The sequence below is a fragment of the Vipera ursinii genome, assembly GCF_947247035.1.
Source record: "Vipera ursinii genome assembly, chromosome: 2".
Lineage (NCBI taxonomy): Eukaryota > Metazoa > Chordata > Lepidosauria > Squamata > Viperidae > Vipera > Vipera ursinii.
Window position 1 is genome coordinate 269,881,442 of NC_139513.1, and position 121,896 is coordinate 270,003,337.

Consider the following 121,896-nt stretch of genomic DNA (forward strand, 5'->3'; position numbering starts at 1 on the left):
ACTATATTCTACCTGTTTAATCTTAGCCCAAGCGTAATAAATCCAGACTTCTTCATAAATAGATAATTTTCAAATTTTTAGAATATAGTTCATGTTACATTAACATATTTCACAATAGCATCTTTTAGCAAGCTTAGGAACACTAAATAAAAACAGTTTGCACACACTTTAACAGGCTAAAATATTTCATATATGAATATATTAATTGTGTGGAAATTATTTTACTTTGTAACTTTTAAAAAGCTTAAATGCTACCTAAGAGAAAAATATATAATTGCCTGGTTTCCTAATGGGCCCTGCTAAACAACTTAGGTAAAGGTAAAGGTTCCCCCGCACATGCGTGCTAGTCGTTTCCAACTCTAGGGGCCGGTGCTCATCTCTGTTTCAAAGCTGAAGAGCCAGCGCTTGTCCGAGGACATCTCCGTGGTCATTGGGCCGGCATGACTAGACGCCAAAGGTGCACAGAACACTGTTACCTTCCCACCATAGTGGTCCCTATTTTTCTACTTGCATTTTTATGTGCTTTCGAACTGCTAGGTTGGCAGAAGCTGGGATGAGTAACAGGCGCTCACTCTGTTACGCGGCACTCGGGATTCGAACTGCCAAACTGCCGACCTTCTGATTGACAAGCTCAGCGTCCTAACCCACTGAGCCACCACGTCCCTTGCTAAACAACTTAATCTGCTTATAATAATGTTGGCAAAAGTAAAAAAAAATAAAGGAAAACTCACACAATGTGAGTTTAAGAATGACATTCTCCCATTACTATTTAATTACCTGATGTAAATCTAATATTCCTAATGGGCCTAAGAATGTATTGTAAGGGATGCAGTGGCTCAGTGGGTTAGGACGCTGAGCTTGTCAATCAGATGGTCGACAGTTTGGCGGGTCGAATCCCGAGTGCCGCGTAACAGAGTGAGCGCCTGTTACTCGTCCCAGCTTCTGCCAACCTAGCAGTTTGAAAGCACATAAAAATGCAAGTAGAAAAATAGGGGCCACTACGGTGGGAAGGTAACAGCGTTCCATGCGCCTTTGGTGTCTAGTCATGCCGGCCACATGACCACGGAGATGTCCTCGGACAAGCGCTGGCTCTTCGGCTTTGAAACAGAGATGAGCACCGGCCCCTAGAATTGGAAACGACTAGCACGCATACCTTTTATTGTATTGTTCAATATTTTGCAGGATGTTAATGCTACATCCAATCTCTCAATTGAAAAATGATCTTGCTTCATTTTATATTACTGGCAAGAAGATGTAAACATAACTCCAGTTGTAATCTAAGAATAAAACACACAAGTCACATAGGTTGTAAGCAATTTCATACTTTTATAACAGAGTACTAGGATAGAATATGGCATTGTGACAATATTTCATCCATTACTTTAAAGTTACAAATTTTAGAAACAGTTAATTTTCATCCCACCTTGATGATGATCCAAAAGGTTTTAAAAATATGTCTGTTCTCCCAAGACTTGAGATAGGCTGTTGGTAGAGTCCTATTAGTGATGTTTCTTGTTAGATGGAGCATTCTTATACAGCACCTGAGATTTTCTTGTTGTGTTTATTATCATTGTTGTTTTATATTCTTATCTGATATAAAATGCCTAGAGTCACCTTGGAGTCAGATAGATTTAAAATCTCCAAAATAACCATATATCAAAACAAGTATGTCTCTTCAGTCAATGCTATGTATAAAAACAGCATTTGAAGATGCAAACTGTTGACCTTATTGGCATATTTGTTTCCAAACTGGGCTATGGAATAGATGACTATTATTTCTATAGCATAAGGAATTACTCTTGTGATTTATTCAGTCGGCATCAGGGCTGAATAGACTAATTTCAAAGTCTACATCTATTCAGTGGATTATGAGTCTACACAGTTTTGAACTTAGCATTTAAGGACTACACAACCTATATGGAGGAATTAGGAAAATTTCATATGACTTTCTCTAGTTGTCATCAAGGAATACTGTATTTAGATCTGAAGGAAAGTGACTTGTTATAGAAGATCCCTAATGCTGCCCTTTTGTATGTGTCAATCCCATCTTTTGCTTACACAAAAAAAAACACAAAAGAAGAATTCCACCTAGTTCATCAATGTCAGCCAAAAGAGGAAAAAAAGATGAAATACATTTGGTCAAAACCAGCATTTATGTGCTCAACAAAAACTGACAAGGATATGAAATCGTTCCTTGGCAGATAGTAGGGATATTTTACGCGCCACACTGAACATTTCTGCAATGCTTTGTGCAATCAGCCTCTGTGGGATGGAGAATTCAGATCTTATCCTTTCTCCTCTTATCAGGAACAAAGTCATTTTTATGTCATGGTCACAATTCTATAGATTTGAAAGCTATTAACAGATCCTCATATCAGATGTGTCCAGCAGTGCAGTAAGTAATATGCAAAATGAGGAAGTGCTTTCTCAGGTGGGGGGGGGGAAACAAGATTTGATAGTAGCTTCTTAGCTACTTCAGAACTTCTAAACACCCTTATCACTTCATTGCAATCATTTGACTTCTTTCTTCCTTTTTTCTTCTAATCTTTCTGTTCCAAGAAAATCTAATTCATCTCAATGCTGGGTAGATTGTGAAATAATGTAATGTACAGAGAGATTAACACTTCTGAGAAACACCTATTTAGGCCAAAGCATAGCTTCTAAATACCCTTATCACTTCATTGCAACCATTTGAAGTTTTTTTTTCTTCTAATCTTTCTGTTCCAAGAAACTCTAGTTCATCTCAACACTGGGTAAATTATGAATAGTTTAAGAGAGAGAGACAGACTGACACTTCTGAGAACCACTTATTCAGGCAAAGCATTATGGCATAAATAGAAACAACTTTTACCCAAGAAACCTTGAACTCTTGACATTATATAAAATATGAACTCTTTAAAGTGACCTTTCTAGGTTTACATTATTTTTTTTTGATAGATTGAAAACATTTCAACCACTGAGTACAAATACAAATGATAGAATATATATTATATTTATTTCTACATCACCTTTTTATACCAATCTTTAGAACACATTCAATTGTCTTGATCGACAATTATATGACTTCATTTTCCCCTCCATATTTGAGATCTGTGATAACAAAAATGTTAAGAAGGCATAGCTTTGACTGTATTTGCAACAAAAAACATATCCAAGAAACATATTTTATTTTTATTAGATTTTATTCTGCCTTCATTCTTTTATAATTAACTCCTCCTAGTTTCTCCACAACAACCATATGAGGTGGGCTAGGCTGACAGAGAATGACTGGCCCAAAGGAAGGGCTAATAGAGTCTCCTAAGTTCTAGCCTGATGCATTAACCAACTGTTTAAATAGAAAAAAATATATTTTCAGCTCTTTGGGTCAAAAAGTAAGGATGTGTGGATATTGTTCAACTCCTAACAGCATTTTCTTCTATATCCAAAGTTCCTCAAACCACTTTTTTCTATTCAGCTTATCATTATATTTTATTAGGAAACAGAGCAGCCATGAAACATGACACCCTGGTGTGAATGTTTTATACCTACCTAACAAGTCAAACAAATTTATGCAATAATTAAAAAAAACATGCAGAAATTACACGCTCACTATTTAATAAAATAGCAGTTACAAGCAGGGTGCCCCATAATTTTTTTTTTAAAAAAATACATTTTGTAATTAATACTTTGACAGTAATTTAACTGTATCTGGTGCTACGTAAGGATCCCCAGCACTACAACAGTCCAAAGAAGCAGGCTGGGTTTCAGTTTCTTTTGTATTTTGTCTACATTCTCGCAATCCAGGAACTCTCTTGAACAGAGTTTTTCAAATATGAATTAAATTCAGATTTCTCCTGTAAATTTTCCTGATATTTCATTTCTTCTTTTGCAGAACTTTCAGAATCCCTTCTTGTAGTTAGAAATGTTTGATTCTTGAAGTCATGGTTCAAAGGTGATTCTGAGAGAAAGCATTCTAGAGCTTTGTATTCTCCACTGCAAAAAGTCCCTTGACCAGCAACCTTAATTTCTGCAGTAACATTTGCTTGTTTGAAGCAGTTTTTAGGATTCAGCAATGGCAACTCGTTCTCACTGCAAGTATCTATTTTCAAAATATTGATGTCGTCCTCAGAAGATAAGTTCCCCAATATGACTTTCTGCTGAAGACAGGAAAAATGCAGATTCTAAGAATTTAAGCTTCCTTTACTAGTGAAAATGAAAATAACCATCAGCAAAGAGGATGTACATAGGAGAAAAATAAAAAAAATAAACAATTCTACTGCTGTTACTGTCCACATGGATGTGGCAACATCAGAAAGAAGAGTAACTACTCAGATGGTTGTATCCCATGAGCCGTTGCTTCTTCATTCAATCAGGCAAGCAAACTATTGATAAGATTTTTTCCCGGGAATCCCTCTGCCCTCTAATTGTTTACGTAATATGGTCATTCTTTCATGTGTTCACCAGCTTCAGTATGCAATTTAGTTAATGTGGCCAGAACAGAAGATACTGTAAGCTCACTCTTGGGTCTAAAGACAAATTGTATTTATAGAAGGAAGGCAAGATAGAGGAAGAAGAATGGGAGGTGGCAGCATCACTAAGGACAACCAATGCAAAGGTTAGGGGCTATTTTCCTAATTGCATAAGGACTAGGGAAAGTTCTGGGCCATGACAATCAATTTCTCACAGCCTGCCCAGTCCTTACCTGAGATACAGCAGGGCAACTTGCTATTACAGGACGTGGAATCTGAGGCCAGCAAATTCGTTTTATCCTGATAAAACAAAAGCAAACTGATTTAGTTCTCCAATACTTGCATTTGAAGAATGGAACCAAGAGACTTGAACTTCAGTCCCTGCTTTATGGATTTTCACAGGGTTTGGAACATTTCTATCTGATGTCTACATGAAGATTCTGGGCAAGATCAGCCATCCCTATGAGATGACATATTATCAGTATGATGACGATACTCAGCTGTATATCTCAGTCCATGTTGAGTTAAGCGATGCCACAACTTCCCTCTTTAGGCTGGAGGCTGTTAAAGTCTGGATGAGGAGCAATGAGCTGAAACTGAACCCTGGCAAAACAGACTGGTTTTGGAATTGCGTTCTTTGGTTTATAGAGAATTGTCATCTTTGATGCTGGATGAAGTTGCACTGCCCCAGATGTTCCTGGTGCTTAATCTGGGGGTTCTCCTGGGCTCACCACTCCTGTTCGAGGAGCAGGTGGCACTCATGGCTAGGCGGGCCTTTGCACAATTGTAGATTGTGCATCTATTATACCCTTTCCTGGACCAACAGCCCTGCTCAAGCTAGTCCACAGCCTAGTCACCTCTTTCGGTTAGAGACAGGAAAAATGCAGATTCTAAGAATTTAAGGTTCCTTTATTAGTGATATTAGTAATATTATTTATTATTTTGGTTTTGAATTTGGAATCTTATGTTTATAAGCCACTCTGAGTAGCTGTGAGTGAGTTGGATATCCATATAAACCTTTTTATTAAATAAACAAAGGTCCCCTTCCTTTTATTTGCTCTCCTAATTTGAAACATTTGGGATGTTTAGACTATTCTGAGGGAACTTTGGATACTTGTATTCCCTTCTTAAGTAGGGATGCAGTGGCTCAGTGGGTTAGGACACTGAGCTTGTCGATTAGAAGGTCAGCAGTTTGGCAGGTTGAATCCCAAGTGCCGCGTAACAGAGTGAACGCCTGTTACTCGTCCCAGCTTCTGCCAACCTAACAATTTGAAAGCACGTAAAAATGCAAGTAGAAAAATAGGGACAACTACAGTGGGAAGGTAACAGCGTTTCGTGCGCCTTTGGCGTCTAGTCATGCCGGCCACATGACCACGGAGATGTCCTCGGACAAGCGCTGGCTCTTCGGCTTTGAAACGGAGATGAGCACCGGCCCCTAGAGTTGGAAACGACTAGCATGCATCTGCAGGGGAACCTTTACCTTTACCTTATTCCCTTCTTGATAATATATTAAATATTACATAACATAACAGATGGATTACATCCCACGGTTCTCAAGGAACTGGCAGATGTATCTCAGAACCACTGAACTATATTTTTCAAAGATCTTGGAGCACTGGGAAACTACCAGAGGACTGGAAAAGAGCTGATGTAGTCCCTATCTTCAAAAAAGGGAGGAAAAATGGATCCAGGAAACTACAGACCTATCAGCCTGACCTCAATACCCGGGAAGATTCTGGAAAAGATAATCAAGTAATGAATCAGAGAACACCTAGAGGCAAACAAAGTCATTACCAAAAGCCAACATGGATTTGTCAAAAACAGAACATGCCAGACAAATCTTATTGCATTCTTTGACCAGGTGACAAAATTAGTGGACCAGAGGAAAGCTGTGGATATAATTTACTTGGACTTCAGTAAGGCATTTGATAAAGTAGACCACAACCTACTACTTGATATGATAGAAAAATGTGGGTTAGACAGCATCACCACCAAATGGATTTGTAGCTGGCTGACCGGCCATACTCCACGTGAGGTCCTCAATGGAACTACAACTACATGGAGGGAAGGGTGCAGTGCAGTGCCCCAGGGCTCTGTTCTGGGGCCAGTGGTCTTCAACATCTTCATCAATTATTTGGATGAGGGAATAGATGGAAAACTCATCAAATTTTCAGACGACACCAAGCAATAGCCAACACTCCAGAAGATAGGCCTAAGATATAGAAGGATCTTGACAAACTCGAACATTGGGCTCTATCTAACAAAAAGAAATTCAGTGGTGAAAAAAGTAAGGTTCTACATTTAGACAAGAAAAACCAAATGCACAGGAATAGTATAGGTGGTATCTTGCTCAATAGTAGTAACTGTGAGAGAGATCTTGGAGTCCTAAGGGACAATCATTTAACTATGAGCCAGCAGTGTGCTGCAGCTGCCAAAAAAAACCAACACAGTGCTAGGCTGCATTAACAGAGGAATAGAATCAAGATCACGTGAAGTGTTAATACCACTTTACAATGCCTTGGCAAGGGCACACTTGGAATACTGCATCCAGTTTTGGACACTATGATGTAAAAAAGATGTTGAGACTCTAGAAAGAGTACAGAGAAGAGTTACAAAGATGATCAGGGGGTTGGAGGCTAAAACATATAAGGAACGGTTGCTGGAATTGGGTATGTCTAGTTTAATGAAGAGAAGGGCGAGAGGGAACATGATAGCAGTCTTCCAATATCTCAGGGGCTGCCACAAAAAAGAGGGAGCCAAGCTATTCTCCAAAGCACCTGAAGGCAGGACAAGAAGCAATGGATGGAAACTAACCAAAGAGAGAAGCAACCTAGAACTGAGGAGAAACTTCCTGACAGTTAGAACAATTAATCAGTGGAACAACCTGCCTCCAAAAGCCGTGAATGCTTCATAAGATTGCTATATGTAATACCCTGTATTCTGGTTTGGGAAGTCCGGGGGGGAGGGAAGGGGGGAGGGTTGATGGGGAGGGGGGGTTATTATTAAAATTTTGTAAAACTTTTCAATAAAAACAACAACAACCAGTGGAACAACCTGCCTCCAGAAGCTGTGAATGCTCCAACACTGGAAGTTTTTAAGAAGAGACTGGACAGCCATTTTTTTGAAATGTTATAGGGTTTCCTGCCTGAGCAGGGGGTTGGGCTAGATGACCTCCAAGGTCCATTCCAAGTTTACTATTATGATTATGATTATAAACATAACATAACATAACATAACATAACATAACATAACATAACATAACATGACATGACATGACATGACATGACATGACATGACATAACATAACATAACATAACATAACATAACATAACATAACATAACATAACATAACATAACATAACATAACATAACAAAACAAAACAATATTATGTTTGTTTAGGTTTGGAGGAAATGTATGCAATGGTCCAACATTCTGAAGATGATCCAATAACTTCAAGGCACTGTGCCAATGAATATGGAAGGGGAGACTTCACCTGATCCCTGCTTAAGGCTAGCTCTAAAATTATCTTGTATATAACCTAAGGAACCCAATATTTGGGCAAGGGAAGTTGGATATGTGAATGCTATGCTTGGGAATATAAAGTATTGAATCATTCAAAGCTCCTTCAGTGGAAAATTGCAGCCATCTGGAGAAAAATGAAAACTTTAGATTGTGTTAAGAAGGAGTTTCATGTAACTAATGAAAGGGGGAATGGCAAAGAGGTTGGATTGCGATTTGCCAAAAGTCTTGTCACATAGCCTCAACTAAACCCAGCAATTTAAGCAACGTTCACTTCACAAAGTGAGATAGATGAAAAATAATCTCAGCACTTTCATAGATGGAAGAAAAGTAAAAAAAATAAAATGCCAACAATCTTGAACTATTGGAGACTGAGATTATGTATTAGATTATATATTAGCCAAAACAAGTACTTGTATAAATGCCTGGACCATATTATTGTTTTTTGACATTTCATTTTCAATCATTTAAAAATATACTCACATTTTATATTTTAAAGCCCACAATAGTCCAAAACTTAAGAGGCATGTCATGAATATTCCAATGAAGATAACTGCAAGGATAATGTCTGTTGTACCTAGAGAACGGGGGAAGCAAATTAAAATGTCAAATTCCAAATATTTTAGGTCAAGAGTTTCAAGTGACATTTTAGACATAGGGATCAATGAAAATGGTGGGATTGATTCCATGAGATTGCATCCAAGAAAGAGAGAAATACATATTTGTAGAGATAAGTGAGCTAAGGGTATGGCTCTAGCTTCTCCTAACTTTGAATTCTTCATCTGGTTATTGTGACTAAAATAATGTAACTTTTCTACAGAATCTTTAGAGGTCATTAAACTCTAAAAGGACCACGTTAAAAATGCTACTCTTTAATGTTTCTAGCTTTTCCAGTGGTAGAAGAAAATTGGCATTATCTCATTTTCACACAGCTAAAGTCATTGGATTCTTTCTAGTTAAAAACAACACAAACATGTCTTAAGTAAAAATGATATATGAAGAGAAAAGCTATTTGCCTTGAATAACTTACTAAGTAGCAGAGTAAAAAAAGACAGTTCACTTCCAGTTTTTCCTCCAATGATGGTGTTTGCCTTAATCCAAACTTTGTAATTGGTGATGGGTTGCAGAGACTTAAGTTTGTACTTCAGGATACTGCCATTCACAGTTTCTTCTATTAAGACATAAATGGAAGGTTAAGTGGTCATCTCACCCAGCGTAAAAGAGCTGCCATCCCTTCAAGCCTCTTTCACTGTTTCATTCATTCCAAGTGTTTTTATGCTGTTTCAGACTCTATGTGATTTATGATAAAAGGAGGAGAAAGGCCCTGAGCAATTATGCCTAAAAAATATTTCTGTAGGTCATTTCTTTTCCCTGCCTTTCATTCTGCTTTGTTTTTAACCACCACTCTCTGAAACAATTCCAAAGTATAAAGCCAATCAATAGAGAGGCAGTGTGAGCCATAGCTTTTGGCTTCCCAGCTACTAAAAAGAGCAACTCATATATCTGTTTAAAGGACAGATTAGAAAAGCATCTCGTGAGCACTTAAGTGCTGTAAGTAATATCCTATTGTGTTTACACTATAGCAGGATACTCACAACTGCTATCCCTTCAGCCATTCTTCTATGATATCTAATTGGGAGATGTTTGTGCGTGCACAGACACACATTTTTTAAAAATGATTTTATTTACACCCTGCCTTTCTACTAAATTGAGCACGATCAATAGCAATCCTTCAGGCTGGCTGATAAGACTTCTTCAGAGCTATTTTATTTCTCAATAGATATTTGCAAAATAAGATAATTCACAAAATCATCACTTACAACTAGTTATTTAACTATTGCATCACTGGGACTCCTGTCCTAAAATATTTGGAATCTGACACTTATTTTGCTTGCCCTCCCCACCCCAAGGCAGGCATAGCAGATGTTGTCCTTGCAATTATTCTCACTGGAATATTGATGTCAAGCCTATTAATTTTTGCAAACCCGGGGTGGTGGTGGATTCAGCCAGTTAGGGCTACAAAATCTGGATTTAAAAAAAACCAGTTAACCATTAGATCAGGGGTCCCCAACCCCCAATCCATGGACCAGTATCAGGCCGTGGCATGCCAGCAACCTGTTTGCACAAACAAACAAAGCCCCATCCACAGGATTCAGGCAGCACAAAAAACCACTCCCCCTCCGGTCCACGGAAAAACCTTTCCACGGAACCAGTTCCTGGTGCCCAAAAGGTTGGGGACCTCTGCATTAGATAGCAGCAAAGAGGTTCAGAAAATGAAATTAAATTGCCTGCATGATTTGCTGATTTGCTAACTTCAAAGGTGGAAATGCTATTGGTTTGCTAATATTGTGTACTTGAACAAAGTGACAAATGAGGCACTTTCACAAAGCACTGAGGTACTCCAGCATTGATTCTGTATTTCTGCATCATGATCTGAATTTGACAGCTGAACTTATCTTTTTCTGACTTAACTATGATATAATTGTTTATAACGAAGCTCCCTTTCTACTCTCCTCAAGTCATTGCAGTAGCATGCAACCATATTGCATCTATTATAAATACTGTGAGCCATCAAAAACCTTTCATTTTGAATGGACAAGGGTATCCTAGTCTAACCTAGTAGATTTAACTAATGACAGCCTCCTCCTATAATTATTTTTTATGGGCAGTGTAATGTATTGGGGTTTTTTGTTTGTACTGATTCACATGTCTGTTTAAATGCTGCTTAATGGTTACTCAATAGTGTCTATGTAACAGCTACAGACCAAGCCAGACTTATTGTCTCCAGGAATATCATTGGTTGATTTGGGGTGGGAAGGGGTTCCTTTAAACCTATTGGCTGCCACCTAGTGGCCAACCGTATAAGTAGCTGCGCAGCACCCACTGTTTCAGTTCTGTTCTGCTTGACTAAAATAAAGCATGTTTCTGTTTGGAACCTTCTGTTTCATTTATTGCCTGCAAAGAACCAGCTACACAACACTGGCAATGAAGGTGGGATGCTGCTTCTTCGTAAGAGCCTGAAGTCACTAGGGGGTGAGACCAGCACAGTGCCTGGTAGGGACAGCGTTCCCCTCCCTCGGTCTGCCTAGCAAGCCATGCTGGAGACCACCCCACCCTGAGGATCAGTCCCTGGGCCTACGAAGAAGCCAGCAGCACGAGGCAATGCAAGACATGAGCCGCAAAGACTTCTCACCATGTTGAAGGTTGGAAAGCTCAAAGAATTCAATGTTACGCACCCGGAGAGATGGTTGTCCTACATTTCAAGGGTAGAGAACTACCTCTGGGCAAATCAAGTCACTGAAGATGGTCCGAAGGCTGCAACACTCCTCTCTGTGTGCAGACCTGCAATGTTCGACATCGCTGAGAACTTAGTCACACCGGCCCAGCTGGAGTCTGTTACTTATGTTGACCTGAAGAAACGGCTCGGTGGCCATTTTCAACCAAAGCTATCAGTGATAGCATGGAGGCATGCATTCAAACAGTGAGAACAACAACCTGGCGAGACGGCCACAGAGTTCATCGCAGCATTGAGACAAGCATCGCGTCTTTGTCAATTCATGGACTGGGAAGAAAGACTGCAAGATCGACTTGTCTGTGGACTCAGTAGTAGAGAGCTCCAACAAAAACTTTTTGCGAAGAAGACTCTCTCGCTACAAGAAGCTTTGAAAGAGGTCATGGCAGATAAAGCCACCACCGGGGTCGTGAAGGTGTTGCGGCCCACCAAAAGCACACCATATGAAGAAGCCATCCACCACGAGGACGCCGAACAAAGAGAATACATCGACTCTGACCACCAAGTTGACAAGATTCAATGGCACCAAGACAAGGAACAGAGACCCCTTTACAAGGCAGTTCTCTTTTTCGATGTTTGGGCTGTGGCGGCCGCCACCAACGAGCAGACTGCAAATTCATGACAGCCACATGTCAGGCCTGTGGGAAATCCGGCCACATTGCAGCCATCTGTAGAGGTCACCAGAAGGACCGCCAACCGGATGCGCTGTTCAGGAGAGGTACCGGGGGCCCCGGGCAGCATAGAGTAGGGTTCTGCTCCAGCTGCAGGAGTGTCTGCCACACAGGAGCTCTCTGCCCTCTTAAACAAAAACTTTAACTACAAGTCGAGCTGCAAGGTGTTCCTTGCAGGATGGAACTGGACACTGGTTCAGCTGTCTCCATTATTTCACTTGAGACTTTCCGGTTCGTGTGCAGCCGCAGCAAGAGATAGGCCAAGCTTCGGCCGTCTGACATTATTTTAACAGACTTCCAGAATTCCCAAGTAATCATCAAGGGTGAGGCCACTGTGGCTGTACATTTCAAGGGGTTTTGGGGCCCCCTAGATGTCATTGTGGTGGAGGGCCAGAGAACAAGCCTCATTGGGCTTGATTGGTTTGATGCACTGGGCATTCAAGTGACCAGAATTCACCAGACACAATCGGCGAACTATACAAAGAATTTGCAGATTTTTTTGACACAAGCCTGGGAGAGCACAAGGGCCCTCCGATAGCCTTTAAACTTGATCCCTCCGTAACCCCAATTAGAGTTAAGCCCTGTCGCGTGCCTTTTGCCTTAAAGAACAAAATCAATGCAGAGCTGGACAAGCTAGTCAGTCAGGGGGTACTACAGCCCGTAGATGGGGGGGAGTGGGAAACTCCTATTGTTACACTACTTAAGGCCAATGGGGAGATCAGGATTTGTGCTGATTACAAGTGCACCATTAACCGGGCACTGCAGCAGCACGCGTACCCGGTGCCAGTCGTTAGCCACATATTGGCATCACTGCAAGGGGGTAGCATGTTTGCTAAGTTAGATTTGGCACAGATCTAACAGCAGTTACCAGTGGATGAGGTCACAGTGGCTGCACAAACAATTGTGACACATAAGGTGGCTTTTAAGGTCAAGCGCCTCCAGTTCAAAGTTAGCGTAGCCCCAGGGATCTTCCAGGGAGTCATGGAGCATATGCTCAAGGGTATTCCAGGGGTCTGCCCCTATTTTGATGTACTCATTGCTGGAGAGTCCATTGAGGTCCTGGCAAGGTGGCTCAAAGCCATCCTTCAGCAGTTCCGCATAGCGGGACTCAAGCTGAGGAGGGACAAATGCAAAATTGGGGTCCCTTCCACTGAATTCCTGGGGTTCCATATCGATGCTGAAGGTATCCATCCTGCAGAGTCAAAACTGCAGGCAATTCAGCTGGCACCAAGCCCCAGATCTAAAGGAGAGCTCCAGGCATTCCTGGGCCTCCTAAATTTTTACCATGCATTCCTTCCAAACAAGGCCGCAGTGGCAGAGCCGTTACACCGGCTCTTAGACAAGAACACCCCATGAAAGTGGACCAAGGTCCAGGAAAACAGTTTTAAGGCAGTAAAATCACTACTGTCCTCAAATTCAGTGCTCACGCACTTTAATGAAAACTTGCCAGTTTGTATTGCATGTGACGCATCCCCTTATGGGGTGGGGGCTGTACTAAGCCATTTGTCAGATGATGGGACTCAGTCCTCTATTGCTTACTATTCAAGGACCTTGTCCTCGGCTGAGCGCAATTATGCTCAGATTGACAGAGGCTTTGGCCATCGTGGCCGGGATTAAAAAATTCCACCACTATTTATACGGCCACAAATTCATGGTCTTCACTGACCACAACCCATTGCTGGGACTTTTTATCACAGACAGGCAGACGCCTCAAATACTTTCCCCCAGAATGTTAAAGTAGTCCATTTTTATGTCAGCCTACAGCTACAGGCTGATCCACAAACCTGGCAAAGACATGGGCCACGCAGACGGCCTTAGCAGGTTGCCATTGTTACACGTGGAGCCAGACCCGGCTCCAGCCGCTTGTATCTTGTCCATTCAAGATTTGCCAGAACTTCCTCTCCATGCAGGGGATGTCACTACGGAAACAGCAGCAGAAAATTTTAAGCAGGGTGCTGTCCTGGGTTCACACCAGATGGCTGGAAAATAGCCCTTAACCAGAGTCCAGAGCTATTTCACACATAGACATGAACTGTCCTGTGCGCTCCCACAGAGAGGGCCTCCTCAGGATGCTGTCAGTCAGGGAATGTTGACTGGCGGCCCCCAGGGGGAGAGCATTCTCTGTGGGCGCACCTGCCCTCTGGAATCAGCTCCCTGTTGAGCTCCAGATGGCTCCCGACCTTCGCTCTTTCCGCTGCGACCTGAAGACTTGGCTATTTGAACTTGCCGGCCTGGACTGAGGGACTGGGATTTTAGATCTTAAATTTAAAAAAATTTAAATTTTAGAATGTGTTTTATTGTTTAGGGCTATTTGGTTTAATTTCATTTTAATTTTTGTATATTATCTGTTGTTCATAGTGTTTAATTGCCCTGTACACCGCCCCGAGTCCCTTGGGAGAGGGGCGGTATATAAATCCAAATAAATAAATAAATAAATAAATAAATAAATAAATAAATAAATAAATAAATAAATAAATAAATAAATGGTGCATTCTTTGGGGAAGCAGGGTTATTGTTCCCAGTTCATTAAGGCACAGAGTGCTCCAGTCTCTGCATGAGGGCCATCCTGGTATCGTCTGGATGAAGGCGCTGGCATGGAGCTACCTTTGGTGGCCAGGGTTAGATAAGGCTATCGAAGCCCAAGTACACAGGTGTTACACATGTCAACAGTCCAGACCAGAGATGGCGCAGGCCCCTGTCCACCGATGGGAGGAGACTCATACACCATGGTCAAGGATTCACACTGACTTCACTGGGCCCTTTCAGGGACAGCTGTTTTTGATAGTGGTCAACAGCCACTCTAAATGGTTGGAAGTAATTCCTATAACCACTATGACTACTGCTAGGACCATCCAGCTGCTTAGGAAGCTTTTTGCTACACATGGGCTGCTGGACGTCTTAGTCTCAGACAACGGGACCCAGTTCACAGCGTCTGAATTTCAGGCCTTCTTGAGGGCCAACCTCATAAGGCATGCAACGTTGGCTCCTTTTCACCCCTCTACTAACGGGCAGGCAGAACGCATGGTGCATATGACAGAGTCACTAAAACACATAGTTTCAGGGGATTGGCACCATAGGCTAGCTAATTTCTTGCTATGCCAGCACACTATGCCATGCACAGCCACAGGCAAAAACCCAGCAGAGCTCCGCTGGGGAAGAAGACTGATCACGAAACTGGACAGGTTGCATCCTGACTGAGTAGCAGCAGACACCGCACACCCAAAGGCACCAAGGGGGTTGCAAGTGGGTGATTGGGTGTGGGCTCAGAACTACAGGCATGGGGCTTTGTGGGTGCCCACTAAAACTGTTAAGATCTCAGGACCCCTCTCCTACAAGGTGGTCCTGGAAGGGGGGGCGAGTCATTTGCCGATATATTGATCAGTTGCAACGGCGGTTTGTTGAACAGTCACTAACCAAGGACTCCTCAGTAGGTCCGCAACAAGAGCCGTTAACCAGCAGTCTCACAGAGCAGTTCAAACACTCTGAGGATTCCTTCAGACCTTACAATGGGGAGGTGGCCATAGATGGACACAGTCCGGAAGTTCAAATTGGGTCTCCAGATGGGGAAGGAGAACCCGAATTGTGCAGCAGCTCTGCTGACCCAGTTATTCCATTGGACTTTGGTTTGGGCCGACCAGGTATGGTCAGCCAAAGGAATTCGAGTCAATTTGACTCACTTGAACACAAGAGTCCTGGTCTACCCAGCCCGGCCAGCAAGCAGGAAGACCAGGAGTTTCCCAGAACACCCAGGCGTTCTGAGCGGTTTCTTAGACCACCAAAATATCTTCAAGATTATGTTAGTAAATAATGTGTGTACATTCTAGGGGGGAGGGGTGTAACGTATTGGGGGTTTTTTGCTTCTACTGATACACGTGTCTGTTTAAATGCTCCTTAACAGTTACTCAATGGTGTGTCTGTGTAACAGCTACGGACTAAGCCAGACTTGTTGTCTCCAGGAATATCATTGGTTGATTTGGGCGGGAATGGGTTCCTTTAAACCTATTGGCCACCACCTAGTGGCCAACCGTATAAGTAGCTGCGCAGCAGCCACTGTTTCAGTTCTGTTCTGCTTGACTCCAATAAAGCATGTTTCTGTTTGGAACCCTTCCGTCTTGCTTATTGCCTGCAAAGAACCAGCTACACAACAGGGAGCCCTTGGGAAAAGCAGCTAAGCAATAGGGTAAAATAATGCCACAACTATACATCATTCTATAATGACATTATTATAAAGCCAAGGGTCTGTGGAAATTCTCAGTCATCCAGGTCATGGCTATCCCAAAAAACAGGGTCCAGTTGTCTTTTGAAAAAGCACTTTGGAGATAGAAAGCTAGGTATTTTTCAGCAGAGGTACTCAGTTTGCCATTTAGAATAAACTAGGACCATCCTTTAGTAACAACAAACACCTTTCCTACAAGCTTTAGAAAAAGTTTAGGAAACCAAAGTTAACAGGAAATATATTAAAGAAGCAAAGAACATAAGACCAAAAAGAATTGGAAGAAGCTGACTCAGATTATTCCAGGCTGTGATGTACCCTAATGGGGTACGTGTACAGCCTCTTTTGCCTTATGCTCAGTAGAGATGAGAAAGCAGAGTGTGTCTCTAGGACAGATTTAGGATTAAATAGTTGTACAAAGATAGCTAGATGACTTGAACACACACAGACAGACAGACAGACAGACAGACAGACAGACAGAGGCAAAGACAGAGATACTAAGAGAAATGATTTTAAAACACTTAGCACCAAGTTTAAATAAAGGCTATCTCAGACAAAGGAAGCAGACCTCTGAAGTTAAAGCATTGGCAATGGCTGTTCTTTTGTTTCAGTTTGCATACATACCCAGTTGTTGGTTGTCTGTTTTATATATTATAGTATAGTTAATAATCACACCATTCCTTTCTGATTTTGGAATTTCTTTCCATTTTATGGTGGCATAATCTTTACCAACATTTTCCAGTTCAGGGTGAGGACCACTAGATGGGACTAAATCATACAGAATAACTTTTAACAGTTTCAAAATATCTTAGCAGTTAATTAGGAAATAGTTCTTCCAACAAAAATGCCCATGGCAAGCAACAGAGTTTTGATACTTTGGAAATGCTATGTACCACATATATACAGAACAACATAGGCCACTGGCCTAGGAAGATAATACTAATATATATAAAAACAGATTAAAATGGAAAATTTAGGAAAATTCTTGCCTTAAAGGTGGCTGATACTAACATGTGACAGTTAAGTCTCATATATGATGGAGGTAACCGTTTTGTTTGGATGCTATTGCCCACCAAAGCTTTTGCTCAGTGACCCTCTACTATTTTCAAAGAGGTAAGCAAGTTCAGACTTCCTTTGAATTTGTTAATCCATTATTATAAATTGGAAAAAGACATTTCTGCGGAACAACATATCCATGCAAGCTTCTTAGCTAAAGCTGTTATGAATTCACTCCCTCTCAGTCGAGAACCACTGTTTATACGTACCATCTTCATGGAAGTAGATACTGACGGAACTGGGCTTTTGTATTTCATCTTTACACAAAGGGTATACTGAAAAATTATAGCATTTACATTTTTTAAAGATTCCTGGAAGAAAACAAAAGTAATAGAATATTATCCTTCTTTCAAGGTTACTAGCAAGAATCCTATTAATTGGTCCTTTCACACTACACTGCCAAGAAAGGCAGAAAAGTAAAACATGAAAATGAAGGCTTCAAACTCTTGGTAGAGACTTTACCCTTGTACTGTGCTTAGTATGTATTTCCAAATCCAGGAGTCATCCACGGGGGTGGGGTGGGTGGGGGGGCGGTGTCAAAATGGCAGCCATGGACTGTGTAATTAAAGCCATAGTGTTTTTACACATGCTATAAAATGTGCCGTAGATATTTTTGACCTCTCCTGCCCACCCCCTGTTGCACTTTGTCTCTTTATTTCACCTGTCACACAGATAAGTTAACATACCAATCTAGCATAAAAATGCTTTACACATATTCATTTCCCTGCTGGACATGGTGGAACTAGAATATGCAACGTGAATCAAGATGAACAAGCAGTTTCCAAGAAGAATCTTCTAAACTAGATTGCTACATTTAGGACTAACTTTATATTCTTACTAATTCTATTCATATGAATATACCCTGCATATTTTCCAAAATCTACCACAGCACCAAGCAGCATGTAAGCAGAAATCTCTTAAATCATATGTGGAAGGCTAAAATCTTTAAGCACAAAAAAGCCTTCTAAAGTAGCTGCAATTAAACCAAAAGCATTTAACATTGAGATAAAACCAGGTCAAAAGCTTCTATTATTAGTTTCTGAAGAATCAACAACAGCATGGGAAGGTTCTTCCTCTATCTGTTCCCTGGAACTAATTAAGAACAATGTTCACAGGGGGAAATGAACCCGGAGCCAAAAAGGCTATCAAGAGACTCAGAGAGTCTTTTTCTTTTTGATTGATTTTTTAAGCCACTTTTGGAACTCCAGAACTATCTTGGCAGAGGAGCAGAACATAATTACATGAAGCAATACATTCAAAACAGCCATTTCTTTATGCCAAAAGTGTTGTGTGCCTACTGAATTGCATAACTCAGTTTAAGCAGCAATGGAGGACAATCTGGTCAATCTTCAGAATATAGTAAAGGTAAAGGTAAAGGTTCCCCCGCACGTCTGTGATAGTCGTTTCAAACTCTAGGGGCCGGTGCTCATCTCCGTTTCAAAGCCAAAGAGCCAGCGCTTGTCCAAGGACGTCTCCGTGGTCAGGTGCTGGTTATCACCTATAAAGCCCTACATGGCCTGGGTCCGGGATATTTGAGGGAACACCTGCTGCCGGCATCAAACGCCCTTGGCCCAGTGCGCTCCCACAGGGAGGGTCTGCTCAGGGTTCCGCCGGTGAGAGATTGCCGGCGGGTGACACCCAGGGATAGGGCCTTCTCAGTGGGAGCGCCTGCCCTCTGGAACCAGCTGCTGGTGGAGCTGAGGACTGCCCCTGACCTCCGATCATTCCGCCGGGGCCTGAAGACCTGGCTCTTTGAGCTCCCGGGCCCAGGCTGAGGAGAAAATTTTAACTGGGGTTTTTAAGTGTACAGGGTGAATTTAATATTTTTAAACTGGTTTTTAGCTTTTGTATGTTTTGATTTTTAATTCCCTGTAAACCGCCCTGAGTCCTCAGGGAAAGGGCGGTATACAAATGTAATAAAATAAATAAAATAAATAAATAAATGTGGCCGGCATGACTAGAGGCCAGAGGTGCACGGAACGCTGTTACCTTCCCACCATAGTGGTCCCTATTTTTCTACTTGCATTTTTTACGTGCTTTCAAACTGCTAGGTTGGCAGAAGCTGGGATGAGTAATAGGCGCTCACTCTGTTATGCGGCACTCGGGATTCGACCCGCTAAACTGCCAACCTTCTGATCGACAAGCTTAGCATCCTAACCCACTGAGCCACTGCGTCCCTCTCAGTACTTCAGAATAATAGAGTTGGAAGGGAGCTTGGAAGTCTTCTAATCCAACTCCCTGCTAAAGCATTCCTGACAAATGGCTGTCCAGTCTCTTCTTAAAAGCTTCCAGGGATTGGAGCATCCACAATCCCTGAAGGCAAGCCATTCCACTGGTTAATTGTTCTCACTGTTAGGAAATTTCTCCTTAGTTCTAAGGTGCTTCTCTCCTTGATTAGTTCCCATCCATTGTTTCTTGTCTTGCCTTCTGGTGCTTTGGAAAATAAATAGACCCCCTCGTCCTTGCGGCAGCCTCTCAAATATTGGAACACTGCTATCATGTCACCCCTAGTCCTTCTTTTCATTAGACTAAAAAGGTAAAGGTAAAGGTTCCCCCGCACATGTGTGCTAGTCATTTCCGACTCTAGGGGCCGGTGCTCATCTCCGTTTCAAAGCCGAAGAGCCAGCGCTTGTCCGAGGACGTCTCCGTGGTCATGTGGCCATCATGACTAGATGCCAAAGGCACCTGGAACGCTGTTACCTTCCCACCGTAGTGGTCCCTATTTTTCTACTTGCTTTTTTACGTGCTTTCGAACTGCTAGGTTGGCAGAAGCTGGGACGAGTAACAGGCGCTCACTCTGCTACGCGGCACTCGGGATTCGACCCGCCAAACTGCCGACCTTCTGATCGACAAGCTCAGCATCCTAACCCACTGAGCCACCGCGTCTAGACATACCCAATTCCTGCAACTGTTCATCAATTTTAGCCTTCAGCCCTCTAATCATCTTTGTTGCTCTTTGTTCTTCTTTTCTGAACAATCATTTGCTGTAATGGAATGTGAGAATGACCTTAGGAAATGGAGTGATGAGACGCTATCTAGGGAATTGTCAAATAAGAGGGAACATAGCCCACTGCTGCATAATGGGCACAGCAAGAGGATCAGGTGGAATTCTCCCTAAGTTATCAGGCTGTAAAGGTGACAGCGGGAGAACTATACTTCCAGACTTGCAAAATTTGTTAATGTAGGTTTATAATAAGGTAGAATTAGCTTATTTGCCCACTGGTTAAGAGAAAGGGGGAAGCAAAGGAAGATGGATTGCAACTGACAAGTTTATTAAGAAATTTAAGAAACAAAAGGCAAAATATAAGGTAGAGGAAGGACGTGGTGAAAGTAAAGATGGGTTGCAAATATAGAGATGCATTCTGGTGTAAATTAGACTTAACTATATTTATTTTCATTTTTCTTATGTCATGCCTTTAACTTCTTCAACTTAATATTTCTTACTCCTCTGTGCTTGGCCTAAACTTGCTTGCTCTTTAAAAAAGGAGTAGCACAGTGATACATGTGTACATTAAAGGTAAAGGTAAAGGTTCCCCGCACATGCGTGCTAGTCGTTTCCAACTCTAGAGGCTAGTGCTCATCTCCGTTTCAAAGCCGAAGAGCCAGCGCTTGTCCGAGGATGTCTCCGTGGTCATGTGGCCGGCATGACTAGACGCCAAAGGTGCACGGAACGCTGTTACCTTCCCACCGTAGTGGTCCCTATTTTTCTACTTGCATTTTTACGTGCTTTCAAACTGCTAGGTTGGCAGAAGCTGGGACGAGTAACAGGCGCTCACTCTGTTACGCGGCACTCGGGATTTGACCCGCCAAACTGCCGACCATCTGATCGACAAGCTCAGCATCCTAACCCACTGAGCCACCACGTCCCTTATGTGTACATTGCTAATCCCCAAATTAATCTTTCAATGGCTTACAATCTTTAGTAATAGAAAAACAAGGAGGGAAGATAAGACATAATTGAAAAGTATATAAATAAAAAGACAATACTTAAAAGCACTACCACCCATAGTATGTGCAATTAGCCTTAAAATCATACCTTTGGGGGAAGTCCATTCTGTGGTATTTCTTATCCTATGCCAAGATCGCTTGTATGGGTTTTCCTCCAACTCATACCATTCGATAAGATAACCATTTATTTCTGAATCTGCTAAATCCCATTTCAAAAGCATTTCCTCATTTAAAGCATAAGCCTTCAGATGAAGAATTTTTGGTTCTATGAGAATAATTGCCCAAGTTAACTAGGTTGAGTAAATGCCAGCAATTTAAAACTGCAACTGGCAATGCATGGCAGTGGTTATTTACAGCAAACAGAAACAGAAAACTATAGCATGGTAATACACATACACACACACACACACACACACACACACACACACACACACACACACGGTAATAGCTAGCTAACGAGCTAGCATGGTTTTATATAGTTAGATAGAGGGAGGGAGGGAGGGAGGGAGGGAGGGAGGGAGAGAGAGAGAGAGAGAGAGAATTTCACCATTTCCTTACAGAAAACATGGCAACTCAAATTGGAACACAGGTAGTCCTTGACTTAGGATCACAACTGAACCCAAAATTTCTATTGCTCAGTGAAACATTTCTGAAGTGAATTTTGAACACACACACATACATATTCATCTACGTAACAAAGTTAAGAGCCATTTTCACCTAACAACCACTTGTTATTTCTTCTTTAAAAAGATACCTTTAGATTGGATTTTAGAGTGGAGGAAGCATATATAACTGTAGCAACAAATTTATTTGATAATATTCTTCTTGATAAGAATCCATATATTTAGCAAGCCTTTCCAAAGTCCATGGAGATGCTCAGTCATCCCAGTCATGATTGTCTCAAAGGTGATTTTTGTTAAAATGGTAGGTAAAATGAGGACCCAGATTGTTGGGGGCAATAAGATGACTTTGTAATAATGCCGCTTGGGGGGGCGAAAGCCCTAATAAGCAGGCATATACATAGAATGAAGGCTATTGCTAAGCACATTGTGCTTTAGACTGTAAGCCACCCTGAGTCTTCGGAGAAGGGCGGGATATATATGGGATTAAAATAAATAAAAATAAATAAAAAATAAACAATAACAACTCAAAAGCACTTTCTTATTCTGTGTGTGTGTGTGTGTGTGTGTGTGTGTGTGTGTGTTGTATACAGTATTTGCATAAACTTACTCATTGTTTTTTCATGTTTTGATGATGGAACTCTAATAGTAGCTTCAGGAGAATCTCCAGCACTGTTATGAGCAATAAAACTGATATTGTAGGCGTCCTCCATCAGGCTGAGAATGACTGGCTCTTTCTGATTGTATTTTTTTTCGAAAGTAATGTTGCTGTTTTCTGCAATGTATCTTACTGTATAGCCAGTTATGATTCCTGAAGATGGGAATTCTTCATTTACCTGGTCAGTTTAAAGTAGCAATTAAGAAGAACAAATGGTTAAACATGTATATGACTGGACTCCTCAAAACCTAATGCATGAAAAATAAAATTGTAAAGCAGCACTTGAAAAGTATGTACATGTTAGCTGCAGAGTTATTCATAGTTCCAGGCAATTTTGCACCACAGAAATGTGCAAATGATTAAAACACATTTAAGCAATTAAAACAGAACTGTTAAAATCTAAATAGTTAAGCAGCATAAATTAAAAGGCAAACATGGGATATTTTTTTTCTCACTCCAATCTGGTTTCCATATTGACTCTTCTTGTTAGCAGGTTGCAAAAGAGGGTCACATGACAGGGGACACTGTAACTGTTATCAGTATGAACCAGTTGCCTATCATCCAAATTTTGATCATCTGACTATGGGGAGGTTGCAATGGTAGTGTGAAAAATGGTCATAAGTCCCTTTTTTCATTCCCATTGCAACTTCAAATGGTCACTAAATGAATACTTTAGCTCAAACACTACCTGTTATTGTTATTTAAACAATGTTGGGAATATCAGCATTTCATTTTAAGAAATTGTAATAACCAGGATTCCTAACCTTCTGATATCAGACTCAAGAAGCAGAGAAGAACTTTGAACACCATATATGTGTGTGTGTGTGTGTGTATTATATACACATTCATAAAAAGAAACTGGAATTTTTAAATGTCCTGATATTTGTTTACCTTCCACAAAAGGCGCACCCTTTTTTCATTAGGATGAAAAGTTTCAATTACTCTCCATAAGTCTACTTTCAAAGGGGCTGTTAAGAATAAATGAAACAAAATTTTAAAATATGAAAACAAAATGCATAAATAGATCACTTGGACAGGCATCACTCCCTTCTGTAGGTTAAGTAATGGTTAGTCTTCTCTAACAGCAAACAGACACTGGACTTAACAAGAACACAATGACACCCAATTCTTCCTCATCTTTTCTAAGGCTCCAGTTTCAGCTGTATTCTAGTAACTGGATATGTCAGGCCATCATGACTAGCTAGAAATACTTAATCCAATTAAAAGAGATATCAACTGTAACCATACTATCAAAGAACCTCTAGGCATGCAGTATATGTTAAAAATAAGCGGAATTTTCTTTCAATATCAGTGTGAGCCGTTCAAGGTAGCCAGATCAAGAAACAAGACACCAGAAAAAAGACTAAAATTCTACTTTACTGATAAACTTTAAAAAAAAAACCACCCAGGATATTGAAAACTAGTGGATCTCTCCTTTCATACTAGGAAGAATCAAGGCACAGCCATTTTAAGTCTCTTTCTCACGATTTTTTTTTGTTTTCCCATACTAAGCCCATGTTCTGTTAATGGTGTTTGCATATTTTCTCCAAGGTCATATTTGTGCCACTCTGCTATTTAACATAGAACTGTGTCTATCACCAGCCAAACAAGTTGCTCTAATGTCAACTGGGAAGAAATGTGTATGAAAGAAGCATCTCAACACAGATTCCACAACATTATCCACAATTCCATTTGTGGCTGGAATGTGCACTTACAAAAAACAAAAGCCATGTGCACTATTTATTATTTCTGTATTTATATTTCATCATTTTCAACTGCCTGTCTCCCTTAAATTATATTTTCCTCAACTAAAACCCAGCTAAATTAAATGAGCCCCACTATATAAGTATGGTGCAAACAATATATGTGCCATTATTTGTGTGGCTTTTCATATAAAGGGTTTTATTTATTTATTCATTCATTCATTTATTTAAAACATTTATACAGCCACCTATCTTTTAACCAATTCTGGGTGGCTCCCAAGAAAAGTTAAAACAATATATAAAATCATATTGAAAGTATAAAACCAAACACATTAAAAAGTTAAAACCAATGAAGACCTGGCATCAAGTCAAACATCTAATGGGTGCAATTATCCAATCTTTTCCCATGCATTTTGGGGGCAAAGCCAGATCCTCAAAGCTTCACAGATAGGGGCCTGCTGAACTTCCAGGGGATGAATGTTCCATAGGGCAGGAGTAGCCATGGAAAGGCACGCTACACAGCTCCCATCACATGGCAATATTTAGGAGAAGGGACTAGAACCATGCCCACCCTATCCAACCTGATAGGACACATAGATGGTGGTCCCAAAGATAACCTGGTCCTGTGCCACATAAAGCTTTGAAGGTGATGACAAACACCTCGAATTGCACCTGGAAAGAACCTGGAAGCCAATGCTGCTCACGTAACTGAGGTTTTACATGGACAAATTTAGGGGCCCCCATTACGGTGCCCGCTGCTGCATCCTAGACCAGTTGAATTTTCTGGGTGGTCTTCAAGGGCATCCCTATGCAGAGTGCATTACAGTAATCCAAAGAGTGATAGACCAAAGCATGAGTGACAGTTCTACCTTTAACCTTTATTAACCATGACTAGAGATGTTTAAATCTGCAAATAAAATCTCTATGCCAGACTTAGCTATGTTGTTCTTACCTTGTTCTTCTGTTCTGCTTGTTACTTTGTTGCTCCATTCACTCCAGGGGCTTGACTCATGGGACTCATTAATCCTACACCGAACAGCAACTGTATAATTGGTAAAATTCCATAGGCCAGTGAGATTTGCAGTTTGATTTCTGACAAAATGTTTGATCGGGATACTGATGTTTGCCTAAAAATAAACATAACTGTTGTTTCAATTACCGTGGTAAAAGAATAAATTCAAAATTGTAAATAAGGATTATCATACATCCAGATTTCCCTAGACACAGCTTCTTTTCAGTTTATGAAAGCTCAGTCCAGTTGGGAATAGAAAATATTGTGTTTATTTTATAGAAGACGAGCTTTTACTTCACTAATTGAGAGTGAGTGGTGGTGGAGGGAGGTCTTCTTATCCTGAATGATAAGAACTGAATCTCTTGCTTGCCATTTGTCATAGTGTACAAACATTACCGACAAATTTGCCTATGGATAGCTTTCCTGCTAGAAGCATAAACACTTTTGAGCTGCAGAGTAATCGGAAGGCCTGGTGGCTTGGGATGACTGTTCAGAATTAATAATTCCCATTAATTTACTTTCAAACTTTACTCCAAAATTATTTATTCCCCAAACTACTTCAAGTTACTCAAATTGCCTTCCTTTATTCTACAACATTTACCACATATATTTCATTCCTATTTTCTGCTTTATCCACCTTTTAATCATCTTCTCCATATCAATAATTTAATTCTAAAATTCCTTGTATTCATTTTCTGTCATTTCTGCATTTTACTGGAATGCCTTTCATCCAACAGCCATTCTCTCAATCATCAACAATATAATAATGTATAGGAAATACATTTTTGTTCAGTTGTTCTGTTGGGATTTTCAACTGCTCTATAAGATCCTGAATCTCTTGTATGTCACACTAGCTTGTCAACTTTCATACAGAAAGCCTATTTTAACTAATCTTTATAATATTAGATTTTCCTAATATTTTGATCAACTCAGTGGCCTGTGAATTATATAATCTCATTCATATTCTGGTCAGTACTAAGTGGGGTGGCCTTAGAAATTTAATAAACAAATAAGTATTTTTCTCACAAAAGGTGCTATTACTTGGACAGATTAAAGAGTACAAAGTATGAAGAAGGAATATGCCAAAAATAGGAAGGAGGAATGGCATATTAAATTATGAAAGTGCAAAGTTTCTACATCTGGGGTAGGCAGATGTCATAGTTTGATGGTGTTAAAGGTATCAAGATGAAAGCTGCCTTTTGAAATTGACTGATGGTGTTCAAGTGGTGCTCCAGACGTTTTGGCACTCCACTCAAGGTGCCTATTACTACTGGTACTATTGTTGCTTTTTTTTTTTTTTGCTACCATCATTCTGTTTCTATTTGTGGGCCTTTGTATTGTGTGACTTTGTTACTTATTTATTTTGCTGATTCCAGATATTGCAATGTCCACTATCCAGACCTTTTTATCTTTCTTATTAATATTTGTTAAGTCTAGAATGTTATGCGGCAGTTGCTTCTCTGTTTGAATTCTTCAATTTACTTCTTCAATTACTATTACTTTGTGAATTTTGTTGTCTCACCAGCTCTTACTTGCAGGTAATGATATTTGCTACTTGTCATGCCTTTGTAATCAGTCTATGAAATTATTATTCATGCCAGATCAACTTGCTTTCCTTTTTATGACAGAGTGACCCCTTAAACAATAATAGAAATGCAGTGGACATACTATAGTGCACCTTGTCATTAGCAAAGTATTCTACAAAGTTCCCAATATGATTTAATACAGAAGATAACAAAATGTCAGCTGTATTATGCTAATGAGAAAGGAGAATTATATTTTATGCTACCAAGCTGATTCAACAATCATGCCCAACAAGGGTGCAGACTGTGCATCAAACTGGAAGGAACAGCAAGGTCCACTCTAGAACCTATAATAGTTCACATTTGTTCTTCTTGTTGTCCGACCCATCGCGACCCTATGGACAACGTTCCTCCAGGCCTTCCTGTCCTCTACCATCTTCTGGAGTCTATTTAAGCTCATGCCTACTGCTTCAGTGACTCCATTCAGCCACCTCATTCTCTGTCGTCCCCTTCTTCTCTTGCCCTCAACCTTTCCCAGCATTAGGCTCCTCTCCAGTGAGTCCTTCCTTCTCATTAGGTGGCCAAAGTATTTGAGTTTCAACTTCAGGATCTGGCCTTCTAAAGAGCAGTCAGGGTTGATCTCCTCTAGGACTGACCGGTTTGATCACCTTGCAGTCCAAGGGACTCGCAGGAGTCTTCTCCAGCACCATAGTTCAAAGGCCTCAATTCTTTGGCGCTCAGCCTTTCTTATGGTCCAACTTTCACTGCCATACATTGCAACTGGGAAGACCATAGCCTTGACTATACGCACTTTTGTTGACAAGGTGATGTCTCTGCTTTTTAGTGTGCTGTCTAGATTTGCCATGGCTTTCCTCCCCAGGAGCAAGCGTCTTTTAATTTCTTGGCTACAGTCCCCATCTGCAGTGATCTTGGAGCCCAGGAAAATAAAATCTGTCACTACCTCCATTTCTTCCCCATCGATTTGCCAGGAATTGAGAGGGCCAGATGCCGTGATCTTGGTTTTCTTAATGTTAAGTTTCAACCCAACTTTTGCACTCTCCTTCTTCACTCGTAACAAGAGGCTCTTTAGTTCCTCTTTGCTTTCTGCCATTAGAGTGGTATCATCTGCATATCTTAGGTTGTTAATATTTCTCCCGGCAATCTTAATTCCAACTGTTGATTCATCTAGCCCTGCCTTTCTCATGATGCGCTCTGCATATAAGTTAAATAGGCAGGGCGACAGTATACAGGCTTGCCAGACTCCTTTCCCAATTTTGAACCAATCAGTGGTTCCATGTCCAGTTCTCACTGTTGCTTCTTGGCCCACATATAGGTTTCTCAAGAGACAGATAAGATGGTCTGGTACACCCATCTCTTTAAGAACTTGCCACAGTTTGTTATGATCCACACAATCAAAGGCTTTAGCATAGTCAATGAAGCAGAAGTAGATATAGATAAGTAGATATAGTTCCTCTGCCTCTTTGAAATCCTGCCTGTACTTCTGGTAGTTCTCGATCCACATACTGCTGGAGTCTAGCTTGTAGGATTTTAAGCATAACTTTACTAGCATGTGAAATGAGTGCAATGGTGCGATAGTTTGAACATTCTTTGGCACTGCCTTTCTTTGGAATTGGAATGTAAACTGATCTTTTCCAATCCTGTGGCCACTGTTGAGTTTTCCAAATTTGCTGACAAATTGAGTATAGCACTTTTGCTGCATCGTCTTTTAAGATTTTGAATAACTCAGCTGGAATACTGTCACCTCCACTAGCTTTGTTGTTGCTCAGCTTTCCTAAGGCCCAATTCACTTCACATTCTAAGGAGCATCTTTACAAACCAGAATATGGGTCAAAAAACATCAAGAAAAATTTCAGCAGGGAAATTTTGGATCCATTTTTACATTTTAATTGAAAAATTAAAGACTTTAATATAGGAATGGAAGGGAATATACTGGAATATACTGTACTCAGGAAAAAGATCTGGGTCCTTGGAAGATTACAAGCTGAACATGAGACAATGTCGTGATTCATTTGTAAAAAAAAAACCAAATGCAATCCTAAACTAGAAAAACAGATGAAGTTACTATTTCTCTCTATTCTGGACTGATCAGACCACACTCAAAATACTAAGTCTGGTTCTAGGTACCACATTTTAAGTTAGACACTAACCAACTGTAACATACCCTGTGGGGAGTAATCATGATGAGAATCATTTGGAGGCAATGGGTAGAATTCCCTAGGGAGGAGAAAACTGCAAGCAGACATGGCAGCTGTTTTCAAGTATCTTGAGCAATATCATGTATATAAGACGTAGCAGAATTATTCAGAATGATTCCAAGAAACAAGACAATAAAAATGGATTTAAATTACAGATAGACATCAGGAAAAATTTCCTAAAGGTTTTTGAATAGAAGCTGGATGGCCATCTCATAAGAATGGACTAATAATGGATTCCTGCACTGGGCTGACAGTTGGGCTGTATAATTTCCAAGGTTGCCCCTACCTTTATATTCTATGATATTCTAGTTTCCAGCTTACTACCACAAGCCTATTGTCACATCACAAATTCTAAACACTGAATATCTCCTTATCTAATATTTGAGTAGATCTGATCTTCTTTCAAAAGTTCAGAGAAATACTAACATATTCATCATGGTACACTTGTGTCAGATATTATGATGCAAAATGATGGAAATACATACATTGCCTCATTAGGCTTGTTCAGGACATCACTATCTTTATTCTCACTTGGGGATGAAATTAAAACACCTGGGAGCCTCATTTTCAATGCCATCATTTACTATAAGGAATGACTTATTTCTGTTATCATTAAAGAAACTTCTTACTCTATTTTAATTGTTTTTTTTAATTTATATCAATTAAAATTTGTCTTACTGAAATGTTTTTTGCTGTGGCTTGGTACTGAATCTGGCACGTAAAAAGATTCCAATCTGGTTCTCCTGGGTTTTTTCTCAAGTGAACTGTTAGCATTTCCTTCATCCCTTCCACTTTCATTATATCAGGAGGACCAGGTTTCACTAGAATTGAAAAATGAGCTGATAAACTTTCAGAAGTTAATGCACATTTTTATAATTTAACTACATTAGTGATAGAATATTTAGGGGAAATGACTACCTGTAGACAGGAAACCCAGAGTCTGTAGCAATCATTCCTAAGAGTTATACAAAATGATCAAATTCATCTAAAACAAAGCTGTTTCAGCTAAAGACTACAATAATTTTATCTGTGTTCTGCTCAGTACTCCAGATATCCTTAGAGAAAACCCATTTAAATCCATAATTAAATTCCACTCAAGAGTTTTAGAAACCAACTGAGTGCACAGATATCCAGGAATGAATTATCATACTTCATCCCAGCAGCAACACCAGAAAATGGTGAAGTAAAAATTGGCAAGACTGTGGGTGGCATGTTGCAATATAAACTCTATGTCATTTGAATGGGCAGACGATGCTGATACCAAAGAGGCAAACCTTGCGTCTCAGATTCCTTTAGTAGAGGTTGTTGCATCAACTCATTCATTTCACAGTTATTAAAAAAAATTCTTACTGTTCCCTTGCTATCAAATCCTTCTATATTGGCATAGCAAAAAATACTTCTGACATATTTTGAACATGACATCTGTATTCTGTCAGTAAATTATAAATTTAACTGAGGCACAGCAACTTAGAACATCGAACATAGATTAATAGGGTTGGAAGGGATCTTGGTGGCCTTCTAGTCCTACCCACCTTCCCAGTAAATAGCTACAGTTTATGTCTATGTGTCTATCAATGGCTAATTTGTCAGAGTGCTAGGCTTCTAGAAATTCCCTAGCATTTTTGAACTTGGCTTTAGGATGCTCACAGTTTTCCAATTGAAACTATAGTTAAATCTGTCCAGATTGAAACACCCAAGATTATGAATTTATCTCTGCCTAATCGCATACTTCCAATCTGATGGACAAATGTATTAACAAATGACATCTATGGGATCACTGCTTTCAGAACTCATAGCTGAGGTCATAATTCAATGTCTGGAAGCGATAGAATTCCAATACAAACACAAATACAATCCAAAATATGGATCTGATATATAGACAACACCTTCACCATAATAAAAAAGGACCAATTAGAGAACACCCACAAAACCATCAACAACATCTTCAAAGGATTCCAGTTTACCAGAGAAGAAGGAAAAACAACTCATTACCCTTCCTGGATATCCTGATCTGCAATGGTAAACCATAAGCACAAATGTATCGAAAAACTACCCATACCAATCAAGTGTTCCATTACCAAAGAAGTAATGCAACCTCCTATAAGAAAAGTTGTGTAAGAACTTAGACAATCCCAAACATACTACAGCAACCCTGAACAACAGAAAAAGTAAGCAGAGCAACAATACAACATCTTCCAACAAAATGGATATCCATGTAACTTCATCACAAAATTCCAGGCCACTCAACCCAATATAGCACAACCAACACTGCTTAACACCAAAAACGTCTCAGAAACCACCAATAGAGTATTACAACCACATGGAAGGAGCATAGCATACAAGCCAATACCCTCCAAAACATCCTAAGTAAAGCAAACCACTCAGCAGCCCCAGAAGAATAGTCATCTACAACATGCAGTGTAATATAATAATAATAAAGTTGGAAGGGACCTTGGAGGTCATCTAGTCCAACCCCGTTCAGGCAGGAAACCCTATACCATTTCAGACAAATAGCTGTCCAATCTCTTCTTAAAGACTTCCAGTGTTGGAGCATTCACCACTTCTGGAAGCAGGTTGTTCCACTGGTTAATTGTTCTGTCAGGAAGTTTCTCCTTAATTCTAGGTTGCTTCTCTCTTTGATTAGTTTCCATCCATTGCTTCTTGAATAGCTTGACTCCCTCTTCTTTGTGGCAATCCCTGAGATACTGGAACACTGCTATCATGTCACCCCTAGTCCTTCTCTTTATTAAACTAGACATACCCAATTCCAGCAACCGTTCCTTATATGTTTTAGCCTGCAGTCTCCTAATCATCTTTGTTGCTCTTCTCTGTACTCTGCTCTAGAGTGTCAACATCTTTTTTACATTGTAGTGACCAAAATTGGATGCAGTATTCCATGTGTGGCCTTACCAAGGCATTTTAAAGTGGTATTAACACTTCACATGATCTTGATTCTATCCCTCTGTTAATGCAGCGTAGCACTGTGTTGGCTTTTTTGGCAGCTGCAGCACACTGCTGACACATATTTAAGTGATTTTCCACTAGGACTCCGAGATCCCTCTCACAGTTACTGCTATTGAGCAAGGTACCCCCTATACTATACCTGTACCTTTGGTTTTTCTTGCCTAAATGTAGAACCTTACTTTTCTCACCATTGAATTTCATTTTGTTAGATAGCACCCAGTGTTCAAGTCTGTCCAGATCCTTCTGTATCTTTCTTTTGTACAAGTTTTATTTTTTAATTTTACATTCATGTATTTATGAAGCAATATGTTGGTTGGATAGTTAAAAGTAAACAATAGCAAATAACAAATTATTTGTAAATAGCTCAAGTTACGTCAACAAAGATTCCCTCTCTGATTCCCTTAGTTATAACATAATCAAATTACCCAAATTAATACATTTCTAATTGTAACATAATCAATTAGATGAATTTTCAACATATTTTCACTTATACATATCCATGTCCTGTTTTTAAGTTTTACCTAATTGCAATAGAATATTCCAGAATAGCCTATAATATATAGAAGAAAACTTAATTTTCGGGTAACTCACATTTCCCTATTTCATTAAAAAGTAATTATCCTGTCAACAGTACATACATTGTTCATTTCAATACATTCTTATTTTTTGCAAGTATATTCTCTTTATCATCTTAATAGTTCACCAATTATTGAAAAAAATATATTTTGTTGTATCCTTCCAAATCCTATAATATAAAACAGTTCTAATAGCTAACTTTCCTTTCCCTTAGACATCTAAAAGTTAAATATAAAATCAGTTTATACCTTTATCATTACAACAAATACATTCTATATATCATCTTAATAGTTCATCAATTATTAAAATACTATCTTTTATTATATCATTCCAAATTCTATAACATAGTTCAGAGTTATGTTCTAATAGCTTAATTTTGTTTTCCCATAAAAATCTAAAACCTAAGTATAAAATCAGTTTATATCTTTCGAAGATTCCCCTTAGCCCATTAAAAGAAATTTTAAGGTCTATCATTACAAATCCCAGCAAAAAGACAATTCCATTTTTTTAAAATTCTAACTCTCGCCTTCTTTTTGTGCCAATCAGGCTTCCATATCAGTGCCTTTAGATTCTCAAATGTATCTCCCTTTCTTCCTACACACATTGTTTGAATCCATGGAGACCATCTAATTGTCAGTTTTGCAAAGAAAGTGTCCCCTTTGTAATCACTGAAGTATTGCTTTAATAGCTCAATTCTAAATGTTTGGTGTGATATAGTTGTCATTAGTTCAGTCTGCTCTTCTTCCGATTCCATCTGGCTTAGGTAAGAGGTAATAACTGGTGTTATAGTTATTATTTGATTGGCTGGGTTCTCAACATACTGTATTTGAAGGCCTTTAATATCTTCCATCTTAGTGTTGCTTTCCTCAGCTACTATTGGGTGGTAGGTTTTATAGTTAAAGTCGAGGTTTGGGCTTCAAGGTTCTCAATAGATTGTATTTGTTGTTCTTTAGAGTCTCCTATTTTAATGTTAGTTTCCACTTCTTCTGTTTGTTTTTGGATTGTCAATTCATCATTTAAAGTCAAAGTATGATTTGGTAGCTTTAAGCTGCCAGATTTATCTTGCAGTCTGGTTTTGATTTGCTCAGTCATTGCCAAGATTGTTTCAAGTATCAGTTTATAGTTAATTGGTGGAATATAATCCTCCATTTTTTTGATGTTTACAAATACGTCTTTCATGGAGGCTGTTTTAATAAGAGTTAATGAGTGTCCATCTCCAGTATGCCTAAAGATTGTTTTCAGTGCCAGATGTTCCCAATTCTTATCTTTGAAGATAGTGTCAAGGACAAATCTGTTATTCAGTCAGCTCTCACAATAAAGAAAAGGTTTACTTGCTATACCAGGTTTTGCCACAAGATGTCATCAATAGCATATAGAATAAGATGTAGAATCTTTTTCCAGACTAATATGAGGCTTTTATCCAGTTAGTCCATTTTTTTTCTTTTTCCCTTCTTTCACAGCTTAAGCAAAAAATAGTAGATCTCTACAAAAATAAGAGCTTTTTAATAGGGTTGCTTAATTTTTTAGCTTAGCCATTTGATTTCTTTTAAGGCCTTGAGGCTTTAAAGATTATTCCCCAAGTAGGCAGTGGCCGATCTTTCAAAAGAGGGGGAGGAAATTTTCAAAACAGTCCTACAGGAAAGTAGTTAGGGGAAAAAGAAAGGTAAGGTCTCACCCCGGTCCTCCAGATTGCTTTGTTGTGCTTGATGGTGCTTTGGACTTTCAGCAGGGAACGGCTTAATGATGGGCCATCTTAATGGCCGATCTCTTCTTCTTCGGGCCAAAGGAGCTGCTCCGGATCGAGTGAAGGGCTACTGCCCTTCTGCGATCACAGGGAGGGCCTCCTCACAGTGGTCACCCCTCCAGGGTGACATTCGACCCTTTTCAGGGTCCTCCAAGGAAGAAAGAAGAGGGCTCTTCCTGCACGTCCATAAGCACCACACGTGCAAACCGGAAGTCAATCCTCCTGTATCTTAAGCCTGTCTTCTGGATTGTTGGCTATTCCTGCCAGCTTGGTATCGTCTGCAAATTTGATGAGTTCCCCATTTATCCCTTTGTCCAAATCGTTGGTGAAAATGTTGAAGAGCACTGAGCCCAGACTGATCCTATCTCTGTGCATGGTGAGCAACTGGAGGCTGAAGGCATACATTGGACATACTATTGAAACTGAGAAAGAGAGAAGTCCGAACTGTTTCTTCAGAATTCCTAAAATATTGAATACTATGGGAAAGCAGAGTAGCATCTATTCCCGTGACATTTTGCCCCTTTATTGCCATGCTGTTTTCTCACCTATCAGACCTGTTAACATCTGCATACTGAACAGAGAGATGTTTCCTAAGCTTGTTTCTGCCAACTAAATATCTTGTGTTGGTTGTGCTTTGTAACTATAATTCTATCCTTTGTATCATTTATCGGTGCCAAAGTCAAGGCTTAGTTGGGAAATGCATTTGTATTTCAGGGAAAGGAACATTTAGAAAAACGATATAATACTTCCGAATAAACTTTTTTAAAACAACAAAATCTATTGACCAATAGAGTGACACATTCACAACAATATTTCCTCATCTGACCTTCCAGATACCCCTTCAATTGACAAGCCAAACTTGTCTATATTTATATCATCCTTTCTCAGCAAGGCTATTGAGAAGGTCAGGGATCTTGGCAACAGGGCACTTGTATTTCCTAGGAAATTAATCTGTACTAGAACTGAGGACCACAAACAACAGAGAAAAGCCACACAGCAGTCTGTGGTTTGTTAGTTTACCACAGCTCAAAACGTCAAGATTGGTTTTAAGAAGTTTGCCTTTTGGGCCAAATATTTGAATGCTGTATTTTGGAGCTTGTGAGGTTGAAGATTCCTTAACTAACAGACCACAAATATATTTTCAAAGCCAATTTTTCTCCTGGGACTCTCATTTTTAAATATTTTATTTTTAACCTACACTAAAGGTCCAAGGATGACAGAATAATTCAAGATAAAATACATGTTCGGTCTGTAGAAAGTCCCAGATTGAACATATGGATCTCAAGTAAAGCTTTTAACCTACACTAAAGGTCCAAGGATGAGAGAATAATTCAAGATAAAATACATGTTTGGTCTGTAGAAAGTCCCAGATTGAAATTAGCTCTCTTAAAGTCCAAGAATCTAGTTTGACTGTGTTTTATTGCTTGTGCTTCCCTAATGTTGAATTCCAATATTGCATGATCACTTCCCCCCAAGGTTCCTGTGGCTTCAACGCCTTCTATCATTTCATTTGTGTTAGTGAGGATTATATCCAATATGTCTAATCCCCTAGTTCCCTTCTCTACTTTTTGGGAGACAAAATTGTCTGCTAGGTTTGTCCTGAATCTGTTTGATCTTCCACTTGGTGCAGAGTTTGTCTCCCAGTTAATGTCAGGGTAATTAAAGTCCCCCATTAATATTGTGATGTGCTTCCTAAAAGGCTTAGTTAACTGACTAGCAAAAAATTCATCTATTTTCTCTGTTCGGTTGGGTGGCCTATAGTATTACACCTATGGCAATGTCATTTTCCCCCTTTTTATATTGACCCAAATGCATTCAAGACAGTTTTCATCATTGTTGTGCTCTATTTCTGTAGAGATGTAGTTATTTCTTATATAGAGAGCAACTCCACCTCCTCTTTTGTTTGGTCTGTTTCTTTTAAATAATTTAAATCCCTCTAGCTGTATGTTCCATTTGTGGGTTTTATGCCATCATGTTTCTGTAATGGCAACAATATCATATCTGCCCTCATTTATCTGAATTTCTACTTCACCCTGTTTACTGTTCATACTATGTGCATTGGAGTATAGACATTTGAGTACTTTATGACTGAACCTGTGTTTACTTTCTACATAACCTGTGTGGTGCCTGAGTTCCCCTATTTTCTTACCACCTGTTTGGTTAGTGCACTTTGTGTGGCACTCGTTATTAAAATGTTGATTTTGCTTGACATTGATATTCTTGTCCACACAGACATCTATGTTACATGCAATGATAACCCTATGTTTTTTAGATTGCCGGGGACAGGGATGTTCTGTATCAATCAATCAATTCTGTACCACTGTCCCCATTGTTTAGTTTAAATATTCCTCCAGAAAATCTGTGAATTTATTGCCAAGTAACTCAGTCCCTTTCTTGGATGGATGCAAACCATCTATTTTGTACATTTTTTCATTGGACTAGCTACAGACATCGTGACTAATATATCCAAAGCCTTCCCCTTTACCCCACTCCTTTACCCACATATTGAATTCTGTTATACGCTGGCCTTTTCCATTTTGCTCCTTATACACTGGTAAAACCTCTGAAAAAGTAAGCCTACAGCCTATCCTGCTAAGTTCCTGCCCCAAGATCTGGAAATCACTCTGCACAGAGAGTACATCTTTTTGGGACAGATCGTTAGTCCCAAGATGTACAATAGCATCCACAACACAGTCCTTGCTGGCATTCTTGACCATTTTAAAAATACGCTTCTTGTCCCTACTGGCAATGGCACCTGGAAGATACCTGACCTCTTTCAAAACCTCTATGTTCTTTCCTAAATTTACATCCCTTATAATTGAATCACCAACCAGAAGGTGGCTTCTCTTTTTGGATGCCTTTCTCTTCTTGCATGACTGATGTGTAATACCTGATTCTCATTTCTCCCTGTCAAAAACAAGTTCTTCATCTCAGACCATTATCCTCCTCCTTATTTGACCTGTCTCCTTAATGTTCCTATTAAGGTCAGCAAGGGCACTGTATCTGTTATGCAGGGACACAGCGAAAGCTTTGTGTTTATGGTTCACAGCTCTCACCCTGCCAGATCCCACACTGCCCTTCTCCTGAAGGATCTTTGTGATAGAGGGGGTTGATAGCGCGGAGGCTCAATGATTGCAATAATCACTACATAGGACAAACAGGCAGAAGACTAGCAGAACACATCCATGAACACCAACTAGTAATCAGAAGACATGATAAAAACTCTTTCATTTCACAACATACGGATAGACTTAACCATAGTTTCAACTGGGTATCTGTGACCATCCTATACCAAGCCAAGTTCAAAATTGGTACCTGGCAGGTGGTACGTGACCATCCTAGAAAAGTGGTAGCGGGGGAGGGGAATGAGCTGAACCGGTGGCAGCACCACACAAGCCTGAGTGAGAGACAGCTGGAGCTGCAGGGCTGTCAGAGCTCAGCGGAAGCACCAGTATCAGCGCTTCTTCAGGGCTGTCAGGGCTCAATGGAAGCACCAGGATCAGCACCAGGCTCCAGCTGGAGCTCGGCGCTGATCCTGGTGCTTCTGCTGAGCCCTGAAGAAGCACCAATCAGCTGGAAAGCAGCACTGATCCTGGCATTTCTGTTGAGCCTAGAAGTGCTGATCAGCTGGAATGTTGCAGCATATCCAGGGTCTTCTGATTTACATTCAGATGCTTGGCAACTGACTCATATTTATGACGGTCACAGTGTTCCAGGGTCATGTGAAGTGATCAAAACCTGCTGCAACCACCCAGCAGACGGGGGAGGGGGGGGGAATAAAAACCAAACACCCCCCATCCCACCCCTGCTGCCAATCTTCAACAGAAATGCTCACAACAATGAAAACCTTGGACAGGAGGAAGAGTGCCAGCGGGCAGGCAGGCAGGGGTCTTGCTCAGCTGTGGCTTGGGAGGCACTTTTTTCAGTGCCATTGTAACTTCGAACAGTCACTAAGCAAACTATTGTAAGTTGAGGACTACCTGTACTTCATCACTTTTTTCCTTTTTTTTTTTTGGGTCATCAAGTTTTTGACACCTTGCTAGGCGACTGGTGGTACTCGGATGTTGCCATATCCTAAAAGTGGTACAATGGGTGAAAGGTTGAAAAGTCCTGTGCTAGAGAAGGCTAGTAACCTGGCACTCTGACAAATTAGCCATCAATAGACATAGACAATTTCTACATACTGTGTAAAAGAGACAGTCAACAAGTTAAAAAGGGAACAAAAAGACCAAAACACTTCTCCACCAGCGATCAACACCTAATGAGCATAGATAAATTCCAAGATTAACATCAGACCAACAATCAAGAAGTAAACAATACTCCAATCAATGAACTATGAAACAAACTAACTGTAAACAAGCCAATCAAAAAACTGCCAAAACCACTCTCACTAACAAGTCATTGGAATACAAACTGAGAGCAAACCTTATTCCTTACTAGCACTAATGATGTTACCTAGTTTGGGCAATAAAACATCTACAACAAAACAAACCAACTCAAAGAACACCAAGGACCCCTCATAAATAAATCTATGAGGAATCAATCAGGAGTTGACTTACCTGTGTATTTCTTATACTGGGGAGTCACTTTGAATCCTTCTTCTCCAAACAGTTGTACTTTGACTTGCGTGACATAATCCACAGATGCAACTCGTTTTACTATACACGAACCATCTTTCATTTTACCAGGTTTGTCCTTTCTTACAATTTCCCCATTGCGGATATGTGTAAAGAAAAAGTAGTTGATCGTTATAAAAAATTGTTAATTAAAAAAAATCAAAGATCAAGAATTTTATCTTGAAACCATCGTAGAACATTTTAGAGTTGACACAATTTAGGGAAAAAAAATAGGCAAATTTTGCCCTTTGTTTACTGATGTGACAAAGCTCCACGTAAAGTTTACACTCCATTTCAAATAAATAAAGGCTAGGTTTTTCTCCCATAAAAAGTAATATACCCCAAAATCTGCTAAGGCCAAAGCAGATGTTGTAACTAAAGATTGTGTCATTTTGCTTAAAACAGAATTGCTGTTGGTTATTTTAAAAAAACCAAAGTTCTAAATAAAGTCAAGTAAAATATGGTCAGCACTGTAGCGGGATCCAAAGTGAAGCAAGACCAGCATGGAACATCAGTGAGGATGCTAACTGAGTAAACAGGGACTGAAGAGTTCAAGACACATCTTCTGATTATCAGATATGTTTAATCCATGAAGAGTGTCTTCCTGAGTGCATTATTACACACAAGAAGTTCTATTTCTTAAGTAGGCATTTTGCCTGAGAATTTGTATCCTTTGGCATCTTCTCTCGTAAGAGATAAGTGCGACTCCACCAATTGTTCCATGTGGAGAGCGGGAGGTTCCTGCCACCAGACATTTCTCTAACCGAAGCAAAACTGTATTATATTGTACAGTAACAGGTTGTGCAAAACTTGGAGCCATGTCTGGCTGCGATGCTAGGCTGGATAAGAGCCAATAAAAGAAAGATGATCATTCCAGGGGAACAAACATCTGCTAAAACCTGTGCAGTCCTCCCAGAGGAAGTCTACATCCATGCCAGCCTAAAGTCTGGGAAAAGAGTCAGGTCTCCAAGGAACAGTTAAAGGACAGCAGGTTTCAGATCTTCACATCTCTAGGAAGATGCGCTCCATAAAGCAGCCTCTTTGACAGAAGATGCACCTCCTGAGTCTCATCAGATGACATTGCTTAATGGATGGGAGTTGGAGCGTGCCAATTCTGTCTGACCTTACAGGACAGGCAGCAGAAAGAGAGAAAAGGCAAACTCTCAAATGAATCATCCCTACACTATATGATGGTCATCAGTTGATTCCCCTCCCCACCTCCGATGATCACCATCCAATTGCCACTTACCCGTCTATCCTAATAGTGCAGTTTGTATCATTGGGTATTTCTCCTCCAGAAATCCAGCTACATTTAAGAATGTTTTTGTAATGATAAAAGCAAGAAATATTTTCAGGTTTCTGTGGCAAGGCTATAATTAAGTGGAACAAAAGAAAAGCTGTTATGAGGCATTATTTAATTTTATTGCTTTATAGTCATCTGAATCAGAGTTCCCCAACCTTTTTCACTTTATAGACTGGGGGGAGGGAAAGGGGATGGTTCCACGCATACAGACATGCAGCTCCATTTGTGTGAGTGGCAGGCATGCAGGCCCATTACACGCATAAATGGAGTGTGCTTGCCAGCTGCTTGCACAAGTTGGGATGCCCAACCACCTCTGTGGCCCTGTTCTGAAAGGCTCAAGGCCTGGTAGTGGGCCGTGGACTGGGGCTGGGGGACCCCTGATCTAAATGCTAAAAGCAAAAGTATTCCCATGGAGAGCTTTCTTCATTTTATCTTCAAACAATAATCTGTGAGATGTGTTGAACTAGAGAAAAGGACTGACCCAAAGCCATTTAGTCACTTTCCATGACTGAGGGGAGACTCTTCAGTGCTAGCGTTTAACCATTACTTCACACTGGGTCCTTTCATTTGTAAAGGTAGATCTGTTTATAATAAATATGACTAGCTTTTTTAACTCCTACTATAATCCCATTGTTTTTACTGGGAAATAATATTGATCCAAATCAACCAGCTTTGACTTTTCTTCGGCTGTCAAGATTCAGTTGCATTCCATTAAAGAGGATAAAGAACATACACTACAAAGGATACACACAGAAAAACATTTTTCATTGTGTCAATGAAAATCTTCCTTCTACCCCAATTAGCTCCAAGAAATAAATTCCAAATAGCAAAAATATTCTTGCTGTTTAGCAAAGATTCAGTTAAGTGAAATTGCAATGATTTAAATTGTTTAAGGCAGTCCTTGTTTAGCAACCTCAATTGGGATCTGCAACTCAGTTGCTTAGTGACGTGGTCCTCAAGTGGAAAATCACCTGATCCCCTACTAGGCTTTCCTTCCACACACTGCTTTGAAATGCTCACCTGGATACTGGAATAATTAGCCAGAGGAGAATTAATGTATGCATTTACATTCATTTGACAGGAAGGAGTTACAAAAAAGTAAGCAAGGCACACAATGGTAAATACATATCCAAAGGAATGCACTAAGGCTCGCTGTTGGCCTACTGCAGAGGTGTCAAATGACTTTTTTTGCCATTGCTGTCAATGGATGGGCGTGGTTTTGCTATGATGCATCCGGCCCGTGGGCTGGCAGTTTAACACCCCTGGCCTACTGAATGTCCCCAAGCCACTTAGAAGGCAGACAAAACCAAATAATCCTGTCAATTACAGGTACAACTGTGGCTAACTAAGGTCACAGAGTTGAGCTTGTTAATCTGCAGTTGGAAACTTTTGGGGGAAGTGCCGGGCTGCAAAGAAAAACAACTGAGGAAACCATCAGCGTTTAAGCAATCTCTCCACTCTGCGAGTGAGGATGGGAGAAAAAAAACCACATCAGGCACATGACAACACACACTAACTGACTGTAATGGTGAACATGTCACTGATAAGGCCTTGGTTGTGAAGTTAATTTTTTTTCAGCACTATTGTAGCTTTGAACATTTGCTACACAAGGCCATCCATAAGTCAGATCTACTTATATAGGTCTTACAACCAGTTGGTTAATGGCACAGTTGCCTATTTGAGACAGTGACCTTGCACTTATGACTGCCATTAAAACTGCCATAAAAACGGTTCAAAAAGTTGGATCTGCCCATCTGGTGGCTCATCTTATGACTGCAATGATTTATGACTGGAATTCCAGTCACAACAGTGGTCATAAGTCAAGGACTACCTGTGTTGTTAGCTCCAATCACTACTAGAAAGGTATGCCACCAACTTTCATACTACCTGATCCTAACAGTTCCAAAAAATAAATATCACCAAATGTAACAGTTTTCTCCAGATTTATTTAGCATTGCAACCCAATGGTAATAAACATATAAAAGATTCAACGTACCAGTTAAGCAGAAATTGCAAAGTATTGTCAAGTTCCAAAGAAAAGATAGGAATGCTTTAATCTGATTCATTTTGTGAAGGCTGGACATTCTGTAGTAAAATGTAAGGTTTTTTTGTTAGATTCTTTGGTACAAAATGTTAGTAGTTCTCTGTCTACTGAATTCTAAAACCCAAGCATTTATAACAATCACATAAAACATAAGATATTATTCTATATACATACAATACACCACAATTTTTCTAATTCCCCCCCCTCCAAAAATGTCTTGTTCATAGGTTGGGATAATTCTCCTGTAATATTTACAGGTTGGGATAATTTTCCTGTAATATTTACCACATACAGTATTTTATTAAGTATAATTAAATATCAGAATGAAAGTCAAGTAGTTTAATATACAGAATGATCTTAACTGAATTTCCAGTTATGGCAAGTGGAAAGGAAAAGTAAATATTGTGCCTCACTTTTCTGCAAGAGAATAATTTGTTACTAATACCATGTATTTCAAGGCTAGGAACTGAAAAAGAACTATGATTATGAATTGATCTTTTTCTTCACAGGAATACAACTTGTGGTAGGTCCCATGGTCTTTCACCTATTATTCTATAGGTGAGTCATTAGCTAACATTAGATTTAATTATATACATAGCTGGAATAGAGATATTCTTGTGGTTGCTGTCTTCTTATCTGAAAGCAGAATTTCTGATTTTATTTCTTGATTGACTTGTTTAGTTATTTTTTATACTTTTTTTATAAATAACTCAAGACAGTGGATATACCTAATTAAATGACTAGCTTACAGTCATCTAACTGACATTCATGCCTAAGACAGGAGTAGAACCTGCAGTCTTAAGTGGATTTTTTTTAAAAAAAAATCACACAATTAGAAACAAGCAGATCAACTGACTGCAAATTAATGTGCTGCTCTTTGGCAGACAGTTCTTTCTATCTATTGATACACATGTCTATCTTTACAAAGTGCAGAGTGACTGGTTTCTGCCATAAGAGGCACCAGGCCTCTTACAGAAGCCACACATCATTACATATTACAACATATGTGCATATGATAAATTACATCATGGGTAGTAACAACATCACATCAAGAATATCATTTGTCCTTCTTTGCTCCCTGGTGGCACAGTGGTTAGAATGTAGTATTACAGGCTAACTCTGACCACAGCCAGGAGTTTGATACTGACTACTTCAAGGTTGATTCAGCTTTCCATCTTTCTGAGGTTGGTAAAATGAAGATCCAGACTGTTGGGGACAATGTGCTGACTCTGTAAACCACTCAGGGACTGACTGTGGAGCATAAGTCTAAGTCCTATTGCTATTATTGGCATATGGCATACTATTTAAGATTCTGCCCAAGGGAAACAGAGGCAGCAAGAGTCTGATAATGATAAAGAACAGATATCTTCCCCCAAGACCTTTAATTTAACACAGCTTACATGAATCTTTCTGTATCAAAAGTAGCTTTTTTCCACATTCAGTCCTCATCTACAATAAGTCCTCATTTAGTCTTCATGTACTCCCCTGTGGGCCTGGCTTAATAGTTACACTTGTCCTTTGAGGTGGAGGAGAATTGACTGTGGCATTCTTCAATATAACTTCTCTATATGATAAGTGTCAAAAGACATCATAAAAACCTTGTATCCTACAAGAGAGCTATTTCTTCCAGATTTTTTAAACTTTGAAGGCCCCATGCAAATTGTTCTGGAGCTGCAAAAGTGGATAGGGTATTTCAGTTTGTGACTGTTTTTAATGACTAGCCTTTCACAAGCTGCTTTGGAGATAATTCAGAGTTTATATTTTCAAAATCAATAAATAGAATTTTGATAGGTTATTAGAACATAATTAATGCAATTAATGCAACTTGCAGAAATTCTGCTCAACAGTTAGCACATTTTATGTGGCTTCAATTGCTAACAACAATCTCTCCTTGTTTTCAATGTCCTTCAGTTTTTGGAGTAATATTGATGTTTATAGTCACAAGTAAAAAAAAAGAATACTCTCATAGAGACTGATTTTTCCCAGAAAATACATACAGGAAACACTATTTATTTTCTCTTAAGAAGCCTTGGTTCCTTTGTCCTTTTTCAGGCAGTTTTCTCCATATCTTTCAGAAGGTGCATTGTCTCAAAATTAATTGATATTAATACAGTGTAAGACTTCTGAATTACTTAATTATGCAGTGTCTTCCAGAAATGGTACAACTATAATTATTACATTAAACCGTCATTTCAAATCAGAATTATTACAGATTTTACTTTGTAATCTCTGAACCATAAATTACAATACTAATTTGCCACATAAAAACAAATTATGGTTTGCCTATTGTAAGATTGTGCCACATAATTTCAACTTATTTGCATTGTACTTTGGTAACACTGCAGAAGTTACCTAAGTAGTTTATCTCAAATAATAATATGTTTTATTATGCATATATATTTATGTTAGAAAATTGTAATATAAAATATTTTCCCCATTAGAGCAACAGCAGCAGGAGAATCTAGGAAAGGGAAATAAAAGTTTATTGAGATTCTCCTCTTAACACAGGGGTGTCAAACTGCCAGCCCGTAAGCCGGATGCGTCATGGCAAAACCGCACCCACCCCATTGCCAGCAATGGAAACAAAGTCACGATACGTTGTTACACGTCACATGTTGCAAGTTTGACACCCGTCTTAACAGAACATCATAAATTGACATCAGCAGTTAAGTCAAATTTCATCTTAAAAGGAACTCAGATCAGATATAAGAAATCTCCGAATCTTCTTCCCAAATGAATTCGTTTGAAATTTGTGGAATGCATCCAACTGAAAAATCCAAGAGGGATGGATGGACACACGGACACAGAGAGAGAGAGAGAGAAAGAGGGAGAGGGAGGCAGGCAAACAGACAGACCTACAGACAGAACTTGGGCAACTTCCCATCGTCCTGTGCGCTCCCATAGGGAGGGCCTCCTTAGTGTGCCGCCGGTCAGGGAATGCCGGCGGGTGATCCCCAGAGGGAGGGCATTCTCTGTGGGCGCGCCTGCCCTTTGGAATGATTTACCTGTGGAACTCCGGACTGCCCCCGACCTGCGCTCGTTTCGCCGGCACCTGAAAACCTGGCTTTTCGATCTATCTGGCCTGGACTGAGGGGGTTTTGTTCTGAACCAGCCCTCTTCTCGCACCCCTAATCAAAAGAAGAGTCTGGAAAGCGTCCAAGACCAAAAGGCTTCTGCCAAGTTTTAATTACACTGTTACAAGAATACAAGAGCTTGACTTCTCAAACGGAAAAGTTGCTTTCAGCAACCAGCCCCTCCCCAAACACTTCTTTTATAGAGAGCTCAGGGCATGGTCTCCCTGTGCCTCCTCCCGAGGAGTCCCATAGCCTTTCTTTGTTTGTCCCTGCTCGTCTGCCTCCTGCGTCGGGCGTCCTTGAACAGGGCCAGCTGTGGGTCATCATCCTCCGCACTCTCGGGCTCACACAGCTGAGAAGAGGTTCCCGGCTGAGGACTCTGCAAAGTCTCCAAATCATCATCAGCCGGTTCGTTTCCCTCCTCCCCCACATCTGAGTCCTCCGATACATCGGACCCGGCTGTCGGACCCACAGGCTGGCCCTGAGTCACAACAGGTTTTTAGTTTTAAGTTTTAACATTGTTTTATTGTTGGGCTATTATTAATTTAATTCTTTTTAATTCTATTTTTATCTTAATTTATATTGTCTTTTAAATATTGCCCTGTAAACCGCCCTGAGTCCTTCGGGAATAAGGCGGTATAGAAAACTAATTAAATAAATAAATAAATAAACTCAGGCCAAAGCTAGAGGTCAGTCTCGTTTTTGAATATATATTTTGGGCTACAATTTTAAAAGATTTCAGAGGGTTTCTTATACACGACCTCAGAAGATGCATCAAGAACCCACCTTTAAAAGAAACAGCTAGGCTGTCCTAAGTTCGCTAAACGCCCAGATGGAGAAATGCAAGGCTTCCAGAATACAATTTAACTTTCTTGGAGCAACTTTTGGAAATACGCTTTCTCGGGCCGAAGGTAAACCAGTGCTTCCCAACCTTTTATATACCCCGCACCCCTATTACACTTCTGATATATTCTCGCACCCCTTACAAAAGTTCCAAATAACGGCAACGAATTATCCATACACACTATAATTTTGAAAACCCAAGTTTTTGCACACACACACACCCCCAGGGGTTGCGAACACCCTCGGTGGGGAACCCCCTGAGGTAAACGAAGGGAAAAGAGAGGAAAGTAAAGCGCCCGGGATTGGAGGAGCAAGATTATGCTCCGTTTCTCCGAAAGAGATTATATTGGAGGGAACTTGAATTCGAGGGAACGTTGAGCAAAAAGCAGAAGAAAAATGCAGAAAGGGATCCCGCAAAAAAAAGGGAATCGGAAGAAAAGTCCGGGGGGGGGAGGTGAATAAGGCTGGTTGGCGGTGGGGCGTTAAGCCAGCGTTTTCCAACCTTAGGAACTTGAAGATGCGTGGACTTCAACTCCCAGAATTCCCCAGCCAGCGTAGCTGGCTGGGGAATTCTGGGAGTTGAAGTCCACGCATCTTCAAGTTCCTAAGGTTGGAAAACGCTGCGTTAAGCAACAGTCAGGAAGTGAGCAAGAATTATTTGGAAGAGCTGAGAGTCAAAGGCGTGGGGGGGAGGGGGGGGTGCCATTTTCGCTGCGCGCTCACACACACACACACACACACACACACACACACACACACACTCCGCGCCCGAATAGTCAGCCGGCCACCAGTACTGTCCCCGTCTCGGCTGCTCACCTCCGGCCACCGCAGGAGCCGCTTCAACTTTCTCAGCCTACAGGCGAAATGACTAAGCCTCCAATGTGAGGCTTTTTCACCACGGCTGAAGTCCCGCCTCTGGGCTCACCCATGCTGTTGTTTTTTTTCCCCCCGCTTCTTCCCGTCATTAAACTTCGGGGGAAATCGGGGTTTCTTTCATCATCATTGCCCACACCCAATGGGCGGGCCTGCTGTGATGGCGTTCAGTTCACAGGTCTTCCGACCGGGAAAGTTCTCAGAAATGACTCGACTTTTATCTCGTTGCAGGCAAAAATCCAGAGGCTCCAGACACTTCACCAAAGGGAGATCAATCAATCAAAACAGAGCTGGAAGGGACCTTGGAGGTCTTCTAGTCCAGCCCCCTGCTCAAGCAGGAAAGCTATACCGTTTCAGACAAGCGACCAGTCTCTTCTTAAAAGCCTTCAGTGATGAAGCACCCACAACTTCTGATGGCAAGCTGTTCCACTGTTGATTGTCCTCTCTGTTAGGTTTCTCCTGACTTCCAGGTTGCTTCTCTCCTTGATTCGCTTCCATCCATTGTTTCTTGTCCTGCCCTCTGGTGCTTTGGAAAAGCATCTTTGTGGCAAGCCTCTCAAATACTGGAATACTGCTATCATGTCCTCCCTAATCCTTCTTTTCTCTAGACTAGCCAAACCCAAATCCTGCAACAATTCTTTCATGTTTTAGTCTCCAGGTTTTTAATCAACTTAATTGCTCTTCTGTGCACTTTTTCCAAAGTCTCAACATTTTTTATAATGTGACCACCAAAACTGGATGCAATATTCCAGATGTTTATAAAGCAGTACTAACAGTTCACATGATTTTGATTCTAAAATGCATTTATACAACCAAGGATTGTATTAGCTTTTTTAGCTGCTGCTGCACACTGCTGACTCATATTTAAGTGATCATCAATTTACTGAGAAATTACCTGTTCCTGAAGAATCAACAGAATTCACTGCAGTTGTGAGCCACTTCAGTGCATCACCTAATTGCCTGAAGATTTCCTAATGGATCATTTCAAAAATGTAGCCTTCAACTTAAATTAACCAATTAAAAAGTAATAATTCCTGTCCACAATGCAATTTAAGCCTATGTAAACTTGTTGAGCTAAGAAATGACTCAGTAAACTCCAAAATGTTTGCTTGCAATAACCAGCATGATAAAGCAAAATTGACTTGAATACACCTTCTTCTTCCTTGTGAATAAAATCTGTGTTCCGTAGTTGCAGAATCAATGGCTGCTAAAATTGTAAGAAAGTTTGTGATTTTAGAGTTGATATCATGTAATCCTAAAAATATTTATTTGGGAGTTCAAGCAATGATTTCCGATAACACTGCCAGAATTGAGCTAAATTCTATAGAATCCATAGCACAGGACATGATTACAAGTTTTTATTAATCATTTCTACAGTCATTTACAACAGTCCTTTATAACAAATTGTGTTACTTCACACAACCATTAAACTTAAATTTGCTAAATAAGGAATTCAAATGCCTGAAATCCACCTTTCCTTAACATGGGAAGACAGCAACATCAATGGTTTCTTAAACATGTAATAATCCTAAACACATATACTTAGAAGTAAATTCCATTGAAATTATAGACTATCTAATATAATTGGTCAGGATCCAGTCAGGTTTCCCCAAAACTACTTTGTTTAGAAGATTTTGTATAGTACAATGTTGTTCTGCTGCCAAGGGTAGATTTAATCCCAGGACTCATCTGCTACAAGTATATTTGATGCTGCAAATCCTCCACTGTGAGGACTGTCTTTGCCATGGAAAACCTACATAAAACAGAATTCAGATTTTCAGATAAAACAAAGAAAATTGTACATTGTCAGGAACAGTGTGCTATGTTTATTTTCAACATTGTGGAGGGTCGCTGCTGCCCTGCCCCCTGCTGCCCTGCTCCTGCCACCAACATGCCCAGGTCTGTATTAGAAAGTATGTTTCAGATACTTGCTCTTTAACCTGCTTGACAGCTTTCTGTTTATCACAGACAGCCTGAAATACATGAAGCCCTATTTCTGTATTGTGATGCTCACAATTAGCTTCCACTGATACAGCATTTGGTTTGTGTATAAAAGGCCTAAAATCACTACTATTCTCCACTGGACCACTCAGAATCAAGAATACTTACTGTATTTTGTATATCCCATATTATCATTTTAACGGACTACTTTGAACAATCTATGTGTAAAGAAACTTAAAAATGGTTATTTCCACTTACATCACTTTCCTTATCATCTTTGTTTTATAATGCTTGCTTCCTCATCTATGCCTATTCCAGGGGTGTCAAACTCAATTTCATTGAGGGCCGCATCAGCATTGCGGTTGCCCTTAAGGGGCCGGGTGGGTATGGCCAGGGTGGGCGTGGCCTACTGGGTGGGCGTGGCTAGAGTGCGTATGGCCTACCGGGTGGGCGTGGCCAGCTCTACATCATTCGCATCAAGGGTGCCTATGGGGGCCTAGGCAGGAGTGGGACAGATCTGAGGGTCTCTGGAAGAAGGAGGGTCTCTGGGCCAGGGCCAAGGCAGTGGGGGGCCATTCCCTCACTGTTTCCAGGATGGCTTTGCGGGCCACATGAAACCACTTTGTGGGCCGCATCCGGCCCCCGGGCCTTGTGTTTGACATGTCTGGCCTATTCCAATATCCATAACCACAAATATTTCTCAACCTTAGTTTGATTCTTCTTTTAAGGATTGCTGAGTATGTTTGGAGCCAGAGTCTTTCAAAATTACAATACTTAACCAATGTTTAGATAAAAAACAGTTTGATTTAAAAGTCACCTACCTTTCGGGAATCAACAGCTGCGAAGACATTTCCCTTTGGATTACCAAAACCAATCCCACCTGAACCACAAGCAATTTCTTCTAACCATGCTGGAACCTCTTGCTGAGCCTTAAAAAGGAAAGGTTGCATTATTACATACGTACTATTGTCTGTTTAAAAACTATTTAAAAATTGGGAAATGAAAGACAACTTACATCTGCAAGCACTTTGATTAGAGGCTGTGCAATAGCATTGTCTGCTTGAAGATCAAAGAAAGAAATTGCTTTGCCTATATTACCACAACGGCCAGTTCGTCCAATCCTATGAACATATTCATCAATTGTGGAAGGGAGATCAACATTTATAACATGTTGAACATTTTCTATATCCAGACCTCTTGCTGCTACAGATGTAGCAACAAGCACAGGGCATCTTCCAGTACGAAAATAATGAAGTGCTTCCTCTCTCTCTCTCTGTTCCCGGTCACTAAAAATAGAACATTTTAATTTGCAAAGAAATTTTAACAGATAGATATAACAAAGTGGAGGGTAAAGCTAGACGTATGTGCATTAGATTAAAAAAATTCTCATTCATAATTCTACTCTGCACGAATGGGAGAATAATGGTATCCTCTGCAGTTTGAAGTACTGTAGATAGTGATCCAAAATTTGTGCTTGTCTACTACACATTGTTTTGGTTAAGAGATTATATAGTCCTTTAAGAAACAACTTGACTTACCTTTATCAATCTCATAGTTTAATTAAAAACACAGAAATGTGCCAAGTTAAGCATTTCAATAGCCTTGTGAGAGGGGCAAGATATGGAACGTGGAATGCCTCAGGCCCTGGGAAGACCAGGGCAGGCTATGTATGTCTCTCAGCTCTGATGTTGAAAAATCCTCGCTATTTCAGTACACAGCATTGACTTCCTGGGGAAGCTGGCAAGGAAGACTGCAAATGGCAATTACATGATCGTGGGTCACTTGGCAATCAGTTGTAAGTGCAAACAGTTACCAAGTACCCAGATCATGTGACTACAATCTTGTGACTGTGGTGGGACAGAGATGCAATATTTTGCATCAACTTAAGTGCTTTACATGCCCTTTATAACTTTGAATGGTCATTAAGCAAAAGTCGAGGACTCTATATTTTTAATGTACCAAGTCATTTTTATTGGAACCTTCAGCCATTTCCAGTTGAATTTGCCTTTAAGGAAATGGAGAGTTATATAGATCTTAGGGACGTGCTGGCTCAGTGGGTTAGGATGCTGAGCTTGTCGATCAGAAGATCGGCAGTTTGGCGGGTCGAATCCCGAGTGCCGCATAGCAGAGTGAGCACCTGTTACTCATCCCAACTTCTGCCAACCTAGCAGTTCGAAAGCATGTAAAAATGCAAGTAGAAAAATAGGGACCACTACGGTGGGAAAGTAACAGCGTTCCGTGCGCCTTTGGCGTCTAGTCATGCCGGCCACATGACCACTGAGACGTCCTCGCACAAGTGCTGGCTCTTCGGCTTTGAAACGGAGATGAGCACTATTAGAAATCAGAAATGAATAGTTGCAACCAAGTATTCTGGAAATGTCCCCACCTCGCCCCAAACAAGGGTAACATCATATTTTTAAGGCTAGTGAAAAGTGACAGGAAGCACAATCACCAATTTAAGTGCTCTGAGAGCAGAATTATCCTAACTGGCCACGGCAGCCAATTTGGAACAGGGAGGTATCCATGACCACCAATTTCTTCTCAAAATTTAATTTTAAATGTTACAAAAGTGTTGGCTATCCCACAATTTACTCACCCATGAATACTTGTGGTTGATATGTTTTCTTGGCAAAGTAAAGTTGCAAAAAAATCTGCTTTTTTCTTCGTTTCCACAAACACCATGGTTCTTTTATCGCCTATAAAGAAAGCAGGAAATATTATTTTACTCTTCTTCAAAAATATACTCAAGATATTTACATAGCATACTTCCCTTCAATTTCACTCCCACAACTTCATCTCAGTGATGGTAGTTGTTCTAAGAGAATGTGACAGTGATCCTTCATAAAATGGGGTTTCCCTATGGTTCTGTTACAATTAAGAACTGTTAATGACTTTTTTGAAACAACCTTTGAAACAACACTGCAACTTTCTTTAATTCAGAAAATTTATTTCTTAAAAACTGATGCCCATCCCTAGAACTATACAATGAGCTCGTCAGGAGAAGAAAAAGAACTCTGTGGAGAATCCCTAATGCACATACTTATATTAAAGGTAAAGGTAAAGGTTCCCCTGCACATGCGTGCTAGTCGTTTCCGACTCTAGGGGCCGGTGCTCATCTCTGTTTCAAAGCCGAAGAGCCAGTGCTTGTCCGAGGACGTCTCCGTGGTCATGTGGCCGGCATGACTAGACGCCAAAGGCGCACGGAACGCTGTTACCTTCCCACCGTAGTGGTCCCTATTTTTCTACTTGCATTTTTACGTGCTTTCGAACTGCTAGGTTGGCAGAAGCTGGGACGAGTAACAGGCGCTCACTCTGTTACGCGGCACTCGGGATTCGACCTGCCAAACTGCCGACCTTCTGATCGACAAGCTCAGCGTCCTAACCCACTGAGCCACTTATATTACTGAACAATAATTATGCTACACTACACATCTGGCAGCCTTACATCAATTTAACACTTAGTAACATTAAAGAAAGTACATTTCAATTACAAGGCCTCAATTACCTATTTCATTAAGAATTTCAACAAGTTTGTCTTTCTTGTCATACTGTTTCACTTGAAGTATGGTCTGCTGAACATCACTGCATGCTCCTCCCACTTGTCCAACAACAACAAATAAATAATCTGTCTTCAAAAATTCTCCAGCGAGCCTTTAAGTAAATTAAGTAAAATTAAGTTTTATTTTATTTTTTTATTTCATATGGCATGCATGTATCAGGGAGATCTATACTTTACAGAGTAGTCCTGACAGGCTAATTGTTGTTCGTTTGGTTTTGTGCCTGCACACTTATCCACAATGTGCCATGGGGCGATTCAGCATGTATTGTCTGGCTAGTGGCACTTGGGTTAATGACATCATTAGGCCTCTTCCGCCGATCTCACCTCATGTCCGGACAGGTCCAGCACCAGCTCCTGTTTTCCTTGCGCAGCTAGCCATTCCCACTGAAGTGGTACCCATTTATCTGCTTGCAATAATGCTTTCAAACTGCTGGGTGGGCCGGGCAAGAGCTATAGGTGAGTGATGGGAGCTCACCCCATCCTGTGATGCTACGAGAGAAACTGCCAGAATGTCGACTTTCTGGTTAGCAGATCCAGTGTCCTTCAGGCACTGTACTACCGTGCCTCAATACAATTAAGTTATTTTGAAGTAGTGCATACAGAGGAAGAAGGATCAACAGTTTGGGAAATAAAGTAGTAATGTTTTATGCAGGTAGTTGTAAAGTTAATCATCACAATTGGTAACTTAGTAACAAGGCTGTTAAGTGAATCTGGCTTCCCTACTGACTTTGTCAGATCATAAAAGGTCATAAACATGACCCTGGGACACTACAACCCATTTATTCGAACAAGCTGGCCTGGCCTGATGGGGAGTCAGGGTTTTAATGTTTGTATATTTTGATTGTTTTAATTTGGGCAATAATTTAATCCTTTTTTTAACTTTTGTACTTTTGTATTTTTATTCATATGCCCTGTTCACCGCCCTGAGTCCTTCGGGAGAAGGGCGGTATAAAAATTTAATAAACTTAAACTTAAAATATATGCCAGGTGCCAAGCATCCAAATTTTGATCATATGACCATGGGGATGCTGCAACAGTTGTAAGTATGCAAAATAGCAATAGCACTATAGCAATAGCAGGCTTATATACCATTCCATAGTACTTTTACAGCATTCTCTAGCAGTTTACTAAACATTTACAATGTATATCAGCATATTGGCCCCTCAACAATCTAGCCCCCAACCATTCATTTTACCAACCTTGAAAAAATGAAAGGCTGAGTCAACCTCTGGCTTTGGCCAGAGTTAACTTGTAATACTGCATTCTAATTAGTGCACTACCATAGCTCCTAAAATGGTCATAAGTCACTTTTTTCAGTGTCATTGTAACTTCGAAAAGTCACTAAATGAATGGTTGCTGAGGACTACTTGTAGTTAGTAAAATGATACTAAAAACCAATGTACCAGTAGCCACTTCTATAAATATATGCTATTTAAATTGCAAACAGTTATTGTCCAAATATGACTTGTAAAAACAGGCATTGTTCCAAACAATTACTTAACTCAGAAGGTACTCTTTCTATGATGAGTCAGTTCCTTCAAGATTAAATGAAGTAGACACAAGACCTTAGCAATTGAGATTCAAAATTTTAGCAAGGTAACATTTGTACTTAAGATTTCACTCTGAATGAATTACCTGAAATTTACATCTTGTAAACTGTATTTTTAAAATGAATTGCTAATACATACCTTTGGATTTCATCAGGAAAAGTTGCACTAAACATTAATGTTTGGCGTTTGTCTTTTGAGGGCATGCCTGGAGATGAAATTAATTTCCTTATCTCAGGGCCAAATCCCATATCCAGCATACGATCAGCTTCATCTAACACCAAATATTTTAATTTGCTGAGCCCAATCTTTTAGAAAAAATCAAATATGCAAGAAAAATTTGAAAAAAGCACACAAAATTCTATTTTTACAGGATAGCTGCACAAACTCAAATTAGCCCTCAAATTTATATGGTACACTTTACATATGTCCCCATATTCTGCTTTAAAGAACAATATAGTCTAATTTTACACAAATGATTAATTATACCTAGATGCTGCTAAATTAATATCTACAACTACCATAGCAAAGCAATACTGAAGAGATATTGGTCCACCATCTAACAACAGAAATGAAGCAACCAATGCAACATATTTTAGTTACAGTAGCAGTAGAGAAAACTTTGTTGACGTTTTTGAAAGTATTTAGTAATTAAAGTTTCATGTTATCAATAATTCAGATGCTGTTCTCTCCTTCCTTCATGTACCTATTACACAATGGTCCTTCATTCCCTTTAATTTTATATGTCCAACATTGCAGATTGACATCAAACCTCTTAAGTAAATTGAACTTGGATGATACGATTGGCAAACGCAATAAAGATTCTGGCGAATCATTGTCTCTACAGATAATTCCATATGAATAGTTGTTACCTACTGTAGCTTGAAAAAAAATCAAAGCACTATAATAGCCAGAATCTGTTTTCACCCTTTTAGCCTTAACAGCAGCATTTTATCACTGGCCTGATCAAATATGAAGTACCTTTTTTTTGTGAATCAATTTAGAATGTGTTAACTCATCCCCATAAGCTTCTTTAAACACCTTGTTTTAAACTATATCAAATCCTTGCAATAAAAGAGTGTTAAGTTTGAATAGTCATAAAGTTTAACGTTCATTCTATTCATGGTGATCCAGAGATCTTACCTTTTGTCTGCCTATGATATCCAAAAGTCTTCCTGGGGTAGCACACAATATATTACACCCTTGCTTTATCTGATGAATTGTATGGCTCATTTGTATACCTCCATAAATCACAACAGGCCTTATGCAAGTTCTAGTTATGAAGAAAATATACAATTAAAATATACAGTTAAAAACAGTGAACACATCCCACTGTATTACTATTAATAACAAAGCCTTAAATATGTGATATGGTATAATAACAGATCTAATACTACATTACTTTTGGTTTGTTTGAAATATTTAAGCCACAGCTTTTGATGGTCTGCATTTAAAATTAAGTAGCTTACTTAATCCACCATTATTAACATTATTTTAAGATATAATATAGGAATACAATTATGTATGAATTATATAATTAATATTTTTATTATACACTTGTGTACCTTTCTCTAGCCCAATCTGCAGTATTAAAGCTTATGAACACTTATCATTTGTAAACAATAATTCCTAAGTAGCTACAATTATGGCTTCAGCTTTTTGTATTACATATAAGTAATAACTAGCAGGCTAAGAAAAGAAATGTAAATTATCAGTCAAATGCTATTTGCATATGAATCAGCAAAAACTCTGGTTACTCCAAAAAAGGTGGAAAATTATTTAACCAAAACGTATCCCACTATATCAATCTGAGAATGTTTACAACCATTGTTAACATGTTATAAATGAACTTTAGATACATACTAAGTAGACATGTATATACACTTCCATAATTTATTCTTTAGTGGGAGCACTCTGCCATTGTGATTTAATTTGCCCAAATACTTACCCATATGAAAATTTTCTTGATTCCAGAAAGATCTGATTTATCAGTTCTCTAGTTGGTGCTATTACTAAACATTGGGGTTCTTGTTCCCCTTTGAATTGACTGGCAGTCACTCCATCTCGCATCATATGAGCTAAAATTGGTATAAGAAAAGCTGCCTAAAGGGCAAATATATTACAATTTAGAAATGCTGCACTTCCAGTACATGAAAAAGTTAAATAAAAGTGCATCTTTCTGATCCAACCTTAGATGTTTATAAAAAAATTAAAAAGTACACTAAAATATAAAGGTCCAACATCTACTTCAAACATTGAGAATCTCCTAATTTTTTAATGTCAAACAATTATGATTGTTATAAATTCATAACCATGAAAAGGGATTCACAAACAGTACTCTGAAGAAAAATGTGCAAGAAGAAACATGGCTCAGTCATTTGAGACAGTACTAAAAGAACTTAAACATTAGGAATTTTGTATTAGAATACTAAAGAAGTATATCAAATCTGTCAAGAATATTATTTTTTTATTTAAAATGCTTCCATTTAATGTATTCAATCATAAGAAATTCAAATTGCTAATATATTTCAATTTAATAGTTTTTACTAATAAAAATATTTCACAAATGAAAACTGTAGCTGAGTTGAGAGTGAAATATTCATACAAAGGACCAAGTCAATAATCTGAAAACTTTAAATGTTGAAATTAAAAAAAATGATAATAAATCCACCCCAAACCTCAACAGAATCTGGTATTGTGTCCTTACTGTTTTTCCAGATCCTGTTTGTGCACACGCCATTAAGTCACGTCCTGCCAGCACAATAGGAATACTATATTTTTGCACAGGAGTAAGTTTAAAATATCCAGCTCTAGCTATGTTTTTTATTAAGGTTTCACACAGACTAGCTTCTTCAAAAGTCTAAAAAAAGGATTAAACAGAAAACTACATTAACAAAACTTAACATTTTAAAACAATTACTAGCATATCACAACTTCAACATATTTTATGAATTACATCAACCCATGCCCCCAGAAATAGCCTCATAAAGCAAGCAAAAAATAAGCCTAAAATTCTTAACAAAATCAGAACAAACAACAATCCATTTTATCTGTTAATTTTAATGACAAGAGAAGCCTGGTCACTAATTATATCCTTATATTTTCATTTTTAATCAGAAGTCATTGATTGTAGGTGTTTTCTATTTTGCACTATACATTCTGTACTGCCTCCAAGGAAGAACTGTTGGCCACTGGAATATAGAATAGGAGCTGTAGTGGCACAATGGTTAGAATGCAGTATTTCAGGCTAACTTACTACTCACTGTCAGAAGTTTGATTCTGACGAGCTAAAGGTTGATTTAGCCTTCCATCCTTCCCAGGTTGGTAAAATGAAGACCCAGATTGTTGGGGACAATGTGCTGACTCTGTAAACTGCTTAGAGAAGACTGTAAAGCACTATGAAGCTGTATATAAGTCTATTTATATTTATAAGTATATTTATATAAATATAAATATATAAGTATCTAAGTCTAACGTATATGTCAAGGTATACTGTATATAAGTAGTACGGTAAGTCGAAAAGAAGGACTAGGGTTGACATGATAGCAATATTCCAGTATTTGAAAGATTGCCACAAAGAGGAAGGGGTCGACTTATTTACCAAAGAACCTATAGGCAGGACAAGAAACAATGGGTGAAAACTAATCAAGGAGAGAAGCAACCTGGAACTAAGGAGAAACTTCCTAGTAAGTGAGGACAAGTAACCAGTGGAACATCTTGCTGTCAGAAATTGTAAGTGCTTCATCACTGGAGGTTTTTAAGAAGAGACTGGACAGTCACTTGTCTGAAGTGGTCAAGGGTTTCCTGCTTGAGCAGGGGTTGGACTAGAAAACCTCCAAGGTCTCTCCCAGTTCTATTCCAATTGACTGAAATGCTATTGCTGTTGCTATGCTGCACAATGAGATCATTTGGCATGGAGAAAGGGGGGAAAGCACTGTGAAAATCAGTAAGGAAGATGATTAGGCTGCTGAGGAAAAGGAGGGATAACATTGGGAAGATTTGGGGTGGGCAGATGGGACCTACACCACTAGAACACTGAAAGTGGAGTCAATGGGATAAAAAAGATGGAGAATGCAAAAATTTGGTTCTGGTTTTAAAACAATTTTTTTCTTATCTCTTGCACAACCTTAAACTTTAATGCTCCCAAGTTACTGACATATAGTAAGTTATGTACCTTGTTCTGTTCCACAATTGAAACGTGAAACTCAGATGAGCAATGTCTCTATCACTTAAAATAACAGCTATCATTTTCTTCAGCTCTTTATTTTTCACAAGAATTTTAAACATTCACTAACCAATATTGCTGGTGGAGGATCAAGCCCTGAAACTTCCACAAGAATATTATCGTATTTATCAAAATTTATTCCTGTCTGGTAATGTGCAAAGATACTATTCTCATCATCCGGTGGAGGTGGTGGTACGTATGTCACCTTTGGACCTGCAAATACAAGAAAGATATTCTGATTCTCAAAAAGTTCTACATGTGAAGCCAAATACTTATTATCTGCTTTCATTGTTTCTGATATAACTTATCTGCATTATCATCTCTCCTGCATCACCATCTGATTTCCATATCTCTTTATTGTTAAAATAAGAAAATGATTTGGAGGGGAAAATAGTCTGATCATAGAAGGAACTTTAAAACTTGTTCACATTCAAGACACACTTACCTCTTTCAGAAGCTACATTTTCTTCACTGCTTCCTTTGTAATCCCCTGTTAAAAGAATTGTTAAGTTATATACAGCAGAAATGAATTTTGTAGTTATATAAGAGCTACATGGATCATTCTCAAAAGAATTTTAAATGAAACCAAAAAAGGGGTGTTCAGGAATAATACACACATAAATACACACGCATGCATGCATACATACATACAGAGACACACTCAGAAATAGCATGAAAGTTGTAATGTTAATTCTATATTTCAGAAAATCAAGGAACAAATTAAATTCACAAATGTTCTTTATACAAGGAGTATCCTTATCATCCAAATTGTTGCTTTCCAGATAACAATGGTCATACCTGCTGAAAATGACAGAAAATAACAGAAGTACTATACATCCAGAGGGCAACAAGTAGTACATAAACTAAACAAATTATTTTTACCTCTGGCTTCAAAGCCTCTTCTACTTTCAAAATCACCTGAAAAAATGCATGGTTTAATAATATTGTGATTATGGATAACTGTGATAAACAAATTACAATCATCATTAATTTACAACATTCATCTACATTGTTCAGAGGTTTTTGTACTTTAATTTTTTTGGCAGAGCTTTTGAAAATGTATGATCAAGAATAAAGAAAAGTATAGTTGTGGAACATCTGCATGATACCAGTTTTCTCTTTCCAAATTCACAAAAAGTTGAACTTATCTATGATCTCCTCTTTTCCCCTATTTTGCATTTTTAAATATATCAACTGCCAATAATCTTATTCACAGAATTCAGATGAAGTCATAAAAAATGAACATAATAAAATTTCACATGAAGTTTTACCTGATGAAGTACCAAAGCCTCTTCTTTTAAAACCTAAGCTGACAGAATTTTGTATTCCATCTTGGTTCACATTTACATCATCTGTTATAATATAATCAAATATTTATTCACTCTTACATGTTAGATTTTCTATGAAAAAGATGTTTCACTATATTTAAACTAACATAACATGTTACAATTTTCAAGCAATCAAGCCTTGAAAATCCATTCCAATATTTTCTACTTTTTTTAGCAGACATATTTGTATTCATTTGTAAATGTTTCTTAGGCACAATACTAATACCTTTCATTTCTAGAAATTTCTGTGTTAGCCAATGTTTGAATTATTCCAAACTATAATGTTGTTGTTAGCTGCGAAGTCGTGTCCGACCCATCGCGACCCTATGGACAACATTCCTCCAGGCCTTCCTGTCCTCTACCATCTTCTGGAGTCCATTTAAGCTCACGCCTACTGCTTCAGTGACTCCATCCAGCCACCTCATTCTCTGTCGTCCCCTTCTTCTCTTGCCCTCAATCTTTCCCAGCATTAGGCTCTTCTCCAGTGAGTCCTTCCTTCTCATTAGGTGGCCAAAGTATTTGAGTTTTAGCTTCAGGATCTGGCCTTCTAAAGAGCAGTCAGGATTGATCTCCTCTAGGACTGACCGATTTGATCGCCTTGCAGTCCAAGGGACTCGCAGGAGTCTTCTCCAGCACCACAGTTCAAAGGCCTCAATTCTTTGGCGCTCAGCCTTTCTTATGGTCCAACTTTCACTGCCATACATTGCAACTGGGAAGACCATAGCCTTGACTATACGCACTTTTGTTGACAGGGTGATGTCTCTGCTTTTTAGTGTGCTGTCTAGATTTGCCATGGCTTTCCTTCCGAGGAGCAAGCGTCTTTTAATTTCTTGGCTACAGTCCCCATCTGCAGTGATCTTGGAGCCCAGGAAAATAAAATCTGTCACTACCTCCATTTCTTCCCCATCTATTTGCCAGGAACTGAGAGGGCCAGATGCCATGATCTTGGTTTTCTTAATGTTAAGTTTCAACCCAAGTTTTGCACTCTCCTGCTTCACCCGCAACAAGAGGCTCTTTAGTTCTTCTTCACTTTCTGCCATTAGAGTGGTATCATCTGCGTATCTTAGGTTGTTGATATTTCTTCCGGCAATCTTAATTCCAACTTTTGAATCATCTAGCCCTGCCTTTCTCATGATGTGCTCTGCATATAAGTTAAATAGGCAGGGCGAAAGTATACAGCCTTGCCGGACTCCTTTCCCAATTTTGAACCAATCAGTGGTTCCATGTCCAGTTCTCACTGTTGCTTCTTGACCCGCATATAAGTTTTTCAAGAGACAAATAAGATGGTCTGGTACTCCCATCTCTTTAAGAACTTGCCACAGTTTGTTATGATCCACACAATCAAAGGCTTTAGCATAGTCAATGAAGCAGAAGTAGATGTTTTTCTGGAACTCCCTAGCTTTCTCCATGATCCAGCGTATGTTGGCAATTTGATCTCTAGTTCCTCTGCCTCTTCGAAATCCTGCCTGTACTTCTGGTAGTTCTCGATCCACATACTGCTGAAGTCTAGCTTGTAGGATTTTAAGCATGACTTTACTAGCATGAGAAATGAGTGCAATGGTGCGATAGTTTGAACATTCTTTGGCACTGCCCTTCTTTGGAATTGGGATGTAAACTGATCTTTTCCAATCCTGTGGCCACTGTTGAGTTTTCCAAATTTGCTGGCAGATTGAGTGTAGCACTTTTACTGCACTGTCTTTTAAGATTTTGAACAGCTCAGCTGGAATACTGTCACCTCCACTAGTTTTGTTGTTGCTCAGCTTTTCTAAGGCCCACTTCACTTCACATTCTAGGATGTCTGGCTCGAGGTCAGTGACCAACTCATTGTGATTATCTAGGACGTTAAGCTCATTCTTGTATAGTTCTTCTGTGTAATTTTGCCACCTCTTCTTAATCTCTTCTGCCTCTGTTAGGTCCCTACCATTTTGGTCCTTTATCATGCCCATTTTTGCATTAAACGTTCCCTTCATCTCTCCAATTTTCTTGAAAAGATCTCTGGTCCTCCCTATTCTATTGTTTTCTTCTATTTCTTTGCACTGTTCATTTAAGAAGGCATTCTTATCTCTTCTAGCTATTCTCTGGAATTCTGCATTCAATTGGGCATATCTATGTTTTTCTCCCTTGCCTTTCGCTTCCCTCCTTTCCTCAGCTATTTGCAAAGCTTCCTCAGACAGCCATTTTGCTTTCTTGCATTTCTTTTTCTTTGGGATGGTTTTGGTTGCTACCTGTTGTACAATGTCGCGAACCTCTGTCCATAGTTCTTCAGGCACTCTATCTATCAGATCTAATTCCTTAAATCTATTTGTCACCTCTACTGTATATTCAACAGGGATATGATTTAATTCATACCTGAGTGGCCTAGTGCTTTTCCCTACTTTCTTCAGTTTAAGCCTAAACTTTGCAAGGAGAAGCTCATGGTCTGAGCCACAGTCAGCTCCTGGTCTTGTTTTTACTGACTGTATGGAGCTTCTCCATCTTTGGCTGCAGAGCATATAGTCAATCTGATTTCTGTGTTGACCGTCTGGTGATGTCCATGTGTAGAGCCGTCTCTTGGGTTGTTGGAAAAGAGTGTTTGCTATGACCATCGTATTCTCTTGACAAAATTCTATCAGCCTGTGCCCTGCTTCATTTTGTACTCCAAGGCCAAACTTGCCTGTTATTCCGCTTATCTTTTGGCTTCCTACTTTAGCATTCCAATCCCCCATGATGATAAGGACATCATTTTTGGGTGTTAGTTCTATAAGGTGCTGTAGGGCTTCATAGAACCGGTCAATTTCATCCTCTTCAGCACTGGTGGTTGGGGCATAGACTTGGACTACTGTGATATTGAATGGTTTGCCTTGGATTCGAACTGAGATCATTCTGTCATTTTGAGGATTGTATCCTAGTATTGCTTTTCCTACTCTTTTATTGACTATGAAGGCTACTCCATTTCTTCTGAGGGATTCTTGTCCGCAGTAGTATACCTGATGGTCATCTGAATTAAATTCACCCATTCCTGTCCATTTTAGTTCGCTGATACCTAAGATGTCGATGTTCAGTCTTGTCATCTCTTGTTTCACCACGTCCAGCTTTCCTTGATTCATGGATCTTACATTCCAGGTTCCTATGGAGAAAAAATCTTTACAGCATCGGACTTTCCTTTCACCACCAGACACATCCACAGCTGAGCGTCCTTTCGGCTTTGGCCCAGTCGCTTCATTCTTTCTGGCGCTACTAGTACTAGCCCTCTGCTCTTCCCCAGTAGCATATTGGACACCTTCCGACCTGAGGGGCTCATCTTCCAGCGTCATATCGTTTTGCCTTTTGGTACTGTCCATAGGGTTTTCATGGCAAAGATACTGGAGTGGGTTGCCATTTCCTTCTCCAGTGGATCACGTTTTGTCAGAACTCTCGGCTATGACCTGTCCGTCTTGGGTGGCCCTGCACGGCATAGCTCATAGCTTCATTGAATTACGCAAGCCCCTTCGCCACGACAAGGCAGTAATCCATGAAGGGGTAACTATAATACTTACTTGTAAATTGCCCAAATCCTACTCTATCATTTCTGAATGATCCTCTCCCAGGTCTACGAAGAACACCAACGTCCTCATTCATTCTTTGAAAACCTAATTTGGGAAAAAAAAAACAAAAATGAACAGTGATAACTAAATCAGGTTTAATTTGTAAACTGGAATTTGTAAACTGCTTTGTGGGCTAGTTAATGATTAAAACCATTATTCAAAACTATGTAACTGGGTTACTCAGCAATACAGCAGTCATATGCTAATCTGCTAAATGAACTCCTATCCAATATAGTGGAAAAGGACCACCTGGAGAAGTTTCAAACATTTAATAAAGAACTACTTTTCTCCCCAACACGAAAAATAGGTATTAGAAGTCAAAACATGTGTGCTTCTTAAAAAGAAAAAGACAAAATTATAATAAAGTGCAGTGCTAGCCCAAGAAAATGGCATCCACTTCCAGGCATATGGTCTACGTGGATGCCAAGGTATGGAACAGCCTGCTCTCTTTCCCCAACATGAGCTCTGGAGCTCTAGGAAATCTATAGAAGGTAAATGAGCAATCAGTGACAGGGGTAGGAAAAGTATGCCCTAGGTCTGCAAGGAGCTCAAGAGGCAGGAAGTGGAACAGGGGGTACATTAGGGGCTGGGGGAGGTCCAGGGTAGATTGGCCTGGGCCTACACTAGGCCTTATGCTGCCTCCCTCACCTGAAGCACCCAATTCTCCACTTAACAACTACATAGGGGAGAGCAGGGATAATAGTCATTAAGTGAGGCAATCAAGTGACCACATCACTTAACAACCATCACAACTTGCGACCATAGTGAGCAGGCTCCATTATGGTTGAAATTGAAGACTACCTCTAATAAAGGGGAAAATATTTTTGTTAGTTAACGTTTTAAAAAAACAATGAAGAAAATTTCCTTAGGTTGCTAACGTAGTTTTATTTAACCCGACTATGCCTGCCTATAATTAACAGATTAATCATGAATTCAATTTTAATTACTGTTTTAGCTGTCATAAAGCCAACATTAGATGCAGATTATCTAGTAACATTCAAATTTAATTGTTTTACTCCACAGTACTGGGTTAGGGTTAGCTGTGTTCAAAATTATTACTTGATACAAATTTGCAATCTTACCTTTTTCGAAACTTGAAGATTTTCTTTCTTCAAATCTATTTCCTAATATATTACAGAAGATTAATATAGCTGACAATGATATTCATTCTTTTATTCAAACGTTATAAAAATTAAATAACCATGGGAAATAATATTTCCAAAGTAGTACCTATACTGATTATCCTTTTTCCTGAGTTCTCAACTTCTGTTAAATTATATTATTTAATTAGCTAACAATTATTTTCTGAGTAGAAAAATTATTTATTCGGACATATTTTCTAGAGTTGAAAACCAGAACGTTTTCTATAATCTACATTCTTTTCCACATACACGAAAACCACGTAAATTGAAACAGGGAACAAAGCCAGTTCTTTTAGATGGAACACAAAGAATTAATTACATTAACAAATTCTGAGCATAAAACATTCCATGCAGAAACATCTGGTTTTATGAGTTTAATGATTATAATGAAATATGTGTTCACAAGCAGAATACTTTATATAGAGACCCCGATATGGTTCTTCCATGCAAGAGGGGGACAGAAGCAAAGAAAGGAAAGGCTGACGGGGTTCTCTGGTAATGGCCTGCAGGGGCATTGGCAACAGTGGGGAGGCAGGAGAGGGAGGACGAGTGAGCCAATGGGATACACTGTGCTATTAGTGCAGCTAAGGGGAAACAAGGAAGGGAAGATGCTGAGGAAAGAGATGGGTCAGCACATAGAAAAAGCAGAGGAGTGGCACACACCAGCCTAGCGCTGCTCACCCCATAAGATCTTCCAAGATCCCTGCAGATTTGTTTAGGTCGAACTGTGGACAATCTGAAACAGTTCACCAAACTCAATGGAATGGAATGTTTCACAATTGAAACAATATTTTCAGTTTCATATAACATGTAACTACAAATGCAAAAATAAGTTCCATTTATGATTTACACTAAATATCCTATTTTATCAGAAGTAAATACTAAAACTTTAAGAAATCAGCCCCCTTTCCTCTTCTGTAAAGTATTTTTATGTACAGATTTTTAAAAAATATTTATAAAATGTATATGGCCACCTATCTTACAAAAAGTAACTCTGGGTGTTGAATAGTACCAAGGGAAGGAAAGGGAAGGAAAGGGAAAGGAAGGGAAAGAAAAGGAAAGTAAAAGTAAAAAGTAAAAAAGAAAAAAGAAAGGAAACACAGTCATATTAAAGTTGGTTTTGTTTTTTTTAAAAAAAGCACAAAAATGTAGATCAGCAAGGGAGAGGCCTTATTGAAAAAATTATTAAAACATATTAAACATTAAACACTATCAATAATCTTTTCCTTAAATGACAAATTTTTACATAATAGTATACCTCTGGTTCCAAAACTTCTTCCACTTCCAAATCTACCTGTTTGTTTCTCTTCACCATTACGATTTTCTCTGACATCTAATAAAAGGAATGAAAAGTAAATAATAAAAAAATCTTGTTAACTAGTTTAAATGCATTTCTAGTCAGTTTTTTCACACATGGAAATAATTTACAAGTTAGGTTCATTAGTATAATTGCTCAGCTTCAGTTTCATCTTCCAGTGTCCTATGGTTATTCAGCTGGTTTCTACTTATTTCCAAGTAAATTAAGGTTCAATGGTTGAAGTTTCAATGTTGGTAAGAGGATACAGGTATAGTTAGTTCCTGCACTGATTACACTGACTTTTCCTATCTGATACAGCTGTCAATAGACATCATAAGACCCACTTGGGACTCTAAAATTAAGATAGATTCTGCAATTACTTTCTGTATATATATCATTGCTTTTAAAGTATATTTACACAAACAAGCATCTTCTCTACTTATTTATTGCCAAGTGTCTATATGCTGAATAAGCTGATTATATCTATCTGGTGCCTAGGTTACAAAATGCAGTGGAGGGATTTACACTTGTACCAACATGAACTGAACATTAAGTTTTGGATAGTATGTGAGCAGAGTATAGAAAGCTCAATTCAAAAATACTCAAAACCATAATTTAGATACATTGTTGATTTTCACTATTAATTAAACTTTGGTTAATTACTAGCAAGCATCCTAAGTTCATGTATTCCTTCCTTCATATAATCAATCATTTTATTACTTGTTTCATGGCTTGCTTGCAAAGCTGAATTTGATGTACTTCAATGTTTTAATGCACCCTGGACTCACCCATTGTGCAATACTAGAACATGGAGTGCATGATTTTGATTAGTATATTCTGTAATCCTGTACAATTGTGATTTATGCAACCATACATGAAGGCAGTTTCTAAACTGGCAAGATACCTAAATTGGAAAGCCTTGTTTAGGAAAATACTGAGACAAACAAATGCAGACAAGATGCAGGTAGTAACTTAAATATTTTTGTTTTACTGTAAATGCATAGAATTACAATCTGCAGATCGCACCTCCATCCTAAAACTTTAAGACTACACTTTATCTTAATTTCCAGTATGGAAAGAAGTAGCACATAAGTTTTAGATTTGCCAGATTCTTTGGCTTATATTCAAACCCTTTCTCCACTTTCCTAATCTCTATCATGACCAGAGTAACCAAAGGTCCAACACAACCAAAGCAACTGCATTTACAGAAAAAAAATGAGGAAATTCTGTTTCTTAAACTGTAGCCCCTAAGAATTCCTTCAAAATTCTGTGTTCTTACTCATATCCTAAGAGTATGTTTAGAGCAGGGGTGTCAAACTGCCGGCCCATGGGCCGGATGCATTATAACAAAACTGTGCCCACCCCATTGCCGGCAATAGCAAAAAAGTTGCAATACGTCACAACACATCACATGATGTTCCAAGTTTGACACCCCTGCTTTAGAGAGGGTCTGTTCTGCAATTCCTTGGGAACAGGAGTGACTTTTCAGCAGTTACTTCTCAACTTTGAAATGCCTTTAGCAGAAAGGTGCACCTAGTGTCATTTTTATTCTCTTTCTGTTAGCAAGCAACGCCCTTTGATTCTTCTAAACATTTTAATAAGCTAATGTTGCTGTGATATTTTAGAACATCTTTTCTATTGATTTTGTTCTTTTATTTTGAATTTCAAACTATTTTGAGATTAATTTTAAGTAAAATATTATCAATTCAGTAAGTGATATGAACAAATCAGAAATTCTATATAGCAACACGTTTTCTTGCACAAGTTCTCTCATCTCGATTATAAATTACAGGATCAGGTCTGAAGGCTCCATATGTCCCCTAACAACCTTAGATGCAGCTCCAGGAAATCTCTAGAAGTTGCAATTATAAAAGAAAATTAAGTTCATTTTTGTAATTGTATTTTGATACTAATCAGAATTGCCACCCAGTGATTACATTTGGATATACAATCACCAACATACACTTGAAGACTAAATACATCTCAGAGTCAACAAAACATTATGCATCTTGGGCAAAGATATTACTTCCTAATTCATCAGATGAATTTTCTTTCAACCAAAATTATTTCATTTTAAAACTGAAACAGCACAATGCTTACTAGCAATTTAAGTATCATACCCCTCCCAACAACAGCTGGAATTTTGAGACCACATATTGTCACAAAAGGACTATCATGGCCACATGAGAGATAAGGGCTTGAAATTATTAAAAGTTCATTATTTGCAACCATCTCTTTTTCAAAACATGCATGCTTACTATATTCTTTAACACATACCTGGCTGTTTTACACTCTGAGTGAAATTGCACAAGGTTTCATTTGTTCTCACGGGTGTGATACCCTACAACATGAAGTAAATAATCAGACCATACAGGAACTGTTGTGGAGAAATTCCTAAAAAATCAATTATCTTGTACATATAATAAAATACATCTGCTTAAACAGCCTTTAAACATTTTGAATAACTTTCCTTAAGTACTCCAGAGTTGGAGAACATATTACACTTTCTCTTTCACTGTCTATCTGCGATTGTTAACAAATGCAGTGGCTTAGAAATAGTAAATTATATAACTTTTTTAAAAATTTACTTGTAACAGTCCACTTAATCATGGCTCACTCCCAACCAAACTGAACAGAATCATAATCTAAACCTCTAATCAAAGCAACTTATTTTGAAACAGGAAGCAGAGAAAATACCTTTAATAGGTGTAAAATTACTCTTTATTCAACAAAGGAGTAGAATCTAGTGGCAAAGTGATTTGGAACACTTTAGACCACAAAAGGGTAATATACAATGTTTGTTTGCTAATATAACCACTTGCCACCTAAAGTCATTCAAAGTCCCAGAATTTGGAAGAGAAGTTTCCAGAACTCTTTAAAAGCATGTTTTGGAGTTCTGGGAGTTGCATACTGTAAAACCAATCTCTTGAAGTTGAAGAAGAGGGGATTATGCTGTTTATATTACGCACCACCATCCCTTGACTAAGTCAATCCCTAATAGGAAACTTAGTAAGGAACCCGGCATTAAGAACTTATTCCTTCCAAGACTTGACGGATTGTTTCGTAATGCTTCTACCCGGGTCCAAATTCTAACCGACCTCCCCATTCGTTGTACACCTAGTCTCAGGAAGACTCTGACCTAAATGTTGGAAAAACAGAGCACGCCTCAAAACATGCAACTTCCATAGGCACCCACCAGCTTCTGGAAGCTAGGCTGGAAGACGGGCAAGGCCCGGCTTTCCTCTCCACTAACACCTTCTGTAAACTCTGCATCCCAGTTCTCGTCATCCATGGCAGCGTCGGCCAACTCCACGTCTTCCTGCCCAGAGAGAAAGACACGCGAAGCGACAAACTTGAGGAGAGACGAAACGCAGCCCTTAATATGGCCGAAGGGAGACCTCCCACCAACTCAAGAGACGCCGTCCTGCCTTCCAGAAGGCCCTTTCCATCCACTCCAGCTGCCTCTCCCGCCAAAAACCAGCCAACCTGCCTGCCGCCCGCGTGACTCTCCCCTCTGAGGCCCACCCGGCGATAGAGACCCGCCTAAGGGCAGCAGGGCTGTTATCTCCTTCGCTCTTCTGGGTTCTCGCTGGAGCGTAGAACCAGCAGCCGCGAACCCCACCTTAGCGGCGCGCGAGCCTTAAGGCGACGTAGCGCCTCGTCAACACGTGCTCCAGACGTTGCTAACTAGCCGTCTCCCGCGCCGCGTTGTCTTGATCGTCTCTCCGGCGGAGGCCCGCGGGAATTGTTGACGGGTCAAAAGTAGGGGGGCCTCGTGCCTCAAGCAGAGCCTTCGTGCTTTTCGCAACCCTGGGAGCAAATTTCCCCAAGGGCCGGGGGCGGGGGGGGGAGGTGAACGGCATATTATAACAAATAAATAAATAAATAAATATTAGTTTTTGGTTTTGCTCTGAGCGACTTCGAGCATTTTTTTCCAAGAGCCTTGTCGGGATGTGGGAAGGCATGCCCGTCGAGTGACCTAGGGTTTCATTTGCGTAAGGGTTTTAATGCTGTTATGCTGCTTGGGGGGGGGGGGGTTGGTTATTCACAATTATGTAATTGTTAATTATATAATCTATTAAAGAAATAATGATTAGAGAATCCTGTAACCCTTATTTTTTAACTAGTGCTCGATGTAACAATCCCTGCCACTAGTTTGCTTCATTGTGTCAATGAAACACAATGCCAAAAATTGGATTCATGTGATTAAATTGATTATTTAAAGGTTAAGTAGATTAACAGGATTGAACAACCATGTTCGTTGGACAGACATACGTGGGCAGTGGTTTCTATGAAATCATAATCGTGGAAAATTCTTTTTAGTAGGAGTAGACATAAAATAGAGGAGGTGCTTTGCTATGAATCCAAAACAAGCTACTTGTTTGGAAGACCTGCCAAAATCTAAAATGTTATAAAGAGGTGACAAGAGCAAGGCTGGTATGCCTCATTCTCTGGAGCTGAGTGCCAGCTTGCCCACCAATCTTTTCACTGTGGTCTTCTCCCTACATCCCCATAGCCATGCCTGGAGTCCTGGCTTCAGCCCTAATATATCTAATGGCCTGCCCACATAACCCTTTTCCCATTTCTCTTTAGGGTAACTGGGGCAGTCAGGAGGATGTATTGTATTGCACAACATTGTTAGCTGAGGGAAGAATTGTACGAGATACAAAGTGGGTAGACTATCTCAATGGCCTTAGTTTTTCCCCCTTGTTTTTACAGAACATTTTTGCTTAGAACATATGTGTTCCTTTCTTATACCTTTGGTCCCATGTCTGGAGACATGTGTTTTGGTTCCATATCTGAACTAAACACATATCTAGATATGGGTCACTGTTATGTGCAGAAGTGGAGAAGGAAATTTTGACGGGACTCCAGTTTTATCTGTGCAGCCTGATGTTTTATGTATGCAAAGGTAGATTGCTGCACATGCTTGCTCCCACTCTGCCTGGACAAGCCAGTATTTGTGCAGGCAAAGCCAGAGTCCGGTCAGAAGTTATTCTGTGACATTAGCTATTGTCTTCAAGAAGCAAAGCTACCAGGAAAGCTCACAGCACATTCTCTGGAAGTTTTTCAGCAATTATGGAACCTATCAAAATTTGTTCCTGCTGCACCTGAGCAAGTTAGTATGTGATTTGACTGAGCAAAAGTGAGGAGGAAAACCTGAAGTGTTCTCTGCCTGGACAAACTAACTACAAATTCAGGATTTTCTATAGTTGCTCCTATAAAGAGCAAATATGGATCCAAAATTTCAGACATTAGGCAAAACTAAGCAACTTCATCCTCCTTATTAAAAAAGATTTAAATATTTTTTATGTTTTGTTAAGTTTTAAATTTAAGATAATTATAATTATATTTTAAGTAAATAAATGTCAATTTTTTAAAAAAATTACCTCTAATCCCAATATAATGTTTAATTCAGAGGTGCCATATAAAGGGATTTCTAATTTTAAGGAGTCATAGATTGTCTGCAGAGTTTAGTTTGACAATTCTGCAGAGTATTAGACTTAATTACCATTATTTGGGGTGGTAATTAAGTGACTTGAAAGAACAGCAAAATAAGGATCAGTGAGGAAGGCAGCATATTTCACATCAGTGTAATTGGGTCACCAGCTGACACAAGGATTGTACTTCAGATTATACATGTGAAAAACTAAAGGCTGACCTTGTAACTTTTTATGGCAAGAAAGATGATAAAGTGGGGCAAAACTCACTTAACAAATCTCTCTCTTAGCAACATACATTTTGGGCTCAGTTGTGGTTGTAAGTTGAAGACTACCTGTAGTCTGCAGATATACAAACAAAGCACCATGCTGTGAGGAACCAAACAAATTCATTCCTGGGCAGCATCTTTCTAAACTGAATGTGTTGTTAGTATTTACCTGGATATATATGGTTATGGTTCTCTCCAGCCGGGATTGAGTCAGGCTGAAGAAGGCTGACAAGTTTATAAAGACTGAGTTTAATTTCAAAAGGGATGGAAGTGGCGCCAATTTCTAGAGGAGAATGGTGGTTCAGTTCTCACAAACAAGCAGATTAATGTTGAGGAAGGGACAGCTTTTTAGTAAATTTAATACTTCTTCCCCATGCCAGCCACTCTTTCCCCTTTCTATATATCCACTTCATTCTGTAACATCCTTTCTCCTTCCCCAGAATACATCCAGACTGCCACTTTAATGTACTTTCTATCAGTCTGCAAGGTAAATAAAATATATTCTAAGAGCCAATCTCTACTCTGCCTTGATAGGCCTCACTAGGCAAGTGACTAGTATCTGAACCTATGTTGACCCCCTCCCAGTGTTGCCACTCCCCAATGGCTGGTTAGGAAAAACAGGCATCATCTCTATTTTATGAATAACAATGGGATAGAATGATAATGATGGTCCCTTAGAAGTCTTACTGTAGGTTTGTTAAAAAAAACCTCTACTTTGCACTCATTCCTGTTCCTATCTACTGCATGGATTATTTGTAATGTGTGATCCATGGAGGTGGGGTGATGGCACCTGCAGAATAAAACATCCAAACATTCATGGATCAGCTGCTGCAGAGGATGGGGCAGCAGATAGACATTTACAGGGTTGGTGTAATGGACCATAATCTTATATTATCCCCTCCCAGAATGACTTGCTTTCACATAGTCTGAAAGATTTGGAAGGGGAGAACATTACTCTGAAGCCTTCTGTAGTCTCCCTTCTAAATTCTAGCAGGCATGTAGAGACTCAGAACAACACTGGCAGAATAAAGGCCTTTTCAAATTTAGGCAGCATCGCCTTGGCAACAGTAAACCTACAACTGGGTTACTGTAGACATTATTTATTAAGAGATATCATTTGATTTCTTGTATTACAATTTCATAAATCTAGTCAAGACATTAATTTTACTGGGTGTAATAGGATTTTCCCCAGTCTTTTGTGATGCAAACTAAATTAGATTTTTACTATCAGTTTTTTCTGGGGAAATTAATAATGTTCCTGAATAAAATAATTTGGAAAATGCATTTGTCTTATTATTTTGGAAACGGCAGATATAATAGTGCATTAATTGACAGATCACCTAACTCTTGGTGTTTATTATAAACAATGATCAAATGTTCCACTAAAGGCTTGTATGCAGGACAAAGCCTGATTGCTTGTCTAGCATCTTGTCATGGGGAAAAAATAAATAGTATTGAGATACTATTATTATGAAACCAATTACACAAAGTTATATAGGTTGTATGCATTATAAACTGAGTAACCTGTACTCTGATTAACAACAACAGAAGGAAATATTTATCTTCCCTTTTGTCAAAGAATAGAATTGGATTTATTAATCATTATAATAAAATGGAGAGGTGTTTGGTTGTTTTTTTGCCTGTGGTCCCAGCTGAACCAAACCCAGTATCAAGGTTGATCTTTCTTTTGCCAGCATTTCTCTTTACACAAAATCTAGTTTAATTCTGCTCTATCCTGATGGTCCTAACTTCCCTTGACATTAACATTTCATTGTGTTGGAAAGAGTAATAAAAGGAATGTAACTTATTTTTCATTGTTTGCTACGTTGACGAAAAGTATTTACGGCTGTTGAGAAAGGGCAATTAGGATTTGATTATATGCTGCCAGGTCGGTGTCTGGCATCTTCTTAAAACTCTCTTAAAAGTTAACTCTCAGCAGACGCCTTAATGCTCCATTAACTCTTGTGCAATACCTAAGAAACTCTTCTTTCGTTTAACTACAGAATGCAAAAGAGAAAATGGCATGGGTTGTCTAAATTTCTATCTCTACGGCTAGAGATAGAAATAGTATATCAGGGGTCTTCAAACTTGGCCCTTTTATGACTTGTGGACTTCAACTCCCAGAATTCCTCAGCCAGCTTTGCTGACTGAGGAATTCTGGGAGTTGAAGTCCACAAGTCATAAAAGGGCCAAGTTTGAAGACCCCTGTAGTATATAGACGAGAGGCAGAGTGAGCAACTCTAGAGATAGAAACAGTGTATAGAATCAGAGTGAGCTACTCTATTTTTTTATCTCTAAGGTAAGGTCCCGTGTTTTCCCTCGGAATCTTGGAGGATTTGTTAATCTCCGTGCCGAAAGTGCTAATATAAGGACGGAGACTGAGCGTGCAACCCATTTTGCTTACAATAGCGAGACTGTGTAGTTCTTCCTGTTTTTGTGTTTGACTGGGTGATGCCGTAACGAGGCTTCAATCAAGTTTCAGACTCGGTAAAAAAATAAAATAAATGTATACACTTTCAGAGAGAGAATCTGCATTGGAGGGAGTGATTCAATGTTCTGGGTGTCAGTCACTCCGTCGTACCATCCGATAAAATTAATTTCGAACACATCATTACAAAAAATACTGACCAGCGTAGATAGGACATTGCTCAAAATTCTTTTAAATTCGCCGGTGGCTACAGGAATTGGTTCGCTTTGTGTTTAATTCTTCGATTGAGAATTAAATGAATCTTTAGGAATATTCTTATTGCATTGTGCTCAGTAGTAGTATTAAAAGATAGCATAATTTGGTGATTGGAGGCTAGTTTTCATGAAGAAAATCTGTATGGTCGCTAGAATTGAAAATGACTTGAGGAGACATAATTGGTTGCTGCTATTTTAGTTTACAGTGGTAGTCCCTATATAGTACATAAGTTCTGGAGGAGCGTGCCTGGCAGAGGAATTCTGGGAGTTGAAGCCCACAAGTCATAAAAAGGCCAAATTTGAAGAGCCCTCTTTTACTAGATAATATGGTAGTCCAAGTTCAAAGGAGACACGGTGTTGTCCATCTCTGGATGCGGAGATGGCTGTGCAGTCCCAGTCTAGAAGTACAGCCTCTAGCACAATGGGAGCACTAGAAGTTTATTGTTGTAGTAGCTGTCAGTGTTATTGTCTGTTGCTGCTCGCAGTTTTCAGGTTTTGGTACTGCCCGTTTTCAAAACCATTGGAGGCTCCCCAGGTATTCTGTCTCCAAAACCATTGGAGGCTCCCCAGGGCTCCCCAAGTGTTCTGTCAGCTGTCAGTTTCTAGATTCTTCAGCTGATGTCACAGTGGGATAGGATTTCTTTCACAGCATTTTTGTAGCACTTGTGTGGTCAAACTCAAGATCTGTCCCCAGATTCTAGTACACTATAGAGCAGCGTTTTCCAACCTTAGGAACTTGAAGATGCGTGGACTTTAACTCCCAGAATTCCCCAGCCAGCATAGCTGGCTGGGGAATTCTGGGAGTTGAAGTCCACGCATCTTCAAGTTCCTAAGGTTGGGAAACGCTGCTATAGAGCAACTGGAGAGGCATATGGTAGTCATCCAGTCCGATGACATGTTCGACATATCTAATTGAGCACTGTTAATCAGGGACTCAATGCTGGTGGACTTCACATGATCCAAAACCACCTGTTTGTTGCACTGTTCTACCAATGAATGCCAAGGATGGAGCGGAGAGCATGCATGTAAAATTTCTCCAATTGTTTTTATTATACCTTTCCTCTTCTATAGATATAGGAAGGAAAGGATAACCACAGCTTTGTAAATTTTTAGCTTTGTGGAGATACGGAAACGTTTGTTGAGCACTCTAGTATGCAGCTGCCCCAGTGCCTGGCTAGCCTGCTGTCAGTTGCTTTGTTCAAAGACCCATTGTTTGAGATGATGCTTCCCAAATATTTGAAGTTGTTTACATTTATCAGCTGGGCTATTAATAGTGACTTTTGATTCTACTAGTTGTTATTTGGCACTGGCTTGTAAAGTACTTCAATGTTATTTAGGCTGATATCTGGCCAAAGAGCATAACAGAATCTGCATATTTGTTCAGTAACAACTGTAGATTGCTCTCTTTGTGCACCAGGAGTACACAGTCATCAGCAAAGAAGGTTTCTTGAATGACTGTGGAAGCACTTGTTCATGCTTTCACCAGCAAAGGACAAAGAGAGCCATTCAATCAGGATTGAGGCTAGCACATAACCCTGTTCTGTAAAGAACATGTCCTATCATTATGTTATGCAGTAATTGGATGAGCTTCACAAATTTACTTTGGCATCCAAAACATCTCAGGATAATCCAGGAAACCTCCCCATCTAGTGTCAGGTCAACAGAGACAGAGTAAAAAGGCTTGTTCTGCCTGATATACGTCTGCTGGACGTGCCTCACAATAGATAGCATGTCTGCTTGTACTCCATTCTGGATGAAAGTCACACTCTGCCCCTAGGACATTCCTTTCTGAAAGTGCCAAGTCTGTTCAGGGGAATGCCAACAAAGATCTTGCCTCTAATGGATAGCAGAGTGGATATGATAGTGACATGCCTCTGAAGTTTCTGCAGTTTGCTTCTCTTATTTTATAGACAGCCACTATGAGGGTGTCAGGGAAGTCATAAGGCATCTCCTTTGGGACCAAAAGTCTTCTAACATGTCTTGGAATGCCTGCAATTATTTGGGTTTAGGGCTTGGTAGATTCTGCCTTGTTGCTTTATTTGAGCTCTTCTGCAAGATTGCTTTTCTGATCTTATGAGTAAAGAGAGGCAGGTCTAGGGTATCTGGCAGCTGAGGAATCAGCTGTGTGACATCAGGATAAACTGTGGACGGTCTTATGTTCAGGCCAGTAGTTTTTCAGTTCTTCCTGGTCATTGATTAGACTTGATCCTCCATCAGATGATAGCAAGAGGGAGCATTCTGATTTAGAAGTGATTTTATGGCACTGAAGAACTGTGGTGACGTGCATGTCTGCATAGATAAATGTAAAAATGTTCAAACTGGGCCAAATCCCAGGGCCCCTGGTGATGGGTCTCCTGACCCAACCTTCCCACCCATATCGAGAGGAATGGAATTATAGTCACTAGTGCAGTGTTAACTAGGCATTGTTTTAAGAGAAAACAAACATCAGCTAAGTTTGTATGTATTGTATTGTAAGCCATAGCACCACTGCAGTGATCCCACACTACTGTATGAAGTGTCTGCATTCTGGGCAGAAGGAAACCTAGGCTTTCAGATGAGTTGAAGTAAACTGATTCAGAACAGTGTTTCCCAAACTTGCCAGCTTTAAGGTATGTGGACTTCAATTCTCATCTTCATGCCTGGCTGGTGAATTCTGGGGGGTTGAAGTCCACATATCTTACAGTTGTCAAGTTTGAGAAATATGGATTTAGAAGCATTCCCCTGGAGGGAACATTATACAAAATGAAGTTTGAGGTGAGACAGCGTTACAGTACAGATTTTCCTAATGGCAAATATATAAAGCTTTCTTAGCTTTTCTTAGGATTTTAGAGTCTTCAGTTACTATTTATTGGAACTCTGGTCACAAAGGGCCAAGACAAAAAAAAAATCTTTGGATAATTGAAAGGAGAATGGCTTCAATCACTTGAAGTTGATTTAAATAACACAGACTCAGAATTCTAGAATCATCATGCTTGAAGGTGCCCCAAGCAAAAGCTGAAACTTTATGCAAAAATAACCTCCAACCTGTATTAATATATGGAATAGAAAACCAGGTTTTCTTTGCTGTCCATCAGTATGTTCCCAAGTTTCAAGGAATCTTTTTTTTATCTCAGGACACACCTCTCCATGCATGTACATTGCTTTAGGGATGAAATTAAATATCTTGTGTGTTTAAAAGTTGTATATTCATCAGCCAGTCCCAGTCCCCAGCCAGCAAATTTGCAGTGGAATGTGCATCTGTCCATTTTAGGAAATGTGCAAGAAGCAATAGTATAAGATGCATGTTTCTTAATACATCAATCTTAGCCTTGAATGGATAGATCAGTTCACATACTGAAATAGATGTGTGCTGTTCCTTACTCTGAAGGACCAACAGTTTAGCATGTCTGATTTAGGAAGTTACAAGTGTAATTTTGTACAAAAAAAGAGATTCAAGCTGTGTGTAGACATTAGTGTTGAACCAAGCAGTAATTTTTCTTAGGGTTATTAGATTTTGATTGTGAACATTCAGAAGACCTATACAGTAGATGGCAGGATAAAGATAATAGAAAATTTCAACTCTAGTGGCTATCTAGATTTCTCTAGCCTGGATCTAGTAAATCCTATTTATCCTTTTTGTATAAACATGCATATAATGTCTCCACTTTAAAAAAGTGCTTAATGAAGTCAGGGTAACTTTTCCCGTATTTGCATAGTTACATTCTGATTTCTATGACTTGCTTTTTCTTCTTAACTCAATCAATTGATATATGTGTTGTTCTTTATTCCAGTTAAAATATGCTGTGTCCTTTCTGTTCTGGAGTGCAGATGTTCATTTATAGCCTGCTACTTCTTTTTAAAAATCTGTTTATATTTCAACTCTTTTAATAGTATCATAATGTTTTCTTATTAAAAAGCAACCGAGTTGCTTCCCACTGCTTGAACTACAGTAGAGAGACACATTTGTTCCACTGAATGCTTAAAGTAAGGAGAACTCATGAAAGAATGCATTTCTATATTGTTTTAAATCATTTATCTGCTAGTCTTAATAATGTTATTAGAGTGACTTGTACAATATCACTAGTAAATATGCATATACAGCCAACAGCACTAGAGGTTTTCAATGTTTCTCTATAATGTATCTCTGCAGCTTGTATACAAGATTCTTTGCCATTTTGGAACCAGCTGCAGATTCTGTACAATGGCATGATGTTGACTGGTTTGGAGAGTTAATTTCCCCCTCCCCCTCCCAATCTTCCACTGTGATTGAAAACAGAATAAAGCTGGTGTTCGTTTTTGGAAACACAGCAATTCAGCTGAACCTATATGTGGTCATTTTCTGATGTCTAGCCTCACTATATACCTTGCAATTTCTGAACTTCACTGGTGAAAAAAAATGCTTTAACTGCTTTGCTAAGAAATCACTTAGCCCACTGAGGAACCACTTAGGTTTGCTATAAACCAGTGTTTTTTCAAACCTGGCTATTTTAAAATTCTTCAATCAGTATGCTGGAAATTCTGGGAGTTGTGAAGTCTGACACATCGTAAGGTTGCCAGGTTGTAAACCAGGCTCTATCTTAACCTTGTAAGAAAAGTAATATTGCCTCTGTGCTCTATTCAAGTTGGCTGCAGATTTGCACATCGTGTTAAATTATAACATGGTAAGTTTGATTTCATTTTAATATGTGCTGCAAATCCAGCCATTATGGCTTGGTGGGTTGTACAAACTCACCCAATGTTTTATTAAATGCACATTTGTGAATCCAACTAGCTTAGCCTTTTTTTTAAAGTTGCTCTTAAAATCAAGTCATCTCTGAGCTAGAATTCATTTATATATTAAAAAAAAACTTACAAAAAAAGAAAGACCAGTCATTTCCGAGTATACAGTTGGGGAAACAGCTCCTTTTTACTAAAGTCCCACATACTGTAAATGTGTGTTTTCAGGGAAAATTTAATTTTATAATTTTATTTTCATCATATGAGGAAACTTTATAGAAATGGAAAGATAACAATATATTCCTTTCATTTCTAAGGTTAGAACAACATAGTAAGTTCAAAACATTATTCTCTAATGGAGGAAGATGCTACTTCTCTTCTAATTCCTGTGGGAGGTGATGAAAATGATCTTGGAGTCCTTAATATTCAGTTTAATCCAGAAGATCTGAAAAGCAAAAGGTAAAAAGATATGTTTAATGATAGATTTCAATAATAATATGGATAGTTGGTGTTAGCAGTATTCATATTTTTTTAAAAAAATCTAGTTATATAATATCTTCATCTTAATGTTATTTATTTCATAATAGTAAAGTTGGAAGGGACCTTGGAGGTCATCTAGTCCAACCCCCTGCTCAGGCAGGAAACCCTATACCATTTCAGGCAAATGGCTGTCCAATCTCTTCTTAAAAACTTCCAGTGTTGGAGCATTCACAGCTTCTGGAGGCAGGTTGTTCCACTGGTTAATTGTTCTAACTGTCAGGAAATTTCTCCTTAGTTCTAGGTTGCTTCTCTCCTTGATTAGTTTTCCATCTGTTGCTTCTTGTCCTGCCTTCGGGTGCTTTGGAGAATAGCCTGACTCCCTCTTCTTTTCATTTTATGCTCCATTATATCTTAATTTAAGTGTATATGTTATACAGAATAGGGTAGCAACTATCTGGGTATCTGCTGAATGTAAAATACAACACAACCTTTAATTGTTGTTTCCAACTTTCAAGCAATGTGATGAGTTTACTAAATTATCCCTAATTGCCTGATGTCACACCAACAAACCACACTTAGGTTTGCATTGTCTTCTAATGGCTAATTTTCCAGGATTACATTGCCAAGCATGTTTTAGCAGCCTATTAGCATACTCGGTGAGTGATTGGGTTCTCTGTTCAACCTGAGACAAGATTTTAATAACAATTTGTTAAATACATCCTATTTACTATGTAAGGCAAACTGTGATCTCTAATTGAAGTTAAATGCAATCCGAGCTTTCTGTCTCATTGATACAGCAAATAGCTATCTTTAACTCATTTAACTTAAATACTGCACCCCACAGTCCTAAGATATAATGTGTATTAAAGGGAATCCAAGAAATAGCTTTACAGAGAGATTTATTACCTAGTATATTGTGCAGTCTCAGCCAATAGCTGAGTTTATATGTAAGGTTTACCTGTAAAGTTTACTAACCACAATAGCTGACTTCATATAACAGCTAAGTCATAAACCAAGCAAACCACATTGTAGCTTAATGACACCTGCACACTGAGCGCAACATGTGTTGCACTGAGCGCAATGTGTGTTGCACTTCCAGCATTCTTCAGAAGAGCAGCCTAGCTTGAGAAAAAGGATTCTGCTTTAAATAGCTATATTCAAATATACTTGGTTCTGTGGAACTGTTCTAGAATAAGAATGACTGCCTGGAACATGGCTTATTGCTAAGATGTGTGTCACCTTAAATTGTAAATAGTCATCTCCTGGCTATGTTTATTGTTAGATGATGTCCAGCTGCTATGTGTGTTTTTTTTTACTATGTATTTTATCTCTAACTCCTAGAGTCACGTATGTGAGATGAGAAGCTATATAAATTGAATAAATAAAAAGAATGCTCCAGTTCTTAGTTAAACGAACACAAATAGTGTGACTATTGAATGAAAAAAATCAGAAAAAGTAAAACCTTGATTTTTTAAAAAAATCTTGTTTAATGCCTACACTTAAATATTTGAGATATCTACAGTTGAACTATATTTTACAACTTCATCATTGTAATATCTGATCACATGATTTTTATACCATTGTTAAAAATCTGGAAACCCTAATTATATTTTGAAAAATTATTAGGACTGCCAGCTTTCTTCTTCCTTATGATTATGTGTCATCAAGCCATTTTTGACTTCTAGCAATAACCTAGATTGTTGTTCTACTTGGCGATTTATCCTTAGCTTGGCCTTTTGGATCTTCTAATGGTGCACCCATTATCACTGTAACTAAGTTTATCCACTTTGCTGCTGATCATTGTCTTCTGTTTCCTTCCATCCCTCCCAGCTTTGAACTTTCTCCAGAGATCTGGGCCATCAGATAATGTGTCCGAAGTAGGATAATTTGAGCCTGATCCTTTGTGCCTTGAGTGACAATGCTGGGTTGATTTGTTCAATAATAGTGATTTAAGGTTTTATAGTAATCTGTAAAGCCCTAATCATTTAAATACACAAAAACTCATTATGTGACAAATGACACTGCAGGGGCTAAAACTTTTACATTTGTATGTCATGACTTAAGTTTACACAGCACAGTAAATCATGATGTGATTTGCTTGCTTGTGGATTTAAACAATATGTGAACCCAGCCAATTTATTTACATTAGTAAACATGGCTTTATAGTTTAACATAAGGTGTGAACTTAGTCCATTGTCATTAATATATATCGGAAGATCAGCTTTTGATGTAGGAGTTAAAGGTCTTGGTGGCCAAATTGGAGAACGTGCCTATATTTTTGTAATCATTGTAGAAAGGAGAACTTTTTAAGAATAGAGAATTGTTATGTTTCTAAATTTGCACTTTTGACATTTTTCCATAGTGCACTATACTAATTTGTTATACTTTCATAAGGGCAGAGCAAGTAGAGAGTAGGTGAACACTGCACAGATATATATCCATTAATATGGCTTATTCTAGAATGAATATGAAGGGTAGTCTGCATATATAAAGATTGCTCAGGATCAAACAAAAACAGATCACTGGAATTTGGGTCTGATCCTAAATTTGGTGATGTCCTATTTTGCAGCTAACTAAACTCATACAATATGCTTAACCACAATGTGATAGGTTTAGTTTGGGCTGAATGAAGCCAGCCACTGTAGTCTCAAACCATGATTTATGGGTTTTTCATGATACAGTAGTTGTGACAGGAGCACTAGAGAATTGCTACCTTCCTCAAAATGGTGCCTGCCTAAAAACCTGAGACTGTAGATCCCAGAGACATTCTATATGAAAATATTGTTTAAGGAAATCAGCATTATAGTTGTTCTCTTAGAAACTGATTACATATATTTTTGTTTCAAAGTCATCTTGTTTTCTGCATACACAAGGAAGATACTTCCTACTCAGCGTTTAGTAGTAGGAAGTAACAGAAATCCAAGGCATATGAAGCCCTGAAGCTTATTGTATAGTCAGATTAAGTGCAAGTTTGCACATGTATATTTCCTGAATTATTGCTACAGCATCAGATGATTTGCAAATGCTCAGAACAATTTTTGTAAGCCAAACACCATAGGGGGGCTTTCACATCACTCTGTGCTTCAGCTGTGATTAATAAGTTAGACATTCACAGGTGTGAATCAACTCTAAAATATTACAGAAGAGAAATACAGGAATCTTGAGAGTAGGCTGGCAAACCTCTAGGAAATCTGTGTCCCAGTTGACATCATTTTGGGCATGATTGTTCTTGCATTTGTAAAGTTAGCCCTACTTGGAGAGAATGTGGCAAACCATATCAGGCTGCTCAGATAAGCAATTTGCATTATCTTATATATTAAGAATTTTAAGAAAATATTTCTGGAATGACGTTTAATCCATCCTGATCAAAATGCTAACATAGATTCTTCCATTTCCTCACACACAGAGCATTTATATATATAATTTGTGGTTCCAGGGATAACTTTATTGGTATTTTGGTCAGCCAGAGAGACATTGAACTATATGTTCTGTGGCCAACATAAGTGTGTCATTTTTATTTTGCTCTTGTTCTGTCATAATAGATTACACTGTTCATAGTGATGGTGTGTAGATTCAGGCAAATAAATAATCCAGAGCAATTGAGGCCGCTCTTCCTTTTTAATTAGACTCCCAAAAATATAACGGTACACGAGAGTCTAACTGTACTAACTTTACTCTTCAACTTGGCTTGAAGACTCTTTGCTCATAGTTATCTGACCTGAATAATTTCTGAATTCACATTCATATTCTAACCATGTGGAATCCATTTATAAATACGATTGCCTGATTCAGTGTTTCTAAACCTTGGCAGCTTGAACATATGTGATCATCTCTCAGAATTCTGGGAGTTTAACTCTTCAAATTGCCACAGTTGAGAAACATTGGCCTAGTAGTTTGTAATTCAGTGCATTGTGTCCAAACTACTACAGTGGTAAATCCTGACAGTGTAACGCATTTCTTTGCAGAAATCCTCATTCAATTTTGGAATGGGGCTGTTGGGTTTTAAGATCATGAAGAAAAGACAGTGTATTTTGCCTGACAACTGTACATGAGAAAGCTTGCACAAATAGCATCTGAATCTTCTAAAATAATTCTCTATGAACGTTTATGTGATTAAAGTGTTTGGGAATATGTTTGTTTTAAAAAATGTAATGAACTTTAATTAAGTTTATATGCTTGACATTGTAAAGTTATAAACACATAAAAATCCTCTTCAGAAATAGCTATTTGTTGCCATTGTCAATGACAGACTGGCCCTTTATTAATCCTGACTTAAACAGTAATCAGCTTTTTGTTTTTCTTTTAGACCATTCCATGTAGAACCAACAAACATTGTTAGGGTGAATGATGATACACAGAGAGTAACAGATGAAGCTTCAGCAATGAACAAGCGGATTCACTACTACAACAGGCTCACTTCGCCTTCTGACAGAGCATTGGTGAAGAAAGTTGAATTATTGCATAAGATCAGTTAGAAAAGTCATGACAGCCTTGGGTGTTTTCTCAATTACTTAATCTCTATTTAGGAATATTCTGTCAGACAAAAATCTGATTGATTGATCTGCATGACCTGAGAGCTCTCAGCTTGTTGTTTTTTTAAAAAAAATCAGTTTGTATATCTGGAAAAAAGATGTAATATGTCTGGTTGCATTTGTCAAAAAATTGAATTATACATAAATCAGATGTATGACGAACTGTGTATTTCTCAAATATCATAAAATTACTAGAGATGACCTTATAAATAAATTCATATTTCATTAGTAGCAATGTCTGAGAAGCAGATTTCAAGGCAGAGCAGATCCTTTTAATGTAAAGTTAGTTAATATTAATAGACCGAGGACTGAATAATTTTTATATTTAGTATTAAAATTATTTATTAAATATATATGCTGCCCATCTCACCATCAATTGACTCTAGGCAGCCTACAAGGTAAAACAACAATATAAAACATTAAAATATTTAAATGATAAATATTAACAAAAATAAGAATGATGGCTGAGGAAGAAAGCAAAAATACAGATGGGATGGTGGTAGAATCTCCAGTATAGAGTGCCCCCATCAGGATACCAGGCCAATTGGCAGAGCCAGGTTTTAAAATCCTTTTGGAAGGACAAGAGGGTGGGGGCAGATCTCCCCTTGAGGGGGACGATGTTCCAGAGATTGGAAGCCATAATAGAAAAGGCTCTTCTCCTGATACCTGCCAGGCAGAATTCCTTGGTCAACAGGGTTTGCAGCATGCCTCTTCTGCCTGCACAAGTAGGGCAGACCAATCCCATTGGAGTGAGATGGTTCCTCAGGTTAATATTAACAGAGCAATTTCTGTGGCAAACAAAAGAAAAAAGAAAGCAGAATTTAATCTGAACCTGGACAGAATACTTTTTATGAGTCAAAAGAAGTAGCACTAGGTCTGAAAATTGTCAGAATAACGGCAACCACACTTTCCACATCTAGACTTGTGAAGCCAAACAATGCAAACGATATTGAAATGTTAAAAGATTTAGTCTGAACTAATGCTATGGGCTCCCCTCTTTTCTTAGGTGGCCCCTGATCATGTTCTTCCTGCTCCAGAAGAAATCTATGTGTATAGTCCTTTGGGAACCGCTTGCAAAATTGATGGCTCTACTGATGGTTCTGGCAAAAATTCCAGTATAGTAACAATGTATGTGAAGTGTTTTGCTTGCATTTATTTATCTAAAGTATTCTATTTTGAAATACATTCTAAATATTTGAATTAGCCTCAAATATAATGCAAGTTTTCTTATGGTTGTTCTTTGTGTTTTCCCTCTGACTTAGATTCATGATCTGGAATACAATGATGGGCACATCTATATTAAGTATTCCCTGGGGAATAAAACAGGTAGCACAATTTTGTGTCTCTGTGTTAGGACAAATCTTGCCTGCTAAATCTTGCATAACAGTTTGCATTAATGCCATAATTTGCATAACCATTTAGTTAAATGTTCACTTTTCAAACAGGCTGGATTTACTACTGGAATCTGTATTATTCCGCTGATGGGCATATTGACTCTTTATTGTTGCTACAGAGTTGTGAAGTCTAGGTCAATGATACGTAAGTATATTGTTTTAGTAAATATATATGTTTCATTAAAGTATGTGTGGGCCTGCTGTAGAGATTGGTGCACTTAAGAACATGACTCAAAACTGTGCAGTTTTAATGATCCCAGGATTACCTTTTTGTCTACATATTCTAGAATACACAGGACTTTCCTAAGGTAATATATTAAAATGGAAGTAACAATGAAATGAACAGAGTAGTCTCCCAATAAGTGAAATGTTCCTGGACTTCTTAATGGGCAACTCCTAAATCTTTCTGATTTTATCAGATTATATAATTTGACTATCTCAAACTTGGATGTACAAGTCCAAATGTTAACATTGGTCATTTTTGTACATTTGTAGATTTGAGAGCCATCAAATAGTTGACTTCTTTCCCTATATATAAATTATATGATTTATTTAACATTTAGAGAAACTGAAGTTTTGGTGGTCTAGCCTTTTATTTTCATTGGTGTCATTGGGTGCTAATGACTAATTTCCTTTTCAATACTGGAAAGTGTATTTATAGTAAATATACATGTTTCTTTTAGTTGCTTTCCTATGGGACACAGTATTTCTAGTTAATAAATATATACAAGGGGGCCCTTGGGATTGCATTAGTTCAAAAAGACTTCAGCTTTTCTAAATGTTAAATAAATCATATAATATAAATATAGGGATACAAGTCAGCTATTTGATGGCTCTCAAATCTACAAATGTACAAAAAAGACCAACGTTAACATTTGGACTTGTACATCCTGCCAAGATTGTATCTGTATGTGAGTGTGTGTGTGTGTGTGTGTGTGTGAGAGAAATATTAATTTCTTTCAGTTTGTGTTTTACTTTATGTTGTACAAATAATTATAATAGCAGTGTCCCTTTTGTTTTAATCCTGCTAACAGCCTGCTATAAAGACCTTAAAATAATTAGTACAGAATTAAATCAGTATCTTTTTCTTTTTTTTTTCAGCTTCAGTAGATACCTCAACATGGGAATTCCCAGATGTTTGTAAATATTACTTTGGATCTTTCGGTCAGTGGTCTAGCCTTTTATTTTCATTGGTGTCACTTATCGGAGCCATGGTGGTTTACTGGGTGCTAATGACTAATTTCCTTTTCAACACGGGAAAGTGTATTTATAGTAAGTATACATTTTTCTTTTAATTGCTTTCCTGTGGGACAGAATATTTCTACTTACCGTAATAAATAGATACAAGGGGGCCCTTGGGATTGCATTAGTTTAAAAAAGCCCTCAGCTTCTCTAAATGTTAAATAAATCATCTAATTTAATAAATGCACACATGTGGATAAGGATTTTAGAAAAGATAAAAATCTCTTCTAATATATGAATATATATTTGCCAGGTATCTTTCCTTGGGCATAAAAATTAAATCATCAAGATAATAGATTTTTAAATTATAGATAGAGCTTCAGATACCAGGGTGAAAGATGATGAAGGGAAGAAAGCCATTATAGAAGAGATTCTGAAGCAACTCATTCTTTTATGGACACTGTTTTTTCACCATTTTCTTCCCATTAGTTCCAATGTGACAGAAAATATATGTATGCAGACTCCAGAGTAAGAATTTTTTCCCATCATCACATTCCAATGCCAGGTTGAGAGAAGGATAGATCTGATAGATTCTAAGAAACTGCTGCCCTCCATTTGTCATACTTCTAAAATTTGTTCTTTAACATTCAGAAATGTGGTTGTTGAATCTAAAACTAGATGTACGATTTTTTCCCCCCAAATTGTCCTAAGTACATACAGGTAGTCCTCAACCTATGACCACAATTGATCCCAGAATTTGTGTTGCTAAGTGAAAAATTTGTTGAGTTTTGCCCCCTTTTACAACTTTTGCTTGCCACATCTGTTAAGAAAATCACTGCAGTTGTTAAATTAGCAACCTTGTTGTTAAGTGAATCTGATTTCCCCATTGATTTCGCTTGTCAGAAGGTCGCAAGAGATGGTCACATGATCCCAGGACACTACAACCGTCATAAATATGAACAAGTTGTCAAGCATCTGAATGTAAATCATGTGACCATGGGGATGTTTCAAGTGTGAAAAATGGTCATAAGTCACTTTTTCCATTGCTGTTGTAATGTTGAACGGTTACTAAATGAACTTTTGTAAGTTGAGGAGTACCTGTACTGAAGGCCCAATGTATGTATACATTTCTTCAGGAATTTTTTTTTTTATAAACCAGGGTTGATACCAAGTAATTTCTTAACAGAAGTAACAGTATTTTTGTGTGTACGTGTGGTGGCATGAATTAACAGCAATTCCCAGAAAAGCCCCTTGCATCTTGATGTACTGATTTTTCAAACAAGCACATTCTTTATTTTACAGCTACTTTTTGAGTTTTGTAAATATTTAATTATGGTTTGAGTGGTTAGATACCTTACTTTTCTATCATATCACATATCATACTATGGTTTTCTGACCTTAAACACATTTACTTGGAAGTAAGTACTAGTTGGTTGCCATAAGCCTATTACAATTAGAAAGAAATGCTGTCAAGTAGATTATTTTATTAATGCAGTGCTTCCCAAACCTGTATAATTACCCAGAATTGGATAAAAGTTGGGGGAGGGTGGGTTTGGGTAATGACCCAATGACATTATCCATCACAACAGGAACATTTAACTTGACTTAAATATTGTCACACGTACCAACATATATTTGAAAATCTCCCAACTATTCCTATTAAGACAAAAATGGTGAAATTACCAATGGAAATTTGTAGAAATCACATAAAAATCATTCATTGATGTTATTTCGGTAATGCAGATATTCCTTGAGTTATGACTTTTCATTCAGCGACCACTCAAAGTTGTGATGGTGCTGAATGAAGGGACATAGGACTGATTCTCAAAATATGATAAGAGTTTCTGATTAACAGTTTGGGGTAATAAAGGAAAACGTTTGGGAACCATTGCTTTAATAAGACATATTTACTTGTTTAAACCATTTAGCCAGTAGATGGCAATATATGCACTGCAGTGTGAAAAGTAGAGTAGACCAGGCTATTTTTTTTCCTAATGTAGCTGGATTTGCTCCCCATTTTATTTATGTGCATTAACAATGCCATGGAGTATATGTCTTTAATTAAATTGTCTAGAAGTCTGGAATTGGCTAATAGGCAATCATTATGCCTTTATTACACATATGTTGAAATCAGTGAAGTAAAAATCATATTCTGTTTTATTGGTTAACTTTTCCATTTAACCAGTTTTCCAGTATATTTTCCACCATATGGAAATACTCAGATTCTTTCCTGCTCTCCAGAATCTTGCTACTACCTGTCTGACTGCAAACAATGAGAGTATATCAACTTTCTATGTTTCTATGTGTGATTTCTATTATTTTTTTTAAAAATAGGCCAATGTAGAATCTGATATAACGTGGAATAACTTTACAAGGCTATACATATGATGCAATGAACCTTTTTCTTATACATTCTTTTCTCCAAACTCATAAAGTTTATACTAGATTTTATCATGTTAAGCTTTTTAGGCAAGATGTTTGTGTTCTCTTCTAATAGAATGTCGTAATTTAGATTTTAGAATTCATAGAGACAGATAAGATTACAGGTTGTCCTCAACTTACAACCACAATTTAGCCCAACATTTCTATTGTTAAGCAAGACAGTTGTTAAGTGAGTTTTGTTCTATTTTACAACTTTTTTGCCACATTTGTTAAGTGAATCACTGTAGCTATTAAGTGACTAGCAGGATTGTGAAGTGACTCTGGCTTCCCCATTGACTTTGCTTGTCAGAAAGTCACAAAAGGTGATCACTTGAGCCCGGGGATACTGCAACCATCATAAATACATGCTAGTTACCAGTGGTGGGATTCAGATATGTGAACAACCGGTTCTCTGTGTGGATGCTTCTTCCGGAAGTCCATTCTGGGCCTGGGCAACAAAAAATTAGCTACCAGTTCTGCCAAAGTGGTGCAAACCAGCTGAATCCCACTATTGCCAGTTACCAGTCTGAATTTTGATTACATGACCATGGGGATACTATAACAGTCATAAATGTGAAAAACTCTCATAAGTCTTTTTTCAATGCTGTTGTACCTTTGAATGGTTAATAAACAAATGGTTGTAAGTCAAGGACTACTGTTCCTCTCCACATCATTATTATTCTAGTGCCTTTGAGGTTTCATGAGAAAATATTTAAATTAACCATATTTCAAAAGTCTTCGGTGGAAGTTAAGATATATCATAGACTGAACTGATTAATTATATGCCATCAATTTTTGACTCCATTATCCACATAGACAGATTTTCTCCAAGGTGATCAATCCCTAGCCTGATATTTCAACTCTGTCTTGGACATGTTGATTCAACATACTCTTTGTACATATATCTTGTTTTTCTCCTGATGCTAGTTTAAAAAAATGGACATTTCATGAAAAAGAGATCCAGTTTTCCTCAGAAGTTGCATTAATCTCTTTATATTATTTTTAGTACATATTATGAATGTTCTAAAACATATTTCTTTCGGAATACTGTTGGAATATTGTTCTGTGCCTTTAAGTGTCCTTATTTTTTTTAGATTATATTCATGATATTAATGTAACAGACATTGTTCCTGGTACAAATGGAAGCAATAGAGGTAAGCAAAGTGGAAAAACAATTTGTTGCTATTGCAGTGTTCCTGTACCTGGGAATCTGGTTTACCTTAAGGACAAAATTCTCAATAAATATATCTCTTTTCAACATTGTGAGGCGGTTGGGATGGCGAATCATTTCTAAATGTTGTTTACATTCCTCATAGATTCAAAGATTCAAAGTAGGCAGAGAAGAATAATCTTGGTAAATAATCCCTAAACAATAAATCCATAAAATGATAATTGTCTTGCTTTCAGATAGATAATAACTGAAGACCACACAGTGTTTCACTGACTCAAATTCTCAAGCATGGAAATAGATGCTGGTAATAGTGCATATGGAAAGACTTTTAGAACTTCTGCCTTTCCAGGTGAAAAGTTCTAAATACAGCCTTTCCTCAAACAATGAACCCTTCTTTTGCTTGGGTGAACAATTGAGAATTACAATAGTGCCATAAGGTTGTGCAAATCTTAAGGCATGAAATTTACCACCTAGCACAGAGCCCTTTCAGATTACAGGATGAATGAGAACAAAAAAAGAAGGTTCAGAAATGTTAGTCTTGTCCATCCTGGTAATAGCACAGTCTCACTATTTAGCTTGTTTAAAGGTCTTAGGACAGAAGGAGGTAATACTGTATGTCCTTGTTTTCAAAGGTTGCCTATTCTGGAATAATACCACATGTGATCTCAGCCAATATGCTTCCATGAAACTTAAAATTGACTAAATATGAAAAGTGTTTATCAAGGCAAAAGGCTAAGTAATATTTAAAAGTGTTGCAACTATTTAAAGAAACCAAAAGAATGTATAGAATAGAATAGAACTGGAAGGGACCTTGGAGGTCTTCTACTCCAGCCCCTTACTCAAGCAGGAGAACCTATACCATCTCAGACAGGTGATTGTCTAGTCCAGACATGTCAAACACAAGGCCCGGGGGCCGGATCCGGCCCGCGAAGTGGTTTCATACGGCCCGTGAAGTCATCCTGGAAACAGTGAGGGAACGGCCCCCACTGCCTTGGCCCTGGCCCAGAGACCCTCCTCCTGCCAGAGACCCTCAGATCTGTCCCACTCCTGCCCAGGCCCCCATAGGCACCCTTCATGCGAACGAGGTAGAGCTGGCCGCGCCCACCCAGCAGGCCATACGCACTTTAGCCACACCCACCCAGTAGGCCACACCCACCCGGCCCCCTGAGGGCAACGGCAATGCTGATGCGGCCCTCAGTGAAATTGAGTTTGACACCCCTGGTCTAGTCTCTTCTTAAAAACCTCCAGTGATGGTGTGCCCACGATTTCTGGAGGCAAGCTGTTCCACTGGTTGATTGTCCTCACTCTCAGGAAGTTTCTCCTTAATACCAGGTTGCTTCTCTCTTTGATCAGTTTCCAACCATTGTTTCTCGTCCTTCCCTCTGGTGCTCTGGTGAACAAAGTGACCCCCTCTTCCTTGTGGCAGCCCCTCAGATACTGGAATACTCTATCATGTCTCCACTATTTCTTCTTTTCTTTAGATTAGCCAAACCCAAGTCCCACAGCCGTTCTTCGTATGTTTTAGTCTCCAGGCCTTTGATCATCTTAGTTGCTCTTCTCTGAATTTTTTCCAAACTCTCAACATCTTTTTTCTGATATGGTGACCAAAACTGGCTGCAGTATTCCAGGTGTGGTGTTACTAAGGTTTTATAAACCAGTACTAATACTTTGCATGATCTTGATTCTATGCCTCTGTTTATACAACCCAGGATTGTATTAGCTTTTTTGGTTGCTACTGCACACTGCTGGCTCATAGTCAAATGATCGTCCACTAGGACTCCGATGTCCCTCTCACAGTTACTGTTTTTAAGCCAGGTCTCGCCCAATCTGTACTTGTACCTTTGATTTGTCTTACCTAAATGTAAGACTTCGCTTTTCTCCACATTAAAACTTATTTTGTTGGATAGGGCCCATTGTTCAAGTTTGTCTAGATCTTTTTGGATCCTGAGTTTGTCTTCTGGGGTGTTGGCTACTCCTGACAGTTAGGTGTCATCTGCAAATTTGATGAGTTCCCTTTCAATTCCATCATCTAAGTCATTTATATTGAAGAGTACTGGGCCTAAGATGGAACCTTGTGGTACCCCACTGCTTACTTCACTCCATGTAGTGCCATTGAGGACTACTCATTGAGTATGGTTTGTCAGCCAGCTACAGATTCATCTGGTGGTGATGTTGTCTATTCCACCTTGTTTTAGTTTACCAAGGAGTAGGTTGTGGTCTACTTTATCAAATGCCTTACTGAAATCTAAGTATACCACATCCACAGCATTTCACTGGTCTACTAGTTTAGTCACTTGAATAGTTTAGTATCTTGAAGAAAAAATGACTTTTTCAGATATTTGCAGAACAGAGGGATCATAGTTTCACAACAGAAACATCTTAGTTTTAAAAGCTTGTTTCAAAATCCACCCTGATGTTGTTTCATTATTTATTACATGGTACCATACTTAACTGTGCTAGCTAAATGTTGCATCAAACCAATAGGAAGAATTCAACTTTCACTGTTGTTGTTGTTGTTGTTAGTTGCGAAGTCGTGTCCGACCCATCGCGACCCTATGGACAATGTTCCTCCAGGCTTTCCTGTCCTCTACCATCTTCTGGAGTCCATTTAAGCTCATGCCTACTGCTTCAGTAACTCCATCCAGCCACCTCATTCTCTATCGTCCCCTTCTTCTATTGCCCTCAATCTTTCCCAGCATTAGACTCTTCTCCAGTGAGTCCTTCCTCCTCATTAGGTGGCCAAAGTATTTGAGTTTTAGCTTCAGGATCTGGCCTTCTAAAGAGCAGTCAGGGTTGATCTCCTCTAGGACTGACCAGTTTGATCGCCTTGCAGTTCAAGGGACTCGGAGGAGTCTTCTCCAGCACCATAGTTCAAAGGCCTCAATTATGGTCCCAACTTTCACAGCCATATGTTGCAACTGGGAAAACCATGGCCTTGACTATATGCACTTTGGACTATGGCAGGGTGATGTCTCTGCTTTTTAGTATGCTGTCTAGATTTGCCACGGCTTTCCTCCCCAGGAGCAAGCGTCTTTTAATTTCTTGACTACAGTCCCCATCTGCAGTGATCTTGGAGCCCAGGAAAATAAAATCTGTCACTACCTCCATTTCTTCCCCATCTATTTGCCAGGAATTGAGAGGGCCGGATGCCATGATCTTGGTTTTCTTAATGTTTAGTTTCAACCAAACTTTTGCACTCTCCTTCTTCACTCGAAACAAGAGACTCTTCAGTTCCTCTTCACTTTCTGCCATTAGAGTGGTATCATCTGCATATCTTAGGTTGTTGATATTTCTTCCGGCAATCTTAATTCCAACTTTTGATTCATCTAGCCCTGCCTTTCTCATGATGTGCTCTGCATATAAGTTAAATAGGCAAGGCGACAGTATACAGCCTTGCCGGACTCCTTTCCCAATTTTGAACCAATCAGTGGTTCCGTGTCCAGTTCTCACTGTTGCTTCTTGGCCCGCATATAGGTTTCTCAAGAGACAAATAAGATGTTCTGGTACTCCCATCTCCTTAAGAACTTGCCACAGTTTGTTATGATCCACACAATCAAAGGTTTTAGCATAGTCAGTGAAGCAGAAGTAGATGTTTTTCTGGAACTCTCTAGCTTTCTCCATGATCCAGCGTATGTTGGCAATACCTATGGACAGTACCCTATGGACAGTACCTTCACTGTAACTTCATGTAAATTTCAGAAATGCTGTTAATTTTTTCTCAAATACTACAATTATACAGATAACAAGGAACAAACAAACTGGAAAAATAATGCTAATTTTTCTTTTACATCCATCTATTTTCTACAAAGGTTTGTGCTTCAGTGAGTTGTAGCCAACTAGGCAAAAGGCCGGCATGGGATGAAAAAAACTACATTTGGAAATTAGTTCATGCTTTCTGTATAAATCATGGCTAATGACATCTTATACTAGATTCTCAGAAAGATAGCCTTCTGCCATATGATTTTGGTCTTCCACTTAGATCTAACGTAGTAATTTTCAACATGATATCTTTTGAATATTGGGGAGTTGTAAGAGTCAAATCAAATCAAGTCAGATCTTTATTATGGTCATATACTTCATAAATAAAAGTCAAAATTCCCATTTGGAAAATACTGCACAACTATGAGGAAGTTGTATAAAATGAATGGTGACAAATTTAATGAGTAAAAGGAATAGACAGTATTCTGGAACTCTTTTTATGTGTATTAATATCTTAAAAATATAAGAAAGCACCTTCCCTTGTAGAGTTCCACTTGTCTGGATCTGTTGCTTAATTGTGTTATCTTCCCTTTTGTGCAAAGTATTATGTACCACTCAGAAATCTGTAGTTAAAGGAAAGAATGCTGGATGTATTGTCTTCCCCTTTGTGCAAAGTATTATCTGCAATGCAGAAATCTGCTGTCAAAGGAAAAGAATGCAGTATACTATTCTGAATCTACCATTGCATTTATAATTTGAACTTCTTGTAATCCACATAAATCTTTCAAGTTGTTGGGGCTATGAAAAATAAAAAATAAGTAAACAGATATTGGAATCTGCTGACATCCAGGAGAACCATCCTTTAACTAAGATGCAGAGCTATATCCAACCATACATGACTATACTGTATGCTGCTGAAATTCCATGCTGCTTATGTACTGCTTAGAAGCTTGCAGTTAGGTAGACTAATAATGATCCAAAAGATTATTTTGCAGCTTACGTGGCATCTTTGCAGTATTTGGACTTGTTTCACTAGGCTAAAACTGAAGCAGTGCTCTAGAAGGAAACCAATTTGAGAGTAAGGGGAAGAGAAAACATGTTCAGGGACATCAAGAGTCTTATAAAACAAAAAAATATAAAGGAATTATATATATGATAGAGTGTTAGCCATTTCTTTCCTGTTGAGTACACTTGTGGATTGTGTTAATTATAGCCCAGATGCCTTCCTGATGTGCATATGTTTTATAATTTGTATTCACCCAAGGATGTGTTGAGTGGTACATTATAGCTCTGGCTGGTAACATACTGTGCTGTGTAGCTAATTTTGAGAAAGTACCAATTCCCTATGTAGGGTTTTAAGACTTATAACAAAAGGAAAAGAGGATCCACCTCGTAAGCAACCCCAGTAATTCTGGGGAGACTCGGGAAGCAGCAAATTGCCAAAATGAGTTTCTGTGCAAGGAGTTATAAGTTAGACTTAGCCAATTAAAAAAATACCAGTCTTCAAATGATTTGAGCTACAAAAGTTGTGGTGATTTCATTGGGAATTACAGCACTGCCCAACTGTCGAAATGTTTTGAGTGAAATAAAACCAACATTTTAATGTATCTAGAGACAACCTGACTGGAAAATTATAACCATCTGATAGCTGCCTTGATCCTTCTTCTCTTTTCATTGCAACAAATGGCGAATAGGGGAAGAATGTATTAATTTACACAGCTGCAACAAATGAAATGTTAAATGCAGCACTCTTTTATTGCACATCCCATCTTTCCCTAATGACCATATGGCAGCATGAAAAGGGCAGTTTGCATGATGAAGGATAGGGATTATTGTCCAGAGGTACTTCAGAGTTACTGGAGTCCAGCTCCCATCATTCTGGGCAGCATAGCCCAAGGCCTTTGGTCATGTTGTCTGGAAATGGCAGTAGCTATAATAATGTTATCTGAAGCATACCAAGCAAAGGAAGGCTCACTCCCAATATTCATTTCTTACCTGCAAGAATTATTTATTTATTTATTTTAATTCCATTTATATCCCGCCCTTCTCCGAAGACTCAGGGCGGCTTACAAGCTTAGCAGTAGCCTTCATTCTATGTATATGCCTGCTTATTAGGGCTTTCACACACACCCCAAGCGGCATTATTACAAAGTCAGCTTAATTGCCCCCAACAATCTGGGTCCTCATTTTACCTACCTCGGAAGGATGGAAGGCTGAGTCAACCTTGAGCCTGGTGGGATGCGAACCTGCACTAATTGCAGGCAGCTGGTGTTACTTAAGGAGGCATTAGCCCACTGCTCCACCAAGGCTCATATCAAGGCTCATGTTATGTATCGTGGGGGGTGGAGGGGGATCGACACATCAGGCGACACATCGACCAGCTCAGAGGAAGGGCCCCTGAGTGCACCACCCTCACCCAACCTGATAACCACACCCCAGAAGAGACCAGACCAATTGGAAACCGCACGGATCCCGAAAAAGTGGAGGTTATGTGTGCATATAAACAATATGGAGATCATGCTTAAATAAAAGTAAGCCTGCCATAAACAGAGCTTCTATGTTTTTCATTTTGGTGCCTTTACACCAGTGTTGACTCCTGGCAATACCTGGACTAATCCCTGTGGTTTTCTTGTCATGATTTTGGAAGTGGTTTGCCATTGCCTTCTTACTAGGGCAAAGAAAGTCAATGACTGGCCCAAGGTCACTCAGCTGCCTTTGTGTCTAAGGTAGAACTAGAACACTGTCTCCTGGTTTCTAGCTGATGCCTTAACCACTACATGAAACTGACTGTTTTCTGTGGATTAGAGTTCACATATTTATTCTCAGGTTATTGTTTTGCTGTAGACATAAATTATTCTTTGCCATAAGGATGAATGGCTATTAGTCTTAGTGGCAGTGAGACTGCTCTGAAGGGAATCTAGTGGGCTTTCTTGTACAGTTTACTGGCCATTGTAAGAACAGACAGTTAGACTATATGGGCCAGCAGGGCACTGCTTATGCTTATTTGAAGAGGTTAATCTAATGCGGTGTTTCTTAACCTTGGCAATTTTAAGATGGGTGGACTTCAATTCCCAGAATTTCCAGCCAACCAAGATTAAGAAACATTGAACTAAAGTTCAAGCTTTTATTTCCAATACATGATTCCTCACCATCACCACCAAGTGCAAATGATTTCCTTAAGCTAAAAAATCATTTTCTTTCCTGTCTAATTTTACAGTAATATGTCCTAACGATGGTAGCCATGAAGTACCAGGAAATGAAACTTTTGAATTTACTTCTACCAGTGGTGCTGAATTTGAGGAATTTGAAAAGTGGTGGGACAAATCCAAAACAGTTCCATTTTATTTAACCATCATTCTTCTACTGTTGAATTTTAAGTCTCCGTCTTTCTTTGCCAAGTTTAACATATTAGGTATGTAGTAGTCTTTTAAAATTTTTAAAAAGTATGCACAATAGATTGTTTTTAGATACCTTGACTCAATAAATTTCTTATTAGTTGTGGACCTCTACACAAAAGTATTTGCTTTGATTTTTCAGCATCTCATGAAATTTAAAACTTGCCGAGGGTGGGGGGTGTTTAACAGGCCTTGAATTAACTTGGAGCAAGCAGTGAATGTTGGGGAAGATTTCATATGTTGCTTTAGTTCTTCAACCTCTCTTTCCACTGGAAAATGCTTCCTTCTTATAAAGACAGTGCTTCCACTGTGGGAAAAGATAAAATTTTGCTCCACTCTTTTTTTCCTCCAGTAACTGGAAAGCAATTTCATCATGTTTAATGATCCCTCAAAATGCTTAACTTTTGCTATTTGACATCTCTAATTGTGTTTTTTTAAACTTTAAAAAGAGACAGCAGTAATCCTTTGTCTACCTTAACCATAACAGAAACGTTTCAAACTTTTTGCCTTGCCCTGTTCTTTTTATTCAATTGGAGATATTTCTTGAAATAGTAAAAGGTTAAAACAAGACTGTGAAGGCTTAGAAACCCATCTTCTGTTCATTTTGTTCCCAGTTTTCCAAATGCTGTTTTATTTTCTCTGTATGCAAGTATATTCACACGCATATAAGAAAGTAATAGGTAAAGTAATATGAAAGTAATAGATAAGGTGAAATTATATGTTGTAAACCAATATTGTTCTGCAATATTATTGTGAAGCAAGGCAGCAATGCAAACTGTTTATCCTTGCGTATCAGATCATGTTTATGAAAATGGATGTGCAAACTATGCTCACTTTATGTTGCAGAGGGACTACAGTCCTATAAAGGAAGTTTTTGCACTGCAAATTCATTATTTTTTATGAAAATATCCACATTTAAAACACATCTGTATTTTGTTACTTTGTCTAGAATTTCTAGTCTCCAAAACCTTGATTAATTTTTCTTTCAGATAGTTATTATGGGAATAGTAGTAGTAGTAGTAGTAATGTAGTAGTAATAATTTTAAAATTATTTTGTCCTCTCACTAACTTATGTTCCAGTTTGGTATTGCTGAATTTGATGCTAAGTAACTTCATCTCAGTCAGTTACTGTTAAAACTTATTTACAAGAAGAATATAAAAGAGAGAAGCTGGACTGTAATGTTCTAAGTCTCATAGAGGTTAAAGAACTTTTTCCCCCTCTGTCCATTGTTTAAATATGTCCAGATATCATTGGGTTTCTTTCTTTTCCCCACTGCAGGTACTATTTCTGTCATTTATTTAGTTATTCTTGTTACTATGAAAGCTGCTCTTCTAGGATTCCATTTAGAATTTGATTGGACGGCAACAAGTATATATTTTGTGCCAGGTAAACTTTTTAAACAATTTCTGGGCTATTCCCTTTAAATAATTTAACAGACTGAATAGGGCCTGCAGGACAGAATATGCTTTCTGCTGTAGTCTTATCTATACCTATCTTGCTATAATTCAAGCCCTAATTCACTAAAACACATCAGGCCTGTAGCTTCTTTACCTATAATGAAGGCTGGAACCGTCCCTATAGGCAAAACTGGGTCACCCATGCTAAGCCATATTTCACTAAATAAGATATGATGACTGGGTACACACATAAACATAATCCTTAAATTGGATAGTCACCACAGTGGTGATTCTACTTCAGATCTGAAGCCAAGACAGTGGTTTTGTTGTTCTTCCTATAAAAAGACTTGTAAGTGTCACAGGTAATTTCTTCTACTTTTGCTGGGAATATAATATGTTGTCAAAATAAGCTCTGAAGAATATTGTTTTCCTTTGCTACTCTTTGATTAGATTATTCTTTATTTTCTTGGGGAATCCTACCTGGGGAATCATTATCCAGGTGCTAAATTTAATTATTCCTAGACAATAGCATACAGCTAAGGGAATTACAAACATTGTTTCCTCCTAGGGATTTCTCCTCAATTTGCTCATACTTTATGGGCAGTCTTCCAGTTTCCCTTAGCCCATATGGATTGGTACAGTAGCTACCAGCTATTACAACAAAAACAAAACGAAATACTTAAAGATAGATTCCAACGCCATTCTTTTCTTCAGAAAAAAAAAACATCGAAAATACCCTGTAACAAGAAGTTCTTGATATTCTGTGAACATTGCCTTCCACATGTAGGTTTTTGATGTGAGAGGCCTTATAGAAATGTTCTCTTTAAAGAAAAGTGTTGGAAAAGGCCTCTTAAGGAACTGGATTGTGGTGATAACATGGCAGTGCTAATAAATGAGGATAGATACTGGTGAAACAGAGCCATTTCAGTATGGCCACTTGGCTGTCAGTATTCTTCATTAATTAATCAGAACACATAATACTAGGTTTTTCTGGTTAGTATGTAATATTTTTTCAAGATTATATCAAGATATAAGCAAGGAAATCCATTCCACTAAGATCTCCCAAATTTCTGCTTTGTTTTTTCTTCTCTACTTGTTGAACAGAAAGATTTTCCTTTCCTTCCTTCCTTTTCTCATTTCTACTTCCTTCCCTTTCCTTGCCTGAAAAGAGTCTTCCTTTGTCTAGCTGCAGAAAGGTCTTCTTTCTTGTTCTTTTGTTCACTTTACGCCTAGCAGAGGCTGGCAGGATGATTGGACCCCTCTCTCTGGCCAAGCCTCACCTCCCTGCTGTCGCCCTCTGGACAGCTCAGGAGAAGCACAAGTGGGTGGGGATTCCCTGAGGAAACCACTGCTTAGCATGCAAGGCTTTAGGGCAGGGGTAGGCAACCTCGGCTCTTTTGTGACTCGTGGATTTCAACTCCCAGAATTCCTGAGTCAGCGTCAGCTCTTTTGTGACTCGTGGACTTCAACTCCCAGAATTCCTGAGTCAGCGTCGGCTCTTTTGTGACTCGTGGACTTCAACTCCCAGAATTCCTGAGTCAGCGTCGGCTCTTTTGTGACTCGTGGACTTCAATTCCCAGAATTCCTGAGTCAGCTATGCTATGCTGACTGAGGAATTCTGGGAGTTGAAGTCCACGAGTCACAAAGAGCCGAGGTTGCCTATCCCTGCTTTAGGGCATTAATGACACAATCTGGCTGCCTGCTGTCAGGCCGCTCCTTGTCCTTGAATATTCCTGCCAACAGTCTCCATGGTCTACCATTCCTCTTGCAGACCATGGAAAATGAACTGGAAATTTTTAGTAAATTATCCGCTGTGGGTATGAGGCAATCTTTCCCAATCTACTTCCTTTCAAATAACTTGACCCCACATTACATAGAGTTCACAAGTGGTATGTGTCAAGGACAGTGTGTTCACTCTCATGTGGAGAATCAAAATGTATTTGTTTCTTGTCAAGCATGAACATTTCAAACCAGTTTAGACAGCAGAGTTTACTGTAGTTCTAAATTAGTTTGAATAAATGATTAATACAATATATGGTGGATAACATTCATAAACTAAGGCCATTTTGATTAAAAGAAAAGGAACTGTTGTTCTCTATAATGGGAAGCATCAGAGGAGGAGTTTGTTAGAATCCATACCACGATTTAGGATCTGTGGTTTGGATAATTTTCTCCTCCTTTTTCCCAGACATTATAATAGAGTAAATAATAGTTCTTAAAAGGGTTTTCTTAGTCAGTGGCTGATGTTATGGTAAACACAAGTTCCTATACACATGATGAAACAGAGTGATTTTAACTGTAGCTTGACAGCAGAGTAGGAGAAAAATAATATTTGTGCTTGAGAGCTTACTTTGAGTGCTTGAGTGAAATATAATTCTCTTAGATCTCCTAGGTAAAAGCCCAAGTAGGAAGAATGGGGAGTAGGGAGTAAATATGATAGTAATTCTACTCAAATCATTTGCCCAAGTTAGAATCTCCTGACATGCTAACTCATATTTTTGTCATGTGACAATCTCATTGGTGTGTGATAGAAGACATGCGGGATATGTATATGGACCAACGCTTTACCCTTGGCTATCATTATTGCATCTACTTGGCTGTCCGATAGTTTTGTCTAACATGCAATGAGGCTTTCCCATAATAGTCTTCCAGATGGCTTTTGTCAGAAATCATTGCTCAGATGTTACTGTTTACTGGCACACTTCATCTGTGAATGTTTGCATGATTATCCAAACAAGGCAGGAAAAAGAGCAAAAGAGGAGGGAGAGAATTATGCAATTCTTTTGGGTTGTTTGTGAATTTGAACAGATGTTAAATTAGTGAACTTGGTAAATCCAGCTTTAACTTTAATCAGGAAAGTCTTACAAACATTAGAATTTCAGCCTTGTATTTTGATAAATCATGGGTGGGCAACAAACTCATCATTGAAAAGCAATCTATGAACTAAGTCAGCAAGGAAGCATCATGTTTCTACTTATTTTTGTGAAATGGAAACAGTGCATTTTGTACATGCAATATGATCAGTGTTGATGTCAGTAAAACAAAACAAAACTCTTAAATAGTTATTCTAGAGCAGACATCAAAATAATTCCACCTCATTTTCTTTGGTACTAATATTTCTACTGGCCTCAATCTGGCACCATATCTTAACTGAGAATATGTTGCATGCTAAATCATAATAGTTTGTTGCTTTCTGCTATTGTGATTCTAGCCGTAGGCTTATACAGTGTATGAACCCAGCCAAATGTGGTTTCATCAGTAAATTATCATTATGCCAACCATGGCTTAGTCTCTCATACAAATGGAACTAATTTCTATTATAGAGATGTGTAAGTAACCTAGTAGGAAAGCAGCGTCCTGCTTAAACTTCCATTTGTTTTAAAATATAGCCAGAAAAGCCATTGTAGTGGCAGAGAAGGGAAAGCAAAACTTTTTCTTGAGCTTAGCTGGTCAGTCAGAAAACAGCTTGGCTTCAAATATAAGATTTTACTACTGAATGGTATCTAAAACAGATGACAACAAAAAGAAATATGTTTTATTGATTGTTAAATTAAGATGTTACCCACCAGAAATACAAAATAAGCTGGAAAACAATTACGTATTAGGTATAAACATACAAGTTTAACTTAAACCTTTTTTAAAAAAATGATATTTAAACACAAAGGAAATGAATGTTTTTTACCTTTTTAAAATCTGCAGTCCTATACATACTTGAGATGAGTGAGGCCCATTTTCAATGCATCTGCAAATCCTAGTGTAGAAAATGCTGCAAAGCTGTTATTATCACATTCATGAATGCTTCCTTTTAGCTTTTATTTTACTTGTATTAGTTAGGACAAGATTAACCCTGATCCCATAAGTCCTTAGTATAGCTGAATTCTGCATCATAGTAGAACATTCTTACTTTCCTAATATGCAGACTGTGACTTTTTTGGTGGGAAAAAAGCTTCTTGTGGAAAATGTGTTCCCCCCTAAATGTGTTTGGTATTATTATTTAGTCTTCTATGGTTTTCAAATTTAAAAAATGTGATTAAAATGATGTAACCTCATTGTAAATAATACAAGGCAATATAAATGGGCAGATAGTAATAACTACTATTTGGATAGTTCTTAGGAAAGAGGAGTAAAATGAGCAGAATTAGGCATTTGTTTTGTTTTGCTAAGATGTTTATGTGTGTGCAAGAGAAAGATTTATCCAATGTCAAATACAATGTCCAGGCACCAAGCAATATATTAAGAGCTGTCTTATTTTTAATTTCATACAGCTATTTCTATAATTGTTGGTTTTCCTTTTACATCTGATTTGCTTGCTGCTTCTCCTGTATGTTTTTCCAAGCTTAAATATATCTTACCTGAATGTATAACAGCTGCCACTGCAAATATGATGAGCTTGGCTTAGAAATCAATAGATTGGGCACCTGGGATATTCATTGTAACATTAACAGTCACCACTCCAAAAATTCTGATTTATATTTTTCTTTCTCCAGAGTTCAGGATCTTTTTTCCTCAGCTTACAGGTGTGCTGACCCTGGCTTTCTTTATCCATAATTGTGTAATTACGCTACTTAAGAATAACAGGAACCAAGAAAAAAATGTAAGTGACTACAGGAGAAAACATGCTTATGTGCAAAAAATGACTCTTCCTGAAAATGCTTTTTGTAATGGTTATTATGTGCTCAGATATTGCCTGTGCTGGGGTCATGTAAATTTCAGTACCTTAAGTCAATGTTTGCTCGCCTTAGCTTGCAGCTAGTTTTCTCTGAATGCTTCATTAAACAATCAAATATTATCAGGGCCAGCTCTTTTCATGTCAGAATGATGTTCTTACTGTACAGACTTTTTGAAGCACATCATGTCATGCCCTGCTCAAAATAAGATTCTAAATAAATCAAGTAAGGAAGTCATTGATGGTTTTCAGTTTGAGAAAGTTTAAAGAACAAATTTCTAAACTTCCGAGGCTGTTCCATTCCCTGTTCATACACATAATTTTCAACTGGCAAAGATGTAGGATAATAATGAATCTTCCCTACAGCGGATGTTCTGCCAAAATGATTCCATTAGCTCTGCATAAAATCATTTAGGCTTTGTCACTTCAGCCAGTGTCAATCTTCACGACTGACTTTTGGAAAAGCATTGAGCAGCAAGGCAGAACATTGATACTTATCTCAAGTTTGCCATTCAGCATCTGGATGACCTTCCAAATATTTGGAGAAATGTTTTACAGCTGGTTCTCAAACTTAAATGGTCATGAATGACGCATGAAGTCTGGTTCATTAACATGAGGACCAGAGCACTGATTTTTGTATATTTATACTAAAGGCTCTAATGAGTCAAGAAAGAAGAAAATGAAAGATAACATGATAAAAAATTATTACTTTTTTAAAGAATGTTGGAAAAAGGTAAAGTGCATTTTTGCCCTTTTGACCATTTATTTGGCTGCGTTTTTTATTCATCAGAACACAAATACTTGGTTTGGTTTGGGGGTATTGTTGAATAGCAACATAAAACCTTTGAATCTAATAATGTGAAACTTGGCACTTCAGATGAGGCAATTATTCCTGAAAATAATTTTAAATTCTGCCAAGAAATCAAAAGGATATTTACAATTCTCTTTAAAGAGCAGGAGGATTGAAATGGGAAATGCATGTTTTTGTTTTTATGAAATTACCACAAGTACAGCTCACTTCCAAAGTATTTTTAATTGAAAGTAGGCTGAGTTTATTATTTTCTATCTCAAAAAAAAGCAGTTGCAATTACATGATTTCTAGTTATAACTTCCAGTTATATTCTTCCTTATCTTGACCTGGCACTATGGATTAAAGCTGTATGATGGAAGTAGCTTAAAAAGAAACATAGTAAGAAATACAGGTAGTCCTTGACTTCAACCCATTCCGTGTTTGAAGTTACAACAGCCATGGAAAAAAGTGACTTATGACTGTTTTTCATACTTACAATCATTGCAGCATCCTGCAATGGTTACATGATCACAATTTGGGTGCTTGGCAAGTGGCCTTAAAGGGGTTGCTCCATTCCACAGGAACTTGTACCAACTTCAAGCATGGAGATGGTAGTGTCATGATTTCAGTGTGCTTTGCTGCCTTGAGATCTTGATAGTTGCCATCTTTGGAGGTAATATGAATTCTGCTTTGTATCAGAGAACTCTACAGGTGAAATGCAAATGCATTATGTGGCAAGACTGATCCCACCCATACAAATTTACTAGGGTATGGATGAAGTAGAAACTTAATATTTTTGAATGACCAAATAGTAGTTCCTAGAAATTGCAGGAAGTGTTGGTGATATGTCCAATTAAAGGTAAAAGGTAAAGGTTCCCCCGCACATGCGTGCTAGTCGTTTCCGACTCTAGGGGCCGGTGCTCATCTCCGTTTCAAAGCCGAAGAGCCAGCGCTTGTCCGAGGACGTCTCCGTGGTCATGTGGCCGGCATGACTAGACACCAAAGGCGCACGGAACGCTGTTACCTTCCCACCGTAGCGGTCCCTATTTTTCTACTTGCATTTTTACGTGCTTTCGAACTGCTAGGTTGGCAGAAGCTGGGACGAGTAACAGGTGCTCACTCTGCTACGCGGCACTCGGGATTTGACCCGCCAAACTGCCGACCTTCTGATCGACAAGCTCAGCGTCCTAACCCACTGAGCCACCGCGTCCCTATATGTCCAATTACTCAGTTTAAAAGGACAAATCCTTTTTCGCGTAGACACACCATGTATTAGCTACCTTTGTTCCTGCAATAGATAAAACAAGCATCAAAGTTTGTTCACTCCATCTCTCTTCATATAACAGAAGGATCACATGAAGCTCTGCCTGATTCCGTCACAAAGATATGCAACATTTAAACAATCTGAAAGAAGGTGCTTTCCAAATTGAGCCACTTGGGAGACCTACCTACTTTAACCTTCTGCTTTTGGAGCAAAACAAAACAAAAACTATCACTGTAAATGATGACTGGAAAGCCCCCAGGAGTCCTAACCTTTTTGCAAAATGATCACAAAAACTTTATTCTCCCAGATTTTCAATCTTATTTTAATTGTTCATAGTAACCACATTGAGAAGCGGTTATTTGATGTTTCTACTCTGTGGCACTATGCTTTCCATATTTAACATAAGAGCTGAGCGTGATGGTTTTTGTAGCATAAAACTGAAGCTAAACTCTTTCAGTATAGCAACACAATAATAGCATACTCTAACTCTTTTGTATTGAAGAGATGCTTATTTTAGAAGGTTCTTATCTTTCTGTTCTTATAAGTAGAGGAAGAGAAAAAACAGTGTTACTTTCAGGGTAAATATGGAATCCAAACCCAACCTTTTTACACAGCCTAATGCTTTAGACCAGGGGTGTCATACTCAATTTCATTGAGGGCCGCATCAGCATTGCAGTTGCCCTCAGGGGGCCGGGTGGATATGGCCAGGGTGGGCGTGACCTACTGCATGGGCGTGGCTAGAGTGCAAATGGCCTACTGGGTGGGCGTGGCCAGCTCTACATCGTTTGCATCAAGGGTGCCTATGGGGGCCTGGGCAGAAGTGGGAGAGATCTGAGGGTCTCTGGCAGAAGGAGGCTCTCTGGGCCAGGGCCAAGGCAGTGGGGGCCATTCCCTCACTGTTTTCAGGATCACTTCGCGGGCCGGATCCGGCCCCCAGGCCTTGTGTTTGACATGTATGCTTTAGACTATAGCCTAGCCCACAGGTCTGCAACCCGCGGCTCTGGAGCCGCATGTGGCTCTTTCAGACGTCTCCTGTGGCTCCCAGTTCTGTGCCATGTGCAGTCCAAAAAAAAAGTGGGACTAAAAAAGTTCAACCAATCAATTCAAATATGCAGGGTAGGTTCATATCTTGCCTTGGCTCCACTCTTCAGTCAAACCCTGTTCTGCACATGCGTGCATGTATGCGCATGCGCACACATTTTTTGCGGCTCCCGCTTTTTCCTTTCGTGAGGGAACCGGTTCCGAGTGGCTGTTTCACTGTTTCAGGTTGCTGACCCCTGGCCTAGCCTAATGTTTGCAGATCTCACTAGCATTGTAGTGTTTCCAGAACTAGTATATTAATACTCAAATGTCTGCAGTAAAACAAGTTAAAAGTTCAGAGATTGAGATCATTGTTTGTGCTGTGAGCAAGCATTGACTAGATATAAAATCTGTTATATTCTCCATTTTAAAATTCATATCATCTCCATCCTGCTTGAGTAAAACAGCTGCTGAACAGACAGCAACAGACTGGGGAGGGGAAGCTGTTCTGCCAAAGAAGAAGAGAGTTCCATAAGCTGTTGGTTTTCATTTGGGTTTGAAGATCCCATTGCAAAGAGTTAAAGGAATTATATCTATCTGAAGATAAATTAAGGTCAAAATTACTCACTGAAATTGCGTTTGTTGTATAATTGTTCATTTTCTGTTGCTTCAGGGGCTTGGACAAAATCTGGGTTGCAGAGGGTATATACTGTCTCTTCTTTTTTCTCTCTCATTCTTGAGTCCTGATTTCTGGTTGTAGTCCTGCAGATAGATAACCTCTCAGGCGATATAGTTATGAGAGTACTTCAATAAATATTAAATAAAAATTAAATATAAAAAAACAAGAAAATAAAAACAATGTTGCAGAATAGAAAATGTGAGTTAATGTTTTTCTGCATATTACAGGTGTCTATGGTTCTATTGTATAGAATGTTATATAGTTCTATGATTCTGTGAAAACGTGGGAATCTAGATAAATGTTCAGACAGTGCTGGGGTATCCAAGTGAAGATCCCCACGTGAGAAGAATGAGGTCACCCAGAAGTATTCATGCCAGAGTCAAAAAGGTCAAGATGATGTTAATAGGGACATAGATTTGATCCCATGATGTGGCTGTCATTTTGACTTTTTAAAATATCACCCCAGAATCTTAAATATACTGAACCATATTTTGTTAACCATGGTTCACTGAATAAAATGCACCCTTGGTTGCATTTGCATAACTTATTGATCCAAAAACAAACACGGCCTCCGTTATCATCTAGTCTAGCCAAGGAGATCTCTTGCCAAGGGTTTAATTTTTTCAGCTCAGGTTCATGCCCCCATTAAATAAAAATTAAATATTTGAAAAAGGTAGACAGTTCAGCTATGCCACATTTTTCCACTTAAGTCATTGCGACACAAGACTTTCAAAGGTATTTCCAGGTGAGCATCTCTTCCTCCCCCAGCTTGTCATGTGCCTTCTCTCTCCTTTCCTCCCCCAATGTGCTGTTTCTTGGGTTTCTGCTTAGGCAAAGACTCAATGCTCAGCTGCTAGTGGAAGCAAAAGCATCTGGTGCCTGCTTTTATTCAGCACAGGCATACGGCAACCCTAAGGAGCAGGAGTCAACTTGCTAAGTAAATCTCAACTACTGTTACTGAAATGGGCCAGTCACTACTGAGAATACAAGGCACAAATCAGTAACCCACTAGTAAAGAACTGAATAGGCTACAATCTGGTCCAAGATGTTGTATAAGTGCCTGTTAGAAGAGAGAATCCAAAAAGAGAAAAAGGAGTAGAAAGGGAAAGAGGATGCAATGAGCTGTCAGGGAAGACATAATCTTGCAAAGATTTGGAGGGATTGTTTCTTACAATCCCTATAATAAAGCAGCCCAATGAAAAGGAAATGGGTGAACCACAACTTTTTCTTTGAAATGGAGGAAGTCATAACATTTGCTTCAAATGATGAGCAACAGTCCTGAAATAAAACTCAAAAGACTGATTTAGAAAGTGATCCAATTTCTGAAAAGGAGATTTTGCTGGCAAAAAAGGATAAATAAAAATGAACTTGCTTATTATTCAGTTTCAAGGAATTTACAAAAAAACATGGTTTCCTCACTGTTCCTTTTATTTGTACAATAAAATTGTAAGGATAGGCTAGCTAGTTGAAAATTAGTGACAGAAACATCAACAGGGTGAAAAAAACAAAATGGCAGCTGCAACTGGGTGGCTACAGCTCTGGCCCCTTTTACCCTGTTGCCATCTTGATTTTTTTTTTTACAAACCCTACTCATCCTTCCATCACTTGCCCCTGATTCACCCTCTTGTAAGCCATGAAATCTGGAAAAAATTTCTTTCATTCATCAAGGCAACAGAGCCTTTATCCAGTTCTGTAATTTACCCACATTGTACATTAATGTGCAGAAAAGTAAGAGGCTCTGCTAGACTTGAAGCATTTTCTCCCCAACTAAATACTATAAAAAGCATTCCATAAAAGAAGACACTTGTACAATTTCCATATGTCATTTGATATCCATATTTTTTGAAGAGGAAAAGTTTAGTTTTTAACATGGGGCCTGGCCGAAATTGATTCATTTTGAGAACGTCATGGCTTAATAAGCTTTGATTTCCAAATTTATAACTTTTCTTCATGCCCCTAAATGTATGCTAAATTGTTTTGTTTTGTTAACTGCTTTAACCCACAGCTCCAAAATCACTATTGTATCTACTTAATAATTAAAAATAATCATTTAAGAATCATTGTTCCATGATTTAACTGTTCCAGGATTTGTCCTGTAACTAATTTTCCATACAATAATTGAAACAAGCTGATTTTATTTGTTTGCTTTTTCTTGTGTTTTAACTGCAGGTCAGAGATCTTTCAATTGCCTACTTTTTAGTCGGTTTAACATATCTCTATGTTGGGGTGCTAATCTTTGCCTCTTTTCCATCTCCACCATTGAGCAAGGAGTGTATAGAACAGGTACAGCAATCTTTAATATGGGGATTTTTTTTTAATTTGCTAAGAATTGATTATATGTAATGATTGCTCTCTTTTCTTCCATCTTCATCTGCATTTAATGTAATGTTATTATCAGGTCTCACTTTCATTTGATGCATCAGGCCAGAATTTTGAACAATGTAATACTTAAATAATACCAGATTTTTGTAATTAAAGCTATATTGGTACCATTAAATATTAGCCACCAGTTGCATCAATCATTTCAGTGCTGATATTAATAGTTGATTACTTTTTCAAATTAAGAAATTTGGTTCAGATAAATGTGTCTTGGTTTAATTAGCTGGCTTAGTGAGCTTTTAATTCATCTCCTTTGAGCTAAAGAAGCTAAAACTAAATGAAGACGTTTCTAATTAAGCATAGTTTCCTTTTTTTGTCTGAACTGGAAAAATATGTTTATCAGTTCTGCTACAGCTACAATCCTTAGGCTATTATATGAAGTTCCAAACTGATAGTTTCCTGATTCAAATGAAATGTGAAATAAGGGCTAATTAGGGATTTCCTGGATTATTCTCACCTTGAACAAACAGTTCATATGCCAACCAAATATTTATTTGTCATATTGTTTACACAGCTGAGATGACGTCCAGATTGGCTCAGTGTCTAATTAAAGTATGGTACAATTTTCCAAATGTAAACAGTGGTTATATGGAAGTATGCTGGTATACACTGGATTGGTGCATAAATGAAAATTAACTGTACAGCTGGAAAAGAAAACAGATCATTAAGCAAAAATTGTTTTTCTATTAATGTTAGAATCCCTTCTCCAATGTAGCTGAGCATCTCAAAATATTTTTTTATACATCTGAAGAAATGCATTTGTCTAGGAAACTATGTCAAAATAAATTTGTTTAAGGAAAAACAGAACACATAAATTTAGAACTGCATCTGTGTGCATGTGTTTGTATTGAGAATATAAAATACTTAAAACTTTGTCCCACTTAAGATTCAAAATTTAATTTGCAATAAAACTGCAGTTTTTAAAATTCTGGAACCAAGCCATTGGTTTCATTTGTGCTTCAGGAACAAAATTCTGTAACTTCATACATAATTGTTTCCATGATTAAAAAAACAAATTCGTAGAGGAAGCAGTTGTAGAATTCTCCAAATCTTATATATTCCGATTATGATCATGACAATGTTGATGTGTTGTATATTCTTTATATAGAAACATCTTTATGTTTATTGCTTTAGAATCCTTGATATACATAGACTATAGAGGCAGAAGGAAATAATAGCCCCTTTTCACTTACATCACGAACTTTTCTTTTGGTTAGAATTTTTTAGATAATTTCCCCAGTAATGACGTCATGTCATTTCTTGCAAGAATATTCCTGCTGTTCCAGATGGTGACTGTGTACCCACTGCTTGGCTATTTGGCACGAGTTCAGTTTTTAGGACATGTCTTTGGAAATGTTTATCCAAGGTAAATCACTCCTTTTTGACATACCTTAATTCTATTCCTTGTTTTCACATCCATGTCGTAGAAATATTCTGTCACTACTCATTTGCCAGTGTTAGAGCAAACTTTTTATTATGATTAGTGATGGCTTTTCATTCATGCCTCATGTCAATTTCAAAGTGGGGGAGTGTTTTCAGTTTGATTTTTTTTGGCTTAAAATGATATGTAAACAGGGCCATTGATATTCCATATGTAATTTTAGAGCAATTAACCAAAATTTGGCATCTTGATTTTGTGTGATACATTGATTGCAACTGTAGCTTGGTGTAATGTGCAAGTGGGATTCATGATTACTTAATGGTTTCTTGGCTTTTTGTGTGTTTGTGTGTTGTCTACAAAGTACATATTCTAGTAAGAACAGCTAAAAAATAAGACAAAACCAACAAAAATTGGCCAAATTAACAGTGAGTCCTTTTCCTTTAAATTTGAAGGAGAATTCTTGCTTACTAATTCAGAATTCATCTTTGTCATAAGTGTCTGAGGTGAATTTTATGTGCCTTTTTTCAGAGAGCTTTCTGACAGATAAGGAAGGTTACATGAACAATTGAAGAACCCTAGTAAGATCCACATTTTATGTACTTTTTATTACTTACTACATTTTTTAGATTGCCAGACACCCAACAATTCTAGTCTTTTCACACTTAAAAACACAGAAAACAATAAAATAATAAAACAAAAAAACAAAAAATGGTGCAAACCAGACAAACTCAGAGCAAAGTCCATTATCCAGAACAGAGCCTCACTCACCCTCACCAAAGGTCTTCAGTGCTCTGGTGGGGCCATCCAGATTTCGGGGGCAGGCCCTATGGCAGAGAAGGTGAGTTTTAAGGATCCCAATAGGTGACTTTGTTTAATACAAGGAACCCAAACAGTATAGCCTGTAGGGCTTTTTAGGTAACAACCAGCATCAAACCCAGAAGCAAATGGTCAACCAGTGCAGCTTATGAAGCAGAAGCATTACATAAGCAAAGTGAGGCACACCCATCACTCACATTAGTGGACCAAATGGTTCTGGATGGAAGTGGTTCATTTGGTTCTGCATATCCTTAAAGGGCAGGCCCAGGTAGAAAGCATTGCAGTAGACAAGCTGCAAGGTGTGAGGGATTACCTGAATATTTTCTTTTAAGATTCCAAATATACAGATATGGTTACTTGCTATTTTTATGGTGGCTGCCATTGTACACTAAAAAAGGGACTTTAGACCCAGATTTTATCTCTCAGAGTTGAGATAAAAATGCAGACTTGCTCCCACTATTTGGTAATAACTTTAATACCCCTAATAGTTCAATCCAAATAGTTGACAATGGAAATAATTTATTTTCTGGTTGGTAACAATTTCCTGGAAACTTAGTGTGTTTAGAAACACATTAATCCCAAGTTATTATGCTAAGTGGAGATCTGTCAGTTTTCCAGAAGTTTCAGCTACATCTAACGCCAGCTGTAAGAATCTACTTCCTGATCTGGAGGCTAAAGAAGTGTATTTATAGTCATGTTCTGGCACCCATGCTGGCTTTGTGTGCTCTTCAGCAGCATCTCAATTTTAGAGATATGTTTTTTCAAAGAGCTGATTGGGTATTGTGATAAAGCACCAAGCTAAAAACCAAGAGACCATTGTTTCAGTTCTGCCTTCGCTACAGATCCAACTAGGTAACTTTGAGCTAGTCACACTCTCTAAACTATAGGTAGAAGGCCATGGCAATTGGCTTCTGAAGTCTTGTGAAGAACACTGCACAGACTTCTTAACAGTAACTCAAAAAAAGAAAAAGTGTTTCTGAAGTGTTTCAATAAATTTAGGGTATCCATATACATACACACTCCATAAAAAATAGTGGCAATAATTTTTTTTTATAAATTTATGTAGCACCCCAAATCTTTTTCTTGAGGTAATTTTACTGCTTTTGTCTTGTGGTAGGACTGGCTTTGTTCAGTATCAAACAATAAATGTGTGAAGTAAACCACTGTGATGATGGTTTTGCTTGGGCAGGAGATTTACCATTTTGAATTAAAGATGTCAGGAATAAAATAGTATAATCTTGCAAGTCTGAAAACACTTTCCTCCTCTCTTGCCTTTAATTTCCAGAGAATTAGGGACGGTCCCGTCTGAGATGCTTTCTCCACCCTCATCGAGTATCTTTTATCAGACTGCTATCTAGGCTGCAGCTCTTCCTTCTTTCTCCCAACGTTATTCTCATAGCCTTGCAGACATGCAGCAACACTGCTTGGTGATCGGCATTTTTTCAAACAACATGCCCCACTCTATGGACCACAGGTGGCGATTGAAATCCAATATATCAGGGTGGGAAAGGCTTTTAAAAATAGCTGTAAAAGTTGGTAGTGATTTCTCTAGAACAGAAAGTCTATTTTTTGCCTTGATTTTCAGGATCATTTTTAAATATATTAAATAACAATATGCAGATTTTTTTTTAAAAAAAACTTGTTTAAAATGTCTTTTGTGCAATAGTGAACACAATTTCAGAGGAAGTCTCTGTGCTACTCTAAAGAACAAGGGCACTGACTTCTATTAAATATTAGCATCGTTTCTCTTTAATGTATTAATGTGAATTGCTTGAGCAAATCACCATTGGAACTGCTAAATACTATTTAGAAGCCATAGTATATAGTCGTTGGTTAACAACCACTCATTCAGCAACCAGTCAAAGTTATGACAGTGATGAACAAGTGGCACTTACAACCAGTCCTCAAAGTTCTTGCCATCCCAGAATCCTGAGGGTCACATGATTGCAGTTTGAGCACTTGGCAACTGGCTTCTATTGCCATGGTTACAGTGCCCTGTAGTCATGTGATTGCTATTATCAATCTTCCCTTGCAACACTGACAAGCAAAATCAATTGGGAAGCCAACAGAGGAGGTTGTAAATTACTTGGGTACATTTTCACCCCCGGCCACAGCCATCCCAAGCCTCACTATCCTTGTGTTGTGCTGCAGTGGACCTTTGAGCACCTTCACCTGCCCCATAGCAACCACTTACCTGCCTAACAGCCTGCTTGCAAGACACCTATGTCTTGTAATTTCCTGCTGGCATCCCCCCTAACTGGTTGTTGGAAGCCATCAGGTAGCCTCACTTAACAATGACAAATGGGAACTACAGAGATTGCTGTCACTAAGCAATATGTGTGATGTCATGCTTTATGACCACAATGCTTAACAATGATACTTCTGGTTCCAGTTACCATCATTAATCAAGGATGATCTATATGCATTGGGCTCAGAGTCAGATTAGCATAAGAGATTTTTATTTGTATCCAAGGAGAGCCCATGTACTTTTCCCGTAGTCTAGTCTAGTGTAGACCTGGGGTCCCCAACTCCCGGTCCTTGGACCAGTACTGGGCATGCCAGCAACTGGATCCCACAAACAAGCAGAGCCCCATCCGCAGGATGCAGGCAGCACACAAAACTATGCACTCTCTGGTCCACAGAAAAACCTCTCTCCAAGGAACCGGTCCCTGGTGCCCAAAAGGTTGGGGACCTCTGGTCTAGACTGAATTAGACTTGAATCAAGAAAAATGTATCTTAGTCAATACATCATGTTTAAACAAACCATTAATGGAGGACAGGGCAGGGTTAGGAAATTCAGTTTCTTATAGATTACAACTGTTTAATAAATTATTAAATTCTTGAAAAAAGGTTAGAGAGAACATCATGGAAGGAAAGACTGTTCAGGTGTTTTATTTTTATAGAATGATTCATACATCATACTAAACCGTATTTAATAATTACATTATAGTGAATAAACACATTTATGTTTGTACAAATTACTAAGCAAAAGCCAAACCACATTTATGCTACAGTATATTTCTTATAACATCAAGAAGTGACTAATATAACAAAATATCATTTTTCATATTTATTGGACATCTTAGTGGATGTTTTTATACTGGTCATTTAATATATTTGACCAACTCTTTTATATGTCTTGGGCTTGCCCTATGCATGTCCTATTTTGGTTCCATATTCATATTACTATTAACAAAAATGCAGTGATTAATGGGGTATTAAAAAACCTGGAATATTCTGTTTTATGATGAACTCTGGACTCACCAAACTGATAAGATAATTTTGCACTGTTGGGAAGAAATCACCAGCCCAGGTTTAAAAAATCCTGAATTGAAGAAATAAGGTAATTATGAGATTTTAAATTGAATTTATTGATGTAATGGATGGAATCACTGTTATGATTCCATATGGTCAAGCTTAATTTGTTTAAAGGCCAAGTACCCTTATATATTTTATTGTAATATTTATGTGGTGTGTGTCTGTGTTTGTGTGTATGAATGTGTGTGTGTGTGTGTGTGTGTGTGAATATGTGTATGTATCTGTGTGTGTGTGTGTGTATGCTACTTTTAGCAGGGGTGAATGGTGATGGTGCCTTTTTTCACTTTAATTTTTAATATAGGTTGTTTTCTATTTTTAGTTTTTCTTTTTTATGATTTTTGTATAATAGCAATATGGATAAATATATTTTAAAATAGTAAGTCATAATGTTCAAGTTGTTTTTTGTGTCTGGTTTGTTTCTTTGTTTAAAATAGCAAGATGTTCTAAGTGTAAGAAGTTTCTGAATCAGTATTTAAATAGGCTGGTATATTTGTATTAACAGGCCTTGTTCAGAATGTGAAAAATCCTACAAGTTTAATTTTCTATTTAGAAAATTTAAGAAGGTGGGGTAGGATACAAAACCCTTTCTGTTTACACTATCGCTAAAAAATTAGTTTGATGGAAACTGTTCCTAGCTATGAGTCCCTGCAAACCTAAATATTTATTTAATCTATCAAAATGCTTTAAAATTTGCTTGTGCATACATTTATAATGACATGATTTCTACTCCTCTAAAGATTCTTCTTCTTATATTCATTAGTTTGGTTGAGAGGTTCCGGTCATTCCTGGATCCAAAATTTTGTTTTTCACGTGGGGAGTGTCTTTTAGAGTATTTTATTATACTTAATAGAGTACACGGATTGTATTTTAGACTATTCATGTGCATCTGTGTGAAAAAGAGTGTGTGTGTGAGAGAGAGATTACACTTTTATGCAGTGCTTTTTTTGTAAGAAAAAAGGTGCCAGAACTCACATCTTGTTAATCTTTTATTTACCTTTTGTACGTAGTCAGTCACTGTACACACATCCACACACATCAGTTGTGTAACAAAACATAACGGTCATCGCCCGCAGTGACCACTCAGCGCGAGACCAAATGACCAATCACAAGCCGAGCAGTGCCCCAAGCCGATCAGCTGGATGAAGTATGCATGCATTGGACTTGACACACAAGCAGCCCGTGTGCACTATTTTAATGATTTTGCAGTCGATTTGCTACACTCAACAGGGTGATTCATGTCCATGTGGACCAAACATCAAATTTTCAAAAGTTTCTTTTAAAACTCGGAAAATCTGCCAAAAAAAGGTGCCGGAACTCTGTTCCAGGGAGTTCTACGACAAAAAAAGCACTGCTTTTATGAACCAATATAAAAGAAAGGTACCTTCTAGCTCTATTCTAAAACTGAATTTTAAATAGCTATATTCTATTCAAAATACCACCTTAGGATTTGGCTGTTGGAAGAATCACTATATGTCAAGCTCGTTTCCTCTAAAAGTAATTGGCTTTAGTGGATGAGCCACAGAAATGGAAAGATTTTAATTAGCTTATTGAAACTAATAAAGGGAGTTCGTCTTACGTAGAGTTACACAGCTTGGTTTTTCTTTTTTCTTACAGTTTTTTCCATGTGCTGGTTTCGAACATTATCATTGTAGGAATTGGAGTTGCGGTGGCCAGGTTCTATCCAAATATAGGGGGAATCATAAGGTACTCTTGAAATATGAATTGATTGTTATGCTGAAATTGATGCAGGACTATGCTAAACGTTCATATAAAATTTAAACAATATAGTGGGTGATTCTCATATCTGGTATATGCATGCAGTAAACTAAGTGGTAAAATTGTGAAATAAGCCTCAGAATTTCACTTTTTTACACATTTTCCCTGTCACGGAACAATTAACATTCCGACCAGAGGAGGATGGACCGTGGTTCGTTTGCATGGTGAATATCAAAGAAAGGAAATCCAAGGCATATTCTATGTAAAACTTTTAATGAGAAAACAAAAGACCTAAACTGACTACATTCTCTCATCAGGCAGAAGAGAAAAGTAAAAAGTAACTCTGAGAAACTTTTTTAAGGCATGCGCACAAAACAGTCTGAAACCATAACATAGCTGGACATAGCTGGATTCACTATGGTTACATGATAAGATAATAACACAGGTGCAGAGCAGAAAGAGATGTACAATTAGAAATGAGTGAAGCTGGCAAAACTAAAAAAACACGCAGTGACATTCCCTACATGGAACAATTCAGCGTAGTGTACATTCTGGCCTTTTCGTAGTCACTAGTATTTGTTTTTTTGCACCAAAAAATATCCGGATTCAATTTTTTTCACATTCAACTATCACTAGGATTTTCTTAGAAAAATCTGAGTTACCCAAATGAATCCACAGATGGGACAATTGACCTCTATCCTCTCCAAACAACATTTTATAATTCTTATATAATGCTGATGTATATATAGATCAGGGTAGACATCTGGATAGCTCCAGGCTATGGGCGGAGAATCAGAAGTCAAAGCTAGTGACTCCCATAATCAAACAAGCAAAAGGGAAAAATAAACTTTACTAAAAATAAATGGGAAAGAAAGAAAATATTGGTGATGTCACATACCTCTGACTCATTGACAGGTATGACAAATGTTGCCCAATTCCGTTCTATAAGGCATCAAGAGTGAGCTGGCAATTTATTTCAAACCTCTCTGAAAGAGTTTCCACTACTCCAAGACAGGAATCCTAAATTAGCAGCTGTATCCTAGCTGGAGTACTCCTAGCACTCCAGAATCCTAAATTAGAAGCTGTATCAGTAGCCGTGTTTCTAGGGAAGCAGAAAATTGTAATTCAGCAAGATCTGGAGTGCCACAGCTTACCTGTCCCTATCTGACCTCATTCACTTCTTGTCACTCACAAAATATTTGTATTTAGTATTGTTCCTACTTTTTTTCTGGAAGCAAAAAATCCCCAAACCTGCAAATAAAATAAATGAAGCCCCAGCTCCCAGTCAAGTAGCTATGAATATAAAAAATGACTGTATGACCCTTCAAATCAGCTTTTTTGCCATGATTTGCTTTTCCCTTGTAATAATTACAAGCACTATTACTAAAATTCCACATTTTAAAACTGCCTTTTAGATCTGTGCCACATGTGAATGTTTAACATTTTTGTCCTAACAAAGGTCTTACTGATATTTTAAAAAACAGAACTTAGAAGCCTTTATCATAAATACCTTCCCCGTTCCCTTTTGTTCTCTTAAGTTCCTCATTCTTTTCCCTTTAGATTTTATTTATTTGTTTTTATCCCACCTTCATTATTGTTATAAATGACTTAAAATGGCAAACATACCCAATACTCCTTCCTCATCATATTTTTCTCCCAATTTCAATTTCACCTGAACTTTCTCCACATGAAAAATCTTGGATCCTGTTTCTTTTTAAGTACCTTTTGGACATCCAACCACATACTCCCACCCATTTGTTCTATTGCAAGCAACAGAAACAAAGGACAAATGAATTTAAACAAGCAAGCCTTGGCTAAGCAATTTTGTGCAGTCATCCGAATGCACAAAGGAACGTTTGTGATTGGTTCCTTTTCTCTCTTCAAAAGGAGTACTCTGCCATAAACCCATCTGGTGTTCTTTATAAAAATATGAAGGACCATTTTTTTTAAAAAAAATAGGAAGAGATTTTCTCTAGCGCTTCATATCAGATGCAAGCTGCAGTCTCACAGCCTCTGATATCCAACTTTTGTGATCGCTCCCCTTACCCACTCAAGAAGTATTACCGTAAAAGAATGATTGTGAAGTGGTTTGAACACTACATAAATGCTGTTGATTAATGCAGCACACTATGGTGTTGGAGAAAACGACTGCAGTGGGAGTCCTAGTGAGCAGCATTTAATTGTTATTGAATTAAATGATGAATCATTTTCTACAATTAAATGTGATAATTGTTGCATCAGATGTCCTCTGGGTGCCTAAAACTTGCATATATCTAGCAGCTTTGTAGACTTTGTTCCCTTCCCTTGGCCATGTCATAACAGCTTTTTGTAAAACACAAGAACAGTGCTCCCGTTTTGTCTTATAGTAGCACAATTTTCCTGACCCTGAATATAATCTTTACTAGTATATGTAGAAACTCTACTGACTCAAGCAAAATTTGTATAGCTCTATTAACAATTTATGTTTAATAACTTTTATTAAATAATCAAATGTAGGAATGTGAGGGATGGGAAAAGGAATCTGGCCAAAAGGAACAGAAGTAAATATAAAGTGTTATAGTAATATCATTTGTTGTCTTTTCTTGTGTGGTGATTGTGCTTTCCATCATGCAGTAAAATTTTTAACATAATAAAGCACATTAAAATAATTGCTCCAGTCTGGCCATGTACTAAGGCTTAGTTTGCTTAACATTAGGAAAGATTTGTCTCAATGGCTAGTGTGTCATTTTTTTAAATAGTAAATATAAATCAATTAACAATCCAACCAACCAACCTCATTATGGCTGTCTTCAATGCTTATTCATAGTTAGTTTAACTATGGACACTGAGTTAACCCAATTTTCTGGGCTTGCTCAGCATACTAAATCACACTACCTGGGACTGCGGTTTTTGGGTAAAATGTTGTTGGCTAGATTGTTTGTTATACATGGGGCCTGTCACTGAATAGACATGTAGAGATTGTGGTCTGAAAAAATAAATGTATAACCATTTGTTGTTTTCTTCCAGATATTCTGGAGCAACCTGTGGCCTCGCCTTTGTTTTTGTATACCCATCCATCATCTATATTATCTCCTTGCATCGGGAGAATCAGTTGACATGGTTTGCACTACTCAGCCATTTTTTTATAATTCTTCTAGGAATGGCAAATCTGATGGCACAATTTTTAATTTGAAAAACAATCTTAAGTCAGAGTTCTTTCTTTGCAAGAGGTGCAAGAGTACCAAAAAGTTACCTTGAACAGTATTATAAAAATTGTATCCTGCAATATTTTAGAAGTTATACAGCAGTAGATCTGTAGACTGCCATCTTTCAATCTTAGCTTGTTCCAGAGAAAACTTGTTATTTAAAAAAATAACGAACAAACTTTTAAAAAATGGAGGCTGCATCTTGGAACATGAAGCACCAAAGCAAACGAAAGGAACTGAGTGAATTTATGCTCAACTTCAAGTAGAAATGGAAATTATTTGGGAATTATTAAGTTCTTTTTATAAATTAAAATTTCTTTTTTCTATGTGAAATTTTTTTGCCTTATTTGACAAATAAACAAGGGATTTTATTGACCTAGAAAACTATATATTGCTACTATTAAGAAAAGTGTTTTGAATTGTTTTACTGTTAAAATGCAGTGCATGTTAAATCATGAAATACTGTTAACATTAAACTATGTTTTGTGATATCCCTGATTGTCTACAATATCTGGACTGAAAGGCAGGTTTTTCTTATATGTCTTGGCACAAAGAGAAATAATATTTTTTCCACTTTCTTTGGACTTGGCATGGAAGGTCTAGAATTAATATGAAATATATCTATTTGCCACAGCAGTTTAAAATGTCCCATTTTAAATCTCAAAAGTCATGAATAATTGTACAGTGAGCTCAAAATGTTTTCTTGCATTACTGTACTAACCCTTCCCTCAAAGTGCAAAGTGTGGTTATGAAACCTTTTATATATTTTCTGGTTTGATTCAAATTACTGTTTTGACTCTCATCTGGGCTGAAGAAACCTATGCTTACCTTATGCTGATTCTGGAAGTGTGTTACCTCTCTCTCAGCATCATGGCTATTACGTAAATCCCATACTTTGAGAATGGGTAGCTTTTTACATTCGAAAGACCCCCATCTGCACTGAATCAATACCTTGTGTATATACATGCACTCAGTGCATCCCCTGCCTTCCAGACCTCTGAGGGTTGCAACTTCTCCAAAGCTATGAAGAGAATCTTTGGGGAAAGTCTTGTTGTTTTCCCCTTCAACTTGACTATTCTGCTTCATATTACTTGTACTTTCTGGCTAATGGCAGAGAAAAGCCAATATAGTAACCCTAAACAGATTTGCTTAAAATTGAAGAAGTCCCATTCTCCCCCTAGTGTTTTTGCTAAAGATCCCTGCTTTTCTACCTCCTTAGTAATTGGACTGTCTCTTAGGATTGGTGTACCAATTGTGTGTCTCCAGCATGTATTTAACAACAGGTCAACCATGAAGGAAATAAAACTTGACAGCCATTTGTCTGAAATGGTATAGGGTTTCCTGCCTGAGCAGCGGGTTGAACTAGATGATCTCCAAGGTCCCTTCCAACTTTGATGATGATGATGATGATGATGACTCCACCTACTACAGGTTGACCTGCACCATGTGTGATCAGGAAGAGAAGTGATAAATATGGAAACATATAAAAATAGCAGGACTGCTTTGGATGTACACTTGGAAATACCATTGCAATTCATTGACTGGGAGATTGTGCTTACATTATTATAAGCAAGCTTTTCATGTGCATCAGCAGGATGTAGCCAGCACAATATCCAGGACTTTCATCATACTGTATAGATCCTTTCTTTTTATTTCCTCCAGGCACACCTTTTCTGTGCTTATTTTTTGGCATGCATACTACCACATCTATGGTACAAAACATCTGTGATGACCCAAGGCACAGCACAGAGGCAATGCAGTCATCTGGCAATTAAAACCACCCTTTAATTGCTCCACATTTTCCCCAAATGTTCCCACATTTCAGGCAACCCTCAAAACAAAGGAAGACATACCTTCAGCTACTTCTGGCTGCAAGTAGTTCCACATACAGTCTGATTAGAAGAGTAATTTACTCAAGGCCACAGAGATAACAAGAAATGACACATACATGAGTCTGTGGAAATACAAGTTTTCCTGAGTAGTTTCAGAAGAGAAGCCAAAATACAATCCGAGGTCTTTGAGTCCTTCGGGAGAAGGGCGGTATAAAAAAATTTAATTAATAATAATAATTAATTAATAAAATCCAAGCAACATTGTCAGTCAGTCTAGTGGTCAGGGTTTCCGGGTTTCCAAGCAGAAATCACAACACAGAACACGAGATCAGCAACAACACACAAAACTTCAAGGAATCAGCGTTTGTTCCTGACAAATGCCTCTCCTCAGTGTCTCCTTAAGTCTCATTCTCAAGGTGTGCCTTGTGGAGAGGGGCGGGATGCTCTCCTCCCAAGTAGTTGAGCCTGCCTGCCTTGTTCCCTCGTTCTCTCTAGGATCAGGAGAGGGTGACCCTTGCTCATTGCCTGAACTCTGTCTCTCTTGTTCATCCTGTCCCAATCCTGAAAGGCCC

General features: G+C 38.4%; 3 protein-coding genes across 4 annotated transcripts; 1 reads left to right on the forward strand and 2 right to left on the reverse strand.

Annotated features, from left to right (window-relative positions):
* Positions 1-2,586: 2,586 nt before the first annotated feature.
* On the reverse strand, positions 2,587-25,104 carry LOC310636451 (interleukin-31 receptor subunit alpha-like). Its single transcript, XM_083356306.1, has 10 exons — positions 25,082-25,104; positions 23,318-23,394; positions 22,379-22,604; positions 21,237-21,413; positions 17,410-17,511; positions 16,769-16,912; positions 8,999-9,139; positions 8,452-8,545; positions 4,682-4,748; positions 2,587-4,133 (listed from the first exon to the last, which is right to left on the reverse strand). Exons 3-10 carry the CDS (start codon positions 22,479-22,481, stop codon positions 3,765-3,767), a joined length of 1,197 nt encoding a protein of 398 aa, XP_083212432.1. The 5' UTR covers positions 22,482-22,604; positions 23,318-23,394; positions 25,082-25,104; the 3' UTR covers positions 2,587-3,764.
* Positions 25,105-48,298: 23,194 nt separating this feature from the next.
* DDX4 (DEAD-box helicase 4) lies at positions 48,299-68,811 on the reverse strand (the record flags this gene model as incomplete). Its single annotated transcript, XM_083353517.1, has 16 exons — positions 48,299-48,670; positions 49,680-49,787; positions 49,874-50,144; positions 51,455-51,554; positions 52,364-52,509; positions 54,106-54,272; positions 55,108-55,237; positions 55,913-56,067; positions 56,672-56,824; positions 58,260-58,441; positions 58,635-58,679; positions 59,461-59,541; positions 63,033-63,125; positions 65,469-65,555; positions 67,797-67,860; positions 68,716-68,811. 16 exons carry the CDS (start codon positions 68,809-68,811, stop codon positions 48,590-48,592), a joined length of 1,959 nt encoding a protein of 652 aa, XP_083209643.1. The 3' UTR covers positions 48,299-48,589.
* A 4,845-nt stretch (positions 68,812-73,656) lies between these two features.
* On the forward strand, positions 73,657-119,973 carry SLC38A9 (solute carrier family 38 member 9). Of its 2 annotated transcripts, none has more exons than XM_083356293.1 (15): positions 73,657-73,716; positions 78,924-79,065; positions 83,393-83,525; positions 84,625-84,746; positions 84,881-84,944; positions 85,064-85,157; positions 86,114-86,284; positions 89,710-89,769; positions 96,703-96,897; positions 98,160-98,267; positions 102,766-102,872; positions 108,867-108,980; positions 110,294-110,442; positions 116,206-116,295; positions 119,314-119,973. In XM_083356293.1, exons 2-15 carry the CDS (start codon positions 78,962-78,964, stop codon positions 119,477-119,479), a joined length of 1,677 nt encoding a protein of 558 aa, XP_083212419.1. In that variant the 5' UTR covers positions 73,657-73,716; positions 78,924-78,961; the 3' UTR covers positions 119,480-119,973. The 2 variants fall into 2 exon arrangements, with proteins under 2 accessions (XP_083212419.1, XP_083212420.1); XM_083356294.1 differs by having other exon boundaries at positions 86,114-86,176.
* Positions 119,974-121,896: the final 1,923 nt, after the last annotated feature.

Bases quoted from the DNA above. Each gene is read 5' to 3' on its own strand.
- SLC38A9 (XM_083356293.1), top strand. From the start codon at position 78,962: ATGGAGGAAGATGCTACTTCTCTTCTAATTCCTGTGGGAGGTGATGAA. The intron at 85,158-86,113 runs GTAAGTATATTG...TTTTTTTTTCAG, and splicing joins GAAGTCTAGGTCAATGATAC to CTTCAGTAGATACCTCAACA. The intron at 102,873-108,866 runs GTAAGTGACTAC...TTTTAACTGCAG, and splicing joins ACAGGAACCAAGAAAAAAAT to GTCAGAGATCTTTCAATTGC.
- LOC310636451 (XM_083356306.1), bottom strand. From the start codon at position 22,481: ATGGAGGACGCCTACAATATCAGTTTTATTGCTCATAACAGTGCTGGA. The intron at 21,414-22,378 runs GTAAGTTTATGC...TTATTCTCATAG, and splicing joins AAAACATGAAAAAACAATGA to AACCAAAAATTCTTCATCTG. The intron at 17,512-21,236 runs GTATGATTTTAA...GTTTTCTTCCAG, and splicing joins AGAATGGACTTCCCCCAAAG to GAATCTTTAAAAAATGTAAA.